Here is a 144,179-nt window from a genome sequence, read left to right as displayed (position 1 = left end):
TGTTTACTAGTTACTAAGTATCTATCATTGTTACCAGACTTTCCATTGATTATACATGATTACATATCTGTTTAAAATTAAAACGATACACAATGGAGCCAGTGAGAGGCTCAGTGAATTAAGACATTTATCACCACACCTAACAACTCCTCCAAGACCCACAGGATGGAAGGAAAGAACCAACTCCCACAAGTTGTCCTCTGAATCCCACATGGATACTGTAGTGTGTGCTGTGGTATGTACACACCCACTCATATATGCATTGTAGATTTATTATTGGAATACTCCATGTTTCTAAAGCTCTGAAAAGAAAGAACATTGTATTGTATAAAATAACTTCTAAGAATATCTGATTACATGTTTTTACTTGAATTAAGGACCAATAGCATATTTGGAAGTCAGTATGTGGTGAAACCATATGTTCTACAAAAACAAAAGTAAGAACCTCCAATATTTTTGTCACACTACAGTCTCTCCCATATATTTCTAAAACAATTTCTAGAGGGTCATAATGTTAATGGCGAAAGCCACTTATCTAAACCAAAACTGTTTAACCATTGACTTTGTCACATGACATCATCACTAAATGTGTTATCCATACTCACCGCAGTCCTGGAATGTATGCTGCCTTCAGGATGCTTGGGCACATTAGTTATCAATCAATGTGATTCTAATCTACTACATGACTATAGTAGGCCATATGTTTTAATAAGCTTATATCAAAAGAAATCAATAATGTCCGTTTATCAAGTCTTTTAAAAGCAAAGACCTAAGGTAAAGAGCTACTTAAAGTTGCAGTGGGGTGATTTATTTAATATCTTCACTTCACTAAGAAAGATATTTAGCGTCCTGACTATCACCTGAAGCTTTCATTATGATCTAGTTGTTTGGGATACGCAGTTACATCTCTTGGCCCTTGTAAGCTTAATTAAACTTTCACGACAAAACAGGTCTGCCTATTGAAGGAGGCTCTGTCTTTTAACCAACCTGATCTTTAAAGTAGGGAGTGACTATAGGTTTTTTCCCCCTAATTTCTGAAAAGAAATGACTGGTAAATTAGTGAGTAGACTGATGTATCTGCTATATAGACTGATGCTGGTTTCCTATGGATAGTTTGAAATGAAGAAGTATTTGGTAGCAATATAAACACAATTTTAGTTAAAAGGATATTGAGTCAATTTTAATCCTTTGAGATGACATTTTATTTTAAAATGTTATCTTCTATCAAATTCTAGACAAAGGAAAATATAACTCACCGGAATTTAAACTTTCTGAAATTATTGTCTATGATGTTGCCTAGATCATAAAAATCAACATATAACCTACCCAGTCTCTCCATAAATGTTATATTTATACATTATAGCATTATATTTATAAAACATATATAATTTTAGCTTAATAAATTTATTCTTGACAATTTAATTATAAGTAAATTAATTTGTCTGATAGAGAAAGTACCTTTTCTTTTTTTTACTATTTTGAGTTCCTTCCATATTTTTGACATCTAAGAGTTTACAACAATAAGAAAGAAAAACAGAAACAAAAATTAAGCCAAGTAGAGCAGACTTTGCCACAACTATCCAGGTCTATTTTCCTGCCCCATATTCTAGTTCATCAACAGGTCAGAATTTACCTTTCTCATCACACAAAATTGCCAGCTGTGATCAGGTTTGCCTGTCCACAATACTGCCACTAGGACAGAAAAGGGGGACCCCAACCTCTAGGCTCAGACAGGTGGCACACCGTTAAAACATAATTGAAAACACTACTAACATTAATAATTACTTTATGTTTTTAGAGGAAGCACTCCTGATGTTCTTTTACTTAAAATTAGCCAAGATGATGGAAGGTAAAAATAATTTCTCTTCTTTTCTTAATAACTATTGGATTCTTCATGGCTGTGGCTGCCATGAGATAAAGAACTGTCAGTTAGATAGCCAAGGTACACTTATGCCTTCATTGGCCATTTTAAACACTCCTCAGATGCCTTGAGAAAATTGTACAATAATTATTACTCATTGCCTTAGCTCCTGAAGGCAGTCTCAACCACAGCTATAATGCTTTAAGATCTATCCATAGCTCTCCATCTTTTTCCAATAATAATCTTTGATAAATTAGCATCAATTCTTGCATGATCTATGAAACAACCCATTAGTATTAATCTGTTTCTCCACTAAAATGATACCTATGCTTAAAACTGTTTGTGTTGTAATTGACCTTGAGCAGGAAAAGTTCTTCACATAAACCAAAAGGCCACACATCACCTATCTTATCTGCCTCTCTCACCTGTCCTCATTACAAGATTTTCCTCTCCAGCCTTTTTTACTGAAGCACTGCTTTTTCAGTTACTCTGAGCAACTTCTAAACCTTTGAATATATGGTTTCTTCTGCCTGGTATTCTCTTGCACAGGAGACTGTGTAATGAGAACAAAGGAAAGAGAATACTTGAAAAGATTGAATCAGTGTCTGTTCCCAGAGCACTGCTTACTACCTGTATAACTCTAAACTCTCAGAGCCAATTTCAGTATCTATAAAGTGGGAAAGATAACAAAATCTATATCACAGAGTTATTCTGAAAGCGAACATCTGGTATATCTGCAGGAAATCTTCAGTATTACTGAATTTCTCTTATCTGTACCTCACCTAACTAACCCCTTCTATCCTTCAGACAATCTTAAAGTGCAGCTTCCTGCTGGAAGGACTCCTTAGTAGTTCAAACTTCACCAAGGGAGCTCCTTGAAGAGGCTCCTAATAGTTTCTCATAAGTTTGCTACACATGTGGTCTTATATATATTTCTGCCAGTGTCTGAGCCTTGAGCAAAGCTTGTTCTCTCCTAGAGTGAATGTCTTCTTTTAGAGACTTTTAAATTCCCTAAATAGCTAATGCTCCAACATCTCACTGACTGATCTCAGATCATGTGCAACAAGTTAACTAACCAGTACAACCCCCCACCCCCACCCCCAGAGCTCCTTGGGACTAAACCACGAATCAAAGAAAACACATGGTGGGGCTTGTGGCTCTAGCTGCAAATGAAGCAGAGGATGGCCTAGTCAGGCATCAATGGGAGGAGAGGCCCTAGGTCCTGTGAAGGCTCTAGGCCCCAGTATAGGGGAATGCCAGGGCCAGGAACTGGAGTGAGTAGTTTGGGGTACAGGGAGAGAGGGGAGGGGATAGGGGATTTTCGGAGGGGAAACTAGGAAAGGGGATAACATTTGAAATGTAAATAAAGAAAATATCTAATTAAAAGAAAAAAGGAAAAAAGCAACAAGTTAACGTAGATTTCTTTGTCTTCCTTCTTTTCACTCGAATAAATCAATCAACCCAAGGTCTTTTTCTCTAGTCCAGATAGTTTTAGGCATAGGTCAATATCTGGATGAATATTCAAAAGACAGAATTGACAAGGACAGAAAAGCCCTTGAACCCTTCAGCTTCTGCTTCAGTCTCCCAAATACTTAGACCACAGTTGTCATTATCATAGCTGGCTTCTCCATTACCTTCTTGTATCTAGTGTTGTTCATGAGAAATTTAATGCCAATTTGATTCATGTAAGAAAATTTATCCCTTTGCAGATATACACTAAAATGCTTTAAAGTTATTTTTGTCTTCACTATTTTTAATTTTCATATTACAAAGTTGTGTTTTGTGAGGTTTTCTACTTTCTTCAGTATGGCAATGAGCTCTTAATCTAGGATCTTCCATTTCTTTTCTTTCTTTTTGCCTTTTGGAAACATTTTTAACTATTTCCTTTGCTTCATTAATATTTGTATTACATTTTGACTCCCATTAGAAAAATGCTTGTATTTACTGGTTCCAAGCTTTTAAGTTTTGTTTGAGGTACGGATAGGCGTTTATTTTCTATCCATATTTCCTTTCTTTTTTTTTTTCATTTTTTATTAGGTATTTTCCTCATTTACATTTTCAATGCTATCCCAAAAGTCCCCCATACTCACCCACCCCCACTCCACTACCCACCCACTCCCCCTTTTTGGCCCTGGCATTCCCCTGTACTGGGGCATATAAAGTTTGCAAGTCCAATGGGCCTCTCTTTCCAGTGATGGCCTACTAGGCCATCAAAATTTTGATACATATGCAGCTAGAGACAAGAGCTCCAGGGTACTGGTTAGTTCATATTGTTGTTCCACCTATAGGGTTGCAGTTCCCTTTAGTTCCTTGGGTGCTTTCTCTAGCACCTCAATTGGGGGCCCTGTGATCCATTCAATAGCTGACTGTGAGCATCCAGTTCTGTGTTTGCTAGACCCTGGCATAGTCTCACAAGAGACAGCTATATCTGGGTCCTTTCAGCAATATCTTGCTAGTGTATGCAATGGTGTCAGCATTTGGAGGCAGATTATGGGATGGATCCCCGGGTATGGCAGTCTCTAGATGGTCCATCCTTTCGTCTCAGCTCCAAATTCTGTCTCTGTAGCTCCTTCCATGGGTGCCTTGCTCCCAATTCCAAGAAGGGGCAAAGTATCCATACCTTGGTCTTCATTCTTCCCGAGCTTAGAATACCCAGGATATAAGATATAATTTGAGAAACACATGAGGCTTCCCCAATTCTAATGGACAAAACCTCTGAAAGCAACCCCTAATTGAGTAATGTTCATAGTAAAGGGACATTGACTAAGACAATCCCCAAAAAAGACTGGGGAGAAAGAACAAGCAAGATACACTTTTAAAATAAAGTTTTATTGAAGAAATATATGATTCTGTGAAAAATAACAAAAATCACTGTAGCATTTAATAAAAAAATTACAAAGATTAAACAACTACTATTAAATATGGTACCTCCTTACAAAGATGAATTATCAGAAGTTTATTCATTATATGGAGACTGTGGAAACTAGAAAGCCTAATATCAAGGACATCTCAGATTCTAGGTTCATAATCTAGCTATGGAAATTCTCTCTAAACATTAATTCTTATTCCACAAAAAAGGTAATAATAGAATTCTAAGCTCCTGTAGAAAATGCAAGTCCATGGATCTCAGGATTTATCTGTTTATTATTCTGTGTGTACATGTATGTGTGCACACATGGTGGAGTGCTTGTGTCGAGGTAGTTCTCTCCTTCCTTATTTACTTGGGTCTTAGGGTATCAAAATATTCACATGGCTTCCAGGCTTACATGCTGAACTATCTCACTGGCCTCACTTTCACATGTTAAATTTATTTTACTAAATAGCGGAGCCTCCTGAGAGTTGTTCAGCAGTTACTGGTCACAACTAGAACACAAAAGGCACAAGGCCTCTGATGTTAGCACCTCTTCACTTACCTGAATTGGTGTTCTTAGAGCAGAATTCCACAAAGACTTGATTTGAGAATCCTGGCTTTAAAATATTTTTTGATGAGAGGAGGAGAGTTCAGAGTACCATGTAAAACATTACATTCTGGTTGACTTTTCAATCTATGAACTTTAACTGTTCAAAGCAGCTGAACAGAAATGGCTTTATCCTTTCATAACTGATCAAGACTAATTGCATCAAGAAGATAAGATAGCAAAACTAATGAAGACAGAGTCAGATGACATCACAACTCCCTTCTGTTTGTGAACTTGGAGCTCTTGAAGCTCAGTTCTCACCATTGGCTAAATGTACTTCACTTTAGAGGCTATCTATAAATTCAAACTCTATTTTGCTTGAAACTTTCATATGACTTTTTCAAAAATGGAGAACTACAAGAAAAAGGACAGATAGCAGGTCGGGTTAAGTACAGGGCGTAGCCTTTCCCAGTCTGTCTTTACTTCAAACACCTTAATGCATAATTCATTAGAACTGAGTTGATTTTTTTTGTTAATTATTTTAATCACAACAAAAATTTTCTTATCAAGCTACCAAAAACATTATGCATACTAAACAGCAAGGTTGTTTACTGTGGATTTCACACTTAAAACCATCAAGAATTTATTTTTAAATATTGTTTGATAGAATTTTAACTTTTTTTCAATAACCCAAAGCATAAAATGTTTTTTGTTTTGTTTTGTTTTTTAGCTAAATATATCTGAAGCCAAGCCTAAATTATGGTAAACAGCTTTGCTGCTCAAGATCCCCAATGTCTTTTGGTCAGTCTTCAAACTTACCACAACCCAACAGTTCATATTTCTCACTTCTACTATATTTAAAGATGGATCTTAGACTGTATTTCTATGAACAAAGAAGTTACTTTTAAAAATGGAGCTTTAGATCTGGGAAAGGGGTCACACTTTGTGCCACAAGTCAGGTAACTAGCTACTCCATCTTCAGTAAGTCAGTTAGAGCATCCAAATTAACAGTGGAAAGGAAAAATATTTACTTAATATGGACAAATTTGGAAGAGGAACAATGAAAGCCAGATGATCCCCAAATGGATGTTTAAGTCCTGATGTGAGGTTACAGTTTAAATGGAGGGGGGGCAGCAAACATTTGCACATCTAAGCAGTCTCAGCCAAGGCGTGGTCCCACTGAACTCTGGCCATCATTATCTGGGCTTCAGTCTCATTCTGAAAAGTGGTCTGACAGGTTATTAGAGCTTATACTGGTTAGTTTTATGTCAACTTGACACTTGACAGGAGCTACAGTTGTCAGAAAGGAGGGAGCCTCATTTGAGAAAAGTTCTCCACAAGATTGGGCTTTATGCAAACATATAAAGCATCTTCTTAATTAGTGATTGATGGGGGAGGGCCCAGCCCACTGTGGGTGATGCTATCTCTGCAATGGTGGTCCTGGGTGCCATAAGAAATGAGACTGAACAAGCTGTGGACACGAAGCCAGTAAGCAGCACCCCTCTGTGGCCTCAGCATCAGCCCCTACCCTGCTTGATTTGCTGCCCTTGCCACTTTAGATAAGGAACTGTTATATACAAGTATGAGTGAAATAAACCCTTTCTCCCCACATTGCTCTAGTCATGGTGTTTTATCACAGGAACAGTAACCCTAACTAAGACAAAGTTCTTTGAAATCTCCTTCTAGGAGACAAATTTTCCCCTGGATGACAACTCTTCCTTCTTTCAGCATAAGATTCCTGGGAAGAAATACAATTTCTTTGGGGTCTATTGTTTTAATAATCTGACAGATTGAGAGAAGCAAGTACCTTTTTAAAATAACTTTTTTTTCTGCCCAGTTAGTTACAAAGCAACATTTTTGATAATGTAACTACCATTTTTATAAAATTTCCAATAATTCCTTCAGAGTAGGTGTCTTCTCTACTTTCTCATGTTTCTGCTCTGTCCCCCATCTTGAGTTATCGTTTGTACTTTAATTTTCCATTGAACCTCTTAATCAAAGCTGTTGTTTCTGTACTTAATTTAAAAATCCTATAATGTAAAATTTATATTGATTTACTGTAAACAGCTGTTGCCCCATATATGGCTGTGTCTATGACAGTAACACCCCTACCTAGATAAATATTATACCCCACAAGCTAAAAGTGTTACCCTAAGTTTAAACAGCTCTTTGATAGTTCTTTTTTCCTTTTCTTTCTTTTCTTGTGTCTTGTTTTTACTCTTGTTTTAAATTGGACTCTGCACATAGAAGATAAATGCTCTGCCACTGAACTATATCCCCAGTCCATCTTTATTCTTTGGATACATTAAGGGTCTTTTTACATGCTATTATAGTTTTGGGGGAAAGAACTGAATTACTTATTGATGTTCATTTTTGATACATAGCAAAATATCCAGGAAGGTAATGTTCTATGGGAAGAGACCGGAAAATGAGTCATAAAGGCTACAGAGACTACCAGAGGCAGGCTCAAGAAACTGTTATCACCATCTACTAGATAGTGAAACTGTAAATAAGTGATTTGGGAATATGTACAGTCACCAAGGGTCACATGATATAATGAGGCTTGGTTTGCTTTATGCTCTGGTAGCTACCTGGGTGCCCACATCACAGCAGTCACCATTTCCTTTTATTCCAGTGTGGCTAAAGGATTCCAAGTACAGAGGTTTTTGGTATCAGACACATATACATTTCAAACTCTATAAGCTCCTTAATATAGCCTCCCACTTGACAATATCATTGGAATGTCTCTAAAGAGATATCAGTAAAGCAAAATAACTAAGGAAAGCCTCTTGTTCAAGACTGAACAAGGGTATATGCCCAAATAGAGGATCTATAACCTCAGTAAGTCATAATAATAAAAAAACATTCATCCCTTTGGGTGACAGCTATTCTTGGTTGTCGACTCACATCTGGAATGAACTGCAATCCAAAACTGGAGGGCACACCTTTGAGGGATTGTGCTTAATTTGAAGTAGGTAGATTCACTTCTAATCCAGATCTGTAAGGCAGGAATGACAAACAGCCTTTGCTATTTGCCTACTTACCCTAACCTTGCTAACATATTCGATTCTTCTCTATCATTATTGTGTACTCCTCTGGCATCTACAGAAAACCAGCTGAGACATCCAGCCTTCTGGACTGAGCAACTTGTGGACACTTGAACTTTCTGTTCATAATCAGTGTCTTGTTGGATTAGTTGGACCATAGTGCCTAAGTTATTCTATTAAGTCCCCTTTCTATATGTACAGCAAGAGAATCATTCTATAAGTCCTTCTACTCTAGAGAACCCTGACTAATACAGTGCTGAAATATAGGCAAGGCTAAAACTAAGACTTTTTATTTAAAGCTCCTTCCTGATTCATTGTGATGGTGAGCAATATATCCTTAGGTGGGAGGATGATCGACAAGCTATGGAAGTTGTTTGGCACTGGCTTCAGCGTGCACCTGCCTATCACAGTACAAGCAATGTTGTGTGGCAGAGTTGAAAAACAGAAAAAAATAGATCGGGGGAGTGTTTAAGTTCACTTGAATCTCAAAGTGACCAAAGTACTCATTAATATCTCCAAATACGAGGCACAGAATAACTACTTTTCAAAATAAGTACAGTAATTCACCAGCAATTATTTAGAAGAAGGGCCAAGCTTGGGAATAGTCAGTGCATGTGATTGAAAAAGCTGTTTTTATTTGTCCTTTAAATCACCCTCACAGGCAATATGGAAGTAAGCATTTTCTAAGATGTTTTTGAGTCTCAGCTTGCTAGGGAACCTCCAGACTGAGTTCTATAGTAACTACATCAGTTTGCCCCTTCACCAGCAATAAATACACATCCTCTTTCCCAATACAGCATGAGCTGTCATTTGTTTTATTGACTGGTGTGAGATAAAACTGCAAAGTAGTTTTAATTTGCATATCTCTGATGGCTAAAGATGTTCAACATTTCCTTAAGTGTTTCCTAGCTATTTAGTTCTTAATCTTTTGAAAACCCTCTGCTTACTTTTATACTTCATTTATTTAAAAATGGGTTATTTGTTTTCTTGACATTCAAATTGTTGTTTTCTTGTTTTGTTTTCGTATTGCTCATTTAGTTTTCTATATTCCTGATACTAAACTTAGTATAGTGTATATATACTTGGTAAAGATATTTTCCAATTACATAGACTGCCACTTGGCTCCAGTCATGTTGCCCTTTGTCTTACAGATTTTTTTTCAGTTTTATGAGGTACTCTTTACTAGTTATTGATCTTAGTGCTTATGCTATTGATGCCCTGATCAGAAAGTCATTTACTGTGCCAATGACTTCAAAACTATTCTCCACTTTCTCTTCTAGCAGAGTCAGAGTTTCCAGTCTTACAATTCTTGATACAATTGAGTTGAGTTTTGTGCAGAGTAACAATAGTGGATCTATTTACATTCTTGTACATGCAGCCTTCCAGTTTGACCAGAATCATTTACTGAAGATGCTGTCTCGTTTTTCCCCGTTTGTATTTTTGGCATTTTTGTCAAAACTCAGGTGTCCATAAGAGTGTAGAATTATATCTGAGTCTTCAACTTGAGGCTATTGATAACTGTGTGCATTGTCATGGCAATACCATGCTGTTCACATTACTATCACTTTGTAGAACAATTTGAAGTAGGGAATGGTAATGCTTCTAGCCCTTCTTTTTATTATATAGGATTATTTTACCTGTGCTAGGTTTATTGTGTCTTCATATAAAATCAGAGACTTGATATTAATTTCTGAGGATTGTGTTAGAATTTTGGTGGGAATTACACTGAATCTGTAGGTTGATTTTAGTAGAATGGTCCTTTTCACAGGTTTAGTCCTACTGATCCCTGAACATGGGGGAGCTATCAGCTCTCTGATATCTTCCTTAACTCATTTCTTCAGTTGTTTTCAAGTTTTCTATCATACAAGTCTTTTACTCACAGAAATCCCAAAGTAACTAATCCATAGCCTATGGATTTTAATAAGGGTTTTAAGTAGTTATATTGATTCCAATATTTATCATGAATACCTACTTCCAATTCTCTGTCATAAACTAGACCAGGCTCTCCAAGCATTGTAAGATCTACTCAAGCAATTCTCTTCATTATCTTTATGTGTACCCCCTTTTTCCTTCCTTCCTTACTTAATGTCAAACAACCTCAGGTATGGCTACACTTAAAATGTAACTTTTATTCCTGAGACAATAATAGTTATTCATGAATATATACCTGTGTACTATGAGTGATCTGTTGTAGAATGTGGTTTCTCTTCAGGTAACCAGTTCCTGCTCACAAGATCCTACCACAATTCATCTGTCAGGTTCATTCACTATAACACTCCTATAACACTCACAGAATAAGGAAGTGGAAAGGTCATAAAAAGTGCTAGAGAATGAAATCTGGGTAGGCTAATTGAAGGGCAACTCTGTGTTACTACGATGGTGAAGACTTCCCCAGTACAGCAGCTTTAGCTCACCTGCACTCTTGTCAGTAACTGCTCATCTATGCTCTACACATAAGCCAAATAAATGTATAGATTCATCCAGCATGTTGAACTTTGGTGAAACCATACTTTGGTTTGTCATTGGGACCCTATAAGGAAGGATTCAGCATTGTTTATGTCTCCTCAGGGAAGGAGTTGTCACAACCATGGTCATACTCTATCATTCAGCTACAGTCTTTTGTTTCTACAAATTCGAATGTGAAATCCTGCCAGAAGGATAATAATATTAACAGAAATTAGCAAGCGTTCCAACACATGGGAAATCCAGCTTTTGATAGCAATTTGCCAATTTGTATAGAAAAAAAAAACATAATTTCTGTACAGAAGATTCCCAGTTCCCTAAACAATCTGTTCAAATATAATAAGTTTTCTTTAATTTTTCATTTATTACTCACCATGGACAAAATTTCATGTGCCATTGGCTATCAGTGCCGGTAAAAGGTGAAAGTAAACACACTCAAAAATAACCAATGAATATCCCCGAGTCAAATTGCTGAAGTCTGTGATTGCCTCCCAGTGTTTCTGTATAGTGAATATAGAAATGTGGCACAGTTATGTGCCAGTCATGTAATGTTTAGCTTGTCTTACCTGTGATTCCTTAGAGTATTTTGAAGTGCATTGTAGCCAATCTCATGAAATCTGGTAAGTCAAAAGGCAGGCTTAACATAATGGGAAATGAAGTGTGCTCACTGTGGATTAAATTTGCATGCTTTACTGATGATGCAAAAAATAACCTGATTAAACAAAATTCTTGTTATATCTTGCTATATGTTTTTAGCACAACCATTCTAAACATATTTCTTTAAAGAATATTTTTTAAAACAATGGAGTATGTAGCAAAACAGTACACAACATGAAACAAAATAATGTCTCCTTTAATGACAAGACTCTGTAACTACCATTAGAAAAAAAGAAATTCAGCAATAAGGTAAGAACTAGCTGTCCCTGCCCTTCGTTCAGTATCATCTCCTAAAGGTTTCAGGACCATGCACTGTTTCCTCTGCCTCCTGACCACAGACTTAGCTCTCCTGAATCATTTGATGTATGCATTTTTCTTCACAGATCCTATTCATATTCATAGAGGGAGAGATTTTCTTTTCTCCTGAGGTAAGAAAAGACACTGTAAAAAAGAAACTGTTTCCATTATTGGTTCAGGCTAAAAACCTAAGTGGCAAGAGAAAATAACATGAAAGTGGGATATAAAAAGAATAACTGAAGCAGAAGGAGCAAAGAAATAAAGGGCCCCAAGGATGCTGGGAGAAGTCAAATTGCTTTAAAAGCAGAAGACCTCAGAACACTAGGGAACAAAGAATGAAAACAAATTTCTTTATAAGAAAACAGGGAGGGGAACAGAACTGAAAAGCATCTAAACAAAGACAAATGAATATTCAGATATAAGTGTGTGTTGGAAGAAATTACACAAACAATGGAAGCAAGTCAGCACCCACCAGTCCTTTATCATTTTGGTTAAAATTAGTTTGTCTATTTTAATTGGCACTGCTCCCAAAGAGAACAGACTGGCACAGCCTAGCAGATACAAAGGCAGCTGAGCAATCTCCAGAAGCTTCCATCTCTGCTGCAGCCCAGTAGGCATGGCATGGCTTTCTTTGGTGAAGCTCTACAATTCCGTGTGGAGTCCGTTGCAAATGTCACCACTGTGCCTCAGCTTCTGTGTCTTTGCTGAATTGCACTCATTGCATCATTGCTCCCCAACCCACAATGCTTTGCTTTTCTGTTGGATTGCAAGATACATTTGCTTTTCATTTACATTTTGACAACTTAATTATAAATGTATCTAAGATAGGGATTTTTTTATTTGTTGATCTGTTTTGTTTAGACTTGATTTTGGAGCACCAGGCCCAGGTTGGTGTTGTGTTGCAGTGATAAATACCATAACCAAAATCAAATGGGGAGAAAAGGGTACTTCAGCTAAGGGGTTACAATCCATCATTAAAGGGAGACAAGGCGGGCACTCCAAGCAGGAACATAGAGGCAGAGACTAAGGCAGAGAGCATGGAGAAAGTTTGCTTACTGTTTATTTTCTCTAGCTTGCTCAGCTATGATTCATAAATAGCTAGGTCCACTTGCATAGGAATGATACTGCCTACTGTGGGCTGTGCCCTCCTATCAATTCGCAATTAAAAAATGTCTCACAGACATTGCCACAGAGCAGTCTGATTGAGCAATTCTTCAGCTGAGATTTCTTCTTCCTATGTGACTAGCTTTGTGTCAAGTTAACAGCTGAAGCCATCCATGAAAGGAAGCTCTCTGTAGTTAGTTCTTCAAACCATGTGTGTTGGATACTTTCCTTTGTTTACAAGTTATTTTTAATCTAAGCATCCTTGAGTGTTTCAAAGTCTAACCATAGTTTAAGGACAGGAAATAAACTAACTAGTTGGACTTGGTAAATCCCGGGTAGCCAACTCCGATCTCTCCCCCACAGAGTTCTATTCATTTTTCTAGCAGTACTTAGGTAAGACATGCCTTCCATTCCATTTCCATCATACAAAATCAAGCATGCATGACAAATCAGAAAACAAACTTAGTGTATATTTATGCCACAGGTACAAGGATGCTAACTACAGATACTATGGGTTCGATCATCCACATTTACCCAATAACCCAACATACCCCCAAAATAACTGGCATGATGCTGAGCCAAGTGTTTGGGACTGAGCTGGACTTCTGTCCACTACTAGTTCAGGTCCTCAATGACTCTTTTCCATCTTCTTCCACATCATTCATCCCCTGTACCCACTCATTACAACTTTTTGTCTGGCTTTTCACCTGGCCTTCTTTGCCATGTAACAATCTCTGTTTTTGATGCTATTCCTTTTAATTTAGTTTTTACTCAAGTATATTATGAAAATTCAAAAGCTGACCTTTACAAAATAACAGAATAAGCCACTACCCATTTCTGATGCTCTTGAATAAAAAAGAAGGGATATGAGCTTCAGAAGACAATGCAGCTCAGAGCTGAAGCCACTTCTATTAACAGGTATAACTACACCAAGATAGAATTGCAAAAGAAAGTATACATCCGATGAATTCGTATCCAAGAACATAAGTTTCACCCAGGATAGACATCAAGTGTATTCAGCGGTGAGAAATTTATACAAAGATACACAAAGACTACACAAGGTTGCTTTGCAGCTGGTATCCTGAAAGGATTGGAAACTAGCTATCAGGTACTTTTGACACCTTCTAGTAACAGTTGGCTCTATTTAAAGTTTTCAACTTTGATCCAGAAGAAGTTTGCTAGTCATAGTATTAACTATATAGAACTATACAGGAAGAAGAAGAAGAAAAATGTGATCTAAAGCATATAAACAAATTAAGGAAATATTGTGACAATGAAGTACCTAGTAGATATTTGGGGTAATAATTCTAACATCTGTCTTATGAGAACGTTTGGAAGTAGTATATAGTCCTACAAATTTTTGTCTATGCTACGAAGTTATCAGTATTTGTTCACTTATGACTTCTTAAAAAAAATGTCTTCAAATTTCAAGCCTACTGTCAGACTTTATATCTATGAGAAAAGACTTTACATGCTTATGAAATTTATTAAGGCATCTTAGTTTAAAAACCCTGTCCTTTGATTCCTCAACTTTCACCTAAGATTATACATGTGGCTGCTGTCTAAAAGTGGAAATCTCGGGCATTAAGAAGGACAAACAAAGTAGTCTGTTTCCAGAACATTTAAAAGGCTGAATCTGTATCATTAACATCTATTTTCATCCTCAGTTGGGGAATTTAGAGGACACAGAACCCATAGTTCTGTTTAATCCCACGTTCTCTTACTCAATTAAACTACCTCCAAAAATCTGATTGTTTTGCTAGTAATTAACCATTAAGTTTCTAACTGTACTTGTGTACATCTTCCTGCCTCAGTAAGGCAACCTCATTGGATGCAAGTATGTTTTGATGGTCATTATCAGCTTGACATAGTCTAGAATCACCTCTGAAGAGAGCCCCAGTGAGAGGTTTGTCTACATTACATTCGCCTATTGCAAAGTTGTAAAGGAAAGTCTTGATTGTCTTAATTGATGAGGCAACACCCACCCTAAGTTTGGGCATCACCTTCTGGTAGCAGTGCACATAAAAGGCAATGGGAGAAGTAGGCTTTTTGCCTTTTGATTGTTTGGCCTTCATTCTATTTTGTTGTTGCTGTTTGGTTTTTTTTGTTGTTCAAGACAAGGTTTTTCTGTGAACCTCGGGCTGTCCTAGAACTTACTCTGCAGACCAGGCTGGCCTTGAACACAGAGTTACACTTGGTTTTCACTCTTGCTGGCAGATTTCATCTACTCTGTTGTTTTCCAACATGGACTGAAGACCAATGGCTCTCTGGGAATCTTCCAGGCCTTTGTTGTCAAATTGGGAATACTGAGCCACAGTGGCAGTGGCCCAGCCTCTACTGAAAAAGATTGTACCAATGTGGTTTAGATGGCTCTCCTATGGAGACACAACAACCTGCAGAGTTGTGTCTTGTGGGAATATTCATGCAGCAGCTCCTGGCCTTTCCCAAGGGAATGCTTGGTTCCATTTTGCCTTATGTTACATTTTTTGGCTTTATGATTGGCATTTTTAACTTTTACTTTGTCTATGACAGATATTTCCCTAGAATCAGAAAAAGAAAGGGTTGGGTTGTGATTCATTCTTGATTGTCTCTGAGGATTATGGGACCAGAATAGATCACTACTCCTATGCTTTATAATGCTGATTCGTTTGCATCACCATGAAGCCCTGGTCTGGGTGTATCAGCTGATGTCCAGATATTCTCTCCTAATGGAAACTCAATTGTGACAACATTTTACCCACTGACCTGTTCTAATAAAAAGCTAGATGATTATCAAAAAAATTGAAATGTCCTCATGGATTGTTGGTTCCAAGACTTAATAGGAACATTCAGAAGTGAGCCAAGCAAAGATGAGGAACTGACTCAGGTTCCACATTTGCCAAGAACCCTGCCTGTTAGTGGAATTATAACTCCTGATTGGGATACGGGAGATGCTAGGTACCAATAGTTGAATCAGAGTTTCCCAGGTATGTAGTCTATTGCCTCTCTATACTGTAACAGCAATTGCAGCTAACCAGGGACACAGAGTTATGTACCAATGGGCTAGGTTAAACATTCCCTGCTTGCTGAAGCTTTTTCCTATTTCTTGATACAGTTCATGAGTTAGTGGGAAGCTGTGGTGATTGTGGAGAAGAAGCAAGGAAAAAAGTATAGTGTTCACATTTATTGTTAAACATAGGAAGTTCTTAAAATAAACTGTATACGAGAATATGAATGTAAAACATTTTCATCTGTGAAAAAAATAGAGGTATAAATAAAGTTGGCTTGAGTAGTCTCAGTGTCAGAGTGTGTGAACTGCACTTCTTGGTCCTGGATTTCTTTCACCAATTCCACACATCTGCCTTTGGATTCTGAACCCCAGGGAAACAGTCTGGCAGCATAGAGCCTTGTCTACTGAGCATCTGCCAGTTTCTTGGCCTTTGCAATCTGATACAACCATTGTTGAATTACTCTGACTATTTGCCAGTCAAATATCCCTTCTGTTAATTATATTCAGTACAACAATTCAGTTGTACTGAGAGAGAGATGCTCAGAAATAGATAGAGTGGGAATTTGTTCCAGTAAGCCAGTTTTCCTAAAAGGAAAGTATTTACATTTTCAAGTTATTAGTAAATAATAGCCAAATAATTATAAACATCTTTAGATGCATAACCTAAGTCAGGTATTCTTTAATAAGAAACTGTTTGTAATTTACAGTTAAATTGGAAACCCATCAAGTAAATAATAGGATAATGGGCTTCAAAGAAGAAAATACACTGTGCTTCAGAGATTCTGAAAAAAAAAAAAAGATTTCTACTAAGGGTTCTATGAAGACTACTAAGGGTTCTACGAAGACTACTGGATAGCAATTGAATATATAAACTGACCTCATGTCTGGCTACTTTTATGTTAACTTGACACAAGCTAGAGTTATCTGAAAGGAGAGGGCCTCAACTGAGAAAATGACTCTGTAAGAGCCAGCTGTATGGTATTTTCATAATTAGTGATTATGGGATCCAGCCTATTGTGGTGGATCCATCTCTAAACTGGTAGTTCTGTGTTCTATAGAAAAGCACAATGAGCAAAACTGTGGGAGCAAGCCAGTAAGCAGCATCTCTCAATAGCCACTGCATCAGTTCTGTCTCCAGGATCCTTCCCTATTCGGTTTCCTGCCCTGACTTCTTTCAGGCAGGAACTGCGCTGTGCTATGAAGAGTAAGATGAATAAATGCTTTCCTCCCCAACTTGCTTTTGGTGATACCTCACCACTGCAATAGTAACACCCTGAGACAACATATAGACAGAAGAGTAAATATTGTTTGGAAGCAAATGCATTGTGTGCAAAAAAAAAAGAGGCATGGGAACTCAAACATCGCAAAATGTATCCAAAAAGAACCTCTGATATAGTATTGTCATGGCTTATAAAAGCTTGCTTTCTATTTCATTTATTATTTCTTCAACAAAATATTTTTTATTGATTCTTTGTGGATTTCACATAATATACCCTTGTCACATACACTTCCCTTCCATGTTACTTCCTTACTCCTCTCCACCTTTGTTCCCTCCTTCGCTCTGCTAAAGAGAAGTCCAACTTATGCAATCCATATATTCTCTGGGTGTCAAACTCTTGGTGGCCTGTCCCCTAAATGGAGATGAGACGTTCCCTTTTAACATTTCTGCTAGACATCATCTACTGTGGTGGATGACACCCCAGTATTCTGTCACACTTTTAAGAATTTTCTCCGATTGCTTCCTGTATAAGCTGTTACTATTTTTGGAAAAAGTGAGGTTGGGCTGGAGGTAGGGTTCATCACAGTTCGGTGTCCCTCTTTCTCAGTTGTATGTATGTACCCATTAATGTCATTATAAAAATAGCTTATATGCTTTTTGAATTATGGTCTTACACGTGGTTTCTGGCATCAATACAAACCACAAACCAGGCTCCCAGTGGTACTAGGGTTATAGACAAGAATAAGTCCATAACATATATATAAATACAGTGTGGCTGGGACTATGAACATGAACATTGCTTCCAACTGTAGTATAAACCATGGACTTCTGCCTAGCATTTGGTGGCAACACAGGGCACAAACATCAATACAGACCAAATGGAAGTAAGACCATGGATCGAAACATGGCCTTCTGAGACACACTGGGACATCTGCATGGATCCAGGTGGCAGCACAGACCACTTAAATCAGAATGATCCCCAGAGGAAGCATGACTCACAGACGTGAACCTAGATTTAGCTGGTGACACAGGCTATAAACAACCACATTTTGTCAGGTGACAACACAGTTCTCAGATATCAACTCAGAGTTCAGCTGCTGTTTTTAAAATAAAATCCTAAACATTCAATTTGCCAAATGAAGACTTGAGAGTCAGATGTTGTGCTAGCTCAGAGAGGCACACATATCCTGAACAGGAAAGTGTTCAGACTTGGTTGAGTTAAAAGACAAAGTTGTCCACACTTTGGTCTTCGTTCCTCTTAAGTTTCATGTGTTTCCCTAATTGCATCTTATATCTTGGGTTTTCTAAGTTTCTGGAACAAAACACCCATGGAAGGAGTTACAGAGACAAAGTTTGGAGCTGAGACGAAAGGATGAACCATCTAGAGATTGCCATACCCGGGAATCCATCCCATAATCAGCCTCCAAACGCTGACACCATTGCATACACTAGCAAGATTTTGCTGAAAGGACCCTGATATAGCTGTCTCTTGTGAGACTATGCTGGGGCCTAGCAAACACAGAAGTGGATTCTCACAGTCAGCTATTGGATGTAACATGAGGCCCCCAATGAAGGAGTTAGAGAAAGTACCCAAGGAGCTAAAGGGGTCTGCAACCCTATAGGTGGAACAACAATATGAACTAACCAGTACCTCCAGAGCTCATGTCTCTAGCTGCATATGTATCAGAAGATGGCCTAGTTGACCATCAGTGGAAAGAGAGGCCCATTGGTTGTGCAAACTTTATATGTCTCAGTACAGGGGAATACCAGGCCAAGAAGTGGGAGTGGGTGGGTGGGGGAGTGGCTGAGGGGAGGGTGGGGGGGACTTTTGGGATAGCATTGGAAATGTAAATGAAGAAAATACCTAATTTAAAAAAAAGAAAGAAAGAGACAAAGTTGTGATTTCACAGCAAATAAATCAGAAAAATGAATTAGGTGCTGCCCTGAACCTGTGATTTAAGTACAACTACCAGTACAAACCTCATTAGTTGTACCTGTCTGCTGTGTCCCTGGATGGACTCCTCTCAATTCAGATTATCTTTAATAAAGATTTAATAAATTTATATACTATTAGATGATTTAAATTTAGATTAATAAAAATTAAATAATTAACCCTCACCCAGAGATTGAAAGAAGAGATAGGAAAAATTGGAGTGACGGAGAAGCAGAACACTGTGGGGAGAGGCAGAACTGGTGCTACCATGATGGAGATGAGTGAGAGGGCTAAGGATCAATGATGGATCATGGACCAGCACAGATAAATGGCATTAAAACGGAAGTTTTGTAGATACAGAAGCAGACGTAACAATAATTTCAACAAAATGTTGGTATCCAGATTAGCCTCTGAAGGAGGTAAATATTCAGCTTCTAGGGATTGGAACTTCATTTCAATTAAAATAAAGTTCAAGATGGGTCAAGTATATAGGGCTAGAAAGACAAATAGGAAAATTAAAACCACATGTGGCTAATATAGGTAAGAATTTATAGGGAGATGATTTGGTGCAACAGTGGAAAATATTAACATTTGTCTAATCTTAAAAATAAACTTAAAGTGAAAAATACTTTTGTAAAAATATTAAAAGGTTTTATCAAGAGCAATCAAAACTGTCCAAATTGTACATAAGCAAGACAGAACAAGTGTTGGTCCTCCAGAGGTATCAACTACCCTACCTTTCATGATATTTTCTTTATTTACTTTTCAAATGTTATCCCCTTTCCTACTTTCCCCTCTGAAAACCGCCTATTCCATCCCCCCTTCCCCCTGCTCACTCACAAACTCACTCCTGCTTCCCTGTCCTGGATTTCCCAGTATCCCTTAGACTCTCTTCCTTTTAGAGTAAGACAACTTATTTTTCCCTTATTCATAATAGATTTTTTTTCCTCACATAATATATCCTAATTCGAGTTTTTCCTCCCTCTAGACCTCCTGATTCTTCCCCCACCTTTCCTCCCATGTGGATCCCCTTCCCCCTCTTTCTCTGATTAGAAACCAAACAGCCATCTAAGAGATATTAAATAAGACAATAATATAAATAAAACAAAATAGAACAAAATTAACTTTAGGACTGTAAAAAACAAAAGGAAAAGAGCTCAAAAGAAGGCACAAGAAACAGATGTAGATGCAGATTCCATTTGAACACCAAGAAATTTTGTAAAACACTAAACCAGAAGCTGTACTACATAAACGAAGGACCTTTTCCAGACCCATGTTGGACCTGTGCATGCTGTCTCAGTCTCTGTGAGTTCATATGTGTTTTGATCACGTTGATTTAGGGGGCCTTATTTTCTTAGTGTCCTCCATCCCCTCTGACTCTTACACACTTTTAACCTCTCTCTTCTTTTCTCTTTCCCCCCTTCCTTGTTCTCTCCCTCCTTTTCCTTCCTTTATGCTCTTCCCTCTCCAATTGTGAAGCTACTAATGTTCCCGAATCTCAGACCTTAGTAGAAAGGAAAAAGAAGTGTACATCACAGGGTATATGCCCTCCGGAGGGTCAAAGAAGATGAGATACATGAGGCAATTTGGCCCTGTGCCTTTTGCAGGATAAATTCATGAAATCCTTTCCTTACCCCTCTACCCATGGTGGATGGACTTCAAAAGCCAATAAAGAACATCCTGGGATCAACAGGGAAAAATGTGATAGTGGTCATTCTATTACAGTCCAACTAATCACTATTAATAACATCTATCTACCAAAACCCTGACAAAAATTGACCATTAAAAAAAAGTGTTGTATTTATAGCTAGCAGCTGCAGCCAGCACTGCCAATCCCATCCACACAGTTCCAGACCAAGCACTAAGAGATGAGTAACCATATCAATGCAGGTCAAGAAGGAAACAAAAGCCACATCTAGGTCTCAAAATTATTTATTTGAAGTCATAAATGCTAAATAATCACCCTGAAGTGTTAAATATCCCCTGTCTAGGAGCCATGTGATAGACTCACCGATCTACAAGAGTGCAACCATAGACTGAACATTTCTCCATTGTTCTCACTTTGTTTCTGGCCTGAAGAGAATTCTGCAAGTCCCATGTACTGGCTAGTTATGTGTCAACTTGACACAGCTGGAGTTATCCCAGAGAAAGGAGCTTCAATTGAGGAAATACCTCCATGAGATCCAACTGTAAGGCATTTTCTCAATTAGTGATCAAGGGCGAAAGGCCCCTTGTGGGTGGGACCATCTCTGGGCTGGTAGTCTTGGTTCTATAAGAGAGCAGGCTGAGCAAGCCAGAGGAAGCAAGTCAGTAAAGAACATCCCTCCATGTCCTCTGCATCAGTTCCTGCTTCCTGACTGGCTTGAGTTCCAGTCCTGACTTCCTTTGATGATAAACAGCAATGTGGAAGAGTAAGCTGAATAAACCCTTTCTTCACCAACTTGCTTCTTGGTCATGATGTTTTGTCCAGAAATAAAAATCCTAAGACATCCCACAAGGGATGTTTCTACTCAACACAGGAAAGCTTGTAAATTTGCTGCTTCAAGGACATTTCCTTTAATAAAAGTACTATTGAGGATCATTTCTTAGTTATGCTCTCCTGATTGGTGGTCAAGATCAAGAGAAAGAACCCATCACAAACAAGGTGTATCACAGGGGTCATTTTATGGGAATCTCAGAACTTCATTTTTTCAATAAGGCAATAGTGGGGTTGATGACACAACTCAATTGGTAAAGTGCTCATGAGCCAAGGATGAAGACATGAGTTCAGATTCCTATCAATGAAGAATCAACTTATAAGTAAACAAATAAACAATTAAACAAATAACAAATTAATTTATAAAGCCAGGCATCCGTAAACTCCAACACTGGAGTGTAAAGGGTGAACAAAGATAAGCAGATCACTGGACTGTGGCCAGACAGCCTAATTGAATTAATAATCTCCAGGTTCATTGAGTGGCTCTTTTACAAAATCAAACTAAAGAGCAATAGAGGACACTTGATGTGAACTTCTGGTCTCTTGAAGCACTTGTACTATACAAACAAAGAAGCAAACAAATAAAATAGATAGTGTTCTAAAGCAATCATCGAATCAGACAGCTTATATTCACATTTGCTCTCTGTCACATTCTTGCTGTATAATTTACCAGATAAATGAACTTCAGTAAACTTTTTTCATACCCACAAATTAGGGATTATGTAGCCACATTTCCTAAGCTCTCAGGAAATGTATCTCCATTTGATAGATGTGACATCCTGAGAAGTTGGTAAATGTGAGCTAATATATCTTGCCTATGAGCATCCATTGTGTGGATGACAATAACTAAGGCTTCCAATAGTTTCTCTGAGCTTATTAATATAGTTCCTATAGTTTATCCATAGGAAGGGAAGCCTGGAATATAAGGATAGGGAAAGAACTTCTTGAAAACAAACAAAATCTATCAAATAAAAACCTAAATTCCTGTACTCCTCATCAAATGCCCATGAAACAGCCCTGATGATTCTTAATTTAAGATGCCATTTGAAATTAAACATTTCTTTTATGTTTCCTTGCTTTCTTCTTTAGCTAAGCATACTTGGATACTTGAAATCTCCAAGTATGCTCTCCTGCATACCTAGAAATACCTGGTTTCCCAACCTAATAGACATCTTCAACTCTTATTTCTCCTATGAAATCCAGGCCTCCCCTAATTTTATACATGGAGGTTAAGTAAAACCATGAGACATTTTGATCATCCCTCTGACACTGGTGTCCATTCATTCTACAATTAAATTGTAAAATAATTACATACTGGAGTTATTTTTAAAGAATGTTATTCATAAGCAAGTAATGTGATTTGAACCCAAGAACCAATTATATCTGTACTATTTTTTTAAGTCATTTACTATCCTTTTAACCCAGGATGCTGACTATTCTGTTTGACAAAGTGTTTCTCAGAGATTTAGTTTTGAAAAAGGATTATTTTCTTATTTATTTATTTATTTATTTATTTATTTATTTATTTATTATTAGATATGCTCTTTATATACATTTCAAATGCTATATCCCCAAAGTTCCCTATACCCTCCCTCTGCCCTGCTCCCTTACCCACCCACTCCTACTTCTTGGCCCTGACATTCCCCTGTACTGGGACATATAAAGTTTGCAAGACCAAGGGGCCTCTCTTTCCAATGATGGCCAACTAGGCCATCTTCTGCTACATATGCAGCTAGAGATATGAGCTCTGGGGGTACTGGTTAGTTTATATTGTTGTTCCACCTATAGGGTTGCAGACCCCTTCAGCTCCTTGGGTGCTTTCTCTAGCTTCTCCATTGGGGGGTCCTGTGTTCCATGTTATAGATGACTGTGAGCATCCACTTCTCTATTTGCCAGGCACTGGCATAGCCTCATATGAGACAGCTATAACAGGGTCTCTTCAGCAAAACCTTTCTGGCATATGCAATAGTGTCTGGATGTGGTGGCTGATTATGGGATGGATCCCTGGGTGGGGTAGTCTCTGGATAGTCCATCCTTTCATCTTAGCTCCAAACTTTCTTATTTTCTAATCCAAATTTCTAGTCCGAGTCTTTTTATAAGGAGATTGAGACCACTAGCATTCAGAATTATTATTGAAAACAGTATATTCATTCTGTTGCTTCTTTAGTTTGGAGTTATTTCAGTTCCCTTGGCTTTGCTAATTTTCTGTTCATATTAAAGACTCTTGCATATGTTTATCTTTCTCTTCAGTCCGAAATATTCCTTCAATATCCTCTTTAAGGCTGGCTTTGTGGTCAGAGACTCCCTCAATCTACTTTTGTCATGGAAAATTTACCTTTCTAGTTCAGTTTTAATAGATAGATTTTTCTGGGTATGTTAGAGTGGGTTGGTAATTGTGGTCCTTTGGAATCTAAAATACTTCTTTCCAAGCCCTAATAGCTTTTAACAATTCTATTGAAAAATCAGCAGTTAATCTCATGGGTCTGCCTTTGTTTGTGACCTGGCTCTTGTTTGCTGTAGATTTCCACATCCCTTCTTTGTTCTGTATATTATTTTAATTATGATATGACATGAGGAGTTTCTTATCTGGTCTTTTTTAGTTTTCTGTAACCCTATTGTATTTATATAGCTATCTTTTTTCCATGGATTTTGGGATTTTCCCCTAGGATTTTATTGAAATTATTTCTTATTCATTTGGTGTGAAATTCTTCTATGGTGTATGCTCATGAGTGGTGAATTTTGCTTTTCCATGGTGTCTCAAAGAGCTGTCGTGTTCTTCTCATATACTTTTCCCATTTGTTTTTATATTGACTGATCAAACTCTTTTATCTCACTCAAACTCTAAAATTCTATTCCTACATAGTCCAATTCATTTTAAGATTTTTCCACTGAAAATTTTGTTTGATCCACTATATGTCTCATCTCCCTCATTATTTAAATTTGGTCTTTTACAATGTTATTGACTTTTATTTCATACTCTAAAATTGGCATTTTTATTCAACTGTATTATTATCTTGGAATAAATTTTTGTGTTTTTGAGCTGTTTGAACTATTTACAGTTGTTCTTTTGAGCTGGGTTTGAACTCAAATTTTATCTAGATCATTTTCATTGGGAGTAGTTAGAGTGGGATTGGTAACTTTTGGAAAGACAAATTATCTTGGCTCTTGATGTTCCGAGTGTTTTTTAACTAGAACCTGCCCAAATTGAATTATAGCATTAATTTGGAATTTTGTTGTTTTCTTTTGTTTTTTAATTCAGGTCACCTTTCTAACTTTTGGTGGAAATATTTGCAATGTTAAGAAAAGATATTATAGAGGGGTTGAGGAGATATTTGCTTGACACTCTTGTTCAGGGTATCAGGCTCCATGACCATATAAAGTTAAAGACAGTCTACAACTGCAGTTGTAAACTCACTATGAAAACAGAATCTGAGTTGGTTACAAAATAGTCACCCCTTAAGTGAAGATTGTTTGATAAAGAACAACCAATTAACACCATATGTGGTTGATTATTCATTATTGTAGGTCAGAGTCAATAAACAAAAAGAAGTCAGGGTGGCATTTGGAGATTGGTATTAGGTTGCTATACAGGGAGTAGTGGAAAGGGACATAGTATTAGATGTTATAGAAACAAAGACAAGGGAATAGGTGAGATGTGGAAGTTTTGATTAAAGGTAAACTGAATAAAATCAGGTAATGATATGCATTCATATAATGTAGAATAGTCTCATCTCTTAGGAGAGACAATCACATGTTCTCAGCAACCTATGACACCCTGTGTTCTTTGATAGAGATAAAAACAACAACAAAGATGGTGGTATAAAATAACAAGAAAGAAAAAGAAAAGAGGCAGACAGTGAGGGGTGGAAGCAGCCTGCTATGCTGACACTGGGAATTATATAAACAAGGAAGAGCAGTAAAGGCAATTAAGAATTTGGTGAAGATTTGGTATGCAAGCAGATTCTCCTCTGTTTATTTCTTGACCTAGTAAGCCATCCTGGGTTGGAGACAAATTATACTGGGAAAACGGTGACAAATAACATGATTTAGACTCTGAATTTTAGCCACACATGGAATGAAGGAGTAATAGAGAAAGAAAGTCTAAAGGAAACATGATTACAGTTTTCATAGAGAAAATTAGGTACTTGCACCCTGAATACATTGTAAGATTTTTAGTCTTTTCCCCAACAGCATGAAGAACTTAGAATTTTACAGGGTTTTTTATTATTAGATATTTTCTTTATTGACATTTCAAATTTTATCCCCATTCCTCATTTACCATCTGAACTCCCCCACCCCATCCCCTCCCCCGTGCTTACTAACCCACCCACTCCTGCTTCCCTGTCCTGGCATTCCCCTACACTGGGGCATCGAGACTTCACAGGACCAAGGGCCTCTTTTCTCATTGATGTTCCACAAGGCCATCCTCTGCTACACATACTGCTGGAGCTGTGAGTCCATACATGTGTACTCTTTGGTTGATGGTTTAGTCTCTGGGAGCACTGGGGGTACTGGTTGGTTCATGTTTTTCTTCCTCCTATGGGGCTGAAAACCCCTTCAGCTCCTTGGATTCTTTCTCTAGCTGCTCTGTTGGGGACCCTGTGCTAAGTCCAATGGATGGCTGTGAGCATCCACTTCTGTATTTGTCAGGCACTGGAAGGACCTATCAGGAGACAGCTACATCAGGCTGTCAACATGTACTTCTTGGCATCCACTATAGTATCTGGGTTTGATGTCTATATGTGGGATGGATCCCCAGGTGAGGCAATCTCTGGATGGCCTTCCCTTCAGTTTACTCCACACTTTGTCTCTGTAACTCCTCCCATGGGTATTTTGTTTCCCCTTCTAAGAAATACCAAAGTATCCACTTTGGTTTTCCTTTTTATTGAGCTTCATGTAGTCTGTAAATTCTATCTTGAGTATTCCGATCTTTTAGGCTAATATCCACTTATCAGTGAGTGCACACCATGTGTGTTCTTTTGTGACTGGGTTACCTCACTCAGGATTATATCTTCTAGTTCCATCCATGTGCCTAAGAACTTCATGAATTCATCATTTTTAATAGTTGAGTAGTACTCCATTGTGTAAATGTACATTTTCTGTATCCATACCTCTGTTGAATGACATCTGTGTTTTTTCCAGCTTCTGGCTATTATAAATAAAGCTGCTATGAATATATTAAGAACTTAAAATGCGCCATCTGAACCAATAGTTCATCTAGACATTCTTACAGAATAGGGAGCCACTGCTAAAGGGGGGATAAGGCATCAGATGCATTTTAAGTGATTAATGCAGAATACTGAGACCTTCAGCCTTGATGCCTATTTTTTTTTTTTTATAATTCTAAAAAACAGGCTTTCATAGCCCTACAAATGCTGGAAAATCGATTCAAAGAAGAAGTACAAGGAAAAAAATGTTAAGTCACACTACAGAGAAACACAAACCCATATACTCAATGAGAGCTTTAATATGAACAAACAATTAAAACTCAACAAATTCCTGGAGAAATCAGTTAACGAGGAAACAAAAGCAAAAAAAAAATGAGAAAAAAATCAAGAACATGGATTATATAAGCAGATAAAGCTTTAAATATATAGCCTTTAGTTATCCTCAGAGCAAAGGTGATATGAGACACAATGCAAGTTACAAGGTCTCTTCAAAATTAAAAATTGGGTTAGTTTGAATAAAAATAACCCCATAGACTCATTGATTTAAATGTTTGATGACCAGGAAGTGTCACTATTAGTAGGTGTGAACTTATTGGAGTAGATGTGACCTTGTTGAAGGAAATGTATTGCTTAGGGTGGGCTTTGCAGTTTCAAATGGTCAAGGCAGTCCCAGTGACTCTCTCTTCCAGATGCCTCTGGAATGTAGAATTCTCTTCAGCTGTAAAGCTTTCACCTACCTCCCTAGAACCATACCTATCTGTGTGCAGCCATAATGATAATGGACCAAACCTCCGAAACTGTAAGCAAGCCCCAATTACCTGTTTTATAAGAGTTGCTATGCTCATGATGTCTCTTCAACAATAGTACAATAACTAAGACTGAAGCTGTTGGAAGACAAATGTTAGAAAATGTGGCATAAACTAGAATAGAAAAATAAAGAAATGGAAAATTTAAAAAACTGAAATGTAAATAAGATAAAGTCACAGAAAAAAATTTAAAGGATTATATGATGGAAAGATGCCAAGAATATTTTCTAGTACTAATAGGCCTGAGTTTCCAGGCTGAAATCACCATCAGCTCACCACAACAGATGGAAACAGGCCTACAACAAAACATACCATACATCCTGATGGATGTAATCCAGATTCAGGATGACAAGCATGGCATTTACTTACTTATAAGTGGATATAAGCTGTTATGTAAATGATAATCATGTTATAATCTGCAAAACCAGAAAAGCTGAGAAACAAAGAGGAACCTAAGGAATGGTGCATGTGTGTCCTTGAGAACGGGAAATGAAGTATTTGTTGTTGTTGTTGTTGTTGTTGTTGCTTTTGTTCGATTGGGAGTAGGTGGGAACGGAAGCAGGAAAAATGGGGGAAGGGATGGAGGGAGAGACTTTGGGTAGAGATGACTGGAATGGGCAGGCATGGGAGAGGGGTGATGTAGAAACCTAATACAATAGAAACTTCAAGGATTGTATGAGGGTGACTCTAGAGAAGGTTTCTCGTAATAGGGGATATAGAGCCTGAACTTGCCAGCTTCTGTAACCAGGCAACTTCCAGTAGTAGGACTAGGACACCAGCCTAATCCTTAAACCTTCAAGTACTGCCTTCAAGACGTCATGGAGCAATGAAGGCACAGAATTTGTACGAGTGGCCAACTAATGCCTGGTCAAATTTGAGGCCTATGCCAGGAAAGAAAGTCTATGCCAGATTCTGCCTGGATGACTATAAACGAGTAGCCCAGAGACCTAAGAAAGGGAAAATTATAAAATAAAATAATTACTAATGATTTTCTGCTATGTTCATAAATCAGTACCTAAACAAATCTTTGTCAGAGGAACTTTCACTGGCAGTGGATGCAGAGCTGCACAGCAAACATTAGGTGAAGAGAAAGCCCAAATTGCTTATCTGTCCTATGTCCCTTCCCTTGGTGCTTGAAACCCTGCAGAAGAAGGGGAGGCAGAAGTGTAGAAGTCAGGGGGGTTGAGAATGCCAGTAGAATACATCCAACGAAATCAAGTGGATAGGGCTCAGAGGGGCTCACAGAGATGCATGGAGCCTGTATGGGTCTGTACTAAGTCCTCTGTGAATGTTTTATGGCTGTTAGCTTGCTTTTTTTTTTTTTCTTTTGGAACTCCTAACAATAAGAATGAATGTGCTTCTGACCTTTTCATCTGCTCTTGGGACCCTTTTACTCCTACTGGGTTACCCAGCTCTGGTATGAAGTTCTGTGGCTAGTCCTATTTGAACTTGTTATGCCATACTGGGTTGATATCCCTGGGAGACTTGCTTCTTTCTGAAGGGAAATGTAGGAGGAGTGGATCTGGGGAAGCAAAATTCACGACTCATGAGCATACACCATAGAAGAATTTCACACCAAATGAATAGGAAGTAATTTCTATGAAATCCTAGGGGAAAATGTCTAATAAGAAAAAGAAACAAAACAAAACAAAACAAAAACAAAATCACAAGTGTTCAGTTTTGCCAAAAAAAAAAAATATTCAGGAGCTAGATGCTGGGGTGAAAGTCTGCTAGCTCAGAGAGGCAGAGAAAGCACCCAGCTGACCTTCCTCCATCACCAAGGTCCCTCCCTTCTAATTCAAACAACTTCTGAAATTATGATTCTTTAAATTGTCTTTTATCAAAGAGGCCCCTTAAAAGAATATAATTTAGGAGAAGACACTGTATGTGTGTGGGTGTGAGTGAGTGGGTGTCTTAAAAAGAACTAGAAGTACATACAGGGTTATAGAGATCTAGGATACTAGATAAGGTGTCAGTAGCAGTAGCCTGTAGACAACAACCATTCACATCCTCATTATTTGAAAAAAAGTTTTTATGTTATTTATGCCCATATAAGTCCTCCCTGAAACCAAACTGTGCAAATGGGAAATTATTTTAAAATGGGAAGTTTTAGGGTCTACAATGAGTTCTACTTGTTTGGATCATTGTATTGGGGTGTTTCAGGTGGTTATAACTACTGTGTTTCTGAAACCTGGAGGATCTGTGACTCTAGAAGTTCTATAAATAAAGTGTATAGACTTTTTTAGACTTTTACACATGGGGGGCTGGGAGAGGGAGAGAGAGAGAGAGAGAGAGAGAGAGAGAGAGAGAGAGAGAGAGAGAGAGAGAGAGAGAGAGAGAGAGAGTATATACTTCCATTTGCTTGGCAGATTTTCGTTTAAAGTGTTTTTTAACTCTAATAAAACAATGTTAGAATTGGCTTGGAATTAATGTGAAAGACCACAGAATAGATTGCTTGCTAGTGTTTCCTCTAAATAGTAAAGGAAATATGTAGGTGAGAGAATCAATGACAACCTCAATGAAAGAGGTGGGTGTGGAGGAACAGATATCAATTAAAGCAAATCTTTCGTGGGTCTTTGGTTTGATAAATTACCTTTCTATTCTGCAACAAGTAGTTGTTGTGGGTTAACATTCAATTGATGTACTAAAAGAAATGTCTTCAAACTCATTCCCTGAGTCATTACCCTCAAGAGAGATTTATTTATCAGAGAGGCACCTTTGATTTTCAGAACAAGAGAAGGACATGTGTTCTGTGATTCCGGGAACTGCTTGATTTCTAGGCACAAGGAGATTAGAATGAACTGTTAACCTACTTCAGCTCATTAAATTCAACAGAGAAACAGCCTGTAGAACAAAATAATGACTCTCATAAATCTGCATTGGCTGTGGATTTACTGAACAATGAATTCATATGTGAAGCTCTTCTGCACATTTACTTTGGTACTAAGTACATTATCAAAGCCCCTCATCTTCCGACAGGCGTTGTTACCAAATGTCTGTACCATACAGTTATGGCATTGATGCACACATATGTGGAGTACATGAGCTGTTAAAATCTGTCTTGGAGCTTGAACATTTGCACTTTGGTGTGATGCAAATTAATTTCTAAGAGAATAATATCACATAAATTTAATGAGATTTGATAAGCCAATTTTGAAGAATAGAATTTTTGTTTCATAATTTGTAGACTAAAAATACAATAACCTTCTTCTTCATTACACTCCAACACCACGTACCTCCCTGACCTACATGAAGACTTACCCATCAGCCCACAACTCCAGATAGAATTGCCTAGAAACATACAGGATGATCTGACCACCGAACCAGGTAATTTAACTGGAGAACTTCACGGCTGCCTCATTTTCTCCAAATATAATCCTCCAGTCTCATTCCCAGCTCTGTAACAAACCACCTTCTTTGGCATCCACTGCTTCTCTGCCTATCTACAACAGATCATTTAGATTCACTCCACCAACACTCTTTTCTGCCAATAACCCTGCCCCAAACTCCAGCAAGCATTCCTGGGAACCCACGGGCCATGCTGACCAGGGAAACAGGAAGGCTAACTATCGCCCTTCACTTCTACCTCTTCTAAATACAGTTTTCCAGTCTTACCCTCATCTCTGTGGCAGACTACCTGACTCTGCCTCCCCGTACTCTGTGATGCCATCCCTATCAGATCACCTAAATATTCTCTTCCAACCCTTTCCCACTCATATTGTTATTCTAGTGCCCAGCTCCAGCAGGTCTTCTCTGGGACTCCCTCAGCCAAGCTTGCAGAGAAGCAATTCGGCCAGCTAAGCAGGTAGGCAAACTTAAAACCTTTTCTTTCACTCTTCTCTGCCACACCCAATCTCCCAGTATGATACCCAGTTCTGTAGCAGACTACCTGTTGTGGTCTCTCCACTCTCTCTGCCACCTTTCTCAGGGGATGAAGCTGAACCTGATCCCAGGAGAGCACCCTGCCTCCTATAGACTCCCTCAACCCTCTCCTCCTAGCCTATCCTGATTCCCACATTCTCCTAAGAACCAGAGAAGGCAACAGAAACCAAGGAATAAAACACTCATCTTAAAAAGACGAGACCTGAAATCAGCACCAAGAATTATTATCTCCCCAAAACCAGATGCCTAGATGCCAGAGAAAAACACAATTAGTACCAAGCAGGACAATGTCAACTATATTAATCTGCTAATCCAACCATAGCAGGTCCTGAGAATTACTGTAAAGCTGAAACAAAAAAGAAAGATATTAAAATAGCAAAATCAATAATAGCACCCCTTAAAGAGGAAATGGAAAAATCTTTTAAAGAAAACTTTGAAAACATAAATAAAGAGTAGAAGGGAATGAATAAAATAGCTCCAGAAGAAAAAGTAGAAATAGACTCAATTTAAAAAAAAATGGAGCAAAATTTGGAAATAAAATTTTTAAATTCTAACAGGAATCTCAGATGCAAGCCTCACCAAAAGACTACAAGAGGTGGAAGAGAGAATCTCAAACTTTGAAAACATGATAAAATAAATGAATACTTCGGTCAAAGAAAATGTTAAACCAAAACAAAACAAAAGGCTAGCACAAAATACCCAGAAAATTGGGAATATTATGAAAAGCCATAATCTAGGTTAATTGGAATAGAAAAAAGAAAGAAAGATAGGTTAAAGGCACACAAAATATTGTTGACAAAATCATAGAAGAAAATTTCCTGAACAAAGAGATGCATATCAAGGTAAAGAAGGCATACAGAAAACCAAATAAGCTGCAGTAGAAGAGAAAGTTCCATCATCACAAAATTATCAAAACAGTGTATATTACAAAGAAAGACTATTAAAAACTACAAGTAAAAAAGACCAAATAATCTATAAAGACAGATATATTAAAATAATAACTATCCAGGGAATAGAAGGCTGCCCACTCTCTCCCTACCTATTCAATATAGTACTCAAAGCCCTGGCCAGAGCAATTAGAAAACAAAAGGAGGTCAAAGTGATAGAAATATGAAAAGAAGAAGTCAAAATATCACTATTTACAGATGATACAATAGTATGCTTAAGTGACCCCAAAAATTCCACCAGAGAACTCCTAAACCTGATAAACAACTTCAACAAAGTAGCTGGATATAAAATGACCTCAAACAAATCAGTAGCCTTCTTTTACTCAAAGGATAAAAGGGATGAGAAAGAAGTTAGGGAAACGACCCCCTTCACAATAGTCATAAATACCATTATATGCCTTGGTGTGACTCTAACCAAGCAAGTGAAAGATCTGTATGACAAGAACTTTAAAATCTGAAGAAAGAAATCAAAGAAGATCTCAGAAGATGGAAAGATGCTCATGGATTGGCAGGATTAATATAGTAAAGATGGCCATATTCCCTAAAGCATCTACAGATTCAATGCAATCCCCATCAAAATTCCAACTCAATTCTTCATAGAGTTAGAAAGAGCAATTTGGATATTAGACCCTTATCTGATTTAGGATAGGTGAAGATCCTTTCCCAATCTGTTGGTGGTTTTTTTGTCTTATTGATGGTGTCTTTAGCCTTGCAGAAGCTTTGTAGTTTCATGAGGTCCCACTTGTCAATTCTCGATCTTACAGCACAAGCCATTACTGTTCTATTCAGGAATTTTTCCCCTGTGCCCATATCTTCAAGGCTTTTCCCCACTTTCTCCTCTATAAGTTTCAGTGTCTCTGGTTTTATGTGAAGTTCCTTGATCCACTTAGACTTGACCTTAGTACAAGGAGATAGGAATGGATCGATTCGCATTCTTCTACATGTTAACAACCAGTTGTGCCAGCACCATTTGTTGAAAATGCTGTCTTTCTTCCACTGGATGTTTTTAGCTCCCTTGTCGAAGATCAAGTGACCATAGGTGTGTGGGTTCATTTCTGGGTCTTCAATTCTATTCCATTGGTCTATTTGTCTGTCACTATACCAGTACCATGCAGTATTTATCACAATTGCTCTGTAGTAGAGCTTTAGGTCCAGCATGGTGATTCCACCAGAAGTTCTTTTATCCTTGAGAAGAGTTTTTGCTATCCTAGGTTTTTTGTTATTCCAGATGAATTTGCAGATTGCACTTTCTAATTCATTGAAGAATTGATTTGAAATTTTGATGGGGATTGCATTGAATCTGTAGATTGTTTTTGGCAAGATAGCCATTTTTACAATGTTGATCCTGCCAATCCATGAGCATGGGAGATCTTTCCATCTTCTGAGATCTTCTATAATTTCTTTCTTCAGAGACTTGAAGTTTTTTTTTTTTAATTTATTTATTATATGCAAGTACACTGTAGCTGTCTTCAGACACTCCAGAAGAGGGCGCCAGATCTCGTTGCGGATGGTTGTGAGCCACCATGTGGTTGCTGGGATTTGAACTCTGGACCTTCGGAAGAGCAGTCGGGTGCTCTTACCCACTGAGCCATCTCACCAGCCCCCTGAAGTTTTTATTATATAGATCTTTCACTTCCTTAGTTAGAGTCACGCCAAGATATTTTATATTATTTGTGACTATTGAGAAGGGTGTTGTTTCCCTAATTTCTTTCTCAGTCTGTTTATTCTTTGTGTAGAGAAAGGCCATTGATTTGTTTGAGTTAATTTTATATCCAGCTACTTCACCGAAGCTGTTTATCAGGCTTAGGAGTTCTCTGGTGGAATTTTTAGGGTCACTTATATATACTATCATATCATCTGCAAAAAGTGATATTTTTACTTCATCTTTTCCAATTTGTATCCCTTTGATCTCCTTTTGTTGTCGAATTGCTCTGGCTAGGACTTCAAGTACAATGTTGAATAGGTATGGAGAAAGTGGACAGCCTTGTCTAGTCCCTGATTTTAGAGGGATTGCTTCAAGCTTCTCACCATTTACTTTGATGTTGGCTACTGGTTTGCTGTAGCTTGCTTTTATCATGTTTAGGTATGGGCCTTGAATTCCTGATCTTTCCAAGACTTTTATCATGAATGGGTGTTGGATCTTGTCAAATGCTTTTTCCGCATCTAACGAGATGACCATGTGGTTTTTGTCTTTGAGTTTGTTTATATACTGGATTACGTTGATGGATTTCCGTATATTGAACCATCCCTGCATCCCTGGGATTAAACCTACTTGGTCAGGATGGATGATTGTTTTGATGTGTTCTTGGATTCGGTTAGCAAGAACTTTATTGAGGATTTTTGCATCAATATTCATAAGGGATATTGGTCTGAAGTTTTCTATCTTTGTTGGGTCTTTTTGTGGTTTAGGTATCAGAGTAATTGTGGCTTCATAGAATGAGCTGGGTAGAGTACCTTCTGTTTCTATTTTGTGGAATAGTTTGTGAAGAACTGGGATTAGATCTTCTTTGAAGGTCTGATAGAACTCTGCACTAAACCCATCTGGTCCTGGGCTTTTTTTAGTTGGGAGACTATTAATGACTGCTTCTATTTCTTTGGGGGATATAGGGCTGTTTAGATCATTGACCTGAATGGCTAAGATCAAAAATTCAGGTGACAGCAGATGCTGGCGAGGATGTGGAGAAAGAGGAACACTCCTCCATTGTTGGTGGGATTGCAAGCTTGTACAACCACTCTAGAAATCAGTCTGGCGGTTCCTCAGAAAATTGGACATAGTACTACCGGAGGATCCAGCAATACCTCTCCTGGGCATATATCCAGAAGATGTCCCAACCGGTAAAAAGGACACATGCTCCACTATGTTCATAGCAGCCCTATTTATAATAGCCAGAAGCTGGAAAGAACCCAGATGTCCCTCAACAGAGGAATGGATACAGAAATTATGGTACATTTACACAATGGAGTACTACTCAGCTATTAAAAAGAATGAATTTATGAAATTCCTAGCCAAATGGATGGACCTGGAGGGCATCATCTTGAGTGAAATAACACAATCCCAAAAGAACTCACACAATATGTATTCACTGATAAGTGGATATTAGCCCAAAACTTAGGATTCCCAAGATATAAGATGCAATTTGCTAAACGCATGAAACTCAAGAAGAATGAAGACCAAAGTGTGGACACTGTGCACCTTCTTAGAATTGGGAACAAAACACCCAGGGAAGGAGTTACAGAGACAAAGTTCGTAGCTGTGATGAAAGGATGGACCATTTAGAGACTGCCGTATCCAGGGATCCATCCCATAATCAGCTTCTAAACGCTGACACCATTGCATACACTAGCAAGATTTTGCTGAAAGGACCCAAATATAGCTGTCTCTTGTGAGACGATGCCGGGGCCTAGCAAACCCAGGAGTGGATGTTCACAGTCAGCTATTGGATGTATCACAGGGCTCCCAATGGAGAAGCTAGAGAAAGTACACAAGGAGCTAAAGGGATCTGCAACCCTATTGTTGGAACAACATGATGTACTAACCAGAACCCCGGAGCTCTTGTCTCTAGCTGCATATGTATCAATTGATGGCCTAGTTGGCCATCAATGGAAAGAGAGGCCCATTGGACTTGCCAACTTTATATGCCCCAATATAGGGGAATGCCAGGGCCAAAAGAATGGGAATGGGTGGGTAGGGAAGTGGGGGGCGCTATGGGGGACTTTTGGGATAGCATTGGAAATGTAATTGAGGAAAATATTTAATAAAAATATTAAAAATCAAAAAAAAAAAGAAAGAAAGAGCAATTTGTATATTCACCAGGAATAACAAAAAACCCAGGATAGTGAAAACTACTCTCAACTATATAAGAACTTCTGGGAGAATCACCAGCCCTAACCTCAAGCTGAAAAATAGTGATATAGAAATAAATAAATAAATCTGCATGGTATTGATACAGAGGGAGGAAGGTAAATCAATGGCATGGAATTGAAGACCCAGAAATGAACCCACAAGGAGCTAAAACATGCAGTGGAAAAAAGACCTCATTTTCAACAATTGGTGTTGGTTCAAATGGAAAGCATCATGAAGAAGAATACAAATCAACCCATTCTTATTTCCTTATAAAAAGCTCAAGCCCAAGTGGATCAAGGACCTCCACAAAAAACCAGATACACTGAAACTAATACATGAGAAAGTGGTGAAAGCCTCAAATACATGGGCACAAGGGAAATTTTCCTGAACAGAACACCAAGAGCTTATGTTCTCAGATCAATAATTAACAAATGGGACCTCATAAAATTGTGAAGCTTCTATAAGGCAAAGAACACTGTCAATAGGACAAAATGGCAACCAACAGATTGGGAAAAGATCTTTACCAACCCTACATACTATGGAGGGCTAATTTCCAATATATACAAAGAACTCAAAAATTAGACTCCAAAGAACCAAATAATCCTATTAAAACTGGGGTACAGAGCTAGACAAGAAGTTCTCAACTCAGGAATACCGAATGGCTGAGAAGCACCTTAAGAAATGTTCAACATCCTTAGTCATCAGGGAAATGCAAATCAAAACAACTCTGAGGTTCCACCTAACACCAGTTAGAATGGCTAAGATCAAAAGCTCAGATGACAGCAGATGCTGGTGAGGATATGGAGAAAGAGGAACACTTCTCCATTGTTGGGATTTCAAGCTAGTACATCCACTCTGGAAATCAGCCTGGTGGTTCCCCAAAAAATTGGACATAGTATTACCTGAGGACCCAGCAATACCACTCCTGGGTATATACCCAGTAGATGTTCCAACATATAACAAGAACACATGCTCCACTATGTTCATAGCAGCCTTATTTATAACAGCCAGAAGCTGGAAAGAACCCAAATGTCCCTCAACAGAGGAGTGGATACAGAATGTGGTACATTTACACAATGGTACTCAGCTATTAAAAACAATGACCTTATGAAATTCTTAGGCAAATGGATGGAACTAGAAAATATCATCCTAAGTAAGGTAGCCCAATCACAAAAGAACACACATGGTATGCACTCACTAATAAATGGACACTAGCCCAAAAGCTCAAAATACCCAAGATACAATTCACAGACCACTTGAAGCTCAAGAAGGAAGAACAAAGTGTGGATATTTTGGTCCTTCTTAGAAAGGGAAACAAAATACTCATGGTAGGAGATACAGAGACAAAGTGTGGAGCAGAGACTAAAGGAAAGGCCATGCAAAGAGTGCTTCATCTGGCATCCATTCCATAGACAGTCACCAAACCCAGACACTATTGTGGATGCCAGCATACTTGCTGACAGGAACCTGATATAGCTGTCTCCTGAGAGGCCCTGACAGAGTCTGGCAAATACAGAGGCAGATGCTCTCAGCCAACCATTGGACTGAGCATGGGGTTCTAACGGAAGAGTTAGAGAAAGGACTGAAGAAGTTGAAGGGTTTGCAGCCCCATAGGAGGAACAATAGTATCAACCAAACAGACCCCCAAGAGCTCCCAGGAACTAAACCACCAACCAAAGATTACTCATAGAGCAATCCATGGCTCCAGTCACACACATATGTAGCAGAGGATAGCCTTGTTGTACATCAATGGGAGGAGAGGCCCTTGGTCCTGTGAAGGCTCAATGCCCCAGTGTAGGGGAAGGCCAGGGTAAGGATGTGTGTGGGGGATGGGGAACACCCTCATAGAAGCAAGGGGACGGCATAGGGGGTTTTCAGAAGGGAAATCAGGAAAGGGAATAACATTTGAAGTGTAAATAAAGTATCTAATAAAAAATAATAACTATCTTCTTAAAATATTTAAATTTTAAATTTCAGAATTCAGAGATTTTAAAATTCAGAAGAGCATAGAAAGATGTTCTACAGACTCTAAAAGACCATAGATGCCAGCACAGACTACTATACCAAGCAAAAGTTTCAATCATAATGATAAAAACCAAATTCACGCAACATCTGAATACAAATCCAGGGCTATATACAGTCCTATTAGGAAAACTCCAACCTAAGGTTAATAGCATTCAAGAAAACACAAGTCAATAAATAATCCCAAAGCTGCAAATAAACAGAGATGAAATACACATATACTACAACTGCAAATTTATAGGAGTAACAAATACTATTCACCGATATCTCAACATCAGTGGTATTACTTCCTCAATAAAAAGAGACAGACTAACAGAATGGATGCCAAAAGAGAATCCATCCTTTGATGACCTCCCAATGACATTCCTTATATCAAGGACAGACAACACTGCAGGATAAAAGGGTGGTCAAAGATATTCTAAGCTCTGAGACAAAAAACAAAAAACAAAAAAACAAGCTGGTGTAGCCATTTTCTGTAGACTAATCCAAAGACATAAGAAAATACAATGTGTGTGTGTGTGTGTGTGTGTGTGTGTGTGTGTGTGTGTATGTATGTATGTATGTATGTATGTATGTATGTATGTATGTATGGAAAAATTCACCCAAAAGACATTGCACTTTTTACTATCTATACAACATAGCAAAGGGCACCCAAGCTAAGAAAAAGAGAAAAAACAAATGAATCACCTCTAAAGCTTAAATCATAAGCTGACCCTAGCAAACTAATAATGGAAGACTTCAGTTCACTAATGTTCTGGATGATAGGTCATCCAAAGAAAAGCTAAACAAAGAAACTCTAGAACTGACATAACAGACCAAATGGATGTAGCAAATTATAGAAGATACACCCTAAAACAAATAATACTTCCTCTTCTTATCAGCTCTTAGAACGTTCTCCAAATTAGACCATTTCTAATCATTCCATTGTTTACATCTCAAATGATATTCCACTTCCCAGTTATCCTCTCTAACAACCCTCCATCCCATGATATCCTGCTTCCCGGCTACCCCTCCACCATACCTCCATTCCACATATGCCCTATCCCCTCCCTTTTGCCTGTATGAGAGTGCTCACCTACCCACCCACACTTTACCACCCCACTGCTCCAGCATCCCCCTACTCTAGGGCATCAAACCTCCCCAGGACCAAGGGCCTCCCCCTGTGTTGCTGTCTGCTACATATGTATCTGGAGCCAAAGATCCCTTTAGGTACACTCCTTGGTTGGTGGTCTAGTCTCTGGGAGAACTGGGTGGCCAGGCCAGCCTATGTTGTTCTTCCAGTGAGGTTGCAATCTCCCTTTGCTCCTCCAGTCCTTCTGCCAGCTCCCCCACCAGGTTCCCTGAGTACAGCCTGATGGTTGGCTCCAAGCATCCACCTCTCCTTTTATCAGTTGCTGGCCTGACCTCCCCAGGAACAGCCACACTTAGTTCCTGTCAGTAAGTGCCTCTTGCCCACGGCAACAGTGTTGAATTTGGTGTCTGCAGACATGGTGGATCTCCAAGTATGGCCATTCCCTGGTTGGTCCTTCCTTCAGTCTCAGTTCCATTTTTTGTCCCTGTTCTTCCTTTGGACAGGAACATTTCTGGGTTAAAAATACTTTGAGATGGGTGGGTTGCTCCATGCCTCAACCGGAGGCTGTGCCTATCTACTAGAAATGGTCTCCACAGGTTTTACTGCTCCCTTTGTTCCCTTCTTTGGAAATTAAGTTAATCCCATTGGGTCCTGGGAACCTCACACATCTCTTGTGTCTGGGACCCTTCAGTGGCTATCCCCAGTTCCTTATCCCCCCTGCTATTTTTATTTGATTTCCTGACTCTCTGTATCTCTCTCACATCACTGATGCTGCCACCCTTATTTCCTCATCCCCCTTTCTCATTCCCTCATTCTCTCCTTCTATCTCCCACAATTGTCCTGTTCCTGCCTCAATGCAGGACTGAAGCATCTACCCCCTGATCTTCCATCCTTCTATGCTCCATATGGTCTCTAGGTTGTAACATAGGCATTGTAAGCTTTTGGGTTAGTATCCACTTATTAGTGAGTACATAACATGTGTGTTCTGTATCTGAGTTTCCTCACCCAGGATGATCTTTTCTTTTCTTTTCTTTTCTTTTCTTTTCTTTTCTTTTCTTTTCTTTTCTTTCCTTTTCTTTATTAGATATTTTATTTATTTATATCTCAAATGTTATCCCCTTTCCAGGTTTCCCCTCTGAAAACTCCCTATCCCACCACCTTCCCCCTGCTTCTATGAGGGTATTGCCCAACCCACCCACTTACTCCATCCTCCCCGTACTGGCATTCCCCTACACTTGGGAAACAAGCCTTCACAGGACCAAGGGCCTCTCCTCCCGTTGATGTCCAACAAGGTCATCCTCTACTACATATGCAGCTGGAGCCATGGGTCCCTCCATGTGTACTCTTTGGTTGGTGGTTTAGTCTCTGGGAGCTCTGGGGGGGGTCCATTTGGTTGATATTGTTCTTCCTATGGGGCTGCAAACCCTTAGGTTCCTTCAGTCCTTTCTCTAACTCCTCCATTGGAGACCCCATGCTCAGTACAATGGTAGGCTGCGAGCATCCACCTCTGTGTCTTATCTGACCATCACAAATTAAAAGTAAATATCAACAACAGAAACCTTATAAAGTCATGAAAACTGAACAACTCTACACTGAGTGTAAAATGGGTGAAGATATGAAATAAGGAAAAATTTAAGAATTTCTAAAACTGAATAAAAATGAATACACAACATTCAAACACTTATGGTACACAATGAAAGTAGTTCTAAGAGGCAAGTCCATATCACTAAGTGCCTTCAGAAAAAAAAAAAGAAAGTAGGAAAGAAGAACAAAAGAAAAAGAAAGGATGAAAGGAAGGAAGGAAGGAAGGAAGGAAGGAAGGAAGGAAGGAAGGAAGGAAGGAAGGAAGGAAGGAGAGCTTTCATAGTAGTGGTTCTCAATATGTGGGTATAAACCCTGGGTGGTTGTCAAACAATCTTCTCACAGAGGCAGCCTAAAACCATGTCACTGTGAATCATAACAGCAGCAAAATTACATTTATGATGTAGCAACAAACATAATTTTGTTGTTGGAGGTCACCACATCATGAGGAACTGTATTAAAAGATGTCAGCATTAGGAAGGAAATCTCACCCAGAAGGAGTAAACAGCAATAAATATTTAAACTCAGGAATGAAATCGATAAAATAGAAATAAAATATCAACAAAAGGAATACCAGGAATTAATGAAATAAAAATTTGGTAATTTGAAAAAATCAGTAATATTGATAAGCCCTTATCCAATTTAAATAAAAGGCTGAAAGAAAAGTTATAAATTAACAATTTAGAGATAAATGGGGGAAGAATAACAGCAGAAACCAAAGAAATTCAGAGAATTATATGGGCATGCTTTAAAAATCTGTACTCCAACAAATTAGAAAGTCTAAAAGGAAATTCATAAATTTCTCAATACATACTGTTTACCAAAAGTAAAGAACTAGTACATAAGTAGTTAAAACAAGACTATAGCCTCCAGTGAAACAAAAGCAGTCATTAAAAACCTCCAGGCCATCATTGAGCATCAATGGGAGGAGAGGCCCTTGGTCCTGAGAAGGCTGGATGACCCAGTGTAGGGGAATGCCAGAGCGGGGAGGAAGGAATAGGTAGGTAGGTTGAGAAGCAACTTTGTAGAAACAGGTGGAGAAGGGATGGGATAAGGGGCTTCTGGAGAGGAAACTGGGAAAGGGGATAACATTTGAAATGCAAATAAAGAAAATTTCCAATAAAAGAAAGAAAAATCTCCCAATTGAGAAAAATTCAGGATCAGGTGGTTTTAATGCCGACTTAAACTAGAAATTCAAATACTTAATGCCAATACTTACCAAATTATCCCATTAAATAGAAAGAAAAGGAACATTGTCCAATTATATGGTTATAAGGTAACCATTATCCTGATACCTAAATCACACAAAAACACAACAAAGTAAGAGAATCAAAGACCAATTTCCCTTATAAACACAGATGAAAAGGTTTTTTTTTTTTCAATAAAATAGCTGCAAAGTAAATTCAGAAACACATCAGAAAAGATCATCTACCATGATCAAGTATACTTCAAATCCAGAGATCCAGGGATGGTTCAACATATGTAAATTGAAAGATACAATCAACCATATTAACACCCTGAAGATGAAAACCACATAATCATCTCATTAAATGTAGAAAAGGCTGTTGACAAAATACACCACCCCTTCATTATTAAAGTCCTGGGACTTAAGGAACATACCTCAATGCAATCAATAAAGACAATTTACAACAATCTCATAGCCAGTATTAACCTCAAAGGAGAGAAACTCAAAGAATTTCCAATAAAATCAGTAACAAAACAAGGCCATCCACTCTATATTCCTGACTCTAAATTTAAAAAAAAAAATAGAGTTTTGGCTCAAGCAATAAGACAATTCAAAGAGATAAAAGGAGTGCAGACAGCAAAGAAAGAAGTCAAAGTAGCTTTATTTGTAGCAGATGAGGTTTTATACATGAAAGATCCTAAACTCTCCACCAGGAAACTACTACAAATTATAGACTTTGAGCAACATAGCCAGATACTAAATTTGCTTAGAAAAATTAGGGTCTCTCCTATGTACATATGCCAAACTGAGAATAAAATCAGGGAAGCAACACCTTTCAAAATAACCTCAAGCTGAATAATATATCTTCGGGTAACTCTAATCAAACAAGTTAAAGACTTTTATGATAAAAGCATTTAAGATGATGAAGAATGAAATTAAAGAAGAGATCATATGGTGGAAAGATCTCCCATGCTCATGGATCAGCAGAGTAAATGTGGTAAGAATGGCTATCCTCGCAACAGCAATCTACGGACTCAGTGCAATCCCCACTAAAACACCAACACAATTCTTCACAGATCTTGAAAGGACAATCTTCACCTTTGCATAAAAAACACAGATACCCAGGATAGTTAAAACAATCCTGAATAATATAAAAATTACTGAGGTATTACAATCCCCAATTTCAAGTTGTAGTACAGAGCTATAGTAATACAAACAAAATGGTATTAGTAGAAAACAGACATGTTGATCAATGAAATTGAAAATGAAGACACACACACAGATAGATAGATGATAGATAGATAGATGATAGATAGATAGATAGATAGATAGATAGATAGATAGATAGATAGATAGATACTTAATTTTTTGTAAAGAAGCTAGAAATACACACTGAACAAATAACATCTTCAACAAACATTGCTGGTCAAATTGGGTAGATATGTGTAGAAGATTTCAAAATGGATCTATATCTATCACCCTACACAAAACTCAACTCCAAAAGAACCAAAGACTTCAATATAAAACCAGAACTATTGAACATGATAGAAGAGAAATTCGGGAATAGACTTGAAGTCTTTGACACAGAAGTCTTTCTGAGCATAACACCATTAGTACAGACACTAAATTGTTCAACAAATAATAAATGGGACCTCATAAAACTGAAAATTTTCTGTATGGCAAAGGGCAATGTTATTCTGACAAAGCAGAAGTTACAGAATGGGAGGAGATTTTTACTAACTATGCATCTGATAGATATATAAATAACTCAAAAAAATAGATATTAAGGAAATAAATAACTCAAACATGGAGCACAGATATAAACAGAGAACTATTAATCTATATGTTAAGAAAAAAAATCTATTCTCAATAAAAAGAAAATCATAGGGTTTACATCCTTAGGGTCAGATTCACTTGTGCCATGAGTGCTTAGTATCACTAAGTCAGGGATTGTGGCCCTGGAGGGCTGCAGGCCAGAGTGGCCAGGATGGAATATAGGTTTTAGTAAGTAGTAACTCAGGAATATCAGAGGGGAGAGTGCGAGCTGCGTGGAGATGTGGGAGTGGCACACCCTTCCATTTGAGAATCCAGACAATTGAGGTGGGTAGTGAGAAATTCTTTGAGGCTGGCAGGTGATTAGAAAGAATTAATCAACTATGTCATGGGCTGCCACGCATGACTCTTCCCTGAAAACTAGTGCTCAGTCTTCTTAAGTTGGTTTCTTTTGAGCAATTTAAATATACAGAAAAATGACAAAGGTGAGCGCAGACTGTACCTTTACTTCTTCTAATGTTTATCTGTTCCAAAACCATAGAAAATTTTTGAAAAATTAAGGGATTAGTACTAGCATGGTATGTTGGAGTTCAAAGTTCACAAATTGCCATTTTTTTCACTAATGGTCTTTATTCGAGGCTCAGGATGACTCCCTAGCATTTACTCAGTAGGACTGCAAATACTTACCTGCTTCACTCTGATGTCTCCGTCTCTCCTTGTTTTGAATACTTACCTGCTTCACTATGGTGTCTCCATCTCTCCTTGTTTTGGAGGGCATTGTCACATTTGAGGTGGACTGGCACTATTACAAAATAACATAGAGATATCACATCCTTCTCATCTTCCAGGTGGTTTTGCATAGGAAACAAAATGATAAAATGTTCAGCTGTGTTCTCTACTCAAGGTGGTAACCACTTACAGATAAATAGCATGTGCTGTTTCAACATGAAAGGTAATCAGCATGACATTTCAGATCTGAGATCTGGATCTGCTGGCAAACACTGTAAAAGCAAAGTGTCACAACACACCCTGGTAGCATAGTTGCCAGGTATTAAAGGAAACATAGTAGCTGAGTCTGGAGGAGCATGTCTGTAATCATAGCTATTTAGGAGAAAGAGCCAGAGAGTTCACAATTTTAAGTTTTCCCTGGAATGAGTCCTGGCAAGGTAGAGTTTGCCAATCATTAGTGAGTTCCTAAGTTTGAGCCCCTGCACTGCAAAAAGAAAACAAGACAATAATGACAAAGCACTAGAATTATTTCTACCTGTAACTTCTAATGAATTTAAGAGTACCCCAAAATAAAGCACCCTTCCTGATTTCCATAAATAATTTCCCCTCCCACAACTTCTCTTAGATCATCTTCACCTAGTTATCAACCCAACCTTGTGTTATCTTATTCCCCCTTCAAAACATAAAAATCAAAACAAAAATATAAAATAAGATGATTAAAATAAGTAAAACACGCACACATACATATATGTATGTATGTATTTATATATATGTTTATATGTGTATATATGTGTGTGTTTCTGTATATATATATAACAGAGAGAGAGAGAGAAAGAGAGAGAGAGAGAGACCCCTTTTTATGTTAGCCAACTTCTGGGAATGAGACTTACACTGGAATGTAGTTGATATCAGTGTAACTGATATCCAGTTACACTCTATTAGAGGAAATGGTTTCATTTTTCCAGTAAGTATGAATCACAGACAGCTTCTTGGTTAGGGGTGGATAAACTTCTCAGTTAGCAGGATTTTTGTCTAGTTTGAACTTAAGCAGTCCTTGTGTATGTTGTAACAATCTCTGTGAATTCATATGTGTATTCATTTGGTTGTGTATTCAAGCTCCTTTAAGTCATTCATCGCCCCTGTTTCTGACCATCTTTCTTCCTCCCTGAGCTTTGAGGGGAGGGGGTTGATAAAGACTTCCCATGTAAGAGTGAGTGTCTCAAAGTCTCTCACTTTCTGATCATTGTCCAGTTTGGAGGCTCTGTTTATTAACATTTACTGAAGGAAGAAACTTCTTTAAGGAGTGTTAAAGAATGCATTGATCTGGGGCCTCAACAAGTGTGGATATGACTATCACTTCTCTCCCTCAGCACCATGGATAGCCCCTTCTGGTACTACAAAAGCTAGTCTCAAACAGGAGACTTTTGAGTCATATTCAGCTTGATTATTCCAAGCCCTGTGTCTAAAATTCATGGTGTCTTAAAAAATAGGGACTTACCTTCTGTTTTTGTGATACAACAAAAAACAATTGTATATACTGTTAGAGCATCAGCCAAAACAGATAAACAAACAACAAAAACTCTCTAAAGGTGATACAAGACAGGCATTAAAATCTGGGTCCCCAATCAGTTAGTGTCATATTGTGATCATATCTCTAGTTTCTCCACTTTACTTGTCCTGGCCTTTGTGCTGGTACAAGGCATCTCAGAACAGTATATCTTAGTGAGAAGGAGATGGTTTTATAGTCTGTAACATATGAGGCAAGATTCAGCATCAGATTACGTACGAGATTTTCAAGGGATATAACACTTCTCGTGATAGTTCCCTTATCTTCTCAAAAAGGAAATAATAATATCTGCCAAGTGTCCTGGGGAATTCTATGTAAATATGAGGGATCTTATAGCACAAAATACTTATGGTCTTCCATTCTTTGCCAGTATTTTTAACTCTATGTTTTATTTAAAATGTCTATATCTATCTTAAAATTATTTTTGCCACAATAATTTGCTTATCTACAAATGTATGCTGCTTAAGTAGTAGTTTAAATGTAAATTTTAATGAATGTTATGAATCAGTGCCTAATTTGCACATTTTCTTAATTACCTGTGGTTTGGAATAATCCATCCAAGATGTTCCCTATTACCCTGGATAATTAAGAGTTGACCTACTTTCAATTTTTGAAGCTCAAATAGAATGAATTCTAGTCGATTTCCTTTCCTAATAAAAAAACACATCATTTATTTAAATAGTCCATCAGACATAATTGGAATGTAAAATCTTGAGATGAAAATTAACTTTGAAAGGTCATACAGTCCAGCTTCTTAACTTGGAAAGACTGTCAAACTAGCTTGATTATGTCCTCCTGACTCTATATCATCCTATTTGTAAAATTCAGAAAAGAATTTGGATCAAGAAGGGCAGTAACCTGTTATTTCCCATCTTCTGAGTCCTTGACCTAAAAAAAAGAACAGTTGCTAATCTTCACAGGTACTAAGGATAATCTAGCCCAGCCCCAAATCTACCCAATTATGAAGGTGCATCATGGATCTATCTATCTATCTATCTATCTATCTATCTATCTATCTATCTATCTATCTATCTATCTACCTATCTATCTATCTATCTCATCCCATTGATGTCCATGTTTTGGGGGTTTTGTTGTTGTTGTTTTTTTTTGTTTTTTTTTTTTTGTTTTTTTTTTTTTTTTTTTTTTTATAATTAGACGGCAATGAGTTCCAGTGATAGATAAGGGACTGTATTTAAGTTATGGGTCATCATTACTTTTAAAGACTGAGAACAACTACCCTCTAGATTTAGCCCCTTTGTGGAAGTGAAGTTTTTCCCACTCAAGTTTTTGTTTTTTCTTTTTGTTAGAGACCTTAAATATAGTAAGGGAGAGAGTGTCTATAAGTCCTTCCTGGGGTTCTTATACCACTCTGAATAATGTATATCTTCTAATGTACCTCTAGGAACTCCTCATCCTGGAAGGTTCTTATGGCTTTACTTACCTCTTTTTATCCATGCCCAGAAAACTGTCTTTATCTATTGTGGGCTCACATTTTAGAACAATGGTGCCCATCTTCTGTTTGTGCCCTCTATACCTACTTACCATCATCTTTGGACTCTATACTTTGTTTTTTATGTAGATATTTTTATTGATTCTTTGTGAATTCCCCATCATACATCCCAATCACACATATCTCTCAGTCCTTTCATATCTAACCTCCACCCTTGTAACCTGTGCCCCACAAAAAATAAAATAAAATAATAAAACACTGTAGAAGCTGCAGTGTTCATAGTGTGTCCCACAGTATATCCTCTAGTCCAAACATCTTACTTGAAAATGTTCATTGCAATGAATCATTTTTCTTGCTCTAAACCTTTGACTTCTGCAACACTATCAATATTGGACCCTCACTGAGAATCCTCTCAGATATTCTACTGTTTTCCTGAGTCATGAAGATTATACAGTCCCTTCAAGTACCCTAGAAGCTCATAGCAGGGTTATATGTTGGTATGGTCTAGCTCAAAGTCCTGGATCTGGGTCTGGGTGGTAGCTGAGTTGGTCAGCCTGCCAGCTGTCTTCTGTGCTCAACAATGGGGCCAGATCTCCTATAATCCAAGGAGGGGAACCACCTATCTCGTGCCTATGCCACCAGTGCCATCTCTATCATTTTGCTGAGGCAAGGGGCAGGGCCAGCTCAGCACAGTGCTTGGACATAAACATGAACTCAAGTGGTAGCCCAGACCAGGGACATTATCACAGACTTTGGTGGCAACATATGCCTCAACCGTCAATACAGATCCCAGCTGTAGCAGAATCATGGCTGCTGTTATAGCATTGGTTTAAATGTCACCATGGGCTCAGGGGCAGCACAGGACACTCAGATAAGTTCGTCCACCATCATCAGAACAGCTTCTGGACCTCAACATTGTCTCAGGAAAGCAGCTCATACCATGGACATCCAAATGGCTTTCAGTGGCAACACAGACAACAGACATCAGCAAAGACCCTAGCTACAGTAGGACCATAGACCCAGACATTGCCCTAGGGAGTTTAGAGGTCAGGTGAGGTATAGGGTGCAGACGTCCATGTGGAGACAGGGGAGGAGGTAGGGATATGGAATAGTCGGAGAATGGTGGGGGTGAGGAGAGGGAAATAAAATATGTAGTGTAAAAATTAATAATAATTAATTCATTAAAAGAATTTGGCAAAAGAACCACGTAGCCAACCCACAAAAATACTATAAATCATATGTTATTTTAAGCCACCAATTTTGTGGTGTTATTTCTTAAAAATGGTGATATTTCTCACCAACTAAAAATCTGACTATACCATGACTAGCTTGGAAGTACCAGGATGTTCTTCAATGTTCTCTTTGTACTTCTACCTTGAGCCACTAGTCTCACTCCAACACAGCATAGGAAGTGTTCCCTTCAAACAGGAGCCATAGCATACCGGTCCTTTGATGCAAATACACACAAACTCTTATTTCATTGAGAAAACCCCATATGGCACCACATATCTTAGAGATACAACCATGAGTCTTTGTGTTTTACTTTGCTGTCTCTTGCCATTGTCCTTCGGCCATAGTAGCTCCTGCAGCCACCTCTGACCATGCTATATGGGTACCTGCCTTCCCATTATACTGACTGCTTCCTCTGCTGCAACTTTCTTGGCTCTTTGCTTGACTGTGACCTTTTCAATGAAGCCTGCCCTGACTACTTTATCTAAAATTGTACTTTGTATCCTTCCCAGGATTCCCGATCACCTATACCCTTCCTATATCTTTTATTAGCTTATATACAGAAGAATAGTCTATTTGTTATGTTTATTATTTTTTAGATTTCAATCTACTTTACTTATTATTGCATTTCAGTCTCCCGGAACTGTGCCTGGCATACAAAAGTTACAGGACATTTATTGAATTTATACTTATTATGAACAGAATCATTGTGATCTTTGGCAATCTATTTCAAAGTTTAGCAGATCTTGTGAGTTTTCAGAAACTCTATGAATATATTTATGGTTTGAAATGAACTGTAATCATTTTGACAAATGGTATAGAAAATATGTATGCCCAGTTATAGTATTCGTCAAACTTTGTGTTAATCAAAGCAGTCTCGGTATGGCTATAGATTGAAGCACTGCAACAATTTCTTCCCCTTTCTTCTCCACACTTTCGTTTCTAAAGTTATTCAGTCCATCAAACTTTCTTAAGTATTTCCTATAGACTAACCTGGATCCATTGTATTACCCCTAGCTCAGTGCCTATAAGCAATTAACTTGCAGAAGCAGAGGCCATGAAGAAAAAACAGGAAATGAGAAACAGCACCTGAATCCAGCAGAGACAATGCAAATTCCCAGAATACTGGTGTACTGGCTATTTTTGTGTCAACTTGACACAGCTGGAGTTATCACAGAGAAAGGAGCTTCAGTTGAGGAAATGCATCCATGAGATCCAACTGTAAGGCATTTTCTCAATTAGTGATCAAGGGGGAAAGGCCCCTTGTGGGTGGGACCATCCCTGGGCTGGTAGTCTTGGGTTCTATAAGAGAGCAGGCTGAGCACGCCAGGGGAGGCAAGCCAGTAAAGAACATCCCTCCATGGCCTCTGCACCAGCTCCTGCTTTCTGACCTGCTTGAGTTCCAGTCCTGACTTCCTTTGGTGATGAACAGCAGTATGGAAGTGTAAGCCGAATAAACCCTTTCCTCCCCAACTTGCTTCTTGGTCATGATGTTTGTGCAGGAATAGAAACCCTGACTAAGACAAATTGGTACCAGCAGAGTGGGGTATTCCTGTGACAACCTGACCATGTTTTGGGGAGGACTGTGGAAGGACTTTGGAACTTTGGGTTTGAAGAGCCATTTGTTGTTAAGAGCTCTGTCAGATGTTGTGTAGGAGCTTGGAAGATAATGTTGAGAACAGTGCAGAAGATGGAGGCCTGGTTTGTGAAATTTCAGAGGGAAAATTAAAGACACTCTTCAGGGCCATTGCTGTTTTTATTGTGAAGATTTTGTAGTTCTGGTTAGCTGGGGCTGAAGAATCAGCTGTGATTAACAAGATACCAGAACTACTAAAGCAAAAACTTTGCATTACTGGGACTATTGATGCTGGTTAGCTGGAGCTAAGAAATTAGCGGTGATTAAGAAGAGACTAGCATCATTAAGGTGACATCTTCTGGGAAGTGTTTTCTGAAAGCACAAAGAGGCTGTGTTCCAGAGATAGGCAAGGTTGTACTCCTTCTGCAGCGGGACTTGGTAACGTGTAAGGGTCACCCAGGTGGTACTGGTTTTGAAGGCATGAAGGGGTCATGCAGAGCAGCTGAGGCTCCGCACTGTGAGAGGCCATGGAAGGCCATTGGTGAAGGTGCAGCCTCAGTTGTAATTGAAAGCCCAGGACTGAAGGGGTCATGCAGTGTTTTGGAGATGCCAGTACCATGAGATGACCACCAAGAGCAGCAGCAGCAGTGGAGTACAGGCATCTGGAGCCCAGAGGACGATGTGTGTGCTACAAAGGGCATGGCTGGAGAAGTGACCCAAGCCCTTGGAGGAGCCCAGAAGATCGTGAGTTGGATCCCAGACGTTGGACGGTTGGAGATTGAATTTTGCTTTGATTGTGACTGTGCCCTGATATTTTCCCCCTTGAAGGAAGAAACTGTTTTAGTGGAACCCACAGTTAAGAGACTTTTAATTGTAAAAAGACTTTGGATTTTAAAAGAGATGTATATTTTAAAGAGATTGAAATTTTAAGAATATGTAAAGACTGTGGGACTTTTAAAGTTATTTAGATCTTGGGGATGAGTAAGAATGTAAGGGTTGAGGCTTACTAGTGATGTGTTTGTGTGTCAAGTTGACAAGGGGTCAATTGTACTGGCTATTTTTGTGTCAACTTGACACAGCTGGAGTTATCACAGAGAAAGGAGCTTCAGTTGAGGAAATGCCTCCATGAGATCCAACTGTAAGGCATTTTCTCAATTAGTGATCAAGGGGGAAAGGCCCCTTGTGGGTGGGACCATCCCTGGGCTGGTAGTCTTGGGTTCTATAAGAGAGCAGGCTGAGCACGCCAGGGGAGGCAAGCCAGTAAAGAACATCCCTCCATGGCCTCTGCACCAGCTCCTGCTTTCTGACCTGCTTGAGTTCCAGTCCTGACTTCCTTTGGTGATGAACAGCAGTATGGAAGTGTAAGCCGAATAAACCCTTTCCTCCCCAACTTGCTTCTTGGTCATGATGTTTGTGCAGGAATAGAAACCCTGACTAAGACAAATGGTAAATAGAAATAACCAGAAGGAACCAGCAGTGATTCAAATGCTTATTATGACTTCATAAGGATAAGCAAACAAACAAAAGCAACAACAACAACAAAACCCAACAAACAAGAAGGAGAGAGAGAGAGACAGAGAGAGACAGAGAGAGAGACAGAGACGAGACAGAGACAGAGAGAACAAGAAAGGAAACAGTAGCAACTCATGCTTGTAATTCCAGCTCCTAGGAGATAGAAGTTCAGGGCTAGTCTGGTCTACATAGTAAGTTCCAGGCTAGATAGTGTTAAAAAGATAGGCTTTATCTCAAGTAAAATAAAACAAAGCACAAAATACAATGACCATCAATATCATGAAGCTGATTGGCTGACTTGACAATATAGAAAATGGAGAAGGAAATTTTATAAAATGTTTACAAAATTGTTGGAGGATGAAATATTAGAGGAAAAAAAAGAAAAAAAGAAAAGAAAAGAAACTGAAGAAGGAATGCAATTACAATAAACACCTACTAAGTGCTGACATAATTATGATGAAAATAACTCCTTAATTACAAATCTTTAGGGCAAATGGCATACTTAACGATGAATGTTGAAGCCATTCTTGTGAAATTGCAAAGGAGACATGCTTAGATGCTTCACCACCTACTAAGGTTGGAATTGGATATGCTAGCTAGAGTTGCAGGGAATGGATAAAAGGGTATAAAATTACAAGTAGTTTGTACTGCCATTGTCTACAAATAGCATAGCTTTGTCTTTAGAAATAGAATCGTATTATTTCATATTTGCCTAAAATTACATACAAGACATATGAGTAATTCACGATATTTATGTGAATATATATATGATACATATACATATATATGTATATATACATATGGCATAACTTTTTGATATGAGATATATTTTGGGTGAGAAGATTCTGACAAGAATCATACATTGATAACCCAGTACCAGACACAAGAGATCTCATTTTAAATAGTTGGTCAGGGTGGTCCACATGACACTCAGAACAATATACCCTAGTTCTATGGCCCTTGGTTACCTCTCAGAGGTTAAATGTGAGCTCCTATTACTGAAGACAAAGCACACTTAGGATACAGGACTTAGATTATTCAAGATGGTTCTTACCGAAAAACCTTTCCTCCTACAGTATCCTAGTACCTAAGTTTTCCCCAGTACCAGAAAGTGTTATGCAAGCTGCCAAGGGAGGAAGGCAAAGAGTGCTGCCCAGCTGGAACATCTGCAAACCACAACAATAACCAGCTGAGCAAGATATCCATAAAGGTGCAACAGTGCACGGATACGTTGATGGTACCTAAAATCTTTCTAAGTGGACTTAAAGCGTATAGAGCAAGCAAGAACTCTTGCTTGATACTAGAAACAAGCCTACCAGCCAAGGAACTGATGTGGTCATGGATATTAATAGAGAATCTACTACTTCCACTTTCCTAGACCAGCATAAATCCTAAAAATATTCTAATCTTATCCAAAGAACCTTCTTTTTACAACAAATGGAAACCATTAACCACAACTGGGTAAAATGCACAGATCATTGAGTTGTGAGACCCACCCCACTCCTCCAGCCTCACTGAACACATTTTTAGCACAGCTTCTGAACCTATGGCTTTGGGAACTAGACAAAAAGGGGACAGAAAAAATAAAATAAAAGGAAGAACACCAGGAAGTCTGTTGTGAACCTTCTTTCCTAGAATTGGTTGAATAAACAATACCTGAACAATGACAATATCATATTAATATACATACTAATAGAGATGCTTGCAAGTCTTCAGGGCTCTCACTCATAGACAAGGAACTAGGAGCAACTATTAAGTACTAAGATAGGGAAAAGTACTGTCTCCGGAGGACGAGTTCTGAATTGGATACTGAAATGGTCAGTATAAAGAACATGTACACACAAACAACAAAAACGGATTCAGCAGTTTGTATTTGCCTATTTATGTATGTAGACTATGTACATATAAATGTATAAATGCAATATAACTAATCAAAGAAAAGGCCATCAATTTAAGAAGGGGCACACTGGTGAAGTTGGAGGGAGGGAACATGGGAAGAACTAGAGGAAGTAAAAGGACAAGGAAGTTACATAATTGTATTTTAATTTAAAATATATTATAAAAGAAAATTTTTAATGTCTATAGGTAACATAATAGTATTAACAGATCAATTTAGAAGTCCCTTTACTTAAATTTCTATATAAAATAAATCATATTTTCCTTTTTATTGGTTATTTTATTTATTTACATCTCAAATGCTATCCCCTTTCTTGGTTTCCCCACCAAAAATCCCCTATCCCATGCCCCCTCCCCTCTGATTCTATGAAGGTGCACCCTGTACCCACCCACCCACACACCCCCACTCCCACCTCACCACCCTAGCATTTCCCTATGCTAGGGCATCATGATTTCGCAGGACCAATGGCCCCTCCCATTGATGCCCTACAAGACCATCCTCTGCTACATAAGCAGTTGGAGTCATGGGTCCCTCCATATGTATTCTTTGGTTTATGGTTTAGTCCCTAGGGTATCTGGAAGGTCTGGTTGATTGATACTGTTGTTCTTCCCATGGGGTTGCAAACCCCTTCAGCTGCAATTCTATTCCATTGATCTACCTGCCTCTCTCAGTACCAATACCATGTGGTTTTTATCACTGTTGCTCTGTATTGAAGTTTGAGGTTGGGGGTGTTGATTCCCCCAGAAGACTGTAACCAAGTAAGTGTAAGTTCTGTACAAGAACTTCAAGTCTCTGAAGAAAGAAGCTGAAGAAGACCTCAGAAAATGGAAAGATTTCCCATGCTCATGGATTGGGAGGATTAACATCATAAAAATGGCCATCATATCAAATCAATCTACAGATTCAATGCAACCCTACCAAAATTCCTGCTCAATTCTTCACAGAGATAGAAAGAACAATTCTCAAATTCACTTGGAACGATAAAAAACCCAGGATAGTGAAAACTATTCTCAACAATAAATCATATTTTCACATGAGAGTAATAAAAATGTTTTCTTAAATTTAAATTTTTAATTTAAAACTAGAAATAAATCCAAAGGAAGTTATAATAGTATTCTATATAGAATATATTCATGAGAAGAATAAAAACCATTTATACAGGTGTATAACATTTCACAACTGAAATTTTAAAAAGTCAGCTTGTAAATTTTGATATAGCCTCAAATGCTCTAATATTTAAATTACAGTCTAGTTAAAATCTCTGTGTACATTTTTTTGTCAATTAAATTCAAAATAAATATGAACTTTAAAGTACCTAGAACTACACTAAAGAAAAACATTCAAAAGAATAGGAAGTCTCTGAGATAGAAAGACTTAATTTTAAATCTTGATAGTTAAGGCAGTTTGGGATAGATGCAAAGATAAACAAAAAGAAAAACTAAGACAACTAAAGTCTAGAAACAGACCCACAGATGTTGCCATCTGCTATTCAACAACAACAACAAAAATGCAGTAGAAGGGGAAATTCTACCCAATGAAGGATGCTGGTGCAGTGCTAACTTGAAGTTTCTTTTTATTTTAAAAAATCTACAGAATCAAAAGGACCAACTGAGAGGCTGCTTTCGTGTATGAGACCTGTTACAGACAACTGTATCTCAGGCACACAGCAGGCAGGTATATGTCCTCAGGAAAACTTATTTTCGGGGATTCCTTTCTTTATCACTAGCAAAAAATGACTGTGCACATTGGACACACTCTAAGAGGAGAAGCTTGTGTCTCTGGAGGTATTTAGGTGGGGAATCACACCAGTTCTGACTGTTTCTCTCTCTCTCTCTCTCTCTCTCTCTCTCTCTCTCTCTCTCTCTCTCTCTCTCTCTATCTATCTATCTATCTCAGGTTTCCATGGTTCCTAATGATACTAAAGGAGAAACTACCTCCTCTATTACCTCTTAGAATGACATTTAAAAGTAAGCATGTTCCAAATCTATACTGCTGAAGCTTATAAGTAGGCCTTTTAAAAACTAATTTCAACTTAATTTTTATACTATCCTTTGCTGTTATTTAAGCCATATATTGATATAATGAATACCCCTTTCAATCCAAAGTTAAGGCTCAAAGGAGACTGGTTTCTGTCCTTAAATTCCCTTGAAGTTTCCCATCAGGCTAAACACTATTATGAGCATTTATCAAAGGAAATACTGTCTTCAAAGAAGTATAATCTATAGACCTCTGACTTTTGGCCATACAAATTCATAAATTAACTCTGAGACCTTCTTGAATCTCTGTATATTTCTAGTTCTAATGCCTAGCACAATGTTCTGCCCCCTACAGGCATTCAGTGGGTGTTAATGAAATTGAATTGAAATTTAATTCAAAGCCTTTGGGGAAACTACGTTTTTCACTTTCTAGTAGCTGTTTGCTTTACACCAAGGAGCCTTTTCCCTACGTGTACTAAATTTAACTTTAGAACTTTATGTTTAAAAGGATCAAAGCAATTCAATGAACAGCTTGAAAAGGATGAAAACAGTCTCCAGTGACAATCATACACTTTGGGACCTGGCCAATAATTCTCCCAAAATGGGAAATTCTAATGAATAATCATTTATGTCCTTAGCATAGTGTAGTCATCAAAATAGCATCACTTTTAAAAATATGTACTAAAGGATGTGTCATTGATTCACAGAAAGTTTCTCAAGGGTATATTCAAGAAGCCCTGTGCTACAAAGTGCATTATAAAAATCAGTAAGTATTCAAATTATTTGCAGCCCTTTTGTTGAGTAACAGTTTCCTCCCAGACTGAAACATCCCATTCTGCAGAAGAACTCATTAAGAAAGCAAATAACTCAAAATAACTTTGGGAGGTTCCTGAAACTTACCAGATTTATTAGGTTCCTCCTTCCCCAGGAGTACATAAATAACAGAGATGATTTATTGTCACTTTATAAGACAAAATAAGTTACAAAGACTCTCAGAGAAGCCCAGCTTCCTAGAAGAAATAGGAACCAGGAAAACAGCCTGAAAGCAGCAGAGACTAGCTAAACAGCTAAAAGAAACACCTGCAGCTCAGTTGCCTGAAAGAGGCACAGACCTACTAAGCCACATGGCAAGGCACTCTCCAGGCTAGTGCCCTTCCTGAAGGCTGTATAGGTGATTCTGCATCTACAGCTTTTGTGAATGGTTACCCATGCTGGGGAGGGCTCTGGTGATGCAGCAGTCTTTGAGTCATTTCTGGTCTTGTAAGAAACCTCACACACACACGTTTTCTTAAGTAACTGCAATAAAGCTCACAGGCTCACCAAGTTAGACTTTGGTGGTATCCATAATTTGCTTTATCATCAGTTCTTTATCTGGGGCAATTACATAGGTATGTGCCTGTGTGTGTGTGTGTGTGTGTGTGTGTGTGTGTGTGTGTGTGTGTTCCCAAGAAAAGTCTATTACACACCTTTACAAATGGTACAGAGACTTATTAGTCATCTGATTTTGCCCACGTTTTTAATTTTTCATTTTGATGAACAGCTATATCATTTCCATCCCATCTATCATCTTCCTCAGAATGCTGAAGATAAAGTGGAACTGGAAAGAGAAGCTTGAATGATTCGTAGGAATGTTGAGGAAGACAAGTTCTTCCCCAGGATTTCCTATTTTCCTTTAATGGAGCCTCAGGGATCTTCTTCACTACTTCAATCTGGAAGAGAGGCAAAGGAAAATATTCTTAATTGGAGGGACAGAAATTTTTTGACCCTAATAACATGTAGATACGGAGATGTATACTTCTTATATGTAGATATAAGAAATTACTTACAGAGGCTTTCTGAACTCATATCTATATTAAAGCTTAAAATAAAAATATAATAGACTTAGCACTCTTACATTCACATACTCAGAAGACAACAACAAAGCCATAAAAATTTATACTTAATTCTTGCATGGTATGACTTACAAAAGGAATAGAAAAATATTCCAACTACTTCTATAGAAGTACTCATGGATATAACAGAAAAAAAAAAACAGAAAATGTACACAGGAAGAAAGAAAGGAAGGAAGGAAGGAAGGAAGGAAGGAAGGAAGGAAGGAAGGAAGGAAGGGAGGGAGGGAGGGAGGGAGGGAGGGAGAGAGAGAGAGAGAGAGAGAGAGAGAGAGAGAGAGAGAGAAAGAGGAGGGAGAGAGAGAGAGAGGAGAGAGAGAGAGAGAAAGAAAGAAAGAAAGAAAGAAAGAAAGAAAGAAAGAAAGAAAGAAAGAAAGAAAGAAAGAAAGAAAGAAAGAAAGAAAGAAAGAAGAGGGAGAGAGAGAGAGAGAGGAAGGAAGGAAGGAAGGAAGGAAGGAAGGAAGGAAGGAAGGAAGGAAGGAAGGAAGGAAGGAAGGAAGGAAGGAAGGAAAGACACACAGTGAAATGGCTCCAAACTCTTAGCAGCCTCTCTTCTCCTAAGTATGACAAAAGCAAGCCTCCCAAAAAAATCTGGTTTCCAAACTATTAGTGACTACCTTGTATTTTTAAAATATTTGAATGAAAATTAATTACATACTTAATTAGTTACATAATATGTTATATGTAAACTTGATTAGTTAAATCTGTATTAAATATCTCTGGGGTCCTTTTCTGTGCTGGCTACTTCTCTCAGAAGGTCTTTGGTGATGTATGTTTTCTGGGCTTGTACTTTGTGTTTTATCCTTCCATAGTAATTTAGAGCTTACTCTGGGTTTATAATGGGAGTGATGGTATATTACTTCTGAGACTCAATTTTAAAATGAACTTTATAAACCCTGTTATGTGAGGTAATGTTTCTCCCAGAAGTCATAGTTTATCAAACAAAGAGTCTAGTGCCAGTTATAAGACACCTCTCTTTCAAGTTGTTGTCACTGTGTCCCCAAATCAATATAGGCTATTACAATTGTTCTTAGTTGCCCACAAAACGTGACTGTAAGACCCTACTGCTGAAGACAACACAGACTTTGGCAACAGTAGATGGAGAAATCAAACTGGTACTAACGTGAGAGAGACTTTCTTACTAGCTGCTCTTCACAGTACTAGAAGGTGATATGCAAATTGCTGAGGGAGAAAACTCATCAGCAGTCTTATTAACCCTGCAAGCTACAATAATGACTGGCTTTGCATGACAGAGCCACTGTTGTAATATGGCATTAATGAAATGGAGTTAGCCAAAAGTCTTCACTTTGGATTCGAGGAGGCATGAATGATAGAAAGAACTTCATAATTTGTTTTTAAACTTTACCAAGAATCTGTTGATAGATATGCTCTGTGCCTTAGGGGAAAATCTAGTACTCTTATTTTGCTAAATGAATATGGCCTCAAACTGCCTTCTAAAGACTTATCTCTATACCCATGGATTAGTGAAGCTTTCACCCCTCATCCAAACATATATATAGATATAATTTTATTTATACATATACTCAATACCTTCCCAATGAGAGAGTCCCCTTCTGGCTGCCTTTGGACTAAGATGTAGATATCTTGACTCCTCCAGCACCATGTCTGCCTATATGTTGCCATGCTTCCCATTATGATGGTAATGATCTAAACCTCTGAAACTGTAATCCAGCCCCAATTAAATATTTGCCTTTTGTATAAGAGTTGTTGTGGTTATAATGTCTCTTCACAGTACTGGAAACCCAAATTAAGACAGATGTTGGTACCAGGAGAAGGGTATTGCTGTGATAGGCCAGAGAGTGCTTTTGTTTGGAGGAATGTGGATTTGGGGGCTTTGGATGAGGAAAACAGATGTCTAAGTGGAGCTTAATGACACATGATAGTAGAAACATGAAAGACATTCATGCTGAAGATGATTAAACTGTGGGGGTGTGTCTCAAGAGTTTTCAAAGGAGAATTTTAATATGTTACTTAGAGATAGTTCTTGTGATAATTTGGAAAAGAAATCAGGTTGCTTTTGCCCTTGTTTGAAGAATCTGCCTGTGGCTAAAGTGAAGAAATTTAGGTTAATTTCATTGGCAAAGCAAATCTCAAAACAGTCTAGCATAGACTCTGTTCTGTGGTTCACTCTTATAAACTAAAATCTTATGGTCTTATGTTCTGATCAAGCATAGTAAGCTGAGAAAGGAAAAATACAAAATGTATGGTTCAAGAGTTGAAGGAGCACCAGGAAATAGAATGGAGCTAAATCCTGTGTTCAAGGAGATAAACCAATTAAAGATATTAAATAGAATTAAGGAATTGGTCATCTCAGGTCAAGATTCCACAATGATGCTAAGCTTACATCTTGTGAAAAGGATGTTCCCCAAGGAACATTGCCAAGTATTCTAAATTTACTATCTGTGTATGATTATACAAGAAAAGTGGCATCATGTTAACATTATTATGACCTAGTTATTGTTTTCGTTTGGGCATAAGGAAATATGATTGTGTATCAAGTTGACAAGGGTTGGATTATGATGGCTGTTCTTGGTTGTCAACTTGACTATATATGGAATGAACTACAGTTCAGAAATAGAGGGCTGCCAAGAGCAAGCCTTGGCTAGGTTTAGGTTCCTGAGAGAAAGGGTGTTTGAGAGTGTTGAAACACTTAAACACAGAGTTAAATGGTGGGTCCAAGCTGGCAGCTTGTGCTTAACGTGGCTCTCTAGAGAGCTCTCTAGATTGGTCATGGCTCTGTAGTCTTCTGGGGACAGCTTTTCAGATTGCTTCTCTCTCTCTCTCTCTCTCTCTCTCTCTCTCTCTCTCTCTCTCTCTGTGTGTGTGTGTGTGTGTGTGCTCTGATCTGCTCTAGACAGCTTTTTTTTTAATTTTTTTTATTATGTATTTTCCTCAATTACATTTCCAATGCTATCCCAAAAGTACCCCATACCCTCCCCCTCACTTCCCTACCCACCCATTCCCATTTTTTTGGCCCTGGTGTGTTCCCCTGTACTGGGGCATATAAAGTTTGCATGTCCATTGGGCCTCTCTTTCCAGTGATGGCCAACTAGGCCATCTTTTGATACATATGCAGCTAGAGTCAAGAGCTCCGGGGTACTGGTTAGTTCTTGCTAATCTAAAATACTCTCTGGTTCAGACAGCTTGCTTTCTACATGAAGCAGCTTTCTCTGGTTCAGACAGCTCTCTTTGCTAGTAAAAGTTTTAAAAGCTCTCTGGATAACTCGTGGGTTTTCTGACCAAAGTCAGAAAGGCTTCTATAAAAAAAAAAAAAAAAAAACTCAGATCTTCTAAAATTCTAAAAGTAATTCTTGAGCTTTCTAATCAAAATTAGAAACCAAGAAAAAAATTCTAAAAAAGCTATGTTTGTTCTTCATACAGCCTTCTCTGTCTGGATAGCTGCTAGAGAACATTCTAAAAGAGCTGTGTCAGCTCTCCAAGTCATTCTTGGGAGGTCAGAAATCCTGTTATAAAAAACAATTCTAAAAGAGTTATATAAATTTCTAAACAAGCTGTGGTTTGCTCTACATGGATTTTCCAACAAAAATCAGAAATCCTGGTAGAAAAAATAAATTCTTGTGAATTTTTCTAAAAGATTTGTGTTTGCTCTCCAGAGATCTCCAGACTGTTCAGCTCTCACTTGAGGAAAAAATTATAAAGAGGTTTTTATTTTTTTTCTTTCTGATGGCTCATCTTATGTAGACCAAATGCAAAGTTTTTTTATTTATATATCAACTTCGTTATTTATTCCAGATTCCCTCTTGAGGATCCCAGGAATCAGCAGCATTCCATGATTCCATGACATTAGCCACTTGATATTTAGGAAGAGACAGCAAACACAAACACAGACAATAAGATAGCTGGGTGTGACACCACCCCATAGTTACCATTCTGACCATGCCTAGATCTAAATTCACTCTGTCTTAAGCTGATCTTGAACTCAGGAATCTGACTACAATTTTATCTGCTTGTCTTAGTTTCTTTCTGACAAACTGGCTCATATTGTAGCTGCCTCTGTTCCTTTAGATCTGTGAAGCTCTTTATACAATTCATATTGCATCCTTATACTTTTTCATAGTTGGGAAATTATATATTTTTGAAACTCATGCTTTTAGAGTTCTTTTCCACAGCCATAAGAGCTGTCCTGAATGTCCTAGCATTTACCATTTTGTTGAGATATTAGCCACACCTTCACCACCTGGACTTGTGCTGTCTCTGATTACCATGGAGTGATTAATGTTAACAGGGAAGTTATTCCTCATAAGAGAAACATGAAAATATGTACATTATTACACAAACAAGCCTTATGCCCACAGCAACCATCAACAATCATGGAGGCTCACACCTTGCTGCCTCTGTTCCAGGGGCAGGAAACCATGTCCTTTACATACCCATGCAGAACTCAGCAGGGGTCATACCCATGATCCTGATCTTGAGACAGGATGACAACTTGCCTTTGATCCATATCTTGAGGCATAGTGGCCATACTAATAAAGTTCTATAATAAAAAGAAATTAAAACCTTAGGTACAAGTGTGAAAGCACATACCTTTAATCCCAGAAGAAGCCTTTAACCTCAGCACTTAGAAGACAGAAGCATGAACTTCTCTGAGTTCATAACCATCCTGGTCTACTGAACAAGTTCCAGGATAGCCAAGCTTAGGCAGTGAAGGAAATCATGGAAAATAGACAGCTGGTAAAGATATACTTGAACAAGCAGACAGTGTTCCAGCCCCAGCAAGCAGCAGAACTTGGCAGTTTGGCCACATGGTTCTGGATTTAGAATCATGGATAGAATCTCCCTCTGTTACTTAGTAAAGCTCTTAAGGTTAGGTTGTGGCAAGGTATCCCTGTATGGAGACACAGAGGCTAAGTTGTGAAAGAGGTTATGGAAACTTACTACGTAACTAAGGAAAGCTGCTGAGGCTAGGTATGTGCCAGGGGAGTGGAGGCCAAGAGAGGCCATTGCATGAAGCTGTGAAGGTGAAGCCTAAATTGCCAAGGAGACTCCAAGGTGTTAGAGATGCCAGAGCCTGTGGAATACCTGCTAAGAAAAGTGGCTAACAGGGAATAGAACCAGCCCAAAAGAAAGAAGTGTGCTGCAGTCAACAAAGCTGAAAAGAGTTAGAGATCTGAATAGCATTATGTCAGATATGCCTGACGCAGTGTCTGGAGTTTGCCCAGATGGTTTTCAGTCTTGCTTTGGCCCAGTATTTCCTCTCTGTGCTTCTTTGAAAACACTGTGGCATGGTAATGTGTATCCTATGCCATTGTGTATTGAAAGTATGTGATTTTACAGAGGATTGCAGTTAAGAGATAGCCTGAGTTTCAGAAGATACTTTGAACTCTGGACTTTTAAGCTATTTGGAACTTTTATAGATAAAGTGGATTTTTAGAATTGAACTAATTTCATTTTGCATTATGATATATTTATGGAGTTCATGGAGTAGAATGTGGTAGTTTGAATGTATTCACCACCCTCCTCCTGAATAGGCCCATAGGAAGTGACACTATTAGGAGGTGTAACCTTGTTGGAAAAAGTGTGTCATTGTGGAGGCAGGCTTTGGGGTTTTATATATATGATCAAGCCATGACCAGTGGGATAGCCTCTTTCTGGCTGCCTTTGGATCATGATGTAAAATTCTCAGCTCCTCCAGCTACATGTCTCGTCTGCTACATGCTGCCATGCTTCTGGCCATAATGATAATTAACAAAACCTCTGAAATTGTAAGCTATCCCCAACTAAATATTTGCCTTTATAAGAGTTGTCTTGGTCATGATGCCTCTTCACAGCAATGGAAAACCAAATGAAGACAGTAACTAAACCTAGCCTCAAATGAGACACCTATGTTACCCCTCCCCACATTGCCACCCAAGGCTCAGGGATCATCATAGAAGAGGCAGAAACTGACTTTAAAAGAATAAGGATGTCTGAATATTAGTATCTTTTGAATACAACATGGCTATTGCACATATGAACTCACAGGATCTGTGGCTATCTATATAAAGACCTATACAGGATCAAGGGCCTCTCCTCCCATTGATGACCGACTAGGCCATACTCTGCTACATATGCACCTAAAGCCATGAGTTCCACCATGTGTTTTCTTTGGTTGGTGGTTTAGTCCCAGGGAGCTCTGGTTAGTTCCTATTGTTGTTCCTCCTATGGGGCTGCATGTCCCAGAATGGGGGAATGCCAGGGACAGGAAGCAGGAATGGGTGGGTTGGTGACAGGGCGGGGGGGGGGGGCAAAGCTATAGGAGGTTTTTGGAGGGGAAACTAGAAAAGTTATTTATTTACATTTGAAATGTAAATAAAGAAAATATCAAATAGAAAATAAAATAAAATAAAATAAAATAAAATAAAAGACCTATACAAAATCAAACCAGTGAGCATTCCAGCAGAGATGAAGAAAAGGATCACCAGACACCTGTGGAGGAAAAAGCAATCCAACAATTTGTTCTTTCAGAGACTTGGTCTCTAAAATTAGAATCAGTGGATTATAAATAATAAAAATGAGTATGAGGTTTGAAAGAAAGTAATGGGTATGAGAGGGTGTCTAGGAAAATGAGAGCAGGGATGAATATAATAAAAAATGTATCACATCAATGTGTGAAATTCTCAAATAAAATCAGTTTAAAGAAGAAGAAGAAGAATTTGGCAATTATAGCATAGAACTTCTGGGAGTGGTCAACCCATAACTGGTTCAACTTGTAACCCATACAATGAGAAGGATCCCATGCCTTACACTGCCTAAAGGGCTAGAAACCAGAGGCAGAATATTCTAGAGACACAAGATAGAACCCAAAATGACTGGCAAAGAAAAAAGGGAAAGGATTTTTAATGATATTCTGCTATATACATAGATTGGAGCCTAGCCCAATTGTCATCAGAGTGGTGTCATTGAGCCACTGGTTGGAACAGATTCAGAAACCTATAGCAAAAGAGTAGGAAGAGCCAGAGGAACCCCTCAAAGGAAGGGAGGAAGGATTGTAGGACACAAAATTGCTGAGGACATCACAAGAACATGGCCTGCAGAATCAACAAAACAGGGCTCATAGAGGCTCACAGAAACTGAAATGACAAACACAGACCTTGTATGCATCTGTATTAGGTCCTCTATGTATACTTATGGTTGTATAGGTTGGTGTTATTATGGAACTCCCAACAATGAGAGTAGGGGCTGTCTCTGACTTGCTTGCCTGTGCCTGGGACAATTTGGCTCCTATTGAGTTGCCACATCTAGCAGTGACAGGAGGGTTTAAATCCAGTCTTATTGCATCTTTTTTTTTTTTTTTGAAAGGAGAACTTGCTTTTATTAAAGAAAAAGTAGTTTCTGAGATTTGAGGACATCCCAGGTGAATACAGAATCTCTTGAGACTGCAAGTCATTGACTGTGAACCCATAGAGTGTTCACATGCTTTTTTTTTAAATTTTTAATATTTTTATTACATATTTTCCTCAATTACATTTCCAATGCTATCCCAAAAGTCCCCCATAGCACCCCACACTTCCCTACCCACCCATTCCCATTCTTTTGGCCCTGGCATTCCCCTATATTGGGGCATATAAAGTTTGCAAGTCCAATGGGCCTCTCTTTCCATTGATGGCCGACTAGGCCATCTTTCAATACATAGGCAGCTAGAGACAAGAGCTCCGGGGTTCTGGTTAGTACATCATGTTGTTCCAACAATAGGGTTGCAGATCCCTTTAGCTCCTTGGTTACTTTCTCTAGCTTCTCCATTGGGAGCCCTGTGATACATCCAATAGCTGACTGTGAACATCCACTCCTGTGTTTGCTAGGCCCCGGCATCGTCTCACAAGAGACAGCTATATTTGGGTCCTTTCAGCAAAATCTTGCTAGTGTATGCAATGGTGTCAGCGTTTAGAAGCTGCTTATGGGATGGATCCCTGGATACCGCAGTCTCTAAATGGTCCATCCTTTCATCACAGCTACGAACTTTGTCTCTGTAACTCCTTCCCTGGGTGTTTTGTTCCCAATTCTAAGAAGGGGCACAGTGTCCACACTTTGGTCTTTATTCTTCTTGAGTTTCATGCGTTTAGCAAATTGTATCTTATATCTTGGGTATCCTAAGTTTTGGGCTAATATCCACTTATCAGTGAATACATATTGTGTGAGTTCTTTTGTGATTGTGTTACTTCACTCAAGATGATGCCCTCCAGGTCCATCCATTTGGCTAGGAATTTCATAAATTCATTCTTTTTAATAGCTGAGTAGTACTCCATTGTGTAAATGTACCATAATTTCTGTATCCATTCCTCTGTTGAGGGACATCTGGGTTCTTTCCAGCTTCTGGCTATTATAAATAGGGCTGCTATGAACATAGTGGAGCATGTGTTCTTTTTACCGGTTGGGACATCTTCTGGATATATGCCCAGGAGAGGTATTGCTGGATCCTCAGGTAGTACTATGTCCAATTTTCTGAGGAACCGCCAGACTGATTTCCAGAGTGGTTGTACAAGCTTGCAATCCCACCAACAATGGAGGAGTGTTCCTCTTTCTCCACATCCTCGCCAGCATCTGCTGTCACCTGAAATTTTGATCTTAGCCATTCTGACTGGTGTGAGGTGGAATCTCAGGGTTGTTTTGATTTGCATTTCCCTGATGATTAAGGATGTTGAACATTTTTTCAGGTGCTTCTCTGCCATTCGGTATTCTTCAGGTGAGAATTCTTTGTTCAGTTCTGAGCCCCATTTTTTAATGGGGTTATTTGACTTTCTGGAGTCCACCTTCTTGAGTTCTTTATATATATTGGATATTAGTCCCTTATCTGATTTAGGATAGGTGAAGATCCTTTCCCAATCTGTTGGTGGTCTTTTTGTCTTATTGATGGTGTCTTTAGCCTTGCAGAAGCTTTGTAGTTTCATGAGGTCCCACTTGTCAATTCTCGATCTTACAGCACAAGCCATTACTGTTCTATTCAGGAATTTTTCCCCTGTGCCCATATCTTCAAGGCTTTTCCCCACTTTCTCCTCTATAAGTTTCAGTGTCTCTGGTTTTATGTGCAGTTCCTTGATCCACTTAGACTTGACCTTAGTACAAGGAGATAGGAATGGATTGATTCACATTCTTCTACATGTTAACAACCAGTTGTGCCAGCACCATTTGTTGAAAATGCTGTCTTTCTTCCACTGGATGTTTTTAGCTCCCTTGTCGAAGATCAAGTGACCATAGGTGTGTGGGTTCATATCTGGGTCTTCAATTCTATTCCATTGGTCTATTTGTCTGTCACTATACCAGTACCATGCAGTTTTTATCACAATTGCTCTGTAGTAAAGCTTTAGGTCCGGCATGGTGATTCCACCAGAGGTTCTTTTATCCTTGAGAAGAGTTTTTGCTATCCTAGGTTTTTTGTTATTCCAGATGAATTTGCAGATTGCACTTTCTAATTCGTTGAAGAATTGATTTGGAATTTTGATGGGGATTGCATTGAATCTGTAGATTGCTTTTGGCAAGATAGCCATTTTTACAATGTTGATCCTGCCAATCCATGAGCATGGGAGATCTTTCCATCTTCTGAGTTCTTCTAGAATTTCTTTCTTCAGAGACTTGAAGTTTTTATTATACAGATCTTTCACTTCCTTAGTTAGAGTCACGCCAAGATATTTTATATTATTTGTGACTATTGAGAAGGGTGTTGTTTCCCTAATTTCTTTCTCAGCCTGTTTATTCTATGTGTAGAGAAAGGCCATTGATTTGTTTGAGTTAATTTTATATCCAGCTACTTCACCGAAGCTGTTTATCAGGCTTAGGAGTTCTCTGGTGGAATTTTTAGGGTCACTTATATATACTATCATATCATCTGCAAAAAGTGATATTTTGACTTCATCTTTTCCAATTTGTATCCCTTTGATCTCCTTTTGTTGTCGAATTGCTCTGGCTAGGACTTCAAGTACAATGTTGAATAGGTATGGAGAAAGGGGACAGCCTTGTCTAGTCCCTGATTTTAGAGGGATTGCTTCAAGCTTCTCACCATTTACTTTGATGTTGGCTACTGGTTTGCTGTAGATTGCTTTTATCATGTTTAGGTATGGGCCTTGAATTCCTGATCTTTCCAAGACTTTTATCATGAATGGGTGTTGGATCTTGTCAAATGCTTTTTCAGCATCTAACAAGATGACCATGTGGTTTTTGTCTTTGAGTTTGTTTATATACTGGATTACGTTGATGGATTTCTATATATTGAACCATCCCTGCATCCCTGAGATGAAACCTACTTGGTCAGGATGGATGATTGTTTTGATGTGTTCTTGGATTCAGTTAGCAAGAACTTTATTGAGGATTTTTGCATCAATATTCATAAGGGATATTGGTCTGAAGTTTTCTATCTTTGTTGGGTCTTTTTGTGGTTTAGGTATCAGAGTAATTGTGGCTTCATAGAATGAGTTGGGTAGAGTACCTTCTGTTTCTATTTTGTGGAATAGTTTGTGAAGAACTGGGATTAGATCTTATTTGAAAGTCTGATAGAACTCTGCACTAAACCCATCTGGTCCTGGGCTTTTTATAGTTGGGAGACTATTAATGACTGCTTCTATTTCTTTGGGGGATATAGGGCTGTTTAGATCATTAACCTGATCTTGATTCAACTTTGGTACCTGGTATCTGTCTAGGAACTTCTCCATTTCATCCAGGTTCTCCAGTTTTGTTGAGTATAGCCTTTGGTAGAAGGATCTGATGGTGTTTTGGATGTCTTCAGGATCTGTTGTTATGTCTCCTTTTTCGTTTCTGATTTTGTTAATTAGGATGCTTTCCCTGTGCCCTCTAGTGAGTCTGGCTAAGGGTTTATCTATCTTCTTGATTTTCTCAAAGAACCAGCTCCTTGATTGGTTGATTCTTTGAATAGTTCTTCTTGTTTCCACTTGGTTGATTTCGCCCCTGAGTTTGATTATTTCCTGCCGTCTACTCCTCTTGGGTGAATTTGCTTCCTTTTGTTCTAGTGCTTTTTGGTATGTTGTCAAGCTGCTAATGTGTGCTCTCTCTAGTTTCCTTTTGGAGGCACTCAGAGCTATGAGTTTCCCTCTTAGAAATGGTTTCATTGCGTCCCATAAGTTTGGGTATGTTGTGGCTTCATTTTCATTGAACTCTAAAAAGTCCTTAATTTCTTTCTTTATTCCTACCTTGACCAAGGTATCATTGAGAAGAGTGTTGTTCAGTTTCCACGTGAAGGTTGGCTTTCTATTATTTATTTTGTTATTGAAGATCAGCCTTAGTCCATGGAGATCTGATAGGATGCATGGGACAATTTCAATATTTTTGTATCTGTTGAGGCCTGTTTTGTGACCAATTATGTGGTCAATTTTGGAGAAGGTACCATGAGGTGCTGAGAAGAAGGTATATCCTTTTGTTTTAGGATAGAATGTGCTGTAGATATCTGCCAGATCCATTTGATTCATAACTTCTGTTAGTTTCACTGTGTCCCTGTTTAGTTTCTGTTTCCACGATCTGTCCATTGGTGAAAGTGGTGTGTTGAAGTCTCCCACTATTATTGTATGAGGTGCAATGTGTGCTTTGAGATTTACTAAAGTTTCTTTAATGAATGTGGCTGCCTTTTTATTTGGAGCATAGATATTCAGGATTGATAGTTCCTCTTGGAGGATTTTACCTTTGATGAGTATGAAGTGTCCCTCCCTGTCTTTTTTAATGACTTTGGGTTGGAAGTCAATCTTATCAGATATTAGAATGGCTACTCCAGCTTGTTTCTTCATACCATTTTCTTGGAAAATTGTTTTCCAGCCTTTCATTCTGAGGTAGTGTCTATCTTTTTCTCTGAGATGAGTTTCCTGTAAGCAGCAAAATGTTGGGCCTTGTTTGTGTAGACAGTTTGTTAGTCTATGTCTTTTTATTGGGGAGTTGAGTCCATTGATATTAAGAGATATTAAGGAAAAGTTATTGTTGTTTCCTGTTATTTTTGTTGTTAAAGTTGGCATTCTGTTCTTGTGGCTGTCTTCTTTTAGGTTTGTTGAGGGATTACCTTCTTGTTGTTTCTAGGGCGTGGTTCCTGTCCTTGTATTGGTTTTTTTCTGTTATTATCCTTTGAAGGGCTGGATTCGTGGAGAGATAATGTGTGAATTTGGTTTTGTCGTGGAATACTTTGGTTTCTCCATCTATGTTAATTGAGAGTTTTGCTGGGTATAGTAGCCTGGGCTGGAATTTGTGTTCTTTTAGTGTCTGTATAACATCCGTCCAGGATCTTCTGGCTTTCATAGTCTCTGGTGAAAAATCTGGTGTAATTCTGATAGGCTTGCCTTTATATGATACTTGGCCTTTTTCTCTTACTGCTTTTAGTGTTCTATCTTTATTTAGAGCATTTGTTGTTCTGATTATTATGTGTCGGGAGGTATTTCTTTTCTGGTCCAGTCTATTTGGAGTTCTGTAGGCTTCTTGTATGTTCATGGGGATCTCTTTCTTTAGATTTGGGAAGTTTTCTTCTATAGTTTTGTTGAAGATGTTTGCTGGTCCTTTGAGTTGAAAATCTTCATTCTCATCCACTCCTATTATCCGTAGGTTTGGTCTTCTCATTGTGTCCTGTATTTCTTGGATGTTTTGAGTTAGGATCTTTTTGCATTTTACATTTTCCTTGATTGTTGTGCTGATGTTCTCTATGGAATCTTCTGCACCTGAGATTCTCTCTTCCATCTCTTGTATTCTGTTGCTGATGCTGATGGGCGTATCTATGGTTCCAGATTTCTTTCCTAGGGTTTCTATCTCCAGTGTTGCCTCATTTTGGGTTTTCTTTATTGTGTCTACTTCCCTTTTTAGGTCTAGTATGGTTTTGTTCATTTCCATCATCTGTTTGGGTGTGTTTTCCTGTTTTTCATTAAGGACTTCTACCTGTTTGATTGTGTTATCCTGTTTTTCTTTAAGGATTTGTAACTCTTTAGCAGTGTTCTCCTGCAATTCTTTAAGGGATTTTTGTGCTTCCTCTTTAATGTCTTCTACCTGTTTAGCAGTGTTCTCCTGTATTTCTTTAAGTGTGTTATTAAAGTCCTTCTTGAAGTCCTCTACCATCATCAGGAGATATGCTTTTAGATCCGTTTCTAGCTTTTCCGGTGTGTTGGGGTGCCCTGGACTGGGCGAAGTGGGAGTGCTGGGTTCTGGTGATGGTGAGTGGTCTTGGTTTCTGTTAGTAAGATTATTACGTTTACCTTTTGCCATCTGGTAATCTCTGGGGTTAGTTGTTGTCATTGTCACTGTTTAAATATTGGAGCAGAAGCTGTGTTCCACTCACCAGCAGTCTCAAAATCTTGTAGCAGGGGTCGTGGGTAGCTGGCGGGTGTCAGCCGACCCTGAGCTCTAGCTACCCTGGTGCTGGTCCGGCCGGAGGAGGCCGGTTTCTCTTCTTATTGTATCTTATTAGGCTATATTCAGTAAATACCCCTAAGAAGCCTACTCTTTTTTAGGGAGAACAGGAGAGGTACAGAAGTGATTTTGATCTTGGGGTCAAGGAAGGTGGTGGAGGGACTGGGAGGAGAGGAAGAAGGAGAACCTACATTCAAGGTGTAACGTATGAGAGAAAAAGAAGTTAAAAATGAAAGAAAGAAAGAAAGAAAGAAAGAAAGAAAGAAAGAAAGAAAGAAAGAAAGAAAGGAAGGAAGGAAGGAAGGAAGGAAGGAAGGAAGGAAGGAAGGAAGGAAGAAAGGAAGGAAGGAAGGAAGGAAGGGAGAAAAAAGAACTTATGTTCCAGTATGTGTTCTTGAATTGTGCTATAGGAAAGGACAAATGCCATGCTATGCAACATCAGGCAGAATCCTAGAATGTCTTATGGAGAAGAAGGGAGTCTCTAAGACAACAGCAGCTACGCTATAGTAGGTTGACCAACTCAGTTCAGCATTCAGGTAACTGATAATAGTCCCAAGCAGCAAGGTGTTGAGTTAGAGGACCAAGGATAAGAAATAGAGAAGACAAGGAATATATCCATATCTTGATCTGGTAGTAGTTTCAGTTAGGGTCACTCCTACAGGCTCCCTAGGACTTCCTCTATCCCAAGTCTCCAGTTGCTCCCAGAAATTGCCTCCATAGATTGCTATTCTCACTCCCAGTCCTCTCCCAACACCCCCTGTTCCCACACCAGATCCTCACCCCCTTTCCTCCTCAACCTCTCTCCTATCATTTCTCTCTCCATCCATCCACCTCTGCTATTTTGTTTCCCCTTCTGAATTCGATTCACAAATCTTCCCTTGGGCCTCAGTGGGAGAGGATGCACTTAGTACAACTGCAGCTGAATATACCAGGGTAGGAGGGCGACTTTCCCTTCTCCTCGGAGAAGGGGTGGATAATGGAAGAAGGGATTTATAAGTGTAGGACTGGAAGGAGAGGAAGAATGATAGGAGGAGGCATGATGGGGCTATGTCTTAGTCAGGGTTTCTATTCCTGCACAAACATGACCAAGAAGCACGTTGGGGAGGAAAGGGTTTATTCGGCTTACACTTCCACGCTGCTGTTCATCACCAAAGGAAGTCAGGACTGGAACTCAAGCAGGTCAGGGAGCAGGAGCTGATGCAGAGACCATGGAGGGATGTTCTTTACTAGCTTGCCTCCTCTGGCTTGCTCAGCCTGCTCTCTTATAGAACCCAAGACTACCAGCCCAGGTATGGTCCCACCCACAAGGGGCCTTTCCCCCTTGATCACTAATTGAGAAAATGCCTTACAGTTGGATCTCATGGAGGCATTTCCTCAACTGAAGCTCCTTTCTCTGTGATAACTCCAGCTGTGTCAAGTTGACACAAAAATAGCCAGCACAGGCTATAAAGTGAGTAAATAAATGAATAATAAAAAAGAAAGATAAAAAAACAATAGCTGGGACCAGGAGGTCTTGCATAAACTGATGACTTATACCAAGCAAATTTATTAAGAAGAACTACATCATATATACAGTTTGCAGAGGGACAAATGGCAAGATCAGCAGAGAACTAAGTTAGATAATGTTTACACTTTTTCAATTTGGCAGAGTACAGGTTTTTAAAAGTCTGTCCTTGATTCTTCTGGATTTCTTTGGTCTCTGCTGTTAATCTCCCTATTTAATTCTAATGTTGTTAATTTAGATCTTCTCTGTTCAGCTTTTAATTAACTTAGAAAAAAGTTTGTCGATCTTACTAATTGGCTTAAAGAATCAAATCTTGACTCATGGGTTTTTTTTTTAATATATTTTCTTATTGTTCCTATTTTACTGATTTCAGTCCTGGGCTTATTTATTTTGATTTATTCATTTGCAGTGTGATACTTTTCTTTTTGTTCTAAAGCTTTGAGGTGTGCTTTGAAGTTACTAGTATGAGACACTCCCCCCCTCCTTTTTTAAATTTGCCACTTAGTGCTTAGAACAACGTTCTTTATGTCCCATGACTTTAGGTGTGTTGTGTATTCATTTCTTTTGTAATTTCTGTCTTGACCAATTTTACATTCAGTAGAACTTTATTCAGTTTCTATGAACTTGTAAGCTTTCTGTTATTGGTGATATCTAGTCTTGGTCCATGGTGATTAGATAAGATGCAGGACATTATTTAATTTTCTTCTTTTTACTGAAACTTGCTTTATACCTGAGTATGTAGTCAGTTTTGGAGAAAGTTTAGTCAGGTACTGAGAGGAAGGTATATTATTTTGTTTTTAAGAAAAATATTCTGTAAATATATGTTAGTTATATCAGTTAGCTCTAGTATTTCAAGTTTTTGTCTGGATGGCCTATTTATTGTCAAGAGTGGGGTATTTAAGCATTCTGCTATTAATGTATGAGGGTCAATATCTGATTTAACTTATAGTAGTGTTTCCTTTATGAAAAGAAAGAACACTTATGTATATTATCTTATCATCTACAAATAAAGATAATTTGACATCTTTTCCAATGTATTCCTCTGGCAGTTGTCTTATTGTTCTATCTAAGACGTCAAACAATATATTGTCTAGGCTGGCAAACAATAAACAACTGAATATCTCAGCCATTAATGACACACAGAAAAAATGAATAGCTTGGTTTTCAAAAAAAATCTTAATTCTAAAAAAAAAAAAAAAAAAAAGAAAGAAAAATAAACAAAGAAAAAAAAGTGTCCTTGTATTATAAGCATGGAAGTTAAGGCTTGAAATGTCCTCCTGGTGGAATTTTCCTTTGATGAGTATCTGGTATCCTTCCATATCTCAGCTGATTACTTTTGGTTTGAAATCTGTTTAGTGAGATATTAAAGTGGTTTTGCAAGCTGGCTACTTAAGTCCATTTTCTAGGAATCCCTTTTCCATTTCATTACCCTGAAGGTATGTCTATTCCTGATATTATGATGCCATGTTATATTTCTTGGATTCAGCAGAAGCATGGATCCTGTTTTTGCTCCCATTCTGATGGTCTGGGTCTTTTTATCAGAGAACTGATATCAATGATGTTGAGAGACAGCAATGGGGAGTATTTGTTGATTCCTAATAATTTACTTTTGTGGTGTGTGTGTGTGCCTGTTTCATATATATATATATATATATACATATATATATATATATATGAAGACTATTTCTTATAATTTCATGGTGTGCTTTTTTTTGTTGTTTTTTTTTGTTTGTTTGTTTTTTGAAACAGGATTTCTCTGTGTAGCCCTGACTGTCCTGGAACTCACTTTCTAGACCAGGCTGGCTTTGAACTCAGAAATTCGCCGGCCTCTGCCTCCCGAGTGCTGGGATTAAAGGCATGTGCCACCACGCCTGGCCATGGTGTGCTTAATATCTTTAGGTTGGAGTTTTCTTTCTAGTGCCTGCTGTAGGGCTGGATTCTTAGATAGATATTACCTAAATTTGGCTTTTTCATAGAACATCTTATTTTCTCCACCTATTTTAATTGAAAGTTCTGCTTGGTACAGTAATCTGCTCTGGCATCTGTGGTCCAGGCCCATATGGCTTTTAATGCCTGAAATTTTCAGTTGTTTATTCTATCCGTACCTAGTGAATATATTATTTGTCTTGGAAAGTCTTAGAAAGAGCAATAAGATAACTAGCAGAGATCAAGGGAATACAAATTGGAAAAGAAGTCAACGTATCTCTATTTGCAGATGATAAGATAATATTCACATATGACCCTAAATGTCCACTGGGAAATTCCTATACCTGATAAATACTTATAATAAACCATCTAGATACAAAATCAATTCACAAAAATTAGGAACCCTCCTATATAAAAATGACATACCTAGAATCAGAAAAATAACACTTTCCACAATAGCCTTGATAATAGAAAATATCTTCGGGAGGTAACTCTAAGCAAGCAAGCAAAAGTTATTTATCATAAAACTTTAAGATAACAAAGAAAGAATTAAAGAAGATATCATAAGTTGGAGAGATCTTATGTGCTCACAGGTCAGTAGAACTAATGTAGTAAAAAATGGTCATTCCACAAAAGCAATCAAAGACTCAGTGAAATCCCCATCAAAATACCAGCACAATTCTTCACAGATCCTGAAAGGAGAATCTTCAGCATCATACGAAAAGACAAAAGTCCCAGTGTAGTTAAAACAGTCTCAAATCATAGAAAAAAAAACTACAGATGGTATCATCAGCTATAATTTCAAGTTGTGCTGCAGTGATATAGTAGATAAAATCATCACAATGTTGCCAAAAAAAAAAAAAAAAAAAAAAAACAGATGTGAGGTTAATACAATCAAATTGAAGAGACACACTTACAAACTCTTGGTTTTTGAAAAATAAGCCCAAAATACACATTGGAATCAGGACAGCATTTTCAATAGATTCTGTTGGTCAAACTGCATGAGTACATTTAAAATTCAAAATAATGCCATACTTAAAGTCCTGCTCAAAACTATCAAAAGCATAAACATAAAACCTGATACACTGAAATCAATAGAAGAGAAACTGTGAATAACTTTGAACTCATAGGCACATGAAAAGCCTTTGTGAACAGAAAACTGTTAGCACAGATACTAAAATCAATAATTAATAAGTGGAACTTCAAGAAGCTGAGAAGAGCCCCTTCAGTTTGCATGTGCTTGGGGCAGATCAGCCTGTCTCCCCCGCCCCCCTTCTCTCTCAACACCACACAGTCTGCATGGCTCCCAGGATATCTGCTGCAGCCAAGGCAAGAGGTAGGACAGCAACCCAAACAACCACAGCAGCTGGGAAACCTCCAGGTGCCCAGTAGACACAAGACTCCTCCTTTGCATGAAAGCCATATCCCTTCCAATCTGCACCTGCATGGGGGCAAATCAATCTATCCCCCAACTCTCAACACTTCACAGTCTCCAGGGTTCCCAGGAGATCTGCTACAGCCAGGACAACAGTCTGCAAATCCTCCAGAACAAAATTATAGGAGAAATCTTCTAACCTAAAGAAAGAGATGCCCATAAACATACAAGAAGCCTACAGAATGCCAAATAGATTGGACAAGAAGAGAAATTCCTTCTATCACATAATAATGAAAACACTAAATGCACAGAACAAAGAAAGAATATTTAGAGCTGTAAGGGGGAAAGTCCAAGTAACATAGGAAGGCAGACCAATCTGAATTACACCAGACTTCTCACTAGAGACTCTGAAAGCTAGATGAACCTGGACAGATGTCATGCATATATCCCAAAAAGCTCCAACATATAACAAGGACATATGCTCCTCTATGTTTATAAACATAGCCTTACTTATAATAGTCAGAAGCTGGGAACAATCCAGATGTCCCTAATCAGAAGAATGAATGCAGAAAATGTGGAATGTGGTACATTTACGGAATGGAATACTACTCACCTATTAAAAATGACTTCACAAATTTTCAGGCATAATAAATGGAACTAGAAAATATCATGCTGAGTGAGGTAACCCAGACCCAAAAGGTATATACTCACTGATAAGTAGATATTAGCCCCAAAGCTCAGAATACTCACAATACAACTCATGGACCATATGAAGAAGCTTAAGAAGGAAAGCCAGTGTAGATGCTTCAATCCCACTTATATGTGGGAACAAAATAATCACTGGAGGCAGAGGAAGGAAAAGTCCTAGGTGAGAGGGGAAATGGGGGGGGGGGGAAGAGGGGCAGGTTCATGTTGTGCATAGCCCTGGGACTAATTATATTTGATGGTAATTCCATTCTCCTGTGAGTGGTTGTGAACAAGAACTGAGTCAGCACTCAAGTGATTTCCTGTAAACCTGTTCCAACCTTAATTTGTAAAATAAAGGAGAGCTGTTGATTGGGCAGATAAAAGGGAAGGTGGAGCAGAAGGTGGAGAGAGAAGAAGGAGAAAATAGAAGAGGGAGAGGATGCAGAGGAGGAGGAAGAAGAAAAGCAGAGTAGAAGCACATGGCCTGGAGAAACCGAAAGTTCTAGGGGGTCTCATAGATGGGGAAAATGGTAGTGTAGTGGTAGAGCTGTCCAATCTAGGCACACAGCATGTATTCATATTAACTGAGTCGTGTTTTCATTGCTGGGGCATATTTAGGTTGGAGAGATTTACTGAAACAGGTTCAGATATGGGAAGATACAGGAGAAAAGTCCAAAGGTCCAGGAAAATTAACAGAAATGTGTACCAGTGGTGGGTGGGGAATGGGAGGAACCACTAGTAAGTCCAAGATGCCAGGGATGCCAAAGGCTCTCAGGACCCAGTGGGGATGATATTAGCCAAAATACCCAACAGAGGGGAGATAGAACCTGAAGAGATCACCCCCAGTAGATAGCCATGGACCCCAATTGACAGAAGGGCCACTCACCCATCTCAAAAATTTTAACCCAGAATTTCTCTTGTCTAAAGGAAATACAGGGACAAAACAATGTAGCAGAGACTGAAAAAGAGGCAATCCAGAAATATTCCCACCTTGGGATCCATCCCATCCAGAGACAACCAAACCTCAACACTATTGCTGATACCCAGAACTGCTTGCAGATAGGAGACCAGTAGGGCTGTCCTCTGAGAGACTCTGCCAGCACATGACTAAGACAGATGCAGATACAGCCAACCATTGGACTGAGCCTAGAGACCCCAGTGGAAGAGATAGGGAAGAACTGTAGAAGCTAAAGAGGATTGCAACTCCATAGGAAGAACAACAATATCAACTAACCAGACCCCTCAGTGCTCCCAGTAACTCCACCAACCCAAGAATATACAAGGATAGGTTCATGGCACTTGATGCATATGTAACAGAGGACTGCCATAGCTAGCATCAATGGGAGGGGAGGAGCTTGGTCCTGTGCAGGCATGTTACCCCAGCAAAGGGGGGAATGCAAAAGGGGTGAGTTAGGAGTAGGTGGGTGGATAGGCAAGGACTCTCTTAGAGACAAAGGGGAGTGAAATGGGATGGGGGGTTGCATAGGGGAGATTGGGAAGGAGGAAAACATTTGAAATGTTATAAATAAAATAATAAAAAATAAATAGAGAAAGAAAAAGAAGCGGGGAGGCTTTTGCTCAGCAAAGGACACCATCAATTAGACAAAGCAACAGCCTAAAGAATAGGAAAGATTTTTACCAGCTGCGTATCTGAAAATATCTAAAATATATAAATAACTCACACAACTAGATATAAGGAAGAACAACCCAGTTAAACAATGGGGTTTCAGATAGAAGCAGAATTATCAGTAGAGGAAACTCAAATGTCTGAGAAAATTATTTTTTTTAAGGTTTCATTCCTATGTGTTCAGGATGTACAATACCTAGTAGCTGCTTGAGAAATGTTGAATAAGTCAGCTGCTCCAGGCCACAAACTGTCCCATGTTTGTGCTTTGCACATGCATGCATATATACATGTATATAGATCTGCGTGTACAGACATGCATGCCTATACTTTTAAATAGATAGTAAAACATCATCAATGAAAGATCACAGCCTTAAAAAGTTATATCTCCCAGCTCTGGGATATGCTGATCTTTTTCCTTAATTCAAAGCCTATGAAAAGTGAACCTGCATAAAGAAGCAGGTGTCCTATTTCGTCTCTGTCTGTTATTTTCTCTATCCCTTCCTCTTCCCTCACTCGGCCATTTACGGATCAATTTCCAAAGGCAATCTCTTCCTAAAATCCCCTAGTTTTCTACAAATTCCTACTTCTTCTGACTTTCCAAAGCCTCAATTTTAAACCTTTCCTTCCTGATAGCATCCCCATCTAGTTGATAAAAAGAAGTAACTGCCTTTATCTCCAATACAGTATGGAGTTGACTTTTATGCATTAGTCATTCAACCTTGAATTGAATTTTGACAGGCTCTGCAGTGTATTAAATTGCTTCTGTAAGGATGAGAAGTGTATATTTCTTATTAAATGTGTTACAGAACTCAATAATGCCTGTCATTTTCCACTGCAGAGATGAACTTGAATTAAGGTGGAATTAATTCAGCTAACTTAAGCAGACATCTAATAACAACTTTCTTTCAGTTAAGGTATAAGGCAAATAATCAAATTCCCATGTAAAGCTCTGTAGTGCTTCCAATGATCTCTGATTCCAAATGATAGCTAAAAATATGTCAAAAGAGAGACTTCGACTAATCTCCCCTACAGCCTAGGGAAATGCTCAGATGAATGATATATTAAAAAGAAATGAAGTATATTTTAAGCCTATGCTATTGCAGAAAAACAAGCCAGTCCTTAAGATATCTCTATGTTGTCCACAAAGTAACCAGCTGAAGCACTTGTGTGGCACCGATTATGTCCCATCTTTGTCCTGGAAAATTGACATTCTTTATCTAACTTGACCCTTGTTAAAAATAGACTAGATGTTGCCTCCATTTTTTAAAAAAATAAAGAAGCTTAAGTATTTGAAGTTAATACATGGCATACCTGATGTTTGAAACCAGGGCTATCTGCAGAAGGCTTTTATTATGCTGTTTCCTTGGAAATGTTCCCCTTGGTGGTATGTCTGAGAGACAGAAGATGTTTTATAAGATTTGGGGAAGGTAAGCAACTAAAAATTCCATTAGAAAGGAGCCTCAGCTTAAAATCAAAATGCGGTTTGCTAAATGACTTTGGAAACATCCTTAGTTCAGTTTCACATCTGTAAAACTGAGAAAATAATATCTTACTATATACCACAAAGGGTTATAAAATAAAAGTACGAGAGTGTCTGTGTGATGGATTTGCTAGGATAAACCTCCAGCCTTGCAAGAGTGGTACTACCAGTTACAAGACCACATTCTCCTAGGAATACAATATTAATCCTGAGAAGTCTTTTCTAAAGTGACCAGTCACCCCTTGGTCTACATGCTTATACATGAAAACACTTAGTTTGCAAAACCACTTTTCAAAAAATAGTATATGCCTCTCCACCTGGTACAGAAAGAATAATAGTCTTTACTTGGATCAGCTATGAGTAAGTATCATAACTTTATACACATCCTTTTTACTATAAGTATTTTATATAAGTTTTATAGCCCCAGATCTGTAAACAGTGAATATTACTTTTCTTTACATCAGTCACTACAATGCTTTACAGTACACTTCATTATACCTTTTTAATGTCTTTCCTTTTATTGATTACACTTTTCTTCCTTTATGTGCTTAGTCATGGTAATTTTTCTCTGGGATTCTATGTATTTTCTACTCTTACATTGCTACTTAAACTTGCCTAACTCTCAGGGTATTTCCTTTTTACAGCATTTCATGTGTGGATTTTCACCAAGTTTTAACTACTGAAATGTGTATTGTGACTCACAATACAAAGCTGAAACCACATACACTCAGGATTTAGCTTCCATCACATCTGAGGTATTCTTAACCTGATTAAATACATTCTTCCACTGAAGAGTCAGGTAAATTATTTCGCTAAGGCTGAATCCTGCCTTTAAAAAGGCCTTGCTTTCCTTTATTTCAATTGTCCTACTCCCTCAAAGCACCTACAGCATTCCCAATTCTGCAGATCCTCAGTACCATTCACCTATTGTAAGCCATGTCATCAACCTTGAGGAATCAGTATGTGGTCCCTTGGTCTATTCCTACTACTGCACACAAGGCCCTGATCTGTCTCATATTTGGTCTCTGATAACCCCAAATATGTCAGTCAAGGAGACACATTGCCTAGCCAAATATATAGAGTGAATGCAACCTATGAGAAAGAAGAGAAATAAAGAAATGAAGAGCAAAATAACCATCATTCTTCAAACAGCATCAACACACCAATGAATGTTCACTTAGAGGACCAACCTCCATAAGTGTTCACAGGCATTCTTTGCTCGGTCATTTAAAGACATTTCTCTCCCTGATGTCCCATCAATATTCCTGCCGTCTAATCCAACTAGTCAATGCACCTGTGTTAAATCCTGATAGGAAATGAGAGAGGCCTTGAAAATCATTCTAACTTTGGGAGGGGCTACGATTTCATTTTGATTAAGAGTGGACAAGCATCCTATGCTTTTATTTTTCTTCCAGATTGATCCACTGAATTGCTAGGATTGGGTGTTCAATGCAGTCATTTTAAGCCTTTGCCAATTGTTCAGACCTCCAATGTCTTTTTGTGAAGCCATAACACAACTGTTTAACTGGTAAGCTCTTTTCCATAGATAGTAAACTCTATTTCGATATTCTCATGCTTCTACAAGATAATTTTTGTTCAGTGATTTAACCCCTGTAAATTCTTTCTTGAAATTTATATCCTTCCAAACAGAAATCTGTCTCCTCTACAAGGGCTCCATAGCTATGTATTCCAAAATCAGATCATGACAACTGCAGCCATACAGGACCTTCCTCTGTCCACATTCGTTTGCTCTCTCCCTCAGACTCTACTGCCAGCTACTTTATTTTGTTCATTCATCAGTCGGTTTTGTTTGATGTAGATTTATTCTTACTAACACTTAGTGGCTCAGGCATTTCTCTTCTCCACGTTCATGTAAATCTCTGAGTACATTTCATTCCCATTACTAAGCCAGAGTTAAAGACAGAAGACTTCTAAGAAATAGAAGTGAAGGACTTTATACAACTCTGTTACTCTTTCTTTTAATGACCTTAGAGTATTGGTCAAAAGCTCATTAAAGATAGGTAAAGAAAACTAAACTATACAACCATCCAAAGTAGAAATATGCAACTCTTTCAGATCTTCCATGACAAAGATCTATAAACTCTTCAAAGTGCTTTCACATAAGGCCCTATCTCATTTTCATCCCACTGACTGATCCATAAACTGACCTTGAGAATAAATATTACTGCTTTCCACACATCCCCTCACCCAAGCTGAGATCCATAGGGATGCTTTCTCTTTCAGGATTGATGCTCTTAGGTAATACTCTGATTTCTAAAGCACTCTAAGAGATTAGAGGAGATGAGAATTGATTAATGTCCCCTGAGAAAAGTTCAATAATTGTTTAGTGACAACTTGGAAATACAGCAGTGCTTCTGATCTTTTACAAATTAATTTAACATTGCATTAAAAACAAAATAGGGTATGAATTGTGCTGTGCAGGGATAATCAATTGCTCGTTATCTTTGCTTCTAGCAAAATGCTCCAATTCCTTCAAGGACATTAATGAGCAATATTTGGCAGTGCACAGCTGCAAATGTGCTCAAGTATTATTGATCCTACATCTATAAAACTGATCTCATCAGGACAGAATTTATGGGTAGTAATAATGCATACTATTTTGTGGTCCATACTAAAAAAAAAAAAGGAAGAAATTTCATGTGCATAAGGCAAGATTATATGGTTGTTGGGGAGAAATAATTTTACAGCCCTTATTCTATTGTGCAGCCAGAAAACTGTGGCATTTAATTGCTGTCAAATATAAATCTAATTTTAAAAGACCATCACAAGTGACCAATGAAATGTTAATAGTCTTTTCATAAAACCACAGCACAATGATAGTTTTGTAACTTAGATTGATGCTGCTATTCTCCTTAGAAATCACCAGAACAACCTAAACAAATCAGTTATAAAGTTAGTTCTATATTATTTGGTATCTTTGATATAGTGTTCACAAATATTTTTGGTACGGTAACACAGACTAATGTACATGTATTGCCATGTGTCCAACTGCCTGATACACATCCTACTTTTCTGAGGGCCTTTCAACCCTTCACATCTAACATATACAACATCTTAAGTTAACTTGCAGGCACGTAGAAATTGCTAAGTATTAGCGCCTAGTTATCCTAAACATTGGAATGTGAGGCAAGAGATGAGCTAGTACGTGTGGCTTTTGTAGGACAATATAGGAAAAAAAAAGAAGAAAATAGAAATCCAATGACTACATTATCTGGGAAGATTCTTATGACCCACTTTATATTAGTTGCTATAAAACAGGATTAAAGTTAAATTACCTTTAGGTATCAGCAAGGATGACCATGAATTCAGAGAAAATATTATCTAAAATGTGTTACAAAAAAAAGAAGTTGGGTCAAGCTAAACGCTGACAAACAAGAGTCCCCTGTGCACTAATTAAACTTACATAGCTAGATTGTGAAGTGCAGAGGTCTATCTTTATCCAAACAGCATTAATAAGAGAGAACAGTGTAGAATATATATGTATATATATATATATATATATATATATATATATATATATATATATATATACATGTGTGTGTATGTGTGTGTATACCACATTTTAAATTTTTATATGGTCTTTTAAAAGCATGATCTGAAAACCCCCAAATGCTAGATTACACTGGGGGAAAGCGGGGTGTACTACCTCTAGAAACAATGATAGTCAACAGCCCATTGTCTTAAAGTTCATGGAGGAACCTAGAATTAGTCTTCTTTTTCTAGTTATTTCATGGTTCCCATATGAAGATAAATGGCACACCCAATCAAAATAACAACAAACATGTCATATAAGTGATATATTTCTAATTTCCTTACATTTTATTCTAAATGATTTATTTTCCCTATTTATAGAAACTAATTTTATAATTGAGATATGAGTAAAAATTCATTGCCTAGTACATTTTCAATGACAACAACACATTTTATCAAGTGTACTGTTATATTTTTAAAAGTTTATTTTTAAAAAGTTTATTTAAAAGTTCTCTTAGAACCAGGCTTTGCAAGTACACAATTATGATTAGCAAGAAAAAACGAGGAAAATCCGACCTTACCTTGGGATGACACAGAAGGATGGCAAAGCTATGAAGTAGGTAAGGCCAAAAGCAACTCCTGAACCTGGGTGAAACCTTAAGGCCCATCTAATGAATGTTGACTTTCTTCCATGGAGCTAAGCTCCCCCATTAGGGCTGGTATAAGAATGGGGGGAGGGGAGTTAAATAGTTTGTGAGTCATTTTTTGTTGAAGGAATTAAATTTATTTGTTTATTTATTTATTTTTAATTAGGTATTTTCCTCATTTACATTTCCAATGCTATCCCAAAAGTCCCCCATAACCTCCCCCCAACTCCCCTACCCACCCACTCCCACATTTTGGCCCTGGCGTTCCCCTGTACTGGGGCATATAAAGTTTGCATGTCCAATGTGCCTCTCTTTTCAGTGATGGCCGACTAGGCCATCCTTTGATACATATGCAGCTAGAGTCAAGAGCTCCAGGGTACTGGTTAGTTCATAATGTTGTACCACATATAGGGTTGCAGATCCCTTTAGCTCCTTGGTTACTTTCCCTAGCTCCTCCATTGGGGGCCCTATGATCCATCCAATAGCTGACTGTGAGCATGCACTTATGTGTTTGCTAGGCCCCAGCATAGTCTCACAAGAGACAGCAGCATCAGGGTCCTTTCAGCAAAAGCTTGCTAGTGTATGCAATGGTGTCAGCGTTTAGAGGCTGATTATGGGATGGATCCCTCCTTATAGCAGTCTCTAGATGGTCCATTCTTTAGACTCAGCTCCAAACTTTGTCTCTGTAACTCCCTCCATGGGTTTTTTTGTTCCCAATTCTAAGAAGGGGCAAAGTGTCCACACTTTGGTCTTCGCTCTTGTTCAGTTTCATATGTTTTGCAAATTGTATCTTATATCTTGGGTATTCTAAGTTTCTGGGCTAATATCCACTTATCAGTGAGTACATATCATGTGAGTTCTTTTGAGATTGGGTTACCTCACTCAGGATGATGCCCTCCAGGTCCAAGTATTTGCCTAGGAATTTCATAAATTCATTCTTTTTAATAGCTGAGTAGTACTCAATTGTGTAAATGTACCACAATTTTGTATCCATTCCTCTGTTGAGGGGCATCTGGGTACTTTCCAGCTTCTGGCTATTATAAATAAGGCTGCTATGAACATAGTGGAGCATGTGTCTTTCTTACTAGTTGGAACATCTGGAAATATGCCCAGGAGAGGTATTGCGGGATCCTCCAGTAGTACTATTTCCAATTTTCTGAGGAACCGCCAGACTGATTTCCAGAGTGGTTGTACAAGCTTGCAATCCCACCAACAATGGAGGAGTGTTCCTCTTTCTCCACATCCTCGCCAGCATCTGCTGTCACCTGAATTTTTGATCTTAGCCATTCTGACTGCTGTGAGATGTAATCACAGGGTTGTTTTGATTTGCATTTCCCTGATGATTAAGGATGCTGAACATTTTTTCAGGTGCTTCTCTGCCATTCGGTATTCCTCAGGTGAGAATTCTCTGTTCAGCTCTGAGCCCCATTTTTTAATGGGGTTATTTGATTTTCTGGAATCCACCTTCTTGAGTTCTTTATATATATTGGATATTAGTCCCCTATCCAATTTGGGATAGGTAAAGATCCTTTCCCAAACTGTTGATGGTCTTTTTGTCTTATTGACGCTGCCTTTTGCCTTGCAGAAGCTTTGCAACTTTATGAGGTCCCATTTATTGATTCTCGATCTTACAGCACAAGCCATTCCTGTTCTATTCAGGAATTTTTCCCCTGTGCCCATATCTTCAAGGCTTTTCCACACTTTCTCATCTAGAAGTTTCAGTGTCTCTGGTTTTATGTGGAGTTTCTTGATCCACTTATATTTGACCTTAGTACAAGGAGATAGGAATGGATCAATTCACACTCTTCTACATGATAACCACCAGTTGAGCCAGCACTATTTGTTGAAAATGCTGTCTTTTTTCCACTAGGTGGTTTTAGCTCCCTTGTCGAAGATCAAGTGACCATAGGTGTGTGGGTTCATTTCTGGGTATTCAATTATATTCCATTGGTCTACTTGTCTGTTGCTATACCAGTACCATGCAGTTTTTATCACAATTACTCTGTAGTACAGCTTTAGGTCAGACATGGTGATTCCTTGAGGAGAGTTTTTGCTATCCTAGGTTTTTTGTTATTCCAGATGAATTTGCAGATTGCTCTTCTAATTCGTTGAATTGAGTTGGAATTTTGATGGAGATTGCATTGAATCTGTAGATTGCTGTTGGCAAGATAGCCATTTTTACAATGTTGATCCTGCCAATCCACGAGCATGGGAGATCTTTCCATCTTCTGCGATCTTCTTTAAATTCTTTCTTCAGAGACTTGAAGTTCTTGTCATACAGATCTTTCACTTCCTTAGTTAGAGTCACGCCAAGATATTTTATATTATTTGTGACTATCTAGAAGCGTGTTGTTTCCCTAATTTCTTTCTCAGCCTGTTTATTCTTTGTGTAGAGAAATGCCATTGACTTGTTTGAGTTAATTTTATATCCACCTATTTCACCGAGGCTGTTTATCAGGTTTAGGAGTTGTCGGTGGAATTAATAGGGTCACTTATATATACTATCATATCATCTGCAAAAAGTGATATTTTGACTTCATCTTTTCCAATTTGTATCCCCTTGATATCCTTTTGCTGTCAAATTGCTCTGGCTAGGACTTCAAGTACAATGTTGAATAGGCAGGGAGAAAGTGGGCAGCCTTGTGTAGTCCCTGATTTTAGTGGGATTGATTCCAGCTTCTCACCATTTACTTTGATGTTGGCTACTGGTTTGCTGTAGATTGCTTTTATCATGTTTATGTATGGACCTTGAATTCCTGACCTTTCCAAGACTTGTATTATGAATGGGTGCTGGATTTTGTCGAATGCTTTCTCCAGGTCTAAGGAGATGATCATGTGGTTTTTGTCTTTGTGTTTGTTTATATAATGGATTACATTGATGGATTTTGGTATATTAAACCATCCCTGCATTCCTGGAATAAAACCTTATGGTCAGGATGGATGATTGTTTTAATGTATTCTTGGATTCAGTTAGCAAGAATTTTATTGAGTATTTTTGCATCAATATTCATAAGGGAAATTAGTCTGAAGTTCTCTATCTTTATTGTATCTTTCTGTGGTTTAGGTATCAGAGTAATTGTGGCTTCATAGAATGAGTTAGGTAGAATACCTTCTACTTCAATTTTCTGGAATATTTTCTGCAGAACTAGAATTAGATCTTCGTTGAAGGTCTGATAGAACTCTGCACTAATCCCATCTGGTCCTGGGCTTTTTTGGTTGGGAGACTATTAATCACTGCTTCTATTTCTTTAGGGGATATGGGACTGTTTAGATCATTAACTTGATCCTGTTTTAACTTTGGTACCTGGTATCTGTCTAGAAATTTGTCCAATTTGTCCAGGTTTTGCATATTTGTTGAGTATAGGCTTTTGTAGAAAGATCTGATGGTGTTTTCAGATTTCTTCAGGATCTGTTGTTATGTGTCCCTTTTCATTCCTGATTTTGTTAATTAGGATGCTGTCCCTGTGCCCTCTAGTGAGTCTGGCTAAGGGTTTATCTATCTTGTTGATTTTCTCAAAGAACCAGCTCCTCGATTGGTTGATTCTTTGAATAGTTCTTCTTATTTCCACTTGGTTGATTTTGCCCCTGAGTTTGATTATTTTCTGCCCTCTACTCCTCTTTGGTGAATTTGCTTCCTTTTTTCTAGAGTGTGTGCTCTCTCTAGTTTCTTTTTGGCAGAACTCAGAGCTATGAGTTTCCCTCTTAGAAATGCTTTCATTGTGTCCCATAAGTTTGGGTCTGTTGTGGCTTCATTTTCATTAAACTCTAAAAAGTCTTTAATTTCTTTCTTTATTCCTTCCTTGACCAAGGTATCATTGAGAAGAGTGTTGTTCATTTTCCACATGAATATTAGCTTTCCGTTATTTATGTTGTTATTGAAGATCAGCCTTATTCCATGGTGGTCTGATAGAATGCATGGGACAATTTCAATATTTTTCTATCTGTTGAGGCCTGTTGTTTAACCAATTATATGGTCAATTTTGGAGAAGGTCCCGTGAGGTGCTGAGAAGAAGGTATATGCTTTTGTTTTAGGATAAAATGTTCTGTAGATATTTGTTAGATCCATTTGTTTCATAACTTCTGTTAGTTTCACTGTGTCCATGTTTAGTTTCTGTTTCCATGATCTGTCCAGTGATGAAACGGTGTGTTGAAGTCTCCCACTATTATTGTGTGAGGTGCAATGTGTGCTTTGAGCTTAACTAAAGTTTATTTAATGAATGTGGCTGCCTTTGTATTTGGAGCATAGATATTCAGAATTGAGAGTTCCTCTTGGAGGATTTTAACTTTGATGAGTATGAAGTGTCCCTCCTTGTCTTTTTTGATAACTTTGGGTTGGAAGTCGATTTTATTCGATATTAGAATGGCTACTCCAGCTTGTTTCTTCAGACCATTTGCTTGGAAAATTGTTTTCTAGTCTTTCACTCTGAGGTAGTGTACTGGCTAGTTTTGTGTCAACTTGACACAGCTGAAGTTATCACAGAGAAAGGAGCTTTAGTTGAGGAAATGCCTCCATGATATTCAACTGTAAGGCATTTTCCCAATTAGTGATCAAGGGGGAAAGGCCCCTTGTGGGTGGGATCATCTCTGGGCTGGTAGTCTTGGGTTCTATAAGAGAGCAGGCTGAGCAAGCCAGGGGAGCAAGCCAGTAAAGAACATCCCTCCATGGCCTTTGCTCAGCTCCTGCTTCCTGACCTGCTTAAGTTCCAGTCCTGACTTCCTTTGGTGATGAATAGCAGCATGGAAGTGTAAGCCAAATAAACCCTTTCCTCCCCAACTTGCTTCTTGTTCATCATGTTTGTGCAGGAATAGAAACCCTGACTAAGACAGGTAGTGTCTGTATTTTTCCCTGAGATGGGTTTCCTGTAAGCAGCAGAATATTGGGTCCTGTTTGTGTAGGCAGTCTGTTAGTCTATGTCTTTTTATTGGGGAATTGAGTCCATTGATATTAAGAGAGATTAAGGAAAAGTAATTGTTGCTTCCTATATATTTTGTTGTTAGAGTTGGCATTGTGTTCTTGTGGCTGTCTTCTTTTTGGTTTGTTGAGGGATTACTTTTGCTTTTTCTAGGGCATGGTTTCTGTCCTTGTATTGTTTTTTATGTTGTTGTTGTTTTTTCTGTTATTATCCTTTGAAGGGCTGGATTCGTGGAAAGATAATGTGTGAATTTGGTTTTGTCTTGAAATACTTTGGTTTCTCCATCTATGGTAATTGAGAGTTTGGCTGGGTATAGTATCCTGGGCTGGCATTTGTGTTCTCTTAGTGTCTTTATAACATCTGTCCAGGATCTTCTGGCTTACATAGTCTCTGGGGAAAAGTCTGGTGTAATTCTGATAGGCCTGCCTTTATATGTTACTTGACATTTTTCCCTTACTGCTTTTAATATTCTATCTTTATTTAGTGCATTTGTTGTTCTGATTATTATGTGTCGGGAGGAATTTCTTTTCTGGTCCAGTCTATTTGGAGTTCTGTAGGCTTCTTGTATGTTCGTGGGCATGCCTTTCTTTAGGTTTGGGAAGTTTTCTTCTATAATTTTTTTGAAAATATTTGCTGGCCCTTTAAGTTGAGAATCTTCATTCTCATCTACTCCTATTATTCATAGGTTTGGTCTTCTCATTGTGTCCTGGATTTCCTGGATGTTTTGAGTTTTATTTAACTCCATCACCTGTTTGGTCATGTTTTCCTGCAATTCTTTAAGGGACTTTTGTGCTTCCTCTTTAAGGTCTACCTGTTTAGAAGTGTTCTCCTGTATTTCTTTAAGTGAGTTATTAAAGTCCTTCTTGATGTCCTCTACCATCATCATGAGATATGCTTTTAAATCCAGGTCTAGCTTTTCGGGTGTGTTGGAGTGCCCAGGACTGGGTGGGGTGGGAGTGCTGCATTCTGATGATGGTGAGTGGTCTTGGTTTCTGTTAGTAAGATTCCTATGTTTGTCTTTCACCATCTGGTAATCTCTGGAGTTAGTTGTTATAGTTGTCTCTGGTTAGAGCTTGTTCCTCAGGTGACTCTGTTAGCCTATATCAGCAGACCTGGGAGACTAGCTCTCTCAGGAGTTTCAGTGTTCAGAGTACTCTCTGCAGGCAAGCTCTCCTCTTGCAGGGAAGGTGCCCGGATATCTGGTGTTTGAACCTGCCTCCTGGCAAAAGTTGTGTTCCACTCACCAGAGGTCTTAAGATCCCGTGGAGGGTCCTGTGGGGACCTTGCAGGTGTCCTCAGTCTCCACGCCCAAGGTACCCCTGTGCTGGCGTGGACCAGAAAGGACTTTTAAACCTGATCAGGCCAGGTTTTCTGCTTCCCTAATTAATGCAGTCTCCGGTCCCGCGAGGTTGGATTGGAGCAGAAGCTGTCTTCCACTCACCATTGGTCTTAAGATTCCGTTGAGGGTCCTGTGGGGACCTTGCAGGTGTCTGCAGACTCCGTGTCCAAGGTACCCCAGTGCTGTCTTGGACAGCAAGGGACTTGTTTCGGAATTAAATTTATTTAAATTAAGTGTAAATGTCATGTTCTGACAAAAAATCAGAAGATAATATAGAATATATTTTTCCAAAATAGTCAGAAAATTATAAGAAATACAATCTGCCAAATGCCATAGAAGTAGTGTATATAAATCTGTTATTGCCAAGAAATCTCTTCCCTCCAAAAGAAAACAAATTAGTTCCATCACTGATCTGGTATCATTTCCTTAAGGATTTACTATACAATTCTAATATCATTTCCTTAAGGATTTAATATAGAATTTTTAAAATAAAATACACAATATGTTTCAAAAAAGACTGCAAGTGAGCAGTCATGATCATATTTCAATGAGCAGCAAGAAGCAAACAGAGAATCTCACATCTCAAAATATGGTGTGCTCTATCCCATCCACAATTTAACATGGCAAAACAGACTTCGTGACTCACTGCTGCAAGAAATTATGAGGTCACAGATATGTATGAAGACCAGATTCCTTAATTATCAATTTCCTTATAATTCTCTAATATAGGTATCCTACTTAGTTGTGCATATACCAAGACCAGTGAGTCTCACATTCTTCCAGAGTCTCTATTTGTATTATGCTGAAGTTAGATTTTAATTCAAAACAATCAATGTACTACCAATATGTATGCACTATCCTACTGAGTGTGTGCATATGCAGATTCATCTCAAAAAATGTGGACAATATACAAAGCACATATGGCCCATATACTATAGAAAATAAAGTGCTTGTATCTGACCTTCCTGTCTCCTATAACTTAGGCACTTTACTATCATCTTCATAGGATAAATTGTATGCAACACTAAATAACTAATATTAAAAGAGTAATGTTATATCTCTTGCTATGTAGTATTAATACATTGTTAGAATTTAAAACATATTGCCTAACAAAGAAACAAAATATATATATATATAAAAGAAATAGATAACAGAATTAATATGAAACTCTGAAGTTACTTCCATAGGGAGAAGGAATAACATGCTAAGGAAAGATTTGGATTCATCTAATGCTCCATCTGTTTCTTGGTTATGACCTTAGGCTGGTTATCAAACTATTTTGGCATCTAGACACGATGCTTCCTTGTGAGGTTTCTTGCAAGGATTAAATAATGGCCACATGTGTGAAGATAATATAGAAAAAGGTCCACTTTTTGATTCTCAAAACTGCAAGGAACATGAGTAACTTGGACAGGAGTTGTTGTGCAAGACATGTTTTCTTCCAGCAAGTGTGTTTCAAGACCTATAATATAGAATAAAACCTATCAACCTTTTCCAAAGTTTTATTGACAATTTTTCTTTGGCTGTACAATTTGAAGTCTATGGAATGTCATGATTGTGTGTTCAGTCTGAAATACATGGAATCATTTCTTAACCCTATATAAGTACCAGGAATTGATAATAGATATTAAAATTACCTTCTTAGACTCAAGAAGTTACACTCCAGAGAACCAAATAACACTATTAAAATTGAGAAACAGAGCTAAACAGATTTCTCAACTGAGGAAACTTGAATAGCTGAGAGGAATCCTAAAGAAACGTTCAACATCCTTAGTTATCAGGGAAATGCAAATCAAAACAAACCTGAGATTTCACCTCACACCAGTCAGAATGGCTAAGATCAAAAACTCAGGTGAAAGAGGGTGCTGGTGATTATGTGAAGAAAAAGAAACACTCCTCCATTGCTGATGGGATTGTAAGCTGATACAATCCTCTACCCCCCTGGAAATCAATCTGGCGGTTCCTCAGAAAATTGGATATAGTACTACCAGAGGACACAGCTATACCACTCCTGGGCATATACCCAGAAGATGCTCTAACATGTAATAAGAACACATGCTTCACTATGTTCACAGCAGCCGTATTTATAATAGCCAGAAGCTAGAAAGAACCCAGATGTTCCTCAACAGAGGAATAGATAAAGAAAATGTGGTACATTTACACAATGGAGTATGACTCAGCAATTAAAAACAATGAATTCATGAAATATTAGGCAAATGGATGGATCTAGAAAATATCCTGAGTGAGGTAATTCAGTCACAAAAGAACACACATATTATGCACTCACTGATAAGTGGATATTAGCCCAAAAGTTCAGAATATCCAAGAATCAGTTCACAGACCATAGGAATCCCAAAAAGAAGTAAGACAAAACTGTGGACGCTTCACTGCTTCTTAGAAGGGGGAACAAAGTACTCACAGAAGCAAATATGGAGACAAAGTGTGGAGCAGAAACCAAAAGAAAGGTCACCCAGAGACTGTACCACCACCTAGAGATCCATCCCATATATAGCTACCAAAACCAGACACTACTGTGGATACCAGGAAGTGCTTGCTGATGGAAGCCTGATATGGCTGTCTCCTGGAGACTCTGCAAGAGCTTGACAAATAAAGAGGTAGGTGCTCACACCAACCACTGGACTGAGCATGGAGGTCCCTGATGGTGGAGTTAGAGAAGGGACTGAAGGAGCTGAGGGAGTTTACAGCCCCATGGGGAGAGCAAGAGTGTCAACTGGCCAGATCCCCTGGAGATCCCAGGGACTGGACCAACAACCAAAGAATACACATGGAGGGACCCATGGCATTAGTCACATATGTGGCAGAGGATGGCCTTGTTAGACATCAGTGGGAGGAGAGGACCTTGTGACTGAGGGTGTTCAATGACCCAGTGGGGAAAGACATCTTCCATGGCAGGGCAGCAAAGCAGAAGTGGGTTGGGTGGGTGAGTAACCTCATAGAGGCAGGGAGAGGGAGGTGGGGGGAGGGGGTTTCTGAAGAGGAGACCTGGAAAGGGGAAACAATTTATAATTTAAATAAAGAAAATATCCAATAAAAAATACCTTTTTAGAATATCACTTCTTAATCTTGCTTCATTTCCAGCAACAACCATTTCCTTTTAGATATTTATTTCATTTCCATTTCCAATGCTATCCCAAAAGTCCCCCACACCCTCCTCCACCCACTCCCCCACCCCCCACCCCCGACACTTCTTGGCCCTGGCATTCCCCTGTACTGAGGCATATAAAGTTTGCACAACCAATGGGCCTCTCTTTGCACTGATGGCCTACTAGGCTATCTTCTGATACATATGCAGCTAGAGACACGAGCATAACCATTTTTAAAGTGAAAAAATGTGCTGTAGGACAGGCCATATTCTGTAATAAAACCCTAAAAAGTTACATGCTAACCTCACAGTCAACAATTTCTCTTTGCCCTCTGCCCAAGAGTAGAATTGACTACAATCTTGGAAGTCAAAATAAGTCACAATTGAGCTGTTCAAGAGAGCAAAAGTTTCTTTTGGTAGATATTTTGAAGAACTTGCCTGGGTGCATGCATGAATCCATGTGCTTATGTGCATGTATGTTTGAGTGTACATGCACGGGAGTATGTTCATGTGTATGAGTGTGTGCACATGCATGTATGCACATGTGTGTGTGTGCTCCTTTACATGTGTGTCTACATGAGTGCATGTACCCATAGAAGTCAGAACTTTACATAAAGTGTCTTCCTTTATCACTTTCCACTTTCATTTTTTTAAATAAGATCTTTCACTGCACCTGGAAATCACTGTTTCTGCTGGTAAGCCACCAGGATCGACTTGTCTCTACCACCACCACATCCAGCTTTTACATGAGTGCTGGAGATCTGAATCAGACCACTTTCCCGAGCCATCTCCTTATCCTCCAAAGGTGACTCTTTAAGCATGTCCCTTGAGTTATATACTTAAGGATTCTCAACTGAATGGACAAAGAAGTAGGGGGCAACCTGTTTTCAGGTTCATGCTTTAAATGAAGATTCCTATATATACATTTAAGATACCGTCTGATGCCACTAGAGAGAGAGACGGGTACCCTCTGCTTCATCACTTCTATGGCTCATCTTGTGACAAATTTAATCCAGTGAAGATAACAAATATCCCACCATCACCCTATGACTGAAATTTTTAACTGACAGTTTGCATGGCTAATGTTTGCTTCAACTGGATTAAGAGCAGGATGGGGAAAGGACTCCTGGAGCAGAGTCTTGTTCTGTCAAGCAAACTGATCTGACAGTACAAACACAAACCTTGTGATCTATGCTTATTTATTAGGATAACATGCATATTATAAAATTAATTTCTAGTTTAGAACAAGCACAATATGCTTAGTATTTGTCCATGACCATAAACTCCCTTGTATCTTTCCTTGAGTCTTTGCCTTTACACTGACCCTTTCCTGAACTACCCCCATTTTATTTTAAATCCATATTCATTTACATTTCCTTTACCTTCAAAATTACTTTAAAAGCAGAGACAAATATAATCATAAAGGAAGTAATCTCATTTTACCTAACTCATAAAACAACTCATAAAAAAAACCAAAGATTTAATTTAGATTTACAGTCTAGGGGAACCCAAAGAGTTTATCCACTTCAGCCTTTAAGATGCAGATTATTCCATTGTAGGGAAATGAAAATCTGCTCTATTTATAGACAAATGCCATCCAATATATATGTAAGGAGAGAACTAGTTTTGGTAAATCTGTCACACATTCAATAGATGCACAATAAACGGCACAGCTACACAAGAACTGAAGGATTTCTGTGCAACTACAACAAAGGGGATAGAGGGATTTATACAGGAGAAATTGGCAGTTCAGTCATTATTATCACAGTAACAACACCCAATGTTGCTCTTATTCAAGTGCATACTCTACTCTTAAGATATGGTTGTTGCAAAGGCATAAGTGACTAGAATCAACACAGTTATTCTGTACACCACAGAGAACAACAAATCAAAAGATGGAAATACTTTACCCTTAAATGTTGAAACAATTCTAAACCTGTTGACATTGCCACTGTAACTTAACAGGAGAAGGGAAGGAGGAAGGAAGGGAGCGTGGGTGGTTTAAATAAGAATATCACCCATAGGCTCATGTATTTGAATATTTGTTTCCCAGCTGATGGCACTGTTTTGGGAAGGTCTAGGAGGTGTAGCAAAAAGTTTGTTACTGGAGGTGGGCATTGAGAATATAAAAACTCACATTTTGAGTTTTCTCTTTCTGCTTTCTGCTTGCAGTTCAAGATGTAAGTCCTCTTGCTCCTCCAGCCACCATGCTTGCCTGCTGCCATACTCCCTACTCTTATGATAATGGACTCCTATCCTGTTGGAACTGTTAGGCAAAATAAACCTTTCCTTCCACTTGTTGCCTTCATCATGGTGTTTTATCACAACAGAAAGTGAGTTATGACAGGTTGGATTCTTTCAACATAAAATTATTATTGATTATTTAGGAATTTCATACCATGCATTCCAATCATACTCACCTCCCCATCTTCCCAAGTGTGGTCCCCAGGCATGGTGATCCACCTCCAAAAGAAAAAGAAAAAAAGAGGGGATGGAAGGAAAGAAAAAACAAGTCCATTTTGTGTTGGCCATATTCCCACTGGAACATGCACAAACTCCCAGTGGTCAGCCCCCTACGGAGAGCTGAGTCCCTCTCCACCTGCATCCCTGCCAGAAGCCATCAACTCTGGAGGGCTAAACTTCAGCATCCTTATCACAAATTAAAAAACAAAAAACTTTTTAGTGATTCTTTGAGTTTTACATCATGCACCTCAGTACCACTCATCTCCCTGTCCCCTCATATGTGACCTTCATCCTTACATACCCCCTCCAAAAAAACCCCACACAAACTAAACTAAACTAAACCAAACTAAACTAAACTAAACTAAACTAAGCTAAACTAAACTAAACTAAACTAAACTAAACTAAACTAAACTAAACTAAACTAAACTAAACTAAACTAAACTAAACTAAAAAGGCATAGGAAACATCTCATTGTGGAAACTGTAGTATATCACAGTGTGTCCCATGGTATATCTCTCTGTTTACACACATCTTCACTTGCAGATGTTCATTGCAATGAGTCATTGTTCTGGTTCAAAATCTCTGGTTTCTATAAAACCATTAATATTGGATCCTCATTAGGACTACTCCCAGGTATAATGTTGTTGCACTGTGTCATGGAGAACCTGAAGGTTTTGTAACAGCAGAACTGGTCTTTTCACTCATCCCAACCTTTTACAGATGATACAGATTTAAAGGTGGACTATCCTAGAGCTGTGGATCTGGACCTGGGTGGTAGTAGAGCTTGTCAGTATTCGAACTCTCTTAGCTACACTACCTGGATGAGCTCTCCCAACATTGGTCTGGCTAGGCCACCCAGTCTGCCATCAGCAGGAGACAGGGTCACTTCGGTTCTCAAGGCCTGTCTTGCGCTAGCCCAACTCACCAGCAAGAACGATGCTGCAACAGGATCCTTCTGCACACGTTTATCAGGAGAGCTTGATTACAGAGGCGAAGAGACCCCAAGCCCAGAACTGGTGCTGCTTATATAGGCCTAGGAGAGGCTTGTCTCACACCCGGATTGGTTGTGCTTGGGTTATGATTTTCACCTCATTTGCATGCCTACATCTGATTGGTTAACTTGTCTCTCATCTGATTGGTTAATTTTGGTTAATTCTCAAAACCTCATCTTGGCAAAAGAACTTTTCTTCCTATGTTTGCGTGGTGGCCAGCGGAAGCCAGCACCACCCTGCAAAGGTACATGTGGCTTCCCACAGGCCTGGTTCACCTGTACCCATGCATCCAGAGCCAGCTCCACTGTGCTTCTCAGTCGATGCCCACTCTCCCAAGTGCTGCAGCCTGTTAGGGGCTGGACCAGCTCTGTTGCTCTCATGCTTTTGGAGCTGACTCACCTACATCTTTCCCATCAGGACCAGCTCCATTGTGTTTCCCAAGCAAGGAGCATGGCCCACTCTCCCAAGCACTGTAGACAAGAAGAGATCCCGACTGGCTTTCCCATTCTCATGCCCTCAGGACCACGTCTCCCAACTATTTCAGGTGCCAAGCAAGGAAGACAAGGGCATCATTGCTGCACCTATGCACCTCATGACAGACAAGTGACAGGGCCAGCTCTCCCTTGCTCTTGCCCTCTGAGCTAGCTCACCTATTACCTTTTCACTGGGATCAGCTCTACTGTGCTACCCAGGTTAGGTTCCGAGCCTGCTCTCCAGAACGCTGAGGCTGGTGAGGGACAAGGCTAGCTCACCTGAGCTCATGACCCTAAGGTCAATTTTCCCAAACACCGGAGGTGGCAGGGGTGCGAGTGGGAGGAATACCTCTGTACCCATGCCACCCTACAGCAGATGGGTAAAAGGGTCAGCTCTCCCACACTTGTGCCCTCAGAGCTGTCTCACCCAACCCTACCACAGCTCCACTGTGCTGCCTGAGTGAGATGTAAGACCCACTTTCCTGAGGGACTCCAGAGTTGAGAAATGGGGCCAGCTATTCAGAGTTCCATATCCAGTGAGGTGCTGGACCAGTTATGCACATCTCCTGGACATCCAAGTGGTTCCCAATGGATGCTCAGACCCGGGACATCTCCATGTTCTCTAGTGATAATATGGGCCATGGACACCAACTCCTGCCACAGAGTAACCATAAACTCAGACATGGCCCTCAGCAGCAGCTTGGGCTGGGACCTCATGATGACCCCAGGTAACAGGGCTGGGCACTCACAATAGGTTCCTCCTCTCCACACTCAAGTCTCCAGTTCCATCTTTCTTCATAATGCTCAAGCTGCTCCACTTCGCTTTCTCTTTTAACTGAACACCACATGCTAGTACATGGCAGTGGCTCGAGCTGCAGCCTGGTGACATGGGTGGCAGGTCCCTTGGTGACATCCTCTATTCACATATTTGCAAAGAGGTATCTATGCCCTGCCTATGCTGTGCACTGGAGGACAGGTCTGTGGGAGGCATGGTGGTCCACAGTACTCTGTCTATCTTCCTCCTTCTGTGCTGCACTGCCTCTATTTGGTTTAGTTTGGTCTGCTTTGCTTTGCTTTGCTTTGCTTTGCTTTGCTTTGCTTTGCTTTGCTTTGCTTTGCTTTGCTTTGCTTTGCTTTGCTTTGCTTTGCTTTGCTTTGCTTTGCTTTGCTTTGCTTTGCTTTGCTTTGCTTTGCTTTGCTTTGCTTTGCTTTGCTTTGCTTTGCTTTGCTTTGCTTTGCATGCATCCTAGGTATAAGACAGCTTTGGCCAGAAAACTAGGCATCAAGCTAGGATGAAGCAAGGACTACCATCTGCTCTCCCCCTGACTGATGTAAGAACATCACCAGCAAGATGTCTCTTTGTCCATTGCAGAGGTCCCTATCAAAAATTTTAAGTTCTTTTTGATGGCTTCCTTCCCAGGCCATTACATTTTGGAGGGTGAGGTGGGGTATGAGGCAGAGGTAGGGGTTGTTGCAGAAGCCTTCTATGTTTCTCTTTCTCAGCTATGCATCTATAGCCACTAACACCACTACATGAGTAGTTTCCTTGCCTTTTGCAATAACCCAGAGAATGGATCCTAGGCTTCTTCATGGTATAATAACAGGATGAATTACAGACATCCACATGTTCTCCAACATAACCACATGACAAGGACCTCTGCTTAGCCTCCAGGGGCAGTATAGCTCGTGGACACATGGTCCTGTGCCAAAGCATGGACCATAGAGCAGAATGACCTCTTGAAGAAGCACCAACCATGGAGGTCTTTCAAGGAGGTCTAATCCATTAAATGTACCACTCTTCATCTTGACCAACCTGTCACAGTTCAGAGCTAGCATGAACATGCAGGGAGGTAACTTGTTCGAGTACTGAGTCTGAGCAAGGTCCAGGATGCTGCCCACCATCCCTCTGACCCCACTGGTTAACAATTTGTTCCTCCATCAACTACAGTCTTCTCTCACACCCACCACACCTGCCATGTCTACCACCTTGCTCCTCTATCTTTATCATCTCTCTGTCACATATTTCTTCGTCATAGTGACATGGAAGCTGTAGTGTGTCAGAGAGTGTGCCCCTTTGCCCAAAGAGCTTTACATGCATATGTTCATTGCACTAAGTCATTAGTCTGATTCAAGTCCCCTGGCTTCTGCCACTTCATCAAAACTGAACCCTCCCTGAGACTCCTCTTGAATATCCTGCTCTTACCTAGTCATGGAGATCCTGCAGTTCCCGTTCTGCAGGACCTGCCATTTCACAAGATCCAGCCACTCACAGCTGCAGTAAATGTTGGAGTAATCCAACTCAAAGCCCTGGGCCAGGGCCTGGGTGCTTGTTAAGTTAGTCAGCCCAAGGCTCTGCTGGCTGGTGAGGGCAAGGCCAGCCCTCCCACCCATGCTGCCAACTGCCACTGCTGACATTGAGAAATGGTAAGACCTTTGAAATATTTTAAGATTTCATAGCAAGAAATGGCTGGTGGATTGCATGAGGAATGTGGTGAGTAGGAGGAACTAGAATATCACTATGAGTTGGACCCTCGTCACTTTGGAGATAAATCAAGGCAAGAGCGATCATTGGGACCCAACACTAATATCCAGCCTACAAATACTACCAGTTTACAAGTATTTCTGGATAGCAAAAGTGGAAACAAGGTTTTCAGTTTTGCTTCAACAGGACAAGTAAAAGTTGATCGTGTGTGTGGTGGTCGGTTTTAATGGTCAATTTACTGAATCTCAATCAACTTAAAGGTAGGTCTATGGGCATTCCCATAAGACATTTTGTTGATCAGATTATTTGAATTAGGAAGACACAGCATAAATGCAGTTGGCACTTCCCAGTGGCATCACAGACAAAGAAAATAGAAGAAAAATATTTACATTTTTTTCTGATTTCCTTCACTTTCAGTGGAAAGTCCATCTACTTTGTTGCTGGTACTGTTGCTGCTACCACTTTCTCTTCACTGATGTTGGGAACCAGCTTCAGGTTTCCAAATGTAGACCACAACTAGTGGCTCTCAAGAAATCCTCTGGGTCTTAATTACTAGACTAGTCTGACTGAGATGCCCAAACTTATTAAATGAGAAACTACCAGATTCTGGGTCTCTCCAGAATAAAACAAACTATTGTTAAACTACCCAAATCATATCATATAGATCAACATAATAGATTCCCAATTAATATAAATTTATTCTGTTAGTTGTAGAGAATCCTGACTACAACAGGTTCTTAAAACAGGCATGAACTGTTTTAAGACAAAGCAATAGAAATGACAAGAAATCCCAGTTTTCCATCAAATACTCCACTTAACTATCCAGTCTTGGAGCATGAATCTTCACTTGCCTTTGATTACATGACTGTAATTTCCTGAGGCCTGCTCTTCTATTCCTCTGCCCATGTGTTATATCATGTTTGTTGTGCGCAATGAAGAAGCAGAGAAAAAAACACCAGTGTGCTCATGAAACAGCAACATGATTTCTTATTTCCACCACCTAAGCAGAGTTGCTGATAAATAGAAGAAGGTCATCAGTCAAGGTCTCTGGATTCTTGTTTCTTCTTGTAGCTCTGAGTAAGTTTATAAGTGCAAAGCTGATAAGCATCTATAAAAAGCTAGGTAATTGTCAGTTCTCAAATAGCCTGAAACCTAGTTTAAAACATCTCAGCTGCTAAACCATGAAGTTAAAGGTAAATAGGCTTTTGTTAAACAGCTAAAGCCTAAATTCACAGATTACCCAAGTGAAAAGTAAATTATTTTCATACCTACAGAAGGTTGTTAACCTATAAAAACAGAGAACCCTTGACCTCTATACAACCCAAGGGTTGAGCCAATCTATATCCTCAACTCCAGAAAGTTGTGTCCCGCCAGGGCCAAAAAGTGGGAGTGGGTGGGTAGGGGAGTGTGTGGGGGGGTGTATTGGGGACTTTTTGGATAGCATTGGAAATGTAAATGAGGAAAATACCTAATAAAAAAATTAATTCTAAAAAAAAAAAAAAATGACCCGAGATTCCTCCTCACACCAATCAGAATGACTAAGATCAAGATCTCAGGTGACAGCAGATCCTGGCAAGGATGTGGAGAAAGAGGAACACTCCTCCATTGCTGGTGGGACTGCAGGCTGGTAAAACCACTTTGGAAATCATACAGTTCCTCAGAAAATTGAAAATGTTCTACCTGAAGCTCGAGCTGTAACACTACTTGGAATATACACAAAAGATGCTCCAACATATAACAATGACACATGTTCCACTATGTTTATAGCATCTTATTTATAATAGCCAGAAACAACCCAAATGTCCCTCAACAGAAGAATGGATACAGAAAATGTGGTACATTCTTATAACTCAGCTATTAAAAAAAAATGACTTCACAAATTGTGCAACCAAATGAATGGAACTAGAAAGTGTCATACTGAATGAGGTAACCCAATCACAATAGAACGCACATGGTGTGTACTCACTGATAAGTGGATATTAGCCCCAAAACTCAGAACACCCATGATGCAACCCACAAACTATATGGAACTTAAGATCAAAGTGTGGACACTTCAATCCTACATAGAAGGGGGAACAAAACAATCATAGGATGGGACCTGGGAGGGAGAGTCGATGAGAAGGGAGTGGGGGTGGGAGGGTTAGGATCAGGTATACAAAAGGACAGGATAGAAGTTCAAAGCAGCCAGGCATGGTGGTGCACGCCTTTAATCCCAGCACTCAGGAGGCAGAGGCAGGCTAATATCCACTTATCAGTGAGTACATGCCATGTGTGTTCTTTTGTGACTGGGTTACTTCACTCAGCATGATATTTTCTAGATCCATCCATTTGCCTGAAATTTTTCTGAAGTCATTGTTTTTAAAAGCTGAGTAGTACTCCGTTGTGTAAACGTACCACATTTTCTGTATCCATTCCTCTGTTGAGGGACATCTGGGTTGTTTCCAGCTTCTGGCTATTATAAATAAGGCTGATATGAATATAGTGGAGCATGTGTCCTTACTAAATGTTGGTGTGTCTTCAGGAGTAATATAGTTCTTGGGTAGCACTATGTCCAATTTTCTGAGGAACTGCCAGACTGATTTCCAGAGTGGTTGTACCAGTATGCAATCCCGCCAGCAAAGGAGGAGTGTTCCTCTTTCTCCACATCCTCACCAGCATCTGCTGTCACCTGAGTTTTTGATATTAGCCATTCTGACTGGTGTGAGGTGGAATCTCAGGGTTGTTTTGATTTGCATTTCCCTGATGACTAAGGATGTTGAACATTTCTTTAGGTGCTTCTCAGCGATTCAGTATTCCTCAATTAAGAATTCTCTGTTTAGCTCTTTTCCCCATTTTTGATAGGGTCATTTGGTTTTCTGGAGTCTAACTTCTTGAGTTCTTTGCATCAAAATAATGGGTTCTGTTTATGTATACAGTCTGTTAGTCTATGTCTTTTTATTGGGGAATTGAGTCCAATGATGTTAAGAGATAGTGATTGTTGGTTCCTGTTATTTTTGTTGTTAGAGGTGGAATTATGTTTCTGTGGCTATCTTCTTTTGGGTTTGTTGAAAGGAGATTGCTTTCTTGCTTTTCTAGGGTGCAGTTTCCCTTTTTGTGTTGGAGTTTTCCATCTATTATCCTTTGTAGGGCTAGATTTGTAGAGAGATAGCATATAAATTATGTTTTGTCATGTAATATCTAGGTTTCTCCATCTATGGTAGTTGAGAGCTTTGCTGTGTATAGTAGCCTGGGCTGGCATTTGTGTTCTCTTAGGGTCTATATGGCATATGCCCAGGAACTTCTGGCTTTTAGAGTCTCTGGTGAGAAGTCTGGTATAATTCTGATAGATCTGTCTTTATATGTTACTTGACCATTTTCCCTTATGGCTTTCAATGTTCTTTCTTTGTTTTATGTATTTGATATTTTGATTATTATGTGATGATAGGAATTTCTTTTCTGGTCCAATCTATTTTGAGTTCTGTAGGATTCTTGTATGCTTATGAGCATCTCTAATTTTAGGTTGGGGAAGATTTCTTCTATAATTTTGTTGAAGATGTTTACTGGTCCTTTAAGTTGGGAATCTTCACTCTCTTCTATCCCTATTATCCTTAGGTTTGGTCTTCTCAATGTGTCCTGGAATTCCTGGATGTTTTGGGTTAGGAGCTTTTTGCATTTTGCATTTTTTTTTGATTGTTGTGTCAATGTTTTCTATGGTATCTTCTGCACCTGAGATTCTCTCTTCTAACTCTTGTATTCTGTCAGTGATGCTTGCATCTATGACTCCTGATCCCTTTCCTAGGTTTTTTATCTCCAGACTCGTCTCTCTTTGTGATTTATTTATTGTTTCTATTTCCATTTTTAGACCCTGGATGGTTTTGTTTAATTCCTTTAACTGTTTGGTTGTATTTTCTATAATTCTTTCAGGGATTTTTGTTTTTCCCCTTTAAGGGCTTCTACTTGTTTACCTGTGTTCTCCTGTATTTCTTTTTTTTTAATTTTTAATATTTTTTATTACATATTTTCCTAAATTACATTTTCAATGCTATCCCAAAAGTCCCCCATAGTGCCCCCCCCCACTTCCCTACCCACCCATTCCCATTCTTTTGGCCCTGGCATTCCCCTATATTGGGGCATATAAAGTTTGCAAGTCGAATGGGCCTCTCTTTCCATTGATGACCGACTAGGCCACCTTTCAATACATATGCAGCTAGAGACAAGAGCTCCAGGGTACTGGTTAGTTCATCATGTTGTTCCAACTATAGGGTTGCAGATCCCTTTAGCTCCTTGGGTACTTTCTCTAGCTTCTCCATTGGAAGCCCTGTAATACATCCAATAGCTGAATGTGAGCATCCACTCCTGTGTTTGCTAGGCCCCTGCATAGTCTCACAAGAGACAGCTATATTTGGGTCCTCTCAGCAAAATCTTGCTAGTGTATGCAATGGTGTCAGCGTTTAGAAGCTGCTTATGGGATGGATCCCTGGATACGGCTGTCTCTAAATGGTCCATCCTTTCATCACAGCTCCAAACTTTGTCTCTGTAAATACTTCCATGGGTGTTTTGTTCCCAATTCTAAGAAGGGGCACAGTGTCCACATTTTGGTCTTCATTCTTCTTGAGTTTCATGCGTTTAGCAAATTGTATCTTATATCTTGGGTATCCTAAGTTTTGGGCTAATATCCACTTATCAGTGAATACATATTGTGTGAGTTCCTTTGTGATGTGTTACCTCACTCAAGATGATGCCCTCCAGGTCCATCCATTTGGCTAGGAATTTCATAAATTCATTCTTTTTAATAGCTGAGTAGTACTCCATTGTGTAAATGTACCATAATTTCTGTATCCATTCCTCTGTTGAGGGACATCTGGGTTTTTCCAGCTTCAGGCTATTATAAATAGGGCTGCTATGAACATAGTGGAGCATGTGTCCTTCTTACCGGTTGGGACATCTTCTGTATATATGCCCAGGAGAGGTATTGCTGGATCCTCCAGTAGTACTATGTCCAATTTTCTGAGGAACCGGCAGATGATTTCCAGAGTGGTTGTACAAGCTTGCAATCCCACCAACATTGGAGGAGTGTTCCTCTTTCTCCACATCCTCGCCAGCATCTGCTGTCACCTGAATTTTTGATCTTAGCCATTCTGACTGGTGTGAGGTGGAATCTCAGGGTTGTTTTGATTTGCATTTCCCTGATGATTAAGGATGTTGAACATTTTTTCAGGTGCTTCTCTGCCATTCGGTATTCTTCAGGTGAGAATTCTTTGTTCAGTTCTGAGCCCCATTTCTTAATGGGGTTATTTGACTTTCTGGAGTCCACCTTCTTGAGTTCTTTATATATATTGGATATTAGTCCCTTATCTGATTTAGGATAGGTAAAGATCCTTTGCCAATCTGTTGGTGGTTTTTTTGTCTTATTGATGGTGTCTTTTGCCTTGCAGAAGCTTTGCAGATTCATGAGATCCCACTTGTCAATTCTCCATTTTACAGCACAAGCCATTGCTGTTCTATTCAAGAATTTTTCCCCTGTGCCCATATCTTCAAGGCTTTTCCCGACTTTCTCCTCTAAAAGTTTCAGTGTCTCTGGTTTTATATGAAGTTCCTTGATCCACTTAGACCTGACCTTAGTACAAGGAGATAGGAATAGATCGATTCGCATTCTTCTACATGTTAACAACCAGTTGTGCCAGCACCATTTGTTGAAAATGCTGTCTTTCTTCCACTGGATGTTTTTAGCTCACTTGCCGAACATCAAGTGACCATAGGTGTGTGGGTTCATTTCTGGGTCTTCAATTCTATTCCATTGGTCTATTTGTCTGTCACTATACCAGTACCACTCAGTTTTTATCACAATTGCTCTGTAGTAAAGCTTTAGGTCCAGCATGGTGATTCCACCAGAGGTTCTTTTATCCTTGAGAAGAGTTTTTGCTATCCTGGGTTTTTTGTTATTCCAGATGAATTTGCAGATTGCACTTTCTAATTCGTTGAAGAATTGAGTTGGAATTTTGGTGGGGATTGCATTGAATCTGTAGATTGCTTTTGGCAAGATAGCCATTTTTACAATGTTGATCCTGCCAATCCATGAGCATGGGAGATCTTTCCATCTTCTGAGATCTTCTATAATTTCTTTCTTCAGAGACTTGAAGTTTTTAATATACAGATCTTTCACTTCCTTAGTTAGAGTCACGCCAAGATATTTTATATTATTTGTGACTATTGAGAAGGGTGTTGTTTCACTAATTTCTTTCTCAGCCTGTTTATTCTTTGTGTAGAGAAAGGCCATTGATTTGTTTGAGTTAATTTTATATCCAGCTACTTCACCGAAGCTGTTTATCAGGCTTAGGAGTTCTCTGGTGGAATTTTTAGGGTCACTTATATATACTATCATATCATCTGCAAAAAGTGATATTTTGACTTCATCTTTTCCAATTTGTATCCCTTTGATCTCCTTTTGTTGTCGAATTGCTCTGGCTAGGACTTCAAGTACAATGTTGAATAGGTATGGAGAAAGGGGACAGCCTTGTCTAGTCCCTGATTTTAGAGGGATTGCTTCAAGCTTCTGACCATTTACTTTGATGTTGGCTACTGGTTTGCTGTAGCTTGCTTTTATCATGTTTAGGTATGGGCCTTGAATTGCTGATCTTTCCAAGACTTTTATCATGGATGGGTGTTGGATCTTGTCAAATGCTTTTTTCCGCATCTAATGAGATGACCATGTGGTTTTTGTCTTTGAGTTTGTTTTTATACTGGATTACGTTGATGGATTTCCGTATACTGAACCATCCCTGCATCCCTGGGATGAAACCTACTTGGTCATGATGTATGATTGTTTTGATGTGTTCTTGGATCGGTTAGCAAGAACTTTATTGAGGATTTTTGCATCAATATTCATAAGGGATATTGGTCTGAAGTTTTCTATCTTTGTTGGGTCTTTTTGTGGTTTAGGTATCAGAGTAATTGTGGCTTCATAGAATGAGTTGGGTAGAGTACCTTCTGTTTCTATTTTGTGGAATAGTTTGTGAAGAACAGCAATTAGATCTTCTTTGAAGGTCTGGTAGAACTCTGCACTAAACCCATCTGGTCCTGGGCTTTTTTTAGTTGGGAGACTATTAATGACTGCTTCTATTTCTTTGGGGGATATAGGGCTGTTTAGATCATTAACCTGATCTTGATTCAACTTTGGTACCTGGTATCTGTCTAGGAACTTCTCCATTTCATCCAGGTTCTCCAGTTTTGTTGAGTATAGCCTTTGGTAGAAGGATCTGATGGTGTTTTGGATGTCTTCAGGATCTGTTGTTATGTCTCCTTTTTCATTTCTGATTTTGTTAATTAGGATGCTTCCCCTGTGCCCTCTAGTGAGTCTGGCTAAGGGTTTATCAATCTTGTTGATTTTTCTCAAAGAACCAGCTCCTTGATTGGATGATTCTTTGCATAGTTCTTGTTTCCACTTGGTTGATTTCGCCCCTGAGTTTGATTATTTCCTGCCATCTACTCCTCTTGGGTGAGTTTGCTTCCTTTTGTTCTAGTGCTTTTAGGTGTGTTGTCAAGTTGCTAATGTGTGCTCTCTCTAGTTTCTTTTTGGAGGCACTCAGAGCTATGAGTTTTCCTCTTAAAAATGCTTTTATTGCGTCCCATAAGTTTGGGTATATTGTGGCTTCATTTTCATTGAACTCTAAAAAGTCCTTAATTTCTTTCTTTATTCCTTCCTTGACCAAGGTATCATTGAGAAGAGTGTGGTTCAGTTTCCACGTGAAGGTTGGCTTTCTATTATTTATTTTGTTATTGAAGATCAACCTTAGTCCATGGTGATCTGATAGGATGCATGGGACAATTACAGTATTATTGTATCTGTTGAGGCCTGTTTTGTGACCAATTATGTGGTCAATTTTGGAGAAGGTACCATGAGGTGCTGAGAAGAAGGTATATCCTTTTGTTTTAGGATAGAATGTTCTGTATATATCTGCCAGATCCATTTGATTCATAACTTCTGTTAGTTTCACTGTGTCCCTGTTTAGTTTCTGTTTCCATGATCTGTCCATTGGTGAAAGTGGTGTGTTGAAGTCTCCCACTATTATTGTATGAGGTACAATGTGTGCTTTAAGATTTACTAAAGTTTCTTTAATGAATGTGGCTGCCTTTGTATTTGGAGCATAGATATTCAGGATTGATAGTTCCTCTTGGAGGATTTTACCTTTGATGAGTATGAAGTGCCCCTCCCTGTCTTTTTTGATGACTTTGGGTTGGAAGTCAATCTTATCAGATATTAGAATGGCTACTTCAGCTTGTTTCTTCATACCATTTGCTTGGAAAATTGTTTTCCAGCCTTTCATTCTGAGGTAGTGTCTATCTTTTACTCTGAGATGAGTTTCCTGTAAGCAGCAAAATGTTGGGTCTTGTTTGTGTAGCCAGTTTGTTAGTCTATGTCTTTTTGTCGGGGAGTTGAGTCCATTGATATTAAGAGATATTAAGGAAAAGTAATAGTTGTTTCCTGTTATTTTTGTTGTTAAAGTTGGCATTCTATTCTTGTGGCTGTCTTCTTTTAGGTTTGTTGAGGGATTACCTTCTTGTTGTTTCTAGGGCGTGGTTCCTGTCCTTGTATTGGTTTTTTCCTGTTATTATCCTTTGAAGGGCTGGATTCGTGGAGAGATAATGTGTGAATTTGGTTTTGTCGTGGAATACTTTGGTTTCTCCATCTATGTTAATTGAGAGTTTGGCTTGGTATAGTAGCCTTGGCTGGAATTTGTGTTCTTTTAGTGTCTGTATAACATCAGTCTAGGATCTTCTGGCTTTCATAGTCTCTGGTGAAAAATCTGGTGTAATTCTAATAGGCTTGCCTTTATATGTTACTTGGCCTTTTTCTCTTACTGCTTTTAGTATTCTATCTTTATTTAGTGCATTTGTTGTTCTGATTATTATGTGTCGGGAGGTATTTCTTTTCTGGTCCAGTCTATTTGGAGTTCTGTAGGCTTGTATGTTCATGGGCATCTCTTTCTTTAGGTTTGGGAAGTTTTCTTCTATAATTTTTTGAAGATGTTTGCTGGTCCTTTGAGTTGAAAATCTTCATTCTCATCCACTCCTATTATCCGTAGGTTTGGTCTTCTCATTATGTCCTGTATTTCTTGGATGTTTTGAGTTAGGATCTTTTTGCGTTTTACATTTTCCTTGATTGTTGTGCCGATGTTCTCTATGTCATCTTCTGCACCTGAGATTCTCTCTTCCATCTCTTGTATTCTGTTGCTGATGGGCGTATCTATGGTTCCAGATTTCTTTCCTAGGGTTTCTATCTCCAGTGTTGCCTCATTTTGGGTTTTCTTTATTGTGTCTACTTCCCTTTTTAGGTCTAGTATGGTTTTGTTCATTTCCATCATCTGTTTGGATGTGTTTTCCTGTTTTTCTTTAAGGACTTCTACCTGTTTGATTGTGTTATCCTGTTTTTCTTTAAGGACTACTACCTGTTTGATTGTGTTATCCTGTTTTTCTTTAAGGACTTGTAACTCTTTAGCCATGTTCTCCTGTAATTCTTTAAGTGAGTTATTAAAGTCCTTCTTGATGTCCTCTACCATCATCATGAGATATGCTTTTAGATCCGTGTCTAGCTTTTCCGGTGTGTTGGGGTGCCCTGGACTGGGCGAAGTGGGAGTGCTGGGTTCTGATGATGGTGAGTGGTCTTGGTTTCTGTTAGTAAGATTATTACGTTTACCTTTCGCCATCTGGTAATCTCTGAGGTTAGTTGTTATCGTTGTCACTATTTAAAGATTGGAGTAGACTCTGTGTTCCACTCACCCAAAGTCTCAAAATCCTGTGGCGGGGGTCGTGGGTAGCTGGCGGGTGTCAGCCGACCCTGCACTCTAGCTACCCCGGTCCTGGCCTGGCTGGAAGAGGCCTGTGGCCCTACTCAGGCCGGTTTTCTGCTTCCCTAACTAATGCAGTCTCAGGTCCTGCGCGCAATTGGATTGGAGCAGAAGCTGTGTTCCACTCACCAGAAGTCTTAAGATCCTGTGGCGGGTGTTGTGGGTAGTTGGCGAGTGTCAGCGGATCCTGCGCCCTAGCTACCCCGGTGCTTTTCTGACCGGAAGAGGCTTGTGGCCCTACTCAGGCCGGATTTCTGCCTCCCCAACCAAAGCAGTTTCAGGTCCCGCGTGATTGGACTGGAGCAGAAGCTGTGTTCCACTCACCAGAAATCTCAAAATCCTGTGGCGGGGGTCGTGGGTAGCTGGCGGGTGTCAGCCGACCCTGTGCTCTAGTACCCGGTCCGGCCGGAAGAGCCTCCTGTATTTCTTTCAGGGAGTTATTTATGTCCTTCTTAAAGTCCTCTATCATCATCATGAAATGTGATTTTAAACCAGAGTCCTGTTTTTCTGATGTGTTGGGGTATCCAGGGCTTGCTGTGGTGGGAGAACTGGGTACTGATGATGATAAGTAGCCTTGGTTTCTGTTGCTTATGTTCTTGCACTTGCCTCTTGCTATCTGGTTATCTGTGGTGTTAGCTGGTCTTGCTGTCTCTGAATGTGGCTTATCCCTCCTGTAAGCCTCTGCGTCTGCACTCCTGGAAGACCAGCCTCTCTCCAGGAAGAATTTGGGTATGGAGTGCTGTGGCACACCATCAGCTTTGGGGCACAGATAGAAACCAGATGGATCCTGTCCTTGGCTGTTCCTCAGTTCCTGTGTCCTGGGAGCTCTGTGTGGATCCCTCTTAGACCAGGTATTTGAGCAGAAATTGTGGTATTACCTGTGTTTACAAGGGTGTCAGCACTCCTGGGAGACCAGCTCTCTCTGGGCAGGATTTGGTATGAGAGCTGTGGCACAGGGTCAGCACATATTAGGTTATACATTCTGTGGTATCAATCACCTTCAAAATGGCTGTCTACCCCAAGCTGACTTCCCTAGCCCAGACACCCTCTTTTCCATCTTCCTTTCCTCTAACTTTTCTTTTTCTCAAGCTGCCAACCAAAGGCTATTGATGTTGTAACCGCAGCAAGCTCTTTAATCCATCATCTCCCTCCATTAGTCAATGTTTTCAACTAGGGCAATTCCCACCTGTTTTATTGCAGTTTCCCTCCTGGCTGCCCCTGTCTAGTATCACTCTACCACACTGCTCAAGTGATATTTCTGAAATACCAATCAGGTCACGGCAGTGTCACAGTTCATCCTTTAGCAGCAGCCATCAGCATGGCTATGAAGTAGAAGAACACCCTTCACCTCTGTATTTTCATTCATCTTTTCAACAAAATTGTGCTGAATTTCTTTGTCTACAACAGAAGATTTCTATGATAATTAATTCAACACTGATTCCCCTCAACTATATTTTAAGGATTATAAATATCAGAGAAACTAGTCTATGATATAAAGCTATGTTCTAAAGTTCTAACTGGCAGAATACTAAATTATGTTTCATAGCATGGTGCCATCGATGTGAAATGCATAATAAACTCCTAGGAGGAAATAACCTCAAAGTTTATGTTGTTTCTCTACTAATGATGATTACAGACAACACTCATTTTCTTAAAATATGTTTCCTCTTTTTCCATGGAGGTCATATAATTCTTGTCTAATAAAGGGAAAGTTTTAGCTTTTCAAACCTGAGCTGCCTGAAAGAGACATGAATCCAAAAGAGAAGTCCTAATATTGAAAGCTGCTTTTGACATTTAGATGAGGGAATGTGTAGAGTGATTATTTCTTCAACTACTTTGAGAAATTGATCTTTCCTTTACGTTTCTTTCAAGGTTTCTGTCCAGACATCACCGAAGGCAATTCCAAACCACCTCCATTGTGCCGGGCTAAAAAGACTTCACAGACATGGACAGTTGACTAAAAGAGGCTGCTCCACTATGGATAAGTCCAGAATGGAATGTGACAAATTGTAAATACTAAATCCAACACTAAATAAAATGATTTTCTATTTTGACTTTGAAAAAGTCGCTAAGTGAAAACAACCCATTGATTTTATGCCTACAACCCAGAGAAAATGGACTAGTAACTTAAAAATAAAGTCTTATTATTTTCTATTACTGTATGTTTTTAGCTTTTAGTTTATTTCTTTCAGTGGTAATGTTCCTTTAAGTATTTCTCTTATGTAGGAGAATAGATCTATGTTAATTATACAGCATAGTAGACATTTCTAACTTGATTATTTTCATCACACATAATCTATAAAACAAAATTACTTTATTAGGGTTAGTAATCTTTTAAGACATTTGGTAACATAAAGCAAGTGATGATTTTATTGCTATAAAGATCTATGGCAATGTCTACAGATACCTGTGTGTGAGTATACATGCATGTTACATACTATTCATAAAAGTAATATCAAAGGATTCCTGCTCAGTGTGGTGCCTAGTACCCTCCAATGCTGCATTACAGAATCCACAGGGCAGCATCCCATTCCCCTGCCAAAAGATTACCCAGCTCAAATATCAACAGTGACAAGGTTGGGGCAACCTTAAAAAAGTAAATACAGTTCTAAAAACATGGTTATTAGATGTCAAGAATAGAAGAACTGTGTGTATCTTTTTTTGTTATTCTCAAAACCACCCACTTTCCCTCTAACCCCTCCCTGTTATGATGCAGAGTTCTCTGAAAAGCCACAAGAAAGAGTCAGATGTCTCAGCTCTTCCACACTCTCTACCCAGGATCCAAGCCTTACCTATAAAATACAGAAAAACAAATATTCTTTCTAAATGTCACACACACCTGCCTATCACACTGTGTGTGCATCACACTAATGAGTGGCTAGTGTCAGGTAGAGAACATTCTGAAGGCAAAGAACATGAACTAGGTACATATTGGGGTTATGGAGGTGTGATGGTTTGTATATCCTTAGACCAGGGAGTGGCACCATCTGAAGGTGTGGCCTTGTTGGAATAGGTGTGACCTGGTTGGAATGGGTGTGTCACTGTGGGTGTGGGTATAAGATCCTCACCCTAGTTGCCTGGAAGTCAGTCTTCCACTAGCGACCTTTGGATGAAGACATAGAATTCTCAGCTCCTCCTGCGCCATGCCTGTCTGGATACTGCCATGCTCCCACCTTGATGATAATGGACTGAACCTCTGAACCTGTAAGCCAGCCCCAATTAAATGTTGCTTTTTAGAAGACTTGCCTTGGTCATGGTGTCTGTTCACAGCAGTAAAACCCTAACTAAGACAGGAGTATATATGGTGAAAGAAAAAGAATAAAGAAAGTGATCAAGGTCAAATCTGGCATTTACTATGACCAGAACTCACCATTCATTAAAGACATGTGAACCTAAGTGTGAAGCCCAAAACAAAACAAAACAAAACCACTTTACTGTTGCAAGATACTATAGGGCATTTGGACCTTATTACCAGACAGGCATAAGAAATGGTAATGTTTCAGCAAAATCTTACTAGTGTATGCAATGGTGTTAGCGTTTGGAGGCTGATTATGGGATGGATCCCCATGTATGGCAGTCTCTAGATGGTCCATCCTTTCGTCTCAGCTCCAAACATTGTCTCTGTAACTCCTTCCATGGGTGTTTGGTTCCCAATTCTAAGAAGGACAAAGTGTCCACACTTTGGTCTTCGTTCTTCTTGAGTTTCATGTGTTTTGCAAATTGTATCTTATGTCTTGGATATGGGGGACTTTTGGGATAGCATTGGAAATGTAAATGAAGAAAATACCTAATAATAATAATAATAATAATAATAAAAAGAAATGGTAATTTTGGCTGCCTGGCATAGTGGCACACACCTTTAATCCCAGCACTTGGGAGGCAGAGGCAGGTGGATTTCTGTAGCCTGGTCTACAGAATGTGTTCCAGGACAGCCAGGGCTACACAGAAAAACCCTGTCTTGAAAACACCAAAAAAAAAAAAAAAAAAAAAAAAAAAAGAAGAGAAAAGGAAAGGAAAGGAAAGGAAAGGAAAGGAAAGGAAAGGAAAGGAAAGGAAAGGAAAGGAAAGGAAAGGAAAGGAAAGGAAAGGAAAGGAAAGGGTAATGTTGGGTTATCTCAAACTCAGGAAGGAATCTTTGAACTGAGAAAGGCAGGAGTATTTCCTATAAGAAAGATGGGCTATTTCCTATCTGCCTTTATCTGCTCTGTTAATAAATATACTGATAATCGTTCCATACTTCTCCTTCCTCATGACAGTAAAAATAGGTCATCTGTTTGACATTTCTTTTTATATAACAAAAAAAGTAGTTATACTCTGCTATGTATTTGGTCACTTGCCTTCCCAAATAAATACCAGATAACTGTTTTGGCAGAACTGGCTCATTTGCTTCTGTCAATAATATAGTATGGGACATGATATAAGAAAGTGTGCATAGGTACATACCATACATATGTTTGTATATGTATACATATTTTGTCATACACATTCACATTCTAGAGTCTAAATCTAGGATCTTGCACATATCAAGTAGTTCTGCTATCACTTAACTGTATTTCTAACCCTGTTAATTTTTGGTTTTGGTTTTGTTTTGTTTTGTTTTTTTGAAACTACTTACTAAGTTTACAAGACTGTCCTTGAGTTCATTCTAAGTTTACAAGACTGCCCTTGAGTTCATTCTATAGCCCAGGCAGGCGTTGAAGTTGTTATTTTCATGCTTCAATCTCTATCAAGTCTTCAAAATTGCAGGTCTGTGCCACTAGGATAAGATGAATAAAATGTATAATATTTATGACTATACATAAAAAACATGCCTTACCAGGTTGATGGCACACAATTATAATTCCTGCACTTAGAAGGCAGAAGTAAGAGAATTATTATGAGTTTAAGGTTAGCTTAAGATACTATTGAGAACTGAAAAGGCTGAAACTTAATGTTAATTAGATAGATGACATGACTATTTGTACTCAGAACAGTGCATGGTTTCCCTATTACATCCTATATAAAGATAATTAAGAAAATTGAACATGACTGTGCTAATTCACTGTACTAACTAAGAACTGATGGTGGATTGAGAATAGTCATCTAGGTCTTTGAGGAAAGATTTTAGCTACACTCAGGAAACTTGGCTAGTGGTAGAAGACCCTTACCATTTAAGTAGCAAACAGATTTGGAAGATAAGGTGAGAGTTTTCACTCGAGAGCAGCAGGTGTACGATATTCCTCACCAGGATCATTTCCTTCCATTTCTTCCTCTAACTCCTCCCATGTGCCCTGTCCCTTGCTTCCATTAAAATTCCTGGCCTCTTCTTTTTACATGCATATATATATATATATGTGTGTGTGTGTGTGTGTGTGTGTGTGTGTGTGTGTGTGTGTGTGTATGAATAAGTTAAGCAAGAAAAAAAACTGATTCTATTCAGCATTGCTTGCATGCACATAATTTCAGGACTGAGCATTTAGTATTGGACAATCCATTGGAAGGTTTTCTCTGTGGAAGACCACTTCTGTCAGAGAACCTTAGTTGCCTGTAATTCTTTTTCTAGGACTAGAGCCTGTGAGACTTTCTCCTTCCACATTAGTGTGTCTATTAGTGTTGTCTGTGTTAAGGTAATCCTTAGGCAGCCATATTGTTGAGGTATTATCAGTGATGTTTCCCTGACATTTCTAAAAGACACAGACTGAAGCACATTTTCTGTTCCTCTGGCTCCTAAATTCCTTCTGCCTCCTCTTCTGTGGTGTTCCTTGAGCCTTAGACTCAGGAATCATGTTGTATATGTATATCCATTTGAGCTGGGAACTCCAGGATCATTTGTTTCTTGCACTTATACCAGTTATAATTTTCTATAATAGGTCTCTGTTGCAAAGATCTTCCTTGGTGATATATCTTATCAGTGGACATAAGGATAAGTATTTATGAGACTATGCTGGGGCCTAGCAAACACAGAAGTTGATGCTCACAGTCAGCTAGTGGATGGATCACAGGGCTCCCAATGGAGGAGCTAGAGAAAGTACCCAAGGAGCTAAAGGGATCTGCAACCGTATAGGTGGAACAACATTATGAACTAACCAGTACCCCTGAGCTCTTGACTCTAGCTGCATATGTATCAAAAGATGGCCTAGTCGGCCATCACTGGAAACAGAGGCCCATTGGACATGCAAACTTTATATGCCCCAGTACAGGGGAACGCCAGGGCCAAAAAATGGGAATGGGTGGGTAGGGAAGTGGGGGAGAGGGTATGGGGGACTTTTGGGATAGCATTGGAAATGTAATTGAGGAAAATATGTAATAAAAAAATAAAAAATAAAAAGGTAAAAAAAATAAATAAATAAAAATAAAAAACCAAAAAAAAAAAAAAAGAAAAGAAAAGAAAAAGAAAGGATAAGTATTTAGAATGTAGTTACAATCTTGCCTGTTTAGGAAAGTGGCAGTAGTAGATCTCCTGTAAGGCCCATGACCTTGCCTTGGGTGGTTGGCCAGAAATCCTCCAACTATTAAAATTATTCTATGTATGTTCTCACCTAGCCAAATACCATTGTCTCAGTGTTTGCAACAATTTTACCAATTTCTTTCAATTCTATGTATCATTCATAGAAACATTTCAGAGATAGATAAAGACATGGGTGGATAAGGAGGTGGAGAAATTGTATGTGTGTGTGTGTGTGTGTGTGTGTGTGTGTGTGTAAAATAAATTTATAAGGTTAATTTTAGAAGAAAACAAATTGATATTATAGTTCTGTATATAATTAAATTCCAAATAAAAAGAACAATATTCCATAACTTTATTGGCAAAAGCCAAAGTAAGGTTTACATTTTCTTCTGTGTTTTATTTCATAAATAAACTCCAAAGCTTGAAGGAACCTGACATGACAAGTGTTATATGTACAGTGTCAAGAATGAAAGATTCAGTTACTGATGGAAACCCACCTGTGAGCACAAGCAGTCACCTGCCAGTGGAGCTCATTTAGAAACTCCTAATGGTTTTGATTCAAAGAACTCCCTGGAGACTGGAGTGCTTACTTACATCAGGATTTCTGGCTGCAATGGTCAAAACAATGCCCATGGGGTATGGGGGAAATTGTGATGGATATTCAAAGCCCTGCAAGTTGAAGAGAAAAACTACTTTTCTGCCTAAGAGTTTTATCCCATAAAAAAATTGAAATGCATCAACGTGAAAAATGAATTTCTTTGAAGTGTATGAGGAAATGAAAATGTACAACATCCAAATCAACTGCAGAAACAAACAAAAAATCTCCCTGCATAAAGCCTTTTTCTCTTCATCCAATTTAGTTGGAGATGTAAATATTGTATCAACTAGTCCATTGCATTATTAAATATACATGAACCTGACTTGGGAAATAAAGATTGATCAACCTTCATGGCACACAAAAATCTAGGGAGTTTTTAAATCAATGTTCTCTAGATAGTCTGTGTTGGAAAATTACCTGAGGTTTGGGCATATGACCAAACAGTACAACTTGAAACAATAGTAAGGGAATTTTTGAGCTTTTATGTATAGATAAAAACTTATAATTTTCATTTAAGTATAGATTTGAAATAAGAACAAATTAAACCTCCCAATATGTTGATATTCTGCTTTCAAGACGATAAAGTACAGAATACTTCCTTCCTGCTTTTGTTTTTCTTTAATTTGTAATTGTACAAGTTAATGGAGTGTAGCATATTTCAATATTCATGTACAATTCTTAATGACCATGTCCATATAATTGTCATTTCTATCAGAAATACTTATTGTCTCTTTGTGTTGGGAATATTGAAAAGTTCTGTAGAGCAGCCACATTGAAACACAGAATTGCGAACTTTAATTACTCTATTGTGCTATAGACATAAGAAATATTCCTTAAATCCTACTGCACAGTGGTACTACTAACTACTCTCCTGTCATTTTACCCACCCATATGGGAGAACAAAATTTCCAGAAGCCACCTATTAATGCAAATATGTATATTTATCTTTCTATGCCTGACTTCTTTCTCATAAGAAAACATTCTCCAGGTTCATCCATAATGATGCAATTATCAAGATTTCACTAGTTAAAAATAATGTATCATATTTCATAGTTTTAATATGCTTATCCATTGATAGACACCGATGTTCTTCCTGTCTTTGTGAAATGGTGGCAATAAATCATGGGAATTTAGTAATTTTAGATGCTAACTTACCTTCCTTTAGCTATATACTCCACAATGGGACTACTGAATCATGTGGCAATTCTAGCTGCAGAAGTTTGGTCTGTGCATACTAACTTCATTCTAAAGATGACAATATGGAAATGTGAAATTGTTATTATGGAAAAGCCAAACAAACACAAACTCAGCCAGGTAACCAAGATTCACGTTATAAATTAGTCTTTCTTCTCATCAAATGATAAGAATGGTAGTTCTAGTGAATCCACCTCTCCAAATACAACTCTTGTCTTTGAGAAAATATCAGCTAAATTCCAGTTAAAATACATCTGCAAAATACTTCACCAGAACTCTTCAAAACTGTCAAAGTTTAAAAAAACAAATGAAGGTCTAGACAACTGTCACAGCTAAAGTAGGCCTAGTATGGAATGGGATGACTAAATGTAACCACAGTTTGGATGCTGAGACAGAAAAACATAGTACACATATCAATTGATGGAATCTGAGAGAAGTATGGATTTAGTTATAAAAAAAAAAATGGGTCATGTACAAACTGGAAGGCTTCCAAATATGGAATCTGGAAGTACTCTCCATGTTATCTTGCAATTTTTCTGTAAATTAAAAGCTATCCCAAAATAAGAAAATTTAAAAGTTAATTAAACAAGTGAATAAGCTATTGTCTGAAAAAGCTACCAGTATGTAAAGCCTGACTTAATAGTAGGTCAGTAGTGATTATCTGATAGTTTCCATACCAACCAATTATAAAGTTTCAACAGAAGAAGATAGGATCTAATAGCATTGCAGCAGATTATTTAGAACAAATAAACCAACGAACAAGAACTTGAGCAAGATCATAAAATCTTCCATGTCACCTGACATGCATGTCAAATTTTCAAGTGAATGTTTTCAAAATGGAAGCTGTGCTTTTATTGATCTTGGAAAACACCCTCACTGACCTCTGATGACAGCAAACTTAATGGGAATAACAAAATATGCATTCAGGGTAATATTTTATGCCCTCTTGTTCATCATCTTGCTATTTATATAGCACCTGTAAATCTTCTTCAAGGGACATACAATCTCACAATTATGGAAGTTTCATTGTAAATTCTTCTGACCTGTAATAAATCTAATTTTCTCCTCAAATGTGATGCTTCTATGATGTGGACTTCCATGAAGACACAAATTGAAGAACAAAGAGAGAAAGGAGTACAGAGAAGTGGACTGTTTCTAATATTGTCCTATTATTATTCAACAGTTCAACTGTATCAAGGCTAAACATTGGCTTACAAGATTCACTGAGAGGCATACTTCACTTGCAATATCATTTTAACACAACTAACTATATCCGAGGCCATGTTTAAAAATATTTTTGTGTAATATAAGTCCGTATAAAGACCTTTGCAATTGTTTATATTTTGTTGGCTAATGATAAAACTATCTGCCATTTTCACAGAAGCCCTATTAGAAACTATGCTGGCACCTGGTCAGCGCAGCTCTACCTTGGGCACCATCTTCGTGGACAGTCCCATGGTCCCCAGAGGAGAGGAGTCTCCACTCCTGAGTTCTCTAACATGTCCAGGATCTTAGGAGCGCCAGTGAGTAGAACACAACATCTGCTCGAACACCACTGTGAGTAACTGGGACCAGCAGGTTCCAGGAACACAGGAACCCCAACCAACCACTGGCTCAGGTTCCTTAGGATTCCAAGATCCCAGGACCTTGGTCACAACAGGATATCAGGGTAGCAGCAGCAGCTTGACACCCAGGACCTCTGACACACACAGAATCTCAAAATCACAGGATTCTGTAAACACTGGATCACAGTGAAAGCCTGACTCAGAAGTTCTGACTCAACCGGGATTACAGGAAGGACAAGCTCCAATCAGATTTAGCCTGAGCAGGGAACACCTGAGATAATCAGATAGCAGGAAGCAAGCATAAGAACAGAAGCCAAGGTTACTTGGCATCACCAGAACCCAATTCTCCCACCACAGCAAGTCCTAGATACACCACCACACCAGAAAAGCAAGATATGGATCTAAAGTCACTTCTCATGATGATAATGGCAGACTTTAAGGAGGACATCAATAAATCCTTTAAAGAATACAGGAGAACACAGGTAAAAAGATAGAAACCAATAAAGAGAAAGCACAGAAATTCCTTGAAGAATTATAGGAAAACACAAACAGGTGAAGGCATTGAACAAAAACACCCAGGATCTAAAAATGGAATAGAAACAATAAATAAATCACAAAGGAAAACAACTCTGGAGATAGAAAATCTAGGAAAGAGATCAAGAGACATAGATGCAAGCATCACCAACACAATACAAGAGATAGAGGAGACAATCTCAGATGAAGAAGATACCATAGAAAACATTAACACAACAATCAAAGAAAAATGCAAAATGCAAAAAGCTCCTAACCCAAAACATCCAGGAAATCCAAGACACAATGAGAAGACCAAACCTAAGGATAATAGGGTTAGAGGAGAGAAAAGATTTCCAAATTAACAGGCCAGTAAACATCTTTAACAAAATTATAGAAGAAAACTTCCCTAACCTAAAGAATGAGATGCCCATGAACATACAAGAAGCCTACAAAACTCAAGATAGATTGGACCAGAAAAGAAATTCCTCCCATCACATAATAATCACAGCACCAAATTCACAAAACAAAAACATACCATTAAAAGCAGTAAGGGAAAAAGGTCAAGTACTATATAAAGGCAGACCTATCAGAATTACACCAGATTTCTCACCAGAGACTAAGAATGCCAAAAGATTCTGGACAGAACTCATACAGACTGTAAGAGAACACAAATGCCAGCCCAGGCTACTATACCCAGCAAAACTCTCAATTACCATAGATTGAGAAACCAAAGTATCCTATGACAAAACCAAATTCACACAATATCTTTCAAGGAATCCAGCTCTTCTAAGGATAATAAAGGGAAAACACTAACACAAGGAGGTAAACTACACCCTAGAAAAAGCAAGAAAGTAATCTTTCAACAAACCTAAAAGAAGATAGCCACAAGAACAGAACCCCAACTCTAACAACAAAAATAACAGGAAGCAACAATTACTTTTCTTTAATATCTCTTAATATCAATAGACTCAATTCCCCTAATAAAAGGATGTAGACTAACAGACTAGCTACATAAACAAGACCCAGCATTTTGCTCCATAAAGGAAATCTATCTCAGGGACAAAGACAGACACTACCTCAGGATAAAAGGCTGGAAAACAATTTTCCAAGCAAATGGTCCCAAAAAACAAGCTGGAGTAGCCATTCTAATATCAAATAAAATTGACTTTCAAACTAAAGTTATCAAAAAAAAAAAAGAAAAAAAAGACAAGAAGAGGCACTTCATACTCATCAAAGGTAAAATTTACCAAGATGAACTCTCAATTCTGAATTTCTATGCTCCAAATGCAAGAGCACCCACATTCATTAAAGAAAATTTAGTGAAGCTCAAAGTACACAGCACCACACACAATAATAGTGGGATATTTTAACACCCCACTCTCATCAATGGACACATCCTAGAAACTGAAACTAAACAGAGACATAGTGAAACTAATAGAAATTATGAAACAAATGGATTTAACAGATATCTATAGAACATTTTATCCTAAAACAAAAGGATATACCTTTTTCTCAGCACCTCATGGTACCTTCTATAAGACGGACCTTATAATCGGTCACAAAACAGGACTCAACAGATACAAGAAGATTGAAATAATCATATGCATCCTATCAGATCAACGTGGACTAAGGCTGATCTTTAATAACAACATAAATAATAGAAAGCTCACATACATGTGGAAGCTGAACAACACTCTACTCAATGATAATTTGGTCAAGGAAGAAATAAAGAAAGAAATTAAAGAATTTTTAGAGTTTAATGAAAATGAAGCCACAATATACCCAAACTTATGGGACACAATGAAAGCAATCCTAAGAGAAAAACTCATAGCTCTGAGTGCCTCCAAAAAGAAACTGGAGAGAGGATACACTATCAGTCTGACAGCACTCCTGACAGCTCTAGGACAAAAAGAAGCAAACTAACTCAAGAGGAGTAGAAGGCAGGAAATAATCAAACTCAGGGCTGAAATCAACCAAGTGGAAACAAGAAGAATTATTCAAAGAATCAACCAAAGGAGGAGCTGGTTCTTTGAGAAAAATCGACAAAAGAGATAAACCCTTAGCCAGACTAACTAGAGGGCACAGAGACAGTGTCATAATTAACAAAATCAGAAATGAAAAAGAAGACATAACAACAGAATCTGAGGAAGTCCAAAACAGTCATCAGATCATACTACAAAAGGCTATACTCAACAGAACTGGAAAAGCTGGATGCAATGGACAATTTTCTAGACAGATACCAGGTACCAAAGTTAAATTAGGATCAGATTAACGATCTAAACAGTCTCATATTACCTAAAGAAATAGAAACAGTCATTAATAGTCTCCCAACCAAAAAAAAAAAAAAGCCTAGGATCTGATATCTGATGGGTTTAGTGTAGATTTCTATCAGACCTTCAAAGAAAACCTAATTCCAGTTCTCCTCAAACTATTCCACAAAATAGAAATGGAGGTACTCTACCCAATTCATTCTATGAAGCCACAATTACTCTGATACCTAAATCAAACAAAGACCCAACAGAGAAAGAGAGCTTCAGACCAATTTCCCTTATAAATATTGATGCAAAAATACTCAATAAAATTTTCACAAACCAAATCCAAGAACACATCAAATGATCATCCACTGTGATGAAGTAGGCTTCATCCCAGGGATGCAGGGATGGTTCAATATATGGAAATTCATCAACGTAATCCACTATATAAACAAACTCAAAGACAAAAACCACATGATCATCTCATTAGATGCTGAGAAAGCATTTAACAAAATCCAACACCCATTCATGATAAAAGTCTTGGAAAGATCAGGAATTCATGGCCTATACCTAAACATAATGAAAGCATTACACAGCAAACCAATAGCCAACATCAAACTGAATGGAGAGAAACTTGAAGCAATACCACTAAAATCCAGGACTAGACAAGGCTGCAGTCTCTTTCCCTTACTCATCAGGGAAATGCAAATCAAAACAACCCTAAAATTCCACCTCACACCAGTCAGAATGGCTAAGATCAAAAACTCAGGTGACAGCAGATGCTGGCAAGGATGTGGAGATAGAAGAACACTCCTCCATTGCTGGTGGGATTGCAAGCTTGTACAACCACTCTGGAAAACAGTCTGGCGGTTCCTCAGAAAATTGGACATAGTACTACCCAACGACCCAGCAATACCACTCTTGGGCATACACCCAGAAGAAGTTCCAACTTGTAATAAGGACACATGCTCCTCTATATTCATAGCAGCCTTATTTATAATTGCCAAATGCTGGAAAGAACCCAGATGTCCCTCAACAGAGGAATGGATATAAAATATGTGGTATATTTACACAATGGAGTACTACTCAGCTATAAAAACCAATGAATGTATGAAATTCTTAGGCAAATGGATGGTTCTGGAGGTTATCATCCTGAGTGATGTATCCCAGTCATAAAAGAACATACATGATATGCACTCACTGATAAGTGGATATTAGCCCAGAAACTTGGAATCCCCATGATACAATTTATAAACCACATGAAACTCAAGAAGAAGGAAGACCAAAGTGTGGATATTTAGATTCTTCCTAGAAGGGGGAACAAAATACCCATATAAAGAGTTACAGATACAAAGTGTGGAACAGAGACTGAAGGAATGATCAGACAGAGACTGCCTCACCTGGGGATCCATCCCATATACAATCACCAAACCCAGACACTATTGTGGATGTTCATGTTTCATATGGATGTTCATGTGGATTATTCATGTTTCCCTGAACTGCTAATGTGATTCATCCATTTATACAAGGAATATATAAATATGAAGCCTGCCCTGGCATGAAGAAGGGCTCAGATGCACTCCATTTACTTATTAACTAAGGTCTCTTAAAGACTGTTGTTACTATATGTAACATTGATATTCAGTAATAGGGAAGAAACAAACCCACCTTCAAAGTTTTTTTTAAGTTATTGAAGGTACATGACCTGTACCAGAATATCTAAAACTGAAGTTAGATTACAAATTATAGAAGCTACCTGCAGTTGACAACTACTCACGAAGGAAAAGTTTCCTCCAATAAAATATAATTGGATATACAAATCACACACTAAGAAAGCCCTATGCCCAGCAGAAAATGGTCAACAAAAAAACCTTGATAATAATTTTAGAGATGATTTTAAAGGATTAAAATCATGATATTGGAATGACTTCAATGAAAGTCTTACTTTTTATTGGAAATACGTTTTCCAGACAGTATATTCTGATCATAGGTTCCACTACCTGATGTCTTTTCAGAGTCTATCATTCTCTACCCATCCAACTGCACACGTTCTTTCTCTTTCTCTTTCTCTTTCTCTTTCTCTTTCTCTTTCTCTTTCTCTTTCTCTTTCTCTTTCTCTTTCTCTTTCTCTTTCTCTTTCTCTTTCTCTTTCTCTTTCTCTTTCTCTTTCTCTTTCTCTTTCTCTTTAGAAAACAGACCACTAAAATGCAAACAAAGTAAACAGACAGAGGGGAAAAGAAAGAAAAAGTGTGAGAAACATACATGCAGGTACACACACACACACGTAAAATTGAGAACCATAATAGATAAGCAAAGAAAAAAATGCCCAAACAAAGCACTCTGAGATAAAATCATCTCCAAAATTACCATCAAGAGATTTTGTTGACCATTTACTGCTGGGCATAGGGCTTCTTAGTGTGACTTGTATACCCAGTGAGACGTCCATTGGAGGAAACTTTTCCTTTGTGAGTAGTTGTCAATTTCAGATAGCTTCTTGTTTGGGAATATGAGCTTCTGTTCCACCTTCCCATTTCTGCTTGTGCTCCCATCTGGTTTTAACCTGTGCAAGCACTGTGCATACTGTCGCAGTCATATATGTGCATCAGTCCTATTGTATCTAGAAGGCACTATATCTTTGGTGTCCTCCATTCCCACTGGCTCTCACACTCTTTCTACCTCCTTTTCCACAGTTTGCTGAGGCCTTGGGATGTGGGTGTTGATGTTGATGGAGCCATTCTCTTTAGGACTGAATGGCCCCACCTCTCTCTAAGTGTATATGTTGTCTAATTATGGGTCTCTGTATTACTTTCTATGTACTGCAAGATGAGGCGTCTCTGCTGATAGCTGAGCAGCATCTATGTGAATATCACTTCTCTAGAGGTGGTAGGTCCTGGGTAGGAGCTGATGAATGAAGCAGACTAAAGTTCCATGCAATAGCCAACTTTGTTTAGAACATCAGACAATCTGTACTTTGAGGATTTAGAAAAGGTCATATGAATAAAGTTCACCTGAGTTCAAGCTACAGACATTCTGAATAACAATAGCAAGTAAAAATGAGTAATCCAATACAAACCCATTCCTAGCTGCTATACCTGGGAGGGGCATGAAAACACATTATAAGAAGAATCTCATGGTTTGAAGAAGCTGAAATCAGTAGACTCTTGTTTTCTTGAAGTGCTCTCACAAACACTCAGAACTCTCCTCACATAACCCCATTCCAGGACCATGTTCGGATATATGATTATAGCAGACTTTGTCCTTTAAAAGAACAACAGTATCTGGCTTTCCTCTAGATCCACGGCCTATCTCTTCTAAGTTTCTTTTTTTTTCCCCATAGTTTTTAATTGGGTATTTATTTCAATTACATTTCCAATGCTATCCCAAAAGTCCCCCACACGCTCCCTTACCCACTCCCCTACCCACCCACTTCCACTTCTTGGCCCTGGCATTCCCCTGTACTGAGGCATATAAAGTTTGCACGACCAATGGGCCTCTCTTTCCACTGATGGCTGACTAGGCCATCTTCTGATTCATATGCAGCTAGAAACACGAGCTCCAGGGGGGGTATTGGTTAGTTCATATTGTTGTTCCACCTATAGGATTGCAGATCCCTTCAGCTCCTTGAGTACTTTCCCTAGCTCCTCCATTGGGGGCCCTGTGATCCATCCAATAGCTGACTGTGAGCATCCACTTCTGTGTTTGCTAGGCCCCGGCATAGTCTTACAAGAGACAGCCATATCTGGGTCCTTTTAGCAAAATCTTGCTAGTGAATGCAATGGTGTCAGCGTTTGGAAGCTGATTATGGAATGATCCCCGGGTATGGCAGTCTCTAGATGGTCCATCTTTTTGTCTCAGCTCCAAACTTTGCCTCTGTAGCTCCTTCCATGGGTGTTTTGTTCCCAATTCTAAGAAGGGGCAAAGTGTCCACACTTTGGTCTTCGTTCTTCTTGAGTTTCATGCGTTTAGCAAATTGTATCTTATATCTTGGGTATTCTAAATTTCTGAGCTAATATTCACTTATCAGTGAGTACATATTGTGTGAGTTCTTTTGTGATTGGGTTGCCTCACTCAGAATGATGCCCTCCAGGTTCATCCATTTGCCTAGAAATTTCATAAATTCATTCTTTTTAATAGCTGATTAGTACTCCATTGTGTAAATGTACCACATTTTCTGTATCCATTCCTCTGTTGAGGGGCATCTGGGTTCTTTCCAGCTTCTGGCTATTATAAATAAGGCTGCTATAGCCACCTTGGAAAGGTCAAGCATGGATTTCCTCTCACGGAAAAGCTTCAGCCCCTATCAGATGGTAGCTGATTATTCCTACACGTTTTTTGTCACTACTGCACCCATAACATGCAGACAGATCACCACTGTAGAACAAAGGGTTTGTAGCTGGGTTGATATTTAGCATTCATCCCCACTACTATGCCAAGCACCTACCTTCCTGTACCAGGAACACTATCCACAGTTGCACAAATTGCAAGCCTTTTTGTTAAAGTTACATTTTAAGGGGTAGAAAATGAAGTATAACGATGTTTTCTAAAGTAAATGGTTCATGAAAAATATATATCAGGGACTTAAAGTCTGGAAGAAGCCAGTTGAAATTTTTCTTATGCTGACAGGGACACTAGGGATGTCCAGGTCAAGGCCAAAGGTAATTAACTGTGGATGTGTCTGAAACATAAACTGGAATCAACATAGGTCACCGTTGTTTCATTAAATATGTCATGGAAAAATAATCCTTAGCTAATCTAAATAAACATAGCTAATATATTCTGTATCTTTTTAGTATTCATAGTTAAAGAGGTGAGATTTTCGGTTAGTTATGTAACAGTTTTGTGATAATTGAGCTTTATAAATTAGAAAGCCCTCCTGCTTTTGAAATGTATTAAATGAATATGCATTTGGAGCTGCATACCCGCGCAGTGCTTGAAGTGCACACACAGCATCAAAAGCAGTATCTTGCTGCATCCCACCTGCTCCTGGAATTGATCATGCTTTGTGTGCTTGGTACTGTTTCAAAGTTCTTTGTTGCTTATTGTCAGTACGTTTATGGCCTTATAGAGCAACCTCTGCACCCTGGCAGTGCAAATCTTAGTTCCTGGTGTCTGTACTATGAGTGTGAGAAGGTGATTTTGTCCATCTCCTACTCTGATGGAAAGATAAAATAGTGGGCTTTTTCCAAGCGTCAATGGAAGTATCATCTCAAACATGTCATTTGAATGATTCATAAATCCCAGTGAGACTTTGCCCTTGCTCAAGACAAAGAAAAAAACATTTCAAAGGAAGAACTAATAGGTAGAATAAAATTTTCAAAATAGGTCCTAAACATCCTAGGTGATGGGAAGTGACATTGCCTAAGTAATTCAGTTCTTTCAAATGGCTTTATTCCTACACAGCACATCTGAAGTTTGTACGTAGATTCTGCTTGCTCCAAATTTATAGAAGGAAGGAACAGTCAGACTAACAAAGATGCCATTTCGAAGACATATTTATGTAAATGTCATTTGCAGAAAACACTGTATTCCCAAGGCAAGAAAATCAACTCAAAATTTTACGAAACATTGGTCTATAATTAACTTCCAAATCAGCTACTGGAAGACTCTACTTGAACCAGTTCCCCTTGAGTATTTTGATAGGATATTCAAATCATTCTGAATCCTATTCTCATTAACAATTTTCTGAGATAATTTTATGAACAATAATAAAAATCCTCAGAGATTGTTTATAAAAGATTTTCAAAACTATGAATCACCAAGACAAAAATAGTACAAAATTGCATATTAGAGTGATTATTTTCCCTAGACAAATTAAAAGAAAAATCAAAAGTTTTCACTTCATTAAATAAAAATATCTTATTATTAACTCAAATTATTTAAGAATTAAACATTTAATCAAACTTTACTCTATATGTTTGTTGTGTTCAATACATGTGAAATAATATACAGCCAGTTTTCTGGTACAAATCATATGAGTTACATGGTCACTTACTTTTCTTGTTCATCCAGAGCCAAACTTCTGTTTTCACTCTGCATGAGTCCTGTGAGATACAGCCTAGAGTAAATATGATGTAAGTAGGCACAGAAATTCTTCTTTATTACACTGAAACCCCAGGGGCCTTAATGCATATTTCAGGATGCAAATAATTGTTATGGTGATGGCTTTGTTGGTAAAGCACTTGTACAAGCATGAGAACCTGTTCAAGTCCCCCCAAATCATGGAAAACCAGATATGGTAGCATGTACCACCTATGTTCCTCTATGAACATGGGTGGTGAAGGCAAGAATAGTGCCTTCAATAGTGCCTGGGCCAGCCAAACTAGAATACTTGGTGGAGAAAAATAACAAGATACAGTCTTGAGCAAGGAAGAAGAGAGGCCTACATGTGAGGTTTTCCGCTGCCCTTCTCATATGCATCATGGAACACACATGCCTACATTCATACACACAAACACACAAGCACACACACCCACACATGTGCATGCCCATGCACACACACACAGAAAGACAAAGACAGAAAGAGTAAAGTATTTTTATTAGATATTTTCTTTATTTACATTTCAAATGCTATCCCCAAAGCCCCCTATACCCTCCCTTCTCCCTGCTTCCCAACCCACCCACTTCCACTTCCTGGCCCTGGCATTCCACTGTACTGGGACATATGATCCTCGCAAGACCAAGGGCCTCTCCTCCCATTGATGGCCGTCTAGGCCATCCTCTGCTACATATGCAGCTAGAGACAGGAGCTGGGGGGGGGAGGGGGACTGGTTAGTTCATATTGTTGTTCCTCCTATAGGATGGCAGACCCCTTTAGCTCCTTGGATATTTTGAAAAGAGTAAAATATTAATAATAATGAAATAATTCCTCTATAAAAATGTTATAGTGTAAACCTTGGAACTTCCATTGATTACTTTTTCTACTATTGTGACAAAAATATCCAATACACCCAACTTAAGGAATGGAAGTATATTTTGGCTTAACATCTGGGGATTCAATATATTGTGATGAGGAAGATGTAACATCAGGAACATGAGGCTGCGACAAATATTACATCCACAGTTGGGAAGCAGAGAAGAGTGAATGTTGCTATTCAGTGTCCTTCCTCCATTTTACTAAGTCTAAGCTCTCAGCCCCTAGAATGGTGCTGCCCATATTTAGTATGGGTATTCTCTTTAGGAAAGAAAAGAAAATACTGTAATAGGAAAAGGCTTTGGATTACTACAAAGAACCAGTGGTGGGTTGGTCTTTTGTTTGTTTTTGTTTGTTTGTTTGTTTTTTGTATGTACATATAACCTTACAGTAGTTATAATAGCATGCAAAAGACATGTGCAAGCTCAAGCCAGGAGATATATACCATACATTGGAAATCTCGTAAATTCTATCAGCAGAATCTAGAAAATTTAGCAATGTGACAAAAACACAGAACTAGTGTGTACACATCTATAGATTTTCTATAAACTACTACAAACACACAAAGAAGAGGATCATGGACAGACTCTCATTCAAAAAGTAAGTCTGGGCACTTTAGCTTGTTGAGCTTTTTGAGTACCGTGGACTATATCTGGGGTATTCTGTATATTTTGGGGTTGTTTGAGTTTTGGGGTTTTTTTTAGTGGGGCTAATATCCACTTATTAGTGAGTACAAACCCTGCATGTCCTTTTGGGTCTGAATTAACTCACTCAGGATGATATTTCTTAGTTCCATCCATTTGCCTGTAAAACTCAGAATGTTGTCATTCTTAATAACTGAGTAGTATTCCATTGTGTAAAAATGCATTTCCTGCATCCATTCTTCTGTCATGGGACATCTAGGTTGTTTTCAGCTTCTGGCTATCACAAATGAGGCTACTATGAACATAGTGGCACACATGCCTCTGTGGCATGGTAGGCCATCTTTTGGGTATATTCCAAAGAGTGGTATAGCTGAGTCTTCAGGTAGATCTAATTCTAATTTTTTTGAGGAACTTCAAAATTGATTTCCAGCCCTTCCAGTAGGTGCCAGCACCAGGTCACCTTGGGCATGAAGTCTGCGGACACCCCCAAGTTCCCCAGAGGACTCTCCACTCGATCGTAGGAATTTTGGTGAGTGGAACACAACTTCTGTTCCAATCCAATCACTCGGGATCTGAGAGCATTAATTAGGGAAGCAGAAAACCCGACCTGACCAGGGTAACAAGTCCCTTGTGGTCAGCGGCTGTACCAGGTCACCTTGGGCACTGAGTCAGCGGAGACCCCCAAGGTTCCTAGAGGACTCTCCACGAAATCTTAGTATCTCTGGTGAGTTGAACACAACTTTTGCCAGGAGGCAGGTTCGAATGCCAGATATCTGGCACCTTCCCTGCAAGAGGAGAACTTGCCTGCAGAGAGTGCTCTGACCACTGAAATTCAGGAGAGAGCTAGTCTCCCAGGTCTGCTGATAGAGGCTAACAGAATCACAGGAGGAACAACCTCTAACCAGAGACAATAACAACTAACTCCAGAGAATACAGGATGGCAAAAGGCAAACGTAAGAATCTTACTAACAGAAACCAAGACCACTCACCATCATCAGAATGCAGCAATCCCACCTCACCCAGTCCTGGGCACCCCAACACACACGAAAAGCTAGACCCGGATTTAAAGCATATCTCATGATGATGGTAGAGGACATCAAGAAGGACTTTAATAACTCACTTAAAGAAATACAGAAGAACACTGCTAAAGAGTTAAAGTCCTTAAAGAAAAACAGGAAAACACAACCAAACAGGTAGAAGTCCTTAAAGAAAAACAGAAAAACACATGTAAATAGGTGACGGAAAAGAACAAAACCATACTAGACCTAAAAAGGGAAGTGGACACAATAAAGGAAACCCAAAGTGAGGCAACACTGGAGATAGAAACCCTAGAAAAGAAATCTGGAACCATAGATGCGAGCATCAGCATCAGAATACAAGAGATGGAAGAGAGAATCTCAGGTGCAGAAGATTCCATAGAGAACATGAACACAAATAATCAAAGAAAATGCAAAATGCAAAAAGATCCTAACTCAAAACATCCAGGAAATCCAGGACACAATGAGAAGACCAAACCCACAGATAATAGGAGTAGATGGGAATGAAGATTTTCAACGTAAAGGGGCAGGAAATATCTTCAAAAAAATAATTGACACAAACTTCCTAAACCTAAAGAAAGACATGCCCATGAACATACAAGAAGCCTACATAACTCCATATATACTGGATAAGAAAAGAAATTCCTCCCAACAACCAATGATCAGAAAAACAAATGCACTAAATAGATATAGAATATTAAAAGAAGTAAGGGAAAAAGGTCAAGGAACATATAAAGGCAGGCCTAACAGAATTATACCAGACTTTACACCAGAGACTATGAAAGCCAGAAGATCCTGGACAGATGTTATACAGACACTAAGGGAACATAAATGCCAGCCCACGCTATTATGCCCAGCCAAACTCTCAATTAGCATAGATGGAGAAAACAAAGTATTCCACAACAAAACCAAATTCACACAATATCTTTCAAGGAATCCAGGCCTTCAAAGGATAATAACAGAAAAAATAATCATACAAGGACGGAAACCACTTCCTAGAAAAAGCAAGAAAGTAATCCTTAAACAAACCTAAAAGAAGACAGAAACAAGAAAAGAATCCAAACTCTAACATCAAAAATAATAGGAAGCAACAATTACTTTTCCTTAATATCTCTTAATATCAATGGACTCAACTCCCCAATAAAAAGACATAGACTAACAGATTGGCTACACAAACATGACCCAACATTTTGCTGCTTACAGGAAACCCATCTCAGGGAAAAAGAAAGACACTACGTCAAAATGAAAGGCTGGAAAATAATTTTCCAAGCAAATGATATGAAGAAACAAGATAGAGTAGCCATTCTAATATCTAATAAAATCATCTTCAAACACAAAGTTATCAAAAAGACAAGGAGGGACACTTCATACACATCAAAGGCAAAATCTTCCAAGAGGAACTCTCAATTCTGAATATCTATGCTCCAAATGCAAGGGCAGCCACATTCATTAAAGAAACTTTAGTAAGGCTCAAAGCACACATTGCACCGCACACAATAATAGTGTGAGACTACAACACAACACTTTCATCAATGGACAGATGGTGGAAACATAAACTAAACAGGGACACAGTGAAACTAATAGAACTTATAAAACAAATGGATTTAACATGTCTACAGAACATTTTATCCTAAAACAAAAGGATATAGCTTCTTCGCAGCACCTCATGGTACCTTCTCCAAAATTGACCATATAATTGGTCACAAAACAGGCCTCAACAGATACAAAAATATTGAAATTGTCCCATGTATCCTAACAGATCACCATGGACTTAGGCCAATCTTCAATAAATACATAAATAATAGAAAGCCAACATTCACGTGTAAACTGAACAACACTCTTCTCAATGATACCTTGGTCAAGGAATGAATAAAGAAAGAAATTAAAGATTTTTTAGACTTTAATGAAAATGAAGCCACAACAGACCCAAACGTGTGGGACACAATGAAAGCATTTCTAAGAAGGAAACTCATAGCTCTGAGTGACTCCAAAAAGAAACTAGACAGAGAAAAAACTAGCAGCTTGAAAACAAACCTAAAAGCTCTAGAACAAAAGGAAGTAAATTCACCCAAGAGGAGTAGATGGCAGGAAATAATCAAACTCAGGGGCGAAATCAACCAAGTGGAAACAAGAAGAACTATTCAAAGAATCGACCAAATGAGGAGCTGGTTCTTTGAGAAAATCAACAAGATACATAAACCCTTAGCCAGACTCACTAGAGGTCACAGGGACAGCATCTTAATTAACAAAATCAGAAATGAAAAGGGAGACATAACAACAGAACCTGAAGAAATCCAAAACACCATCAGATGCTTCTACAAAAGGTTATACTCAACAAAACTGGAAAACCTGGATGAAATGGACAAGTTTCTAGACAGATACCAGGTACCAAAGTAAAATCAAGATCAGGTTAATGATCTAAACAGTCCCATATCCCCTAAAGAAATAGAAGCAGTCATTAATAGTCTCCCAACGAAGAAAAGCTCAGGACCAGATGGATTTAGTGCAGAGTTAAATCAGACCATCAAAGAAGATGTAATTCCCATTCTTCTCAAACTATTCCACAAAATAGAAGCAGAAGGTACTCTACCCAATTCATTCTATGAAGCCACAATTACTCTGATACCTAAACCACATAAAGACCCAACAATGAGAACTTCAGAAAAATTTCCCTAATGAATATTGATGCAAAAATTCTCAATAAAATCCTCGCTAACTGAATCCAAGAACACATTAAAACAATCATCCATCCTGAACAAGTAGTTTTTATTCAAGGAATGCAGGGATCGTTTAATATACAGAAATCCATCAATGTAATCCATTGTATAAACAAACTCAAAGACAAAAACCACATGATCCTCTCCTTAGACACAGAAAAAGCATTTGACAAAATCCAACACTCATTCATGATAAAAGTCTTGGAAAGATCAGGAAGTCAAGGCCCATACATAAACATGATAAAAGCAATCTACAGCAAACCAGTAGCCAACATCAAAGTAAATGGTGAGAAACTGGAAGCAATCCCACTAAAATCAGGGAATAGACAAGGCTGCCCACTTTCTCCATACCTATGCAACATTGTACTTAAAATCCTAGCCAGAGCAATTCGACAACAAAAGGAGATCAAGGGGATGCAAATTGGAAAGGAAGAAGTCAAAATCCCACTTTTTTACAGATGATATGATAGTATATATAAGTGACCCTAAAAATTCCACCAGAGAACTTCTAAACCTGATAAAGGGCTTCGGTGAAGTAGCTAGATATAAAATTAACTCAAACAAGTCAATGGCCTTTCTCTACACAAAGAATAAACAGGCTGAGATAGAAATTAGGGAATCAACACCCTTCTCAATAGTCACAGATAATATAAAATACCTTGGTGTGACTCTAACCAAGGAAGTGAAAGATCTCTATGTAAGAACTTCATGTCTCTGACAAAGAAATTAAGGAAGATCTCAGAAGATTTGTAGATCCTCCATGCCCATGGATTGGCAGTACCAATAGAGTAAAACTGGCTATCTTGCCAAAAGCAATCTACAGATTCAATGCAATCCCCATCAAAATTTCAACTCAATTCTTCAAGGAATTAGAAAGAGCAATATGCAAATTCATGAGAATAAAAAAAAAAAAAAAAAAACCTAGGATAGCAAAAACTCTTCTCAAGGATAAAAGAACCTCTGGTGGAATCACCATGCCCAACATAAAGTTGTACTACAGAGCAATTGTGATTAAAAACTGCATATTACCAGTATAGCAACAGACAAGTAGACCAATGGGATAGAATTGAAGACACAGAAATGAACCAACACACCTATGGTCACTTAATCTTTGACAATGGAGCTAAAACCATCCAGTGGAAAAAATACAGCATTTTCAGCAAATGGTGCTGGCACAACTGGCGGTTATCATGTAGAAGAATGTGAATTGATCCATTCCTAAATCCTTGTACTAAGTTCAAATCTAAGTGGATCAAGGAACTCCACATAAAACCAGAGACAGTGAAACTTATAGAGGAGAAAGTGGTGAAGAGTCTCAAAGATATGGGCACAGGGGAAAAATTCCTGAATAGAACAGCAATGGCTTGTGCTCTAAGATCGAGTATTTACAAATGGGACCTCATAAAATTGCAAAGCTTCTGTAAGGCAAAAGACACCATCAATAAGACAAAAAGACTACCAACAGATTTGGAAAGAATCTTTACCTACCCTAAATCAGATAGGGGACTAATATCCAATATATATAAAGAAATCAAGAAGGTGGACTCTAGAAAATCAAATAACCCCATTAAGTAATGGGGCTCATAGCTAAACAAAGAATTCACACCTGAGGCATACCGAATGGTTGAGAAGCATCTGAAAAACTGTTCAGCATCCTTAATGATCAGGGAAATGCAAATCAAAACAACCCTGAGATTCCATCTCACACCAGTCAGAATGGCTAAGATCAAAAATTCAGGTGACAGCATATGCTGGCAAGAATGTGGAGAAAGAGGAACACTCCTCCATTGTTGCAAGCTTGTACAACCAGTCTGGAAATCAGTCTGGCGGTTCCTCAGAAAATTGGACATAGTACTATCAGAGGATCCCACAATACCTCTCCTGGGCATATATCCAGAGGATGTTCCAACTAGTAAGAAAGACACATGCTCTACTATGTTCATAGCAGTCTTATTTATAATAGCCAGAAGCTGGAAAGAACCCAGATGCCCCTCAACAGAGGAATGGATACAAAAAATGTGGTACCTTTACACAATGGAGTACTACTCAGCTATTAAAAAGAATGAATTTATGAAATTTCTAGGCAAATGGGTGGACCTAAAGGGCATCATCCTGAGTGGGGTAACCCAATCACGAAAGAACTCACATGATATGTACTCACTGATAAGTGGATATTAGCCCAGAAACTTAGAATGCCCAAGATATAAGATACAATTTGCGAAACACATGAAACTCAAGAACAAAGACCAAAGTGTGGGCTCTTCGTCTCTTCTTCGAATTCGGAACAAAACACCCATGGAAGGAGTTACAGAGACCAAGTTTGGAGCTGAGACAAAAGGATGGACCATCTAGAGACTGCCATATCCAGGGATCCATTCCATAATCAGCCTCCAGATGCTGACACCATTGCATACACTAGCAAGATTTTGCTGCAAGGACCCTGATATAGATGTCTCTTGTGAGACTATGGTGGGGCCTAGCAAACACAGAAGTGGATGCTCACAGTCAGCTATTGTATGGATCACAGGGCCTCCAATGGAGGAGCTAGAGAATGTATCCAAGGAGCTGAAGGGGTCTTCAACCCTATAGGTGGAACAACAATATGAACTAACCAGTACCCCCTGGAGCTCTTGTGTCTAGCTGCATATGTATCAGAAGAGAGGCCCATTGGTCCTGTAAACTTTATATGCCTCCGTATAGGGGAACACCAGGGCCAAGAAGTGGGAATGGGTGGGTAGGGGAGTGGGGGGGGGGTCTGGAGGACTTTTGGAATAGCATTGGAAATGTAAATGAGGGAAATGACTAATAAAAATAAAGATTGATTTCCAGAGTGTTTGTACCAATTTGCAATCCCACCAGCAATGAAGGAGTGTTCCTCGTTCTCCACATCCTCTCCAACATGTGTTATCACCTGAGGTTTTGATCTTAGCCATTCTGATTGGTGTAAGGTAGAATCTCGGGGTCATCTTGATTTGCATTTCTTTGATCACTTGGGTGCTTCTTAGTCATTTGAGATTCCTCAGTTGTGAAGTCTTGATTTAGTTCTATATCCCATTTTTTCATTGGGTTGTTTGGTTTTTTTGGTAGTGGGCAGGGAGAGAGAAAACTGATCTGGTACTGGGTGAGGGGAAAGGACTGAAGCCCTGAGAGCCAGCAGAGAGAATGTAATCAGGCAACCTCAGGAAATAGGAGCTTTGGGGGAACCCCCACAATGCACCAGAGACCTGGGAGGTGAGAGACTCTCCGGACTCAAAGACCTTAGATGAAAGTCTGAAAGTAGGGAAAGGGAATTTATAGAGCCCACCTCCAGCAGGGAAACAGGACATCAAGTGAGGGTTGGGGTTGCCATCCCACAGTCACATCTCTGACTCATAATTGTTCCTGTCTGAAAGAATTACAGGGGTGGAAATGGAGAAGAGCCTGAGTAAAAGGTCCAGCGACAGAGCAAAAGTAAGATCCAGCTCAAGGGGAGGTTCCAAAGCCTGACACTATTACTGAGGCTATGGAACGCTCACAAAAATGGATCTATCATGACTGCCTTCCAAAAGACCCATCAAGTAGGTGAAAGAGTCAGATGCAGATATTTGTACCCAACCAATGGACAGAAGCAGCTCACCCTGTGTTGAATTAGGAAAGGCTGAAAGAAGCTGAGCAAAAGGGCAATCCTATAGGAGGCCCAGCAGCAGTCTCAATTAATCTGGAACCCTGAGATCTCTCAAATACTGAATCACCAAACATTGGAAAACAGCTGATATAAGGCCCCCAACACACATACAGTAGAGGACTTCTGGGTCTGTTCATTCAGAGATGATTCACCTAACCCTCAAGAAACTGGAGGCCCTAGGAGTTTAGAGGTCAGGTGCGGTGCGGAGTTGGGGGCATCCATGTGGAGACAGGGTGGGATGGGGAGGAGGTATGGGATGTAGAGCAGTCAGAGGGTGAATGGGGGCAGGGAATGGAATATGGAGTGTAAAAAATAATTAGTAATTAAAAAAAGTTTTAAAAAGAAAAGGTAAGGAAGGGAAGGGAAGGGAAAGGAAGGGGAGGGGAGGGGAGGGGAGGGGAGGGGAGGGGAGGGGAGGGGAGGGGAGGGGAGGGGAGGGGAGGGGAGGGGAGGGGAGGGGAGGGGAGGGGAGGGGAGGGGAGGGGAGGGGAGGGGAGGGGAGGGGAGGGGAGGGGAGGGGAGGGGAGGGGAGGGGAGGGGAGGGGAGGGGAGGGGAGGGGAGGGGAGGGGAGGGGAGGGGAGGGGAGGGGAGGGGAGGGGAGGGGAGGGGAGAGGAGAGGAGAGGAGAGGAGAGGAGAGGAGAGGAGAGGAGAGGAGAGGAGAGGAGAGGAGAGGAGAGGAGAGGAGAGGAGAGGAGAGAAGAGAAGAGAAGAGAAGAGAAGAGAAGAGAAGAGAAGAGAAGAGAAGAGAAGAGAAGAGAAGAGAAGAGAAGAGAAGAGAAGAGAAGAGAAGAGAAGAGAAGAGAAGAGAAGAGAAGTATCAAGAGAAGAGAAGTATCAAGACAGATACCAGGTACTAAAGTTAAATCAGGATCAGATTAATAACCCAAAAAGTAATATATACCCTAAAGAAATAGAAGCAGTCATTAATAGTCTCCCAACCAAAAAAAGTCCAGGACCAGATGGGTTTAGTACAGAGATCTATCAGACCTTCAAAGAAGACATAATTCCCATTCTTCTCAAACAATTCCACAAAATAGAAACAGGAGGTACTCTACCCAATTCATTCTATGAAGCCACAATTACTCTGATACCTAAACCCCATAAAGACCCAACAAAGATAGAGAACTTCAGACCAATTTCCCTTATGAATATCGATGCAAAAATACTCAATAAAATCCTAGAAAACCGAATCCATGAACACATCAAAACAATCATACATCATGACCAAGTAGGCTTCATCCCAGGGATGCAGGGATGGTTTAATATATGGAAATCCATCAACATAATCCACTATATAAATAAACTCAAAGACAAAAACCACATGATCATCTCAGTAGATGCTGAAAAAGCATTTGACAAAATCCAACACCCATCCATGATAAAAGTCTTGGAAAGATCAGGAATTCAAGGCCATATCTAAACATAATAAAAGCAATCTACAGCAAACCAGTAGCCAACATCAAAGTAAATGGAGAGAAGCTGGAAGCAATCCCACTAAAATCAGGGACTAGACAAAGCTGTCCACTCTCCCCATACCTATTCAACATTTTACTTGAAGTCCTAGCCAGAGCAATTAGACAACAAAAGGAGGTCAAGGAGATACAAATTGGAAAAGAAGAAGTCAAAATATCACTATTTGCAGATGATGTGATAGGATATATAAGTGACCTCAAAAATTCCAACAAAGAACTCCTAAACATGATAAACAGCTTCGGTGCAGTAACTGGATATAAAATTAACTCAAACAAGTCAATGGCCTTTCTCTACACAAAGGATAAACAGACTGAGAAAGAAATTAGGGAAACAACACCCTTGTCAATAGTCACAGATAATATAAAAATACCTTGGCGTGACTCTAACTAAGGAAGTGAAAGATCTCTATGATAAAAACTTGAAGTCTCTGAAGAAAAAAATCAAAGAAGATCTCAGAAGATGGAAAGATCTCCCATTCTCATGGATTGGAAGGATCAATATTGTGAAAATGGCTATCTTATCAAAAGCAATCTACAGTTTCAATGAAATCCCCAGCAAAAGTCCAACTCAATTCTTCAAGGAATTAGAAAGGGCAATTTGAAAATTCATCTGGAATAACAAAAAACCTAGGAGAGCAAAAACTCTTCTCAATGATAAAAGAATCTCTGGTAGAATCACCATGCCTGACCTAAAGCTGTACTACAGAACAATTGTGATAAAAACTGCATGGTACTGGTATAGTGACAGACAAGTAGATGAATGGAATAGAATTGAAGACACAGAAATGAACCCACACACCTATGGTCACTTGATCTTTGACAAGGGAGCTAAAACCATCAGTGGAAAAAAGACAGCATTTTTAAAAAATGGTGCTGGCACAACTGATTGTTGTCATGTAGAAAAGTGAGAATTGATCCATTCTTATCTCCTTGTACTAAGGTCAAGTCTAAGTGGATGTAGGAACTCCACATAAAACCAGAGACACTGAAACTTATAGAGGAGAAAGTGGGTAAAAGCCTCAAAGATATGGGCACAGGGGGAAAATTCCTGAATAGAACAGCAATGGCTTGTGCTGTAAGATCAAGAATTGGCAAATGGGACCTCATAAAATTGCAACGCTTTTGTAAGGCAAAAGATACTGTCAATAAGACAAAAAGGCCACCAACAAATTGGCAAAATGATCTTTACCAATCCTAAATCTTATAGGGGACAAATATCCAATATATATAAAGAACTCAAGAAGATGGACTCCAGAAAACCTAATAACCCCATTAAAAAATGGGGCACAGAACTAAACAAAGAATTCTTACCTGAGGAATATCAAATGGCTGAGAAGAACCTGAAAAAATGGTCAACATCCTTAATCACTGGGGAAATGCAAATCAAAACAACCCTGAGATTCCAACTCACACCAGTCAGAATGGCTAAGATCAAAAATTCAGGTGACAGCAGATGCTGGCAATGATGTGGAGAAAGAGGTACATGCCTCCATTGTTGGTGGGATTGCAAGCTTGTGCAACCAGTCTGGAAATAAGTCTGGTGGTTCCTCAGAAAATTGGACATAGTACTACCAGAGGATTCAGCAATACCTCTCCTGGGCATATACCCAGAAGATGTTCCAACTGGTAATAAGAACACATGCTCCACTATGTACATAGCAGCCTTATTTTTAATAGCCAGAAACTGGAAAGAACCCAGATGTCCTCCAACAGAGGAATGGATATAGAAAATGTGGTACATTTACACAATGGAGTACTACTCAGCTATTAAAAAGAATGAATTTGTGAAATTCCTAGGCAAATGGATGTATCTGGAGGGTATCACCCTGAATGAGGTAACCCAATTACAATAGAACTCACATGATATGCATGCACTGATAAATGAATATTAGCCCAGAAACCTAGAATACCCAAGAAACAATTTGCAAAACACATGAAACTCATGAAGAATGAAAACCAAAGTGTTGAGACTTTTCCCCTTCTTAGAATTGGGAATAAAACACCCAGAGACAAAGTTTGGACCCGACATGAAAGGATGCACCATCCAGAGACTGCCCCACCCAGGGACCATCCCATATTCAGCCACGAATCGCAGACACTATTGCATATGCCAGCAAGATTTTGCTGAAAGGACCCTGATATAGCTGTCTCTTGTGAGGCTATACCAGTGCCTGGCAAACACAGAAGGAGATGCTCACAATCAGCTATTGGATGGAACACAGGGCCTCCAATGGAGGAGCTAGAGAAAGTATCCAAGGAGCTGAAGGGGTCTTCAACCTTATAGGTGGAACAACAATATGAACTAACCAGTACCCCCAGAGCTTCTGTCTCTAGCTGCATATGTAGCAGAAGATGGCCTAGTCAGCCATCATTGGGAAGAAAGGCCCTTTGGTCTTGCAAACTTTATATGCCCCATTACAGGGGAAACATCATGGCCAAAAAGTGGGAGTGGGTGGGTAAGGGAGCAGGGAGGTGGGGGAAGGTATAGGGGACTTTCAGGATAACATTTGAAATGTAAATTAAGTAAATACCTAATAAAAAATTTGGAAAAAAAAGAAAGAAGTCTGTGACCTGAACACAGAGTAATCAAAAGAAGAAACCAAAATGACAAAAAAAAAAAAAATCTCAAATATGCATGATTCTTTGTATTTCAGGAAAATGCAAACTCAAAGCACTTAAAATTTCATCTTACCCCAGGAAGAAGGACAAAAATTAACAAAAGAACCAACAACAAATGCTGGATGGGGGGACAGGTGGGGACATTTGATGTCAGTAAGATGGCAAAGAAATGCAGTCACTATGGAAATCAGTGTGGAAAGTTCTAAAAAAAAAACTAAAACAAATACAACATATGATCCAGTGATACCTCTCCCTAACATCAGCCCAAAAGACTCTGTCTTCTAATTTATGGATATTTGCTTAGCCATTTTTATTGCTATCATATTTAATAGCTAGGGAACAGAAACAATCAAAATGTCTTTCAATCAATGGATGGATAATGAAAATGTGATAGATACACTCTATGAAATACTATTCAGCTGTAAGGACAAATCAAATCATGAACTTTGTATGTAAAGGCATTGAACTAGAAAAGATCATAGTGGGTAAGGTAACAAAAACCCTGAATGACAAATGTCACGTGATCTCTCCCATTGAAGGCTGTCCCATCTGAAGCTCCAAATCTTCAGGTTTAAATACGTAGCTTGCAATAACTTGAGAAACCATGAAAATAAAACAGTAGCATTGTCAGGATAGGAGATCTAGGGAGCAATAGAAAAGGGAATAGCAGGATCTAAAGGGTCTGATCTGGAAAATCTTAAGTGGTGGGGGATGGGAGTAAATACAGAAAGAGGGAGGAGAGCAAAGTGCAAGAGTCTGATAGGTATAAGTGTTCAGATAGGAAATGAAGAAAGGGGGCGTTCTGTAAGGAGGTAGCAGGGAGTTAAATACAAAAGAAGTGGTATGAGGATAAGATAACATTAAAAATGTCTAGAAAAGCCATAAGGAATCATACTTTTAATTATATACCTTGAAAAATATTTAATACACATATTTCTGTGTATAAATGTGCATATATAGGGTTTTTTTTTAATAATCTGGACTGACAATACATTCTCCAAGAGTGAAATACCACCTTTAAAAAGTACAAAATATGAGAAGCCTTCTTTTGAGTTCTTGCCCAGGGTGGACCAAGAGATGCCCAAAACACACAGCCTATGGTTGCTGATCCTAGTTTCTCTCTAGAGGTTAAAGTTAAGCCCCTATTGCTAAAGACACAATGAACTTCTGTAACAGGGTCCAGAGAACTCTGAAATAGAGTTGACATGATAGCCTCCTCCCGGAGGACTAGATTTTACGGTACCAAAAGGCATTATACAGGCTCCCAAAAGAAGTAGACAACCAAAATTTCTACCCAGCTATGATGCCTGTGAAACACATCCATGATCAGGATACTACAACAGCCCTAAGGATATAACAGTGACACACATGCATTGGCAGTAACCAACAACTCTCTAGTTGTATTTAATTAGAGACCAGCTCAACAAAAGAGACATAATGGCTATTACTGGAAACCTAGCTAACTACTAAGGGCTAGTGACATCATGAATCTTAGATGAGAACCTACAACCAATATTTTACTAAACTAGTATAATCCTTAACTGCAGTCTAAATATTTTTCCTTATACTCAGAGCTAAGTGTAGTCTTTGCCCTCATCAAGAAAACCTCTCTGAAGCAGAAAGGGACCAATAGAGAAAATTACAACCAATCAAAATGCAGAGTTGTTAAGTCCCATCCCAATGGATACATTTACAAACCACTCCCACATCTAAGACTCATGGAATATTGTGGAAGAAGAGGCAGAAAGATTTTTAGAGTCATAGAACCGGATGGTTTGCTTTCAGATTGCCTCTCCTAGTAATGTCAGAAGCTACACTTACAAATTCTCACCAACATGACTGCCCTAACATGAGCTAAATAAGGATGGCAAGAACAGACATGCCAAAGTGAACAAGGAAAACTCTGCTAGGTCTCAACCATACATAAGGAGCACACCAATTGGTTATTCATACCAAGTGGTCAGCCCTAAAAACATACATACAAGCAACATTATACAAACAGAGCAGCTTATAATGTGTGTGTGTGTGTGTGTGTGTAGTCTTTGCCCTCATCAAGAAAACCCCTCCCTGAAGCAGAAAGGGACCAATATAGAAAATTACAACATATATATATATATATATATATATATATATATATATATGATATATATGCATGCAATAATCACTAATGAAAGATGAGGCCATGAATTCGAAAGACAAGGAGAGGTATATAGGAGGATTTGGTAGGAGAAAAAGGGAAGAGAGAAATGATGTAAGTATACTATAATATCAGAAATTAAAATCTTATAGAAAACTTAAAACTAAAATTAGTAGCAGCAAAAGATAATGAAAGAAGCTTTAAATCAATTGTTTATATCTATAGCTAGATAATAAAATGAACCTGAAATACACAAAGGGTAGTCTGACAAACTCCCTGGAGAAATACAATCACCATAGCTGTAAAAACAGTAACTACATCTATTTCATTCATTTGTCCCTAAACAAAGGAAAGGGATAATAAAACATTAATAAGAAAGAATACAAGAGAAAAGCATAGCAAGATTAATCTTGTGCTGGCCTGCTTGACTAAGACTTAAAATTTCAGGCATGGAAAGTTTAGCAAAAGAAACTCACATAAGTTATAATAAGTATGCCTAAGATTTTGCATAGGCTTCCCCTTGATCCCATAGTTACTCTTGGCTAAATACCTATAAGAAAATTCATGTGTGAATCATGAGATGACATTAGTGAATCTGTAGATCACTATTTTCAAAACCCAAAAGTAGGAAATGAGGAAGGCAAAGTGTAGGTACACACACACACACACACACACACACACACACACACACACACACGTTGTAATGGGAGGGCTTTTTGGTAAAGGTGCTTCACCAACCCTAATAATTTGAGTTTAATCAGTAGAACTCACATAGTAGGAAATTGTCTGATCTTTACACACAGCTGAACATACATGAGCATACATGCATTCAGACATACAAATAACTTAAACTTTTAATTAAATTAATAAACATTATAAGGTATTAAAAATCAAACAAAACAGTGGACATAAAATACAGCTAGACAATGAATAAATCTCAAAAATATAACACTGAATAAATGGTTTCAGTCAAAGCCTAGTTGATGAACTGTGGTTTCATGTAAATTCAGTTTCTCAGCATGGGGTATAGTCTGTTTTTCCAGGGTTACAGGTGCTTATATTACACCACATAACTGTGCTGGCTAATGGAACTGCTAAAAGCTGGGCATCTGGATGTGCATCAAGAAGCAGGCCTGGACTGCAGCAGATCAGGTTCTGGCATATCTTCAGTCTTCTCAGCAGTTCTGATGGCATATTGGATCAGCAAGG

General features: G+C 38.8%; 1 long non-coding RNA gene and 1 other non-coding gene across 2 annotated transcripts; both read right to left on the bottom strand.

Annotated features, from left to right (window-relative positions):
• Positions 1-56,882: 56,882 nt before the first annotated feature.
• Positions 56,883-95,445, bottom strand: LOC147001225 (uncharacterized). The gene is made up of 3 exons (XR_015045118.1): positions 95,406-95,445; positions 61,964-62,070; positions 56,883-57,371 (listed from the first exon to the last, which is right to left on the bottom strand). It is a non-coding gene; the product is annotated as an uncharacterized LOC147001225 (long non-coding RNA).
• Positions 95,446-98,150: 2,705 nt separating this feature from the next.
• Positions 98,151-98,290, bottom strand: LOC115032845 (small nucleolar RNA SNORA48). The gene has a single exon (XR_003838505.1). It is a non-coding gene; the product is annotated as a small nucleolar RNA SNORA48 (small nucleolar RNA).
• Between the last annotated feature and the right edge of the window lie 45,889 nt (positions 98,291-144,179).

This window comes from Mus caroli, unplaced genomic scaffold (assembly GCF_978045245.1).
Source record: "Mus caroli unplaced genomic scaffold, Mus_caroli_1 scaffold_14, whole genome shotgun sequence".
Taxonomy (NCBI): domain Eukaryota; kingdom Metazoa; phylum Chordata; class Mammalia; order Rodentia; family Muridae; genus Mus; species Mus caroli.
The sequence above is the reverse complement of the archived record's forward strand: the minus strand, read 5'-3'. Positions and strand labels throughout refer to the sequence as shown.